General features: G+C 36.1%; 3 protein-coding genes and 1 long non-coding RNA gene across 7 annotated transcripts in view; 1 reads left to right on the top strand and 3 right to left on the bottom strand.

Moving 5' to 3' along the window:
- Positions 1–3716: 3716 nt before the first annotated feature.
- fadd (Fas (tnfrsf6)-associated via death domain) lies at positions 3717–9840 on the bottom strand. The gene is made up of 2 exons (XM_073835687.1): positions 9294–9840; positions 3717–4460 (listed from the first exon to the last, which is right to left on the bottom strand). The coding sequence occupies exons 1-2, from the start codon at positions 9592–9594 to the stop codon at positions 4180–4182; spliced, it is 582 nt and encodes a 193-aa protein (XP_073691788.1). The 5' UTR covers positions 9595–9840; the 3' UTR covers positions 3717–4179.
- A 1632-nt stretch (positions 9841–11472) lies between these two features.
- Positions 11473–92432, bottom strand: LOC141330894 (anoctamin-1-like). Of its 4 annotated transcripts, none has more exons than XM_073835683.1 (26): positions 92216–92432; positions 87536–87576; positions 85655–85821; positions 82428–82733; positions 72388–72486; positions 72143–72294; positions 71733–71787; positions 71348–71399; positions 65978–66033; positions 65826–65867; positions 59453–59517; positions 56986–57120; positions 54009–54169; positions 44410–44492; positions 43523–43591; positions 41644–41718; positions 40407–40608; positions 40204–40315; positions 30196–30253; positions 29787–29887; positions 25993–26129; positions 25025–25177; positions 18880–18932; positions 18236–18420; positions 18035–18140; positions 11473–13144 (listed from the first exon to the last, which is right to left on the bottom strand). In XM_073835683.1, exons 2-26 carry the CDS (start codon positions 87543–87545, stop codon positions 12947–12949), a joined length of 2832 nt encoding a protein of 943 aa, XP_073691784.1. In that variant the 5' UTR covers positions 87546–87576; positions 92216–92432; the 3' UTR covers positions 11473–12946. The 4 variants fall into 4 exon arrangements, with proteins under 4 accessions (XP_073691784.1, XP_073691786.1, XP_073691787.1 ...); XM_073835685.1 differs by lacking the exon at positions 92216–92432 and adding an exon at positions 89896–90111; XM_073835686.1 differs by lacking the exon at positions 87536–87576.
- Positions 33857–37214, bottom strand: LOC141330829 (uncharacterized). Its single transcript, XR_012355202.1, has 3 exons — positions 36536–37214; positions 36079–36181; positions 33857–34280 (listed from the first exon to the last, which is right to left on the bottom strand). It is a non-coding gene; the product is annotated as an uncharacterized lncRNA (long non-coding RNA).
- Positions 92433–121762: 29330 nt separating the features above from the next.
- The window catches only part of LOC141331814 (apoptosis regulator BAX), a 9818-nt gene continuing 6565 nt past the window's right edge, over positions 121763–125015 (top strand). Inside the window, exons 1-3 of the mRNA XM_073836848.1 lie at positions 121763–122085; positions 124306–124354; positions 124474–124635. Of these exons, the coding sequence (XP_073692949.1) occupies positions 122019–122085; positions 124306–124354; positions 124474–124635 (278 nt within the window). The 5' untranslated portion in view covers positions 121763–122018. The remainder of the gene's footprint in view (positions 122086–124305; positions 124355–124473; positions 124636–125015) is intronic.

The following is a 125015-nucleotide window of genomic DNA, read 5'->3' as shown; positions in this document are numbered from 1 at the left end:
TTTTTATTCATCAAAAATCCTGAAAAAAAAATTGTTGCCAATTGTTGTCAACATAGATACTAATAATAAATCTGCATATTAGAATGATTTCTGAATGATCATGTGACACTTAATTGATAAATTCAGCTTTGCATCACAGGAACAAATTATATTTTAAAGTATATTAAAATGGAAACCATTATTTTACATTGTAATAACATTTCACAACATTATATGTATATTGAGTCTACTTCAAGTACTTGTACTGCGAAAAAAGAAAAGGCTGAAAGGTGACTTATCATGGTGAAATACTTGGTGATACAAAAAATATAAAATAAAAAATATACATTTAATTTTTAACACAAGAAAATATTTTAGCTTTTTTAACACTGCCGCAAAAAAATTTGGCTTTTTTAGAATGTATATGAGTATGTGAGTATTTGTTATTAAATGCAATTCTGGGAATGTATTATTGTTGCTGTACATATGCGTAGATGTACACACTGACAAAAACAAAAAAGCAAACAGGTCACTGGTCAACAGCAACATAAAATATTGCCCCCATTTGCAGTCTGGAGGAGTCAAAGCTAGTCTGCAGATTTTGGACAGTCTGAGTTGACAGATCTCACTGAAAATCTTGTAGTCATGGTGTATGATGTGCACATATTATCTTTTTTTTTTTCTATCTTTCTTTTTATGTGTAGACTGTAAATCTGTCCAGATGGTAAATATCTAGGGCTGCCACAACTATTTTTATATCGATTAATCTATCGACTAATTTATCGATTAATCGGTTAATCTAAACAACTAATTTCCCACCAAAAAAAATCAACAATTTTACTTTTAATAAATTATTTGCAAATGTTTTCGATTAATTTTATTGGAACCATTAAAGGGGTCATTGGATGCAAAACTTACTTTTACATGTTGTTTGAATATTAATGTGTGTGAGGGGTGCAGGGGAAGACTCTAATTGAGCGATTGAGGTGTTCTGTTGTTGGATGTAATAATGAACACAGCAGTCGTCATTTACTACCGACATCTGAGCCGCTTAAGAGGCAGAGGACAAAGTTACTTTCGTTTTTAAAAAGAAAGCGCCGATCCCGATCTACATATGCGTCTATGTTCGTGTGAATCATTTGTGATGCAGCTTCACCCACAGCAGAAGTGAGTAGAAGGGTTTTTTATGCATCTTTGCAAATGGCCTTTCTTAATAATGTGCTTGTTGGCAAGTTTTGCCGCTAAATGTGTCTAAAGTAAACATTACAGCTGGTAATCCCTCAGCAGAGAGGGGTGGGGTGAACAGAGCTCATTTGCATTTAAAGGGCCCATGCGATAATGCGATTTGAGCTGATTTTGACAAAGTAAAGGTTTTTTTTTTTTTTTTTTTTTTTTTACACTACTATTGAGAATTTTTAACCAAAGTATATTAGAGACTTTTCATTAAGACCCTAAAGAATCATATGAACTCGTCCGGTGACCCCTTTAAAATGGAATCAAAAGAGTAATGGAAAAGAATTTGGTAAAAATAAAACTGTAAAACTCAATTAATTAGACACACTTTTTGATTTAAAAAAATAATAATTTAACCATTAAAACAGCATAGAAAAATTCAAATGGATTTTATAGTTCCCTATCATTATAATGTAAATGTAAGTGAACAGTAGCCTTTAAAATGTCTTTAAATACATATATAATAGCACTGAAGCAGCATTAATTAGTTTAAATAAATAAACAAAAGCAAGAAATCATAAGGGTTTATTGCACAAAACTGTTAAAATACATAATGTATATTAAACAATAGAGCTAATGTACATTACGCATTACAACAAAGGCCTGCAGAGGGCGTCAATGCCCTGACGATTGTTAATGGCGATCTAATCCTTGTTTAATAATGACTAAACAACATTTAATTCAAATGTCCACTTAATATTTAATATTTGGCCATATCCTTTCAACAGAAATGCTATAGCCACAGTAATTTAATGAATATGTGGATATAAAAACGAGACTTGGTGTTTAAACTTGTATTTTGAAATCGCGATTAACACAGTGTTGCCAGATTGGGTGGGTTTCCGCCCAATTGGGCTTCTTTTGATCGGCTTGGACCGGAGAATAACGCATTGGGCGGGTAGACAAAATTTGGGCTGCTTTAAAAAAATAAAAGCCGCCCAATCAGCTGCTTTTTTCTTCGCTCTTATCATTAGTCATTGTTATTTTAATACCTTGAAGGTCAAAGTATCACAGTAATATAATGTGTAGTACAGTCATCAACTCATTTTTGCTTAACGCAACCCTTACTGGTTTAGTTTAACAGAGACCTGTCAATCAATTTACGTCTTTTACGTGAGTGAGTTGTGAATATGCAGCTTATTCATTTATTCATTTTAAGTAATTGCGATGGCAAAGTGGCCTAAATATAAGTTACACGATAAAAGTCTAAGTGGATCACATGTGGTGAGAGATGAATAGAAGACTTCTAAATATCTAATTGTAACTGAAATAAGAAAACGTGGGTGTGTGCATGAACGTAAATGCCAGCTACATTACATTTGTTTCTCATCACTTTATTGTGCACTTTTTGCACAGAAATTAGCATATTTTTACTGTGGACATTGAAAATGATGCATGTGTTTTTCCAAGGGTTAAAGTCATCGGTTAATTTCCACTTTGAAAAGAAGACATTTTATGTATATTTTCGGACTGTTTTGATCCATATTCCTGTGAAATTGATTTATCTTTATTTTATTTTGTCATTATAAAAATGGTCCTTATCAACCTTGACATGGCAATAAAATTCTCATTATTTTGGCAGTTAAAATTTGGGCTGGTTTTTGTTGAAGTGGGCGGGTTTTGGTGAGCTTTTGGGCTGGAAATCGTCAACCCGATCTGGCAACACTGTTTGCATAGCTTTATAAATGATTTACCTATCAGATGAAATGGCGCACGTTTCGTAGACGAACATTATACTGTACGTAACGCATGTACATAATTGACGCACATATATTAAACCTGCATTGCATATATTTATTTAACTCAATTGTATCGTTTGTGAATTCACAACCCTGCTGAAAAAAACAGCATATGCTGGTTAGGTAGGTTTTGGTGCTGGGATGCTGGTTTTAGCTGGTTAATGCTGGGCCTTTGCTGGTTTATGCTGGTCCTTGACCAGCAACATGACCAGCATAAACCAGCAAAGGACCAGCATAAACAGGCTAAAACCAGCATCCCTGAACAAAAACCTACCTAACCAGCATATGCTGTTTTTTTCAGCGGGGAATTATGTTTATTCTGATTTTTAAATGGGTTTAATATATAATGCAGCCGTGGAAAACAGTCTAATAATGCCTTTCATGGACTCTAGTCCGTGAAAGGCTTTTTAAAAATTGAATAGTCGATTAGAATCAACAAATCGTGGCAGCTCTAAAGTTTTAGAGCCTAGAGTTTTAATGTTTGTTCAGATTTAGATGTAATCCAGCCTTTAAGTAGACTGTAGACACCTAGTGGTCTCCATTCAAGCCATTTAGACTGGCTGATGGCTTTTGGGAAACTCACTTTATACAACCAGACAGATGAGATGACTCGATAAACTTTTCCCAAATAATGCAATCTCCAGAAATCTTTCTGGTGGAGCTGATAAGACATGTCAGGTGACTTCTTGCTGGAACATGTTGAACACATGCCTCTGTGTGTGAGGCAGTTTGAGAGTAAGTACTGAAGTCTTCTGAGAAATGAACTTTGCTTTGACAGTGTATTTGTATATTTAAATCATAGGATTAGATAGAATGAACTGGGAATTTCAAATAGATTGCGCATTTCTGTACTGTGACATATAGAGTAAGAAAATATATAGCTCAAAATGTGTTTTATCAAACAGTGTTAAGAGGTACAGTGTTCGATCATAAATCATAATCCCTTTATTCCTTTGGAAGTGTCCATACATCCTTTAACAAAATCAGCAAATACAAGAACAGTGTTGTTTTGAGTGTGTTCTGTAAAAACTGAAAACCCTTTGCAAGGGTGAATGAGAAAAAGGTCTAGTAAGGCACTTTCATCCTCTGCGATATCATTACAAATGTAAAATCTATTCTCTAAATCATATGTAATTCATTATGTAATCATTCAGTTCATTTGCACTTCAAAAAGAAATTCACATTATTAACCCTAAAGTTCTGGCGATTTACAATGGAGCAGTGATTTTTAATGTGCTCCAAGCTCTCTGAGGTTTTTCTCCACCAGATCAGCGGTGAGGTTCTGTTTGCAGTCCCGCAGAGCTGTGATGAGATCCTGCACTCTGGCGTTTTCTCTCTTCTTCTTCATCCACTGTCTGATGAGCTCCCTCACCTGCTCCTCCAGGTCACGGCTGTGCTTCTCCTGAATGCCTTCCAGCTGAGTTTGCTGAAGTCCCAGTTTTCTTCCAACTTGAAGCCACTTTTTACCCAAATGTTCAACAATTACTTCAGTTGCTACGTTTATTTTTTCTAAAAAAAGAAAAACAGAACACGTGAATTAGAATCTGATTAAAAGTCAAACCCAGCCGCATTCAAACAAATGATACAAGACTTTTGCACACAACTAGCCTCACTGTAGTTTATCACATTAATGCATCCTTCTTTAAAATAAATACCACTTTTGTTTTATATTTTCTTACTGGATGTAATAACTTTTGTACAGTTGTAAGTGTGGCATAAGGGTGCGTTTACATGACGTTATATTAAACTTTAGAGTTTTTGAAGTGTCAATGATCCCCATTAACATAGATCCACAAAAACACAGGTAATCCGGCCAGTTGCTGGCAAATGTCACTAGTAAAGAAGCTCTACGCACCTATATGCATTTGTGACCCTGGACCACAAAACAAAACCAGTCATAAGGGTCAATTTTTGGAAATTAAGATTTCTACATCATCTGAATAAAGATAGACAATATTTGGTCAAATCCGGAATCTGAGGGTGGAAAAAAAATCCAGCATAATGAGAAAATCACCTTTAAAGTTTTCTTAGCAATGCATATTACTAATCAGAAATTAGGTTTTGATATATTTGCAATTGGAAATTTACAATATATCTCCATGGAGCATGATCTTTACTCAATATCCTAATGATATGTAAGGGATAATCAACGGTTTGCCGTGCGTTAAAGGATTTTAAATGCACGACGTGGAGGCTAATAACCACCCGACGCGAAGCGGAGGGTGGTTGCCTCCGCGAAGTGCATTTTAAATCCTTTAACGCACAGCAAGCCGTTGATTATCCCGCTTATTCCATGGTTATAGACAAATTAAAACTAGGATTGATATTTGCAGCGCAAAATTTGACTGAATGGATAAAAAAAGACGGTTATTTTCGTCAGTTGTGACACGCAGCTCTACCATTCTGCCCGCTTCAAATCAGACTCGGAGATTAAATAGTCCGGTAAGATCACATTTATTTGAATGAAATATAGCATTTGTTTCAGTAGATTATCGATCGACCAAGAGAGAGTGTGAAGGCAAGAGAGATGACAGTTGTGTGTGTGCGTAACGTTAACGTTACCTGCCTGCATGCTGTGCGTCTCTCTCTACAAACAACAATTCATTACAAAACAGCATCTTTACCGCCCCGTTGCTGAGGAATATAATGTAGCTATCTAGTATCTAGGCTATTTTAATAAGGATCGCAGGCAAACGCTGACAAGAAGTTTATGTATGTGCGCAGCACAATGCGATCTCCGACCTCTCTCTCTCTCTCTCTCTCTGTGCTTTTGCGTGCATCAATTAAAGCAGCGCATTAATATAGAACAGTGATTAAACTGACTTGGAACTACCTGTGCATTAAACGGTTTTACTGCACACCTGCCAGCCAATCAGAATCCAGTATCCAGACATTCCATGGAATAATTGTCATTAAAAAATCAATAATTTTGATACATACAATTTATTGTTGATACTTACAACCTGGTTTTGTGATCCAGGGTCACATATTACTGAACTCATAACACATATTTCTGTAGTTTTGTAGTGTATTTTGTAGTTTTACATGGAGACGATGATAGTATCATTTTCAAAAACTTGCCTTTTAAAAACAGTTTTCAAAAGTTTGCGTTTTCCGGCCACCCCAAATGCTTATGTTGTACACTGTGTGCATAATTATTAGGCACATTGATATTGTGGTCATTTTTTTTTTTCCAAGCACATTTGACCAATTCCAAACCACATCTATCTTAACAACTACTATTCATTTTGTATTTAATTATTTATAAGTGATATATAATTGTCCATGAATGCTGGAAGTGAAAAACTCCTTATATTCAGGTGTGCAGAATTATTAGGCACATTTTCTTTTACAGATAAAATGAGCCAAAAAAAGAGATTTACCTCAGACTGAAAAGTCAAAAACTATTAAATGCCCATTAGAAGGATGCAATACTAATGCAATACTGGAATTTGCAAAGTTAAGGCATGACCACCGGACAGAAAAACGCTCGTTGCGTCTGCATTGTTAGAAAAAACAGGTGGAGGAGAAAAGATGCATGTTAATTGCAAAAAAAGTAAGAATTAATGTTAAGAGTTAGCACCACATCTTCTTGTAGCACTCTTTCAAAAATATATTTTCCAGAATCTGGCAGTAAGTTTTAAGAGTTCATTTTGGTCCATCTCTGCAAGACAGACATTTCAGGATAGGAGATGGACTAAAACTGAAGTCCCAAAACTTACTGCCAGATTCTGGAGGATAAACTCGAAAGAGTGCTACAAGAGGATGTGGTGCTGGTCCTTCAAGAGCCACTCTCAACTCATCTGTCTATAAAGCCTATAAAAAAAACAGTCTTTATGTATTTCACAACACTTCAGAATGTTATTCTTATTAATTGAGGGTCATTTTTTTAGGATTTTTTGCCCAAGCAAAGTCTCTGAGAACCTGACACATTGCACTTCTAAAGACTCAAGGCAGGTTGCAGTTCTGGAAAATGGTGGCACTGGAGACTATATGGTTCCTGATGGTTTCATATCTAATTCTTAACATTAATTCTTACTTTTTTTTTGCAATTAACATGCATCTTTTCTCCTCCACCTGTTTTTTCTGACAATGCAGACGCAACGTCTTACATATGACATAAGAGAATATATATATATATATATATATATATTAGGGGTGGGCATAGATTAATTTTTTTAATCTAGATTAATCTAGATTAAATCTTGGAATTAATCTAGATTAATCTAGATTAAAATGGCTAATTTGAATTCTGCTGAAGGCATTCAGAATATGTGTGCTACCCAAATAATGACTAAACATGTTACGCCGTACTTTTATTTTGACAGGTTGCCGTGAAGTTTCTGTGTGTACAGTATGACATGATGCGAGTTTTCTCAAATGAAACGGCATAAGTGACACTCACAGCAGTTTTGGAGATTGAGTTTATCTGTTCATGTGAGATGCAAATGCCAAAAATTACCGGGAGCGTCACGTGTGTTTCAGTATGCGTGTAGTAAAAGCGCGTCTCCACCATTCATAGTATGAATTTCATACATACAGCTAGGCAAACGGAACATACCGGATTCATATTAAAACGGTCTTTTTGCATTTCAGTTTTCACAGACACTAGTCCATATCGCGATTTGAATTAAGTGACAGATCATATTTGATTTATGAATCCAAAAAACGACGAATTTACGTGCCATTTCGCGCTATAGTAGATTCGGTTTTTATGAATGGAGGACGACGCGATCCCGTCTGTGTTTTGGCGGAGGAGACATAAACGCCCGACCATATTCTATAGTCTTTGGTAAGACATCCGCGTTAAAATATCAAGGTGAAAGTCATCATAGCTTGCCTAGTTTAGACCCAGCTCCCAACCCAATTTTGAGAATAGATTAACGGCGATATTTTTTTTATCGCCCGATAAAAGTCTCACGTTAACGCAGCACGTTAACGCCGATAACGGCCCACCACTAATATATATATATATATATATATACACATACATACATATATATATACATATACATATATATACACACACAAACACACACACACACACACACACACTATCATATATCAGACTTTTACGCCCCATATAGTTTGATATAACTAGAACATCTGAAGCTAAAGAAAGAGTCCCATACTGAACAAAAATATGCTATTTGGTGTAATGTTTTTGTTATTTGGCCAAAAAGTATGATGAAATTCTCATAGATTGTAGTGTATAAATCTAGAAGACGTGAATAAATCTATTTCTATAAAAGTATAGCAGACTACTTGCATAAAATGCATATAAATATCAATAACATGTGACCCTGGACCACAAAACCAGTCATAAAGGTAAATTTTTTTAATTGATACAAGAAATAGATACAAATGTTTAAAAATCTGGAATCTGAGGGTGCAAAAAATCTAAATACTGAAAAAATTGCCTTTAAAGTTGTCCAAATGAAGTTCATATAAATGCATATTACTAATCAAAAATTAAGTTTTGGTACATTTACGGTAGAACATTTACAAAATATCTTCATGGAACATGACCTTTACTTAATATCTTAATGATTTTCGGCATTAAAGAATCAATCATTTTGACCCATACAATACAGGTACAAAAATCCTCAAAAGCCTCTTGTATCATATTTGAGACTTACATTTGAACATGATTTTTCTAAAAAAATAATGTTTGGTTAAGCAAACCAGCTTCAGTGTTTGTCTTATTAATAACTATATAATTCCTATTACACTTCACAATCGGTAAAGAGTTCACAGCAAAAACCATGTGTACCACGACCATAAATTAGATACTTTTATAATTATAGTCTACTAAAAGGCATTTTTACTTACTAAACAAGTATGTATTATCACTCAGACATTAGGTATGTAGCAGACTATGTACAACAGGTTTTTCAACAAAGTTCTGATCAGATTGATAGTTTCATTACTGGGACAGTATCGAAAGAGTATCTAATAAATAAAAAAATTACTATTGGACTACACAATAGTCGTTAAAGAAGTACTACTCAAATTTAATAGATATTAGTTCGTTTAAAGGAACACATGTTAAACCGGCTTGCCATATCGAGCTAGCGTTTCACATACTAGTGATAAGACGGAAGCAACTGAGTAAACAGTGCAACAGCGGTACAAATCGATAGAATACGTTTAAAAAAATCATAGAAACTACACCTCAACCTTCCCTTAAACCATCATTCCACTTGAAAAACAGAGGCATTTAGAATGCAAGTCAAAAATATGAATCTACAGCTGTCTACCTGCCTTGTGATGCACTCTCGGCTGTCAGTGAACAGCCTCAATGTAACATGAAACGCAAGTGTTCAGTAAAAGTATGCAAACCTCGCTCTTTTGCATCCAGTGGATCAGCAGGGCTTCTTGTCGCTCCTCTCTCGTATTCATCTATTATTTCCAGAAGAACTTGCTGATCGATCTTGTTTAAAAGGAATCGCAAATGTTCCGTGTTATCAGGCCCAATGGCCGTTTTTTCGATCAAGCACTCGAAAAGATCGACCCCCTTATTCATTTTCTCAAGCTTCTTCTTCCCGATGTCTGGGCACAAAAACTTTAAATTTTTCAAATTCTCTTCAGAAAGTTTATCAGAGATCGCTAGTAGCATCGCTCTAAATCCCTGGTTATCCATGGTGTGTTTGAATGCTAACACAAGTCCAGCACTGCCGCACGACGCCGCCTGGGCGGTTCACCCACTTTCACTTTCAGCTCTCAAGTTTAGCAAACCATCGTGAAAATCCCCTCCCTTGTGTCCACAACTCCACTGCTTTGGTGGGTCAGCTAGAAACCAAAAATGACACCCGCGAAACTTTAGTTCGTCTAAATCAGTCTTTTTGTAGTAGTGAATCGTTTGGACATATAGCGGTGTTCGATTCGTGGACGAATTGTTCTTTTGAGTCGACTGTTCTGAGGTTCGATTCATCCTCGAACTATGGCAAGCCGTTTTAACTTTAATTCATTCGCAGGATATGAATTCTTGATATAAACAATTACATTTTTACTAGTTAAAATGTTACTTATTAATATCAGGAATTAGACTTAACAATTGCTACTATTGATATCAGCAATTGCATTTCCACTACTACTAAAAATATTCTTGATATCAACAAATTAATTTTCACAAGTTAATATTCTATACTTGATGTTAGGAATTACATTTCAACTAGAAAAATATATAATTCTTGATATCTGTAATTGTATTTTCACTAGTTAAATGTCACCATAGACTGCTTTTCAAATTCAATTGATGTCAAGAATTCCCTTCGTAGTTAAAATTCTAAATACACATATCAGCTTTGTGTTTCTTACTAATAAAAATATAATTTTGATATCAATAATTATATTGTTACTGGTAAAGCTGAATTCTTGATATCAAGAATTCAATTGTTACTAGTTAAAATGTTAATACTTGATGTCTGTAAATACATTTCAACGTTGCATTTATTATTTCTGATATCTAAAAATGTATTTTTTGATATCAATAATTAGGAGAGTAATTTCTAATATCTAAAATGACTTTTATACTAGTAACAATCACATTCATTATATCAGAAATGAACAGAGTCATGAGTGACAGTAGAATTGTTGATGTCAAAAATCTGCATTTTACTAGTAGCAATTCAGTTTATAGCAAAATAGCAGAACCATTTGAATACTGATATCAAAAATAAAGTAATTGTACTAGTAATTGTACACTATATTGCCAAAAGTATTGGGACACCCCGTTCTAATGAACAGTTCGACTTTTTAAAAAGAAATGATTGATTCAGTCAGTGTGGAAGAACCGCTAATAACAAAAATAGCCATTGTTACTAGTAAAAATCTAATTCTTGATACCAAGAATTTGTATTTTTAAGTAGTAAAAATTGAATGGTTGATATCAAGAATTCATGTCCTGCGAATGAATTAAAGCCAAATGGCTTGCCATACACAAAACCAGACTAAATAGGTATGAACGGTTATTAAGTGAAAATAACTGCCTGACTCCGAGTTTCAAACGTCTAAAAGCAGTACCAAAATAATTGTAAAAAATTAGAAATAAACCATCTTTTATTCGTAATTTTCCGAGAACAAATAATTTGAGCTGTTAAACAAGTTAATTTGGACTGAACCGGAAAAAATAACGTAATAGCCGAAATACAGAACACTTGAACTGTGCGATGATTGTATGACCAACACACACACGAAACTGAGTTGTTTTGTTTTTAATCACATAAGAAGCTTTACAATTGACGTGCTCATTTTTTTCCAGAGACGTCAATGATTCAGGTGACTCGTTTTGAACCAGAAGAATCGATTCGCCAACTGAATCGAATTTCGCAACACTGAAATTGGGGATTGAATTAACCTACTTCCTATTATTGATCCTCCTCATTTGTTAAACTCAAAGGAGAGCACTCTGTCGATAAAACAGACTACAAGAAGCAGCAAATATCAATTCGGTGAGTTTCTTTTCCAAACAACGTGATTCTAGTCAGTAAAAGAGTCAATAAACGGCACACACACCAAATGTATAGGACATATTTATTTTAGAAACATAATTCAAAGGCAAAAGTAGTTATAACCTCCCATTAGCAGTTTGAGACACAGAAACTCCACAATGACATAACAGACATTTAAAGGTTTCTTTCTTTCACAGAGGTAAACAGTATGTGGATGATGTAACAGTCTAAAAATGGGGTTACATTGTAAATTTAGGCTATGATAAAAGTAGAACCAAGGCCTTTCAGGGGGTACATGAATATTTAATTAAAAAACAATGTGTGAAAGTATAGTTTTGTGCAATTGTTTTCAAAAAAGTGTCCAAACAGAGTATGTCTTCATATTTTATATTAATATTTTATTAATTTTATTAAGTTTCTGTAAATGGAAGACACATGCAACATACCAATATATATTGTTTTTATCATAACTGCCATTCATCAAGGTTGGAACGTCACGAATCAAGACGAGATAAAACATTCAGATAAGCAGACACAAAACTCTGTCCATATGACTCATTATTAATAAACGCAGCGCATTTTCATGAATATTAAGGCCTCTTGAACGTCATGGGTTTATATACAGCGTACCTTTTCTCAGCACAAAGGCATTTTCAGATGCACTACCCAAAAACCAAGCACTTGCATGCTGCCAAAAATCCCTAAGATCAATCGACATCCTTTTAGAATCTCTTCACCGCATAGAATAGAAATTCTAGAATACTAAAAAAGACTAAGAGTGAGGATTTCAGTTACTTTGATTAATTTGTAGTGTCTTGCGTCTATATTTTATATATAGACAGCTAAAAGCTAAACAGACACATTTGTTACAATGACAGAACAGAACAACTTAGTGGCTAAAAAGGAAACAAAATGATGTTGATAGTTGCTAATTCATTTGACTGAAACTATTCTGAATGAAATGTCTAATATTAAATAATTTAAAAACTACTTTAAACGAGTTGGTTCAGAATTCAATCCTATTCTATCAATATCGAAAACGTAAACGGTACATTTCCATGTTAAAATTCATATAAAAGCGTTGTATTTTCAGATAAAATGCTCTTTAAATGCTAAAGCAGCAATGCTTCACAAAACTACATACAATATTCATCAGTCAACAGATAAAACGAAACAACCCCTACAGCCCTCTTTCTAAACAAGCCTACCAGCAGAAGTTGCATATAGCTGATAGAAAAAGATCCAGGAGAGTGTTTAATTCGGTAACAGACATAAGAAATAATAATAATAATAGTAATTAAAAAAAAAGAAGAATCTTTTTCTTGTAACTTTTTTCTGGTATACCAATGAGGCGGCAGTCATGTAACATTCTTTGTGGCAACATTGATCCTTACAGCAGTGATCCTCCAGGCCAGGCCAGTCCTCTACAGCCTTTCCGTTCTGTTTGAGCAGGTCACAGAGCTGGACTGAGTGATAAACAGGTCCTGGAATGGACCGTATTACTGCTTCCATCACAGCACTGGGATCAGAGCGAGCGCTGGACTAAGCTTGTGAGCTGGGACGCGAGCGGAGCGGCTGGGGGCTTGGGTCTCCGATGGTATTCCTGTACTTCTTGCCCCGTTCCGCTTTCATGAACAATTCCACAACGAGGTTCCTCTCCTTGTGTATCTGAACACTTATGTCCTTGGGAATGTCTGGGATTAGCCAATCCACAAAGTCACTCATCAGCATTACCACATTCTGTAAAGAGAGACCAGAGAGAAGTACACATTTGAATTAGAGTGACTCCAAATTTGAAGGAATATTAGCTGTTAGGTATACAACTGTTCTATTAACCAAGGCATTTCAACAAAAACCTTAATTCTTAATTTTGTGGAAAACACAGTAATCAAAATTAGAGAACTGTAACCGCTGTAGCACGAAACTAAATTTTGGAGGGTTACAGCTGTCAGAAATTAGTAGGAAGTGTACAGGCTCTTGCTTTGAATGACTTCAGCACATCTGTGGCTGCAGGACATCACTAGTTTCTCACAAGGCTCTGGTGTGATCTTGGTCCATTCTTCTTCCACTCTCTTCCATAGTTTGTTAACTGTAGTGTTTTTTCTTAGCCATGACTTTGTAGATCAGGCCTTCTTGCATGAAAATGGCAGGCTGACTGGAAGATGCTTGCAGGGAAGGAACTGCATGTTGCTGAAGGAGGTTCTGACAAATATTTGCATTCACCCTGCCATGTATCTGTATTTACCCTGTTTAGCACTGAACTGGCAAGCAATTCCAGCTGCAGTGTTGAACTGATTCCCTGTTCTTCTTGTGCATTTGTCTTACGTGGATGACCAACCTTTTTGGGGACTTGCATGAATTAGTGTCATTGTAAACCTGCAATATTCGAGGAAATCACAGATTTGGAATGACCAACTTCTCTTGCAATGACTGATAGGGTCTAGAGCAGTGTTTCTCAACTCCAGTCCTCGGGACCCACTGCTCTGCACATTTTGTATGTCTTCCTCATTTAAGGCACCTGATTTTGATCATCAGCTCATTAGTAGAAAGATTCATGAACTGAACTGAGTGTGTCAGACTCAGAAACATACAAAATGTGCAGAGCAGTGGGTCCCGAGGACTGGAGTTGAGAAACACTGGTCTAGAGGATGGATACCCGACCCGAGCACGACGGTACCCGACAGGCCGGGCCAGGTTTGGACAGATATTTAGAAAGGATGCTCGGGTTCGGGTCAGGCTCGGTCACATCAGCGCGATAACGCCGGTTTCACACTGCACGCGTAAGCAGGACGTAAGCAGGGCGTATTTTTTTCGGCGCCCATGTTATGATGCGTTCACACCGGACGTGACTTGCGCGGAAAAAACACGCTATTCGCGCGTAGTTGAACGCTTGAACATTTGAGTTTACTCGCGCCATTCGCGCGGTAAATTCGCGTCATTTGCGCGTGACATTTTCTTCACAACAGATGCGAATTCGCATCATGGGAGGGGCGTCTGCCACTCGTCAGCGGGAAAGTAGTTGTAAAATAGGTGAATGAGCTCAATTTGCCAGCTTTAGCTTGCTTGTAGTCTCAATATGTATATATGTGTAGGTCAAATTGAGTAAAGAGCGTTTTTTTAAATTTACCAGATGGTCCGACCTCTTCACTCACTTTCTTCCTAGCAAGATCCTTTTTATTCCTGTTTCTACAAAAGTCCAAAGATGTATCGTACAGCTCCGAGTAACCACAGACAGCAACGGTGAATTTGTCCTCCATTGTTGTTTCGGATTTCTGCCACCGTCACTACTAGAGCAAGCTCCTGATTGGTTAACGCGGCGCGGATTTTCGCCAGAGTTCAGATTTTTGAACTCGCGCGAATGGCGCGGCAATCGCTTGAAACGCTCAATGCGCGCCGCTTCATTCGCGCGTTTCGCGCCGCAGGATGGCTATTCGCATCTTTGCATTGACTTAACATGTAAATCACTCGCGCTTGCCGCTTCATTCGCGTCCGGTGTGAACGCACCATTACCAGATCATTTACACCGCAAGCAGAGGCGGCGCAGCAGCGCGTAGCAAAGCAGAAGCGTCAGTGCCGCGATCGTTTCGGCGGCGACTCTATTTTTGCTGCACCGCTTACGCTGGATTAAAGTCACAGTGCATTGTTCTTCATCAAAATTGACCTGATTAACTTAAAAAATAACAATTTCGTGTATCATATGCACCACAATCACGGCTTAAAGGGGCTATATGCAGTTTTCTGAAATTTAAACTCGCGACTGACACCTGTGGCAAAAAAACAGAACTGCTCTTCCTTTCTGCTCGCTCTGGCAACGCGCGCTTGTACGTGCAAACTTCACAAGTCATCCGCTGCAAAGAAGTCAACATTATGTTTACAGAGGTAAGAACAGTCAAATACATATATTGTTTGAGAAACTATGTTTGTTTGCAATAATAGGCTAATTGCTGACTAGCGGTGGTGGCAGAGTGATCTGAAACGTTTAACATGAACCCGCTTGACGTCACATCTGCAGACAGTGCGAAAAATCCGACCCGACAGAAAATAGGAAAAAATAGGATACAGGCTTATAGGTGCACCCACTGTGAGCTGACAAGGTGTCAGTATGCTCATCAGGAGATGTTTGAGTCATAAATGGTCAAATAAAAAGGCTATTGTTACGTTTACTTTGGGGAAAAAGTTGCATGTAGCCCCTTTAAAAGACTCACCAGCACTAAATAATGTTTTTGTGGGGTTTTATAAATAATGTCGTAGTTACACTTGTTCAAAACAATCACGTTAGCAATGTTTTTAAAAGTGAAATTTCTGAAAGTACTGAAGGAGATCCTATAATAATTTAATATAGATTTACAGTAGTAACAACAAATTATAAATGTATATGATGTGTCTTATCATGTTTTTACATATAATGGTTTCATTATAAACCTGATGATTATCTTTGGTGGACAACCACCATAATAAATTATGATATTTACCATCTGAATCGAACCATGTCATGTCAACATATTGAAAAGTCAGTCATCTATTAATTATCTTGTAAATTATTGTGTCTTTAGCCCCAACAGCAGGGGCGACTTTTACCCCAAATACCATAGTTTTACATATTCTTTTCGTTATTGAAAAACAGTTGCTTTAATTATCTTAAACCAAACTGGGAATCATTAGGACGACCTTTGTCTGAAAATTTATTAAATAATTTAGCGTTTCTCATTTGTTACTTAAATCTACAACATAAAAAAAGAGAAAGATATTTTTTTATCTTGTAAACTATACAGCATGTTAGCCTGTGTATGTGGGACAGAGGGGAACACGTCCGCATCACAGCATGCTGCCCATATCATAAATAAAAGCACATGACCAATAGCCTAATTGTCGGACAACACCTGAAATCCGCAACTGAATGAACGATACTCGTATGTAACTGAAGTTCACAATCCGCGGTTCAGCTGCCAGTGTGAAAGCACAATGGGCACGCGCTGCTCCCGCTCTGCATACGCGCTGCTTCTGCGCTGCCTCTGCTCTGCTTGCGCTTCCAGTGTGAAACCAGCGTAAGGCATTGACCATTTAAAATTTAAAACTGCTTAGTAGGTAGCCAACGGGCCTGTTTCACTTGATGCAAATGTTCGTTTTTGTGATTAAAATAAATGTAAAAACATTACCCCAAATCCGTCTTCCTGTGTGCAGAAATGTGTGAAACTAGCCAGGACAACTTGCTTAATAAAAGCGGGCTTTCCACACAAAAAAAGTGCATGTGTCATTAGTATGAGAAAAAAAAAAGATTTTAACTGTGTCGGGCTGGGATCGGGTTCGGACATAAATATCTTAATGCCTGTCGGGCTCTGACAGAAAAATCTGCCCTTCTACTCTTGTTAGGATAACTTCGAATAGGACTAAGCAGTGACCTTGAAATGTAAGAAAATTGTTTGCTCTTTAATTTTGATTTCTAATGTATATATTACACATATATACATAATGTGTACATACAGTTGAAGTAAAATTTTATATAACATTTTGCAGATTCTGCAACCATACAAAATGCATGTTATTTTTTATTTAGTACTGAATAAGATATTTCACATAAAAGACATTTACATATAGTCCACAAAAGAAAACAATAGTTGAAATTATAAAAACTACCCCGTTCAAAAGTTTACATACACTTGATTCTTAATACTGTGTTGTTACCTGAATGATACACAGCTGGGTTTTTTTTTTTTTTTTTGTTTAGTGATAGTTGTGAGTCACTTGTTTGTCCTAAACAGTTAAACTGTCTGCTGTTCTTTTAGAAAAGTCCTTCATGTCCCACAGATTCTTTGTTTTTTCAGCATTTTTGTGTATTTGAACCCTTTTTAACAATGACTGTATGATTTTGAGACCCATCTTTTCCCACTTGGGACAACTGAGGGACTCATATGCAACTATACAGAATGTTGAAACACTCACTGATGCTTCAGTGGATTTGAATTTCAGGGTAATTGAAAATCAGGGTAAATTTGACTTATTTTGTCTTCTGGGAAAATGTAAGTATCTTCTGAAGTGTAGCACTAAATGAAAAAAATATGATAGTTAGGCAAAATAAGAAAAATTTACACATCTTCATTATGTTCAAAAGTTTACACCCCTGGCGCTTAATGCATAATTTTTCCTTCTGGAGCATCAATGAGCATTTGACTCTTCTGTAATAGTTGCATATGAGTCTCTCAGTTGTCCTCAATGTGAAAAGATGGATCTCAAAATCATACAGTCATTGTTGGAAAAGGGTTCAAATACACAAAAGTGCTGAAAAACCAAAGAATTTGTGGGACCTGAAGAATGTTTTTCAAGAACAGCAGGCAAACATAGGAATCATGAACAACTCTTACTAAACAAAAAAAAAAAACAGCTCAGGTAACAACACAGTATTAAGAATCACGTGTATGTAAACTTTTGAACAGGGTCATTTTTATCAATTCAACTATTATTTTCTCTTGTGGACTATGTGTAACTGTCTTTTATGAGAAAATTATGAGTTAGGAGCATTTTAATAACTTTTTTTTGTTCTAATTAAGCATATGATCATTATTAATCATAGTATTATTACAGAGGTGAAATTATGACCTGTGCATTTCTTTTAAAATGAATCTTTTAACTGACCTGAAAGACAATGACGAAAGCTAATCGGGCCGCCAGAATGGCCCAGAATTCTTTTGAGAACTGGTATGGTGTGTCAGACCACGGAGGATCCCTGTAATCTTTATATCTGTGGACAGTGTAAACATAATGAATATTATGCACAGTCATACACCACATCTAAATAGAAAAAACATTCAGACACCCAAAAAACAAACTCAGTACCTGCAAACCTCCACTTTGTATCCCAGGTGCATTGGCTGCAAAGGCTCTGTGCCAGGCTGGAAGTGACTAACATTGAAGTATGAAAGGGTGTGATTGACAAAGCCATGAAGAGTCCCGTCTGGACTGTACATGTACTGATAGACCAGGCGTGGGATGAAGTCAGAGGTGAATGCGATCACAAACGCCTGAAGAGTGACACAGGAGGATTAGCCTTCGCCAAACCTTGGTAATAAGTTTCTATGCATTCATCAGGGTGTTCTGGGTGTTTGCAAACTGGCCCTGTGTTCTAATCTCTAATACTGGCTTGTGTCTTGCATTAAGTAACTATGAGATTTCTTTCACCAGTTTTTTAATCCACCATGTGAACATCATTAGTCAGATTGCTCGGAAAAGTAACAGCACACCTCTGCTCAGGTGTGGGATGACTAAAGGTTTCACTCATGTTCTCCGCACAAATTTTAAGGAGTGAGTTGTTCACCAAGGATTATTGCTTAATGTTAAAAACGTACAGTTAATCTGAGCAGTGACAAAATTAGTAGTAATGCTTGCCACTAATAATTACTTTCAGTGCACGGTAGTTTACATAACAGGTACATTACGATACTTAATAGTTTCAGAACAAACACATGGAACGAAAAACCTACATTAACAATGACGGCCACTTTACTGAGTCCTCTGAGAAGAGTGTACCAGATTCCTAAAGATGAAAAAAAAAAAAAACAGAAATAGAGAGATATTGGAATACACATATTTGTATTTTAAATGTCATTATAATTAAAGCCACTAAATAGTGCTGGGTAAGACTGAATGCCATCCCTAAATGTGACCCTGGACCACAAAACCAGTCTTAAGTCGCTGGGGTATATTTGTAGCAATAGCCAAAAATACATTGTATGGGTCAAAATTATTGATTTTTCTTTTATGTCAAAAATCATTAGGAAATTAAGTAAAGATCATGTTCCATAACGATTTTTTGTAAAATTCCTACTGTAAATATATCAAAATGTAATTTTTGATTAGTAATATGCATTGCTAAGAACTTAATTTGGACAACTTTAAAGGTGATTTTCTCAGTATTTTGATTTTTTGCACCCTTAGATTTCAGATTTTCAAATAGATGTATCTCGGCCAAATATTGGCCTATCCTAACAAACCTTACCATTATTTATTGAGCTTTCATATGATGTATATATCTCAGTTTTGTAAAAATTTAACCTTATGACTGGTTTTGTGGTCCAGGGTCACAAATTGTCATGAAAGTGAGTAAAATATTCTTCATTTTCTTACTGTGACCATGGACCACAAAACCAGCTTTAAGTAGCACGAGTATGTTTGTAGCAATAGCCATAAAATACATTGTATGGGTCAAAATTATGATTTTTTAAATGCCAATAAGATTATGTTCCATGAAGCTATTTTGTACATTTCCCACCATAAATATATCAAAACTTAATTGTTGATTGGTAATATGCATTGCTAAGAACTTCATTTGGACAACTTTAAAGGCAATTTTCTTAGTATTTAGATTTTCAAATAGTTGTATCTCGACCAAATATTGTCTTATCCTAACAAACCATACATCAATGGAAAGCAGCTTTCAATTTATGAATAAATCTCAAATATATAAATTATACTCTTAAATTAAAGTGTAAGAAATAATTTTTGACCAAAATCTTTCTTTCTTTTGATATATCCGCATTCTTGACAGGGTTTGTGAGTCACAAAATTAAAACACGTTGTTGCCGCATAATACCACTAGGTGGTGATAAAGTCTTAAAAATATAACTTCAGTAGTTTACATCTAGAACTTAAAAGCGGTGTATAATCATGTGCAGCTCAATCCTGTTTAAAGTTGTAGATTTTAAATTCAGTTTAGTGATATGAAAACATGCGTCTGCCCTTTTCTCAAAATTAAGACATGAGATAAGTCTATAGATAGACAAACCTTTTGGCTTGGCCAGAAAAAAGCAAGTGAACATTTCCATTATTGTCCAGAAAAAAAGATACAGTTCATTTACCATACTTTAAACTACGCTGAGCAGGGTATATTGATAACCGAAGTTAGGTTTGCAAAAATAAATACATATATAGACATCAATAATTTGCTAACAGTGAAAACAGTTACTTAACATGAAAATCTTAATCATGCAGTTGATTTTTGTTTATGGTGTTGTTTTATCTAACAGCTATTATAGAAATTTGAACATTATAACATAATTAAAAAAGACTGTTGTTGAATTTCAGTTTGGAGAAAACAGTTCATACACACAATAAAGTTTTAAACCAACATAATCACTGCTAGAAAGAAAAAAAGAAAGAAAGAAAAAGAAAGGAAAATGCAAACTTCACATTTACAAGGCAGGATCACTAATAGAAATTAACTTTTTCATTAATGGGTGACATTTTACCCCTAATTTGATTCCCAAAGGCATTTTTACCTTTATAAGGACAACTTGTTCTCTAACCTTATTAAACATGTCAGCTTTTTGAATGTAATCAATAAATTAAGTTAGAGTAAGACACTATGGGCTGTTACCAATTAAATGAGTCAGTATTAACAAAATCCATCTGTGCAGTGCAGAAGAGGCACAGAACCTGCCTGAAGTGACAATCGCACTGCATAAATGATGATGTTTTAAAACCACCATTGAATAATTCAAACAATCCATTTAAAATGACTAATTTGGGTATAAAGCAAGTGATTTTTGATGAATGAGTCAGTGAATCAGTCACTCAACTAAATTCAAAAAAGTTGATTCATTTAGTAAGGACATTCAATCCCTTCCAAAATTAAGTTGCCTGTGGAGATGCGCAATGTTTCTGCTGTGGCTTTGATTGGAACACTTTTCGTTGATAAAAATGTCACTTAAAGGGTTAGTTTACCCACCCTCAAGGCATCCTGGGTGTACAAGACATTCTACTTTCAGTCGAATCCTGTCAGAGTTATATTACAAATTGTCCCATTGTCCAGTGGGTGGATGTTTCTGTTCAACAGTCCAAAACAAGTCCAATGAAGTGAATTTAATCGAAAACAAAAAGTGCCTTACACGGCTCTGGGGGGTGAATAAAGGCCTCCTGTAGTGAATCGAAGTGTTTTTATAAGAAAAATATCCATATTTAAGATATAATAATCACTTTAATCTAGCTTGCGCTTACTGTTGTACCCGCGAGCCTTGCGAAAACCATGTTTGTTTGCAAGGTAGCAAAGTTTTCTTACTTCAGCAAAAGAAACCCAGTTTCCTCTCGACTTTTATCGAAATCCTCTTTTTGTACTTCTTATTCGTTACTGGTGTTTTGTTTTGCTCTCTCCTCTCCGCTTCCACATTCGTTACTTCTCAGCAGCGCATGTAGATGGATGCACTTTAACGGACTTCTTTTGGACTGTTGAACAGAAACACCCACCTACTGCCATTATAAAGCTTGGAAGAGCCAGGACAATATATAATATAACTCCGATTGGATTTGACTGAAAGAAGAAAGTCATATACACCTAGGATGCCTTGTGGGTGAGTAAATCATGGGCTACTTTTTCATGTTTGGGTGAACTAACCCTTTAATAATAATGAAAGAGACAAGTCATGTTTATTCAGCTGCTGTATAAAATCAATATCACTTTTGTAATTATCCAAATTTTTGGAGAACACAATATTTTCATTTACCGGTATATGCTTTTTTACTCTGAATTTCAGAGTACTGGTATATATAACTTGTAATGTCTTATTATGTAAATTTACATTTATGCATTTAGTAGATGCCTTTATCCAAAGTGACTTACTTTCACCCATGATGAATCAAACCCATGACCTTGACATTGCTGGTGCCATGCTTTATTGTTTAAGCTACAGGAATTCTATAATTATGTGTGTAAACATTACATTACCATTACATCTCAATAAAGCCAAAAATCTAAAATTACGAGATTAAAAGTCATAATATTTCAAGAATAATGTAGAAATGACAAGAATAAAGTCGAAATGTTATGAGAATAAAGCCGAAATGATTAGAATAAGGTCGAAATGATGGGAATAAAGTCTAAATGTTCGGAATAAATTCTAAATGTTCAGAATAATGTCTAAATGTTTCGAGAATAAAGTCGAAATGATGAAAATACAGTAGAAATTACAAGAATAAAGTCAAAATGTTATGAGAATTAAGCTGAAATGACATTAATAAAGTCGAAATGTTATGAAAATAAAGCCGAAATGATGAGAATAAAGTTGAAATGACGGGAATAAAATCTAAATGTTAGGGATAAAGTCAAAATTACAAGAATAAAGTCGAAATGTTATGAGAATAAAGCCGAAATGATGAGAATAAAGTCGAAATGTTCGGAATAACGTCTAAATGTTTCGAGAATAAAGTCGAAATTACGAAAATGAAGAGGAAATGATGAGAATAAAGTCAAAATGTTCAGAATAAAGTCTAAATGTTTCGAGAATAAAGTCGAAATGATGAAAATAAAGTAGAAATGATGAGAATAAAAGGCAAAATGTTTCGAGAATAAAGTCAAAATTACAAGAATAAAGTTGAAATGAGGAAAATAAAGTAGAAATAATGAGAATAAAGTTAAAATTACGAGAATAAAGTCAAAATGAAAGGAATAAAGTCAAAATGACGGGAATAAAATCTAAATATTTGGAATAAAGTTGAAATGACGGGAATAAAATCTAAATATTAGGAATAAAGTTGAAATGACGGGAATAAAATCTAAATATTAGGAATAAAGTCAAAATGACGGGAATAAAATCTAAATATTAGGAATAAAGTCGAAATGAAAGGAATAAAGTCAAAATGATGGGAATAAAATCTAAATATTAGGAATAAAGTCAAAATGACCGGAATAAAATCTAAATATTAGGAATAAAGTCGAAATGACGGGAATAAAATCTAAATATTAGGAATAAAATCGAAATGACGGGAATAAAATCTAAATATTAGGAATAAAATCGAAATGACGGGAATAAAATCTAAATATTAGGAATAAAGTCGAAATGACGGGAATAAAATCTAAATATTAGGAATAAAGTCGAAATGACGGGATTAAAATCTAAATATTAGGAATAAAGTCGAAATGACGGGAATAAAATCTAAATATTAGGAATAAAGTCAAAATGACGGGAATAAAATCTAAATATTAGGAATAAAGTCGAAATGACCGGAATAAAATCTAAATATTAGGAATAAAGTTGAAATGACGGGAATAAAATCTAAATATTAGGAATAAAGTTGAAATGACGGGAATAAAATCTAAATATTAGGAATAAAGTCAAAATGACGGGAATAAAATCTAAATATTAGGAATAAAGTCGAAATGAAAGGAATAAAGTCAAAATGATGGGAATAAAATCTAAATATTAGGAATAAAGTTGAAATGACGGGAATAAAATCTAAATATTAGGAATAAAGTCAAAATGACGGGAATAAAATCGAAATATTAGGAATAAAGTTGAAATGACGGGAATAAAATCTAAATATTAGGAATAAAGTTGAAATGACGGGAATAAAATCTAAATATTAGGAATAAAGTCAAAATGACGGGAATAAAATCTAAATATTAGGAATAAAGTTGAAATGACGGGAATAAAATCTAAATATTAGGAATAAAGTTGAAATGACGGGAATAAAATCTAAATATTAGGAATAAAGTCAAAATGACGGGAATAAAATCTAAATATTAGGAATAAAGTCAAAATGACGGGAATAAAATCTAAATATTAGGAATAAAGTTGAAATGACGGGAATAAAATCTAAATATTAGGAATAAAGTCGAAATGAAAGGAATAAAGTCAAAATGATGGGAATAAAATCTAAATATTAGGAATAAAGTCAAAATGATGGGAATAAAATCTAAATATTAGGAATAAAGTCAAAATGACCGGAATAAAATCTAAATATTAGGAATAAAGTCGAAATGACGGGAATAAAATCTAAATATTAGGAATAAAATCGAAATGACGGGAATAAAATCTAAATATTAGGAATAAAATCGAAATGACGGGAATAAAATCTAAATATTAGGAATAAAGTCGAAATGACGGGAATAAAATCTAAATATTAGGAATAAAGTCGAAATGACGGGAATAAAATCTAAATATTAGGAATAAAGTCGAAATGACGGGAATAAAATCTAAATATTAGGAATAAAGTCGAAATGACGGGAATAAAATCTAAATATTAGGAATAAAGTTGAAATGTTTCGAGAATAAAGTTAAAATTACGAGAATAAAGTCGAAATGAAAGGAATAAAGTCAAAATGACGGGAATAAAATCTAAATATTAGGAATAAAGTCGAAATGACCGGAATAAAATCTAAATATTAGGAATAAAGTTGAAATGTTTCGAGAATAAAGTAAAAATTATTAGAATAAAGTCGAAATGCTATGAGAATAAAGCCAAAATGAATAACGTTGAATAACAGAATAACGTCTAAATGTTTCGAGAATAAAGTCGAAATTACGAAAATGAAGAGGAAATGATGAGAATAAAGTCAAAATGTTTCGAGAATAAAGTTAAAATTATGAGAATAAAGCAGAAGTGATGAGAATAAAGTTGAAATGGTGGAAATAAAGTCTAAATGTTAGGAATGAAGTTGAAATGTTTCGAGAATAAAGTTGAAATGACGAAAATAAAGTCAAAATGACGAGAATAAAGTCGAAATGTGTCGAGAAAAAGAGTTAAAATTGAATGCTATAGTTGTGTATACACATCACATTACTATTAGATCTCAATAAAGCCAAACAAAAAATAATAATAATTCACATAAAATCAGTGTGTATGGTAGATACTGACCAATGTCCTTTGCTCTTACAGCGATCGGCCTTCTCAGCTCCGTGACAAACTTTTTGGCATCAAGACGGATCTCGATGACGTTGTTCAGTAGGGCAAAGAGGGGAGCCAGCGGAAAGGAGGCCACAAATAAGGTCACCATCCCAAACTGAATGACTAGATAAGAAAAAGAAACACAAACACCAATAAACTTCCACTGAAGCACAACTCACAGAATTACTGAGAACATCTTATCAAACTTAAAAAATAAATCAGACATTGGTATGCTGGGAAGCTTGGTCTTAAATGAAAAAGGATAATTCAAAAGAATTATCCTTCAAGGGTTTACTTTATTTAAAATCTGATTTTAGCTGATGCTCTTGCATGTTACTAGTTTAGGGTCTCAGGAGGAGATTGGGTAGAAGGAATGGGACAGGAGAGGTAGAAGGATAGATGATAGAAGTATAGATGGAGGATGGTAGATGAGGGGGTGGGATGTTATTAATGAATTCAAGCCAGAACTAAAGCTCATAATCTCACGCTGCTCTGCCAGCCCCCCCTTTGGACCCATAATGCCTCTCTCTTAGCAGAAGTCCAGCCCACGCTGTAGCAGAGATGAGGCGAGATGAGAGGAGGGGCCGGTAACACACCAACTCCACAAATAACACTGCAGATCCTTCACAGAATGGACGTGCGTGTACCCAGTTTAGCATACATGCCGTCTAGGTGCTTGAATTAATCTCTTATAACAGTGCTTTGAACAGATGAGGTGCATAAATCTGTTTAGTTCTGGTTAGACGTTTCAATTAGTGGTTGTGGACAACGTGAATTTAATATTTCATCATAATCGGAATATGTAATTACAATACATTTTTAATGATGCCGTGTTCCTACACGAGTGCAGAGAGCCGAGCCAGCAGGACCAGGAGAGAATACAATGTTTATACGTCTGTATGTGTGTGTGTGTGGGCGCGTAGTGTGTAGTGACTCACTCATTTCCATGTACTCTGGGTTGAGTCCGACAAAGGGCCCAAGGAAGTGGTCCTTCTCGTGACGGTGAAGCGTTTTGTTCAGCTCTTCCTGATGGTTTTTGTCTATCTTGCGTTGTCGGAGCATTTTCTTCAGTTTCCTGTGGCACAGATACATTATTGATCACTGTGGCTTTTGCATATATCTGACTTGGTGAACTCAGGCATATCTATTACATGTGCTCTTTTACATCAGAACAGCCATGATTTAAAATGTTGTTGTGAGCTGCCCGTGCGTATTTGTTTATTTTATATTTTAGCAAATTGGATTAACCTAAATTAAATATCTGTGTTTGCTCTGAAATGGCTTAAACGATTAGTTCACTCCCAGAACAAAAATTTACAGACAGTGTACTCACCCCCTTTGTCATACTAGATGTTCATGTCTTTCTTTCTTCAGTCGTAAAGAAATCATGTTTTTTGAGGAAAACATTTCAGGATTTCTCTCCATGTAATGGATATGTATGGTGCCCCAGAGTTTGAACTTCCAAAATGCAGTTTAAATGCAGCTTCAAAAGGCTCTAAACCAGCTGAGGAAGAAAGGTGTTAACTAGTGAAAAGATATTTTCAAAACAAATTTACAATTTATATACTTTTTAACCTCAAATGCTTGTATTGTATCGTCTCTGCGATGCACATGTGTAGTCTGTGTAATCTGGTTCAATACAGTTAGGGTATGTGGAAAAACTCCCATCTCGTTTTCTTCCCCAACTTCTACATCGTCCTACATTGCTGCAGATGTACTGACCCAGTGTTTACAAAGTGAACATGCAAAGAAGATCAAACGCCCTTTTAAAAAAAAAGGTAAAACACCTTTGTAGGAGGATTTTGAAGTAAAAGACGAAAACGAATTGGGAGTTTTTCAACATACCCTAACTGTATTGACCCGGATTTTCAAAGACTATGCATGCGCATAGCAGAGACAAGACGAGCATTTGAGGTTAAAAAGTATATGAATTGTAAATTTGTTTTGAAAATAACCGATTGTTTCGCGATAAGAACTCGGGGGAACCATACATATCCATTATATGGAGAGAAATCCTGAAATGTTTTCCTCAAAAAACAATTTCTTTTTTGACTGAAGAAAGAAAGACATGAACATCTTGGATGAAAAGGAACAATCATTTCAACCGAGCAGTAAGTAGATTAAAAATAATGCAAAATGAAGTTAAATTAATGACTTTTTCTTCTGTGGAACATTGAAGAAAATTGTTGTGACCAAACAGTTTTGGTCATTCTTCAAAATATCCTCTTTTTTTGGACTATTCTTTCAAGGAATGTTCCTACTTTTTGTCATAAAAATGACACAAATGAGAATGATATTGAAATGTTTACATTTATATGCACTGACATAATGGTAGTTAGTAACAAACAGCAGTAATTTCTTAAATATTTGTACTTTGGCTAAATACGGTGAATGAGAAGGGAATTGTTGTTACACACAAACTCATGGGAATGAAACAACGCTTTCACAATTCCTCAATGTAACAGCTGCTTATTACTTGTTTATAATTATACTTAATAATATAAACTATTAATGAATAACTTAAATAAAATATTAAATAAATATTGAAATAGATAATATCTAGTAATTTCAACTTTAATCTCAAAACAATTTGACTTTATTTGTGAACCATTTGAAACAAAAAAAGTTCACGCGAAACAAAAGTTCTCGTTCTTGTAAATTACAAAAATAAAGTTGAAATGACAAGGATACAGTCAAAATATTTTGCGAAGAAAATCGAAAAGTTGAAATTTCAAAAATAAAGTCGAAATGATGAGAACACTGTCAAAACTTTTTGAGAATAAAGTTTACATTACAAGAATAAAGTTGAAATGACGAATAAAGTCAAAATGTTTTGAAAATAAAGTAAGAATTATTAGAATAAAGTCAAAATGTTTGAGAATTTTCAAAATGTTTCTAGAATAAATTAGAAACATTTTGAAATTAAAGTTAAAATATTTTGAGAAAAAAGTTTAAATGTTTCGAGAATAAAGTCAAAATGTTTAGAGAATAAAGTCAAAATGTTTTGAAAATAAAGTTAAAATGATGAGAATAAAGTCTAAATGTTTTGAGAATAGTCTAAATGATTCTAGAATAAAATAGAAATATTTCGAGAATAAAGTTTAAATGTTTTGAGAATAAAGTTGAAATGTTTCGAGAATGAAGTCAAAAGTTTTGAGAATTTTCAAAATGTTTCTAGAATAAATTGACATTTTGAAATTAAAGTTTAAATATTTTGAGAATAAAGTTTAAATGTTTTGAGAATAAAGTTTAAATGTTTCGAGAATAAAGTCAAAATGTTTTGAAAATAAAGTTAAAATGATGAGAATAAAGTCTAAATGATTCTAGAATAAAATAGAAATATTTCGAGAATAAAGTTTAAATGTTTCGAGAATGAAGTCAAAATTTCGAGAATAAAGTCAAAATGATGAGAATTCTGTCGAAATGTTTAGAGAATAAAGTTTAAACTACAAGAATAAAGTCGAAATGATAAGAAAAAAGTCAAAATGTTTTGAGAATAAAGCTGAAATGTTTCTTGAATAAAGTAGAAATGTTTTAAGAATAAAGTAGAATTGTTTTGAGAATGAAGTAGAATTGTTTTGAAAATAAAGTTGAAATGTTTCGAGAATGAAGTCGAAATTTCAAGAATAAAGTCAAAATTACGAGAACTAAATCAAAGCGATTCAAGTTGCAAATGGCCCAGATTGGGAGCACTGGGAGAAGTTGCCAGGCCACCGGAATTTATTTGAATATATGAGGAATTATTAGCAGAAATCACACAATGTGTTATACTTGAAGGGACAGTTTGGAAATTATATTCTTTTATAGCGTTCATTAGGCCACTCCATTAGTGTGCCAGCCACTAATAATAGCAATAAGCTTTGCGCTTTTGGCACTTTAAATATAAAACAAAGTCTCAGCTTTTAAAATCTGTCATTTTTATAGCGAAATACAATTCTTGCTATAAAGTCTTGCAATAATGCATTTTTCATGCTCTTTAATATGGTAAAACAGACTGCTGTATTCATGTGAATCAATCACCTTTTCGATTACAATGAGTACAATAAATTACTTTTTCGAATACATTGTAAACAGAAAGACAGTAGATTCACATGCAGCCTAAACTGTGAATAATACATTATTGTAAAAGACGATAAATAAATGAAATTGTTAAATAAATTATTTGAACGTCAGAGGCACAATCGATATTTTAATAAAAAGTAAAATTATTGTTTGGCCAGCTAAGATTTACAAATAAAGGCTAGGATCATGATTTTCAAGTAGGACAGCACACCATGAGCTGTTTTTGGGATCTGAAGCAGCATTTGGACCCGGAAACAGTGACATGTGACTAGATAACTAGATTCTGCACATCCCTGAAAATCAGGTCAGAAAATGTGTAAGAATTTTGTAGATTCTGTTTGGACCTGCTCATGTATTTCTTTTAACCTGTATTACTTTCAGAGGCATTTGCCTGAGCTGTGCTTACAATCCCGTATATTTGCATTAGTCCAAGAGAAACATAATATGTATTTGCAAGCAAGACACAAAAAAGGTCAGCAAGGTCAGTTCATGAAAAAAAGAAAAAAAAGAAAAATCAGATCATGGCAGGTATTTACAATGCTCTCGTCAAAGTACAATTATTCCCTAAAGCAATCACGTCAAGAAACGAGCACCACACCTATAATGTGCAGTGGGAATTTATCAGATGTCTTCCATCTACTCATGTCTTTGCTATGCTGCATGTACTCACGGAATGCCTATCTCAAACAGGTTATTCTGGATGAGCTGTTTGCCAAGCATGGTGATGCAGAGCTGTATGCACAATTCCATCAGACAGCCGGCATGGGCGCACTGCAGAGAGAAACAGAGAGAGATTTGACTCAGTTACTATGGAGTTGACTGGCTACACACCTCCAAAAGTGTTAGTCATCAGGACTGAGGTAACTTGGACAATCTGTCAAGTTATTTTTCATGTGATGATGTGGTTACAAGACTCCAAGAATAGACTATGGTTAAGAATGGATATTGCTTATACACATGTACACCAGTGGGTCAATGAGCTCTGTCATTTATTTTTGTTTTACGGTTCATGCCTTCCGGCACTTGAAGCCACCAATAACACATATATAAAAGGAGGAAGCTGAATACTAAATATGTACCTCTTCCATCCGGTAGGACCCCATAACGTAGATATATTTGCCTGGACGTCCTATGATTCTGGAGGCAATGGATAGAAGAAAGTCAGTTTACCAGTCACTGCACAAATTCAGACATTACAGTAAAAGTACCCTAAAGGGGAGATGAGTGGGATGAGGGGTTGCTCTGTTTCACAACCCAGTGAGCGATATTATATTTTATCAGAAGCACGCTGCCCCATAATAGTCGATGAGAAAAGGCTTGGTTAACCAAAATTTTATTAGTCACTTTGCTGCAGAAAAAAAATCCACAGGTAGTGGCGAAGTCACGCAGTCTGTGATGGACAGATCATTAACGACTGGCCTGGTAATAAAGTAAATCAGGCAGGACATCCAAATGCTCACCTACCATTCATCGACTTCAAATATGGCTTTTCATCTGAAATATGTAAGTAGTAGCAACTTCATATGGCCACTTAATTTAATGTTAACCTAGAAAAATGTGTGCTGTTTAAGAGATTGGAAGCTGAACAGAAGTGCTCTCACTGCATTAGAGATGGAGGCCCAGGTGCGGTCACTTGCTCTTAAAATACTCAGTTATTTGTGGTGATACAGATAAAAGTATCTTTCGAATCTTTAAAGACTCACATTTATTTGTGTACACTCAGGATAAAAACGAAAGTGCTTCTGTAAAATAATGAAAGCGCCTTCTGCCATTTCAGTCTCTGTGAACTTGAGCACAAAACTTTGTAACTTGCCTTACAGGCATGAAAAATATATCCATAGAGAGTGAAATATGTCTACTTCTAAAAGGAATATTCTCTGATTATGTGATCCATATGCAACATGTATAAGGCACATAACTACTGCTTATATGACGAGTCAGTGTCGCCGACTTCATCTCTTTTTTCAGATGAAAACAAAGAATACACTAGTTTATCAATACATTATTAACCGTTAATACAGTTTTCTTTGCTGTTTTCCCCTGAAACATTCAGAATTATTATATCAAGCTTTTTTATGTGCGTTTGAGCGATTATTAGGCTATGTAGGCAATTAAAGGCTTATTATGATTTACATGGTTTATTAATAAATGTGCGACTAATAGTCGACTAATTCTTAAAATGAACGACTACTAGTCAACCAGAAAAATCTGTGTGTTGCACTTTTTAATGCTAATGTTTTAGCATCTCCACTCAGGTTCTTCAGTCTACTCAGGAAAAATTCCTTGGTCAATCAGGTAGACCAGCATTTTTGAACAGATGTGGATCCAAGCCAGTGCTATTTTGCATGAACTAGCATTGAGGGGGGCACTGGTGGTCTAAGCTGGTGTTTATGGAAGCTTGTTTCCGCCACAGGTTAAAAAATAAAAAAATAATAAAAGGTAATTGTGACTTTGGTCCCACTTTATATTAGGTGGATTTAACTACTATGTCTTTACATCAAAAATAACTGCAGTGTTCATATTGTATTGCAAAACACTTCTGCTGTTACTGAAGTGGGATGTGGGTAAGGTTAGGGGCAGGTTTGGTGGTATGAGTAGGATTAAGAGTAGGTTAAGCGGTAGGGGATAAGTCAACAGTAGTTCTAAATGTAATTACAGAAATTAATTACAGATGTAATTACATGCAGGTATTTTTTTAAACATAAGTACAAATGTAAAAACATGTATGTACACAATAAGTGCACAATTAATGTAAGTACATAGTAGTTAACGCCACCTAAAAAAAGAGGGACGACTTTTCAGAAAATTCAAACTTTTTCTTTGTGATTCTGAGCTTAAATCTTGCAGTTTTTACTCTTTTCTTAGAATTGTGTGATATAAATTCAGAATTGTGAGATATAAACTTGAAATTTTGAAAAAAAAAAGTCAGAATTGTGAGATAAAATGTTGCAATTACCTTATTTTTTAATTACATGGTGGAAACAGAATTGCAGTTGCAAGAAAAAAAGTCAGAATTGTAAAATAACAATAAAAAAAATCTGGTTTGAACAAGAAACTACTTGTTCAGAGAGCTGAAAATATTTCATGGTGTTATAGTTTTGAGAAGAAAAAAGTTCACATCCTGAGATTTTTTTAAATGTCAGCAATGTTCTGAATTTGTCCTTCATTATTTTAGTTAAATTTGTTTTTCTTTTTAATAAAAACAAAAACCAATACGAATGCTGTTAAAATAACAGATGGATCAGCAGCATCAGTCAGAGCAGCAATACCTTTGAAACCTTAACAACAATGTTTTTATTCTGTGGCGTAAAACAAGTTTTCATATGTATTTCTGGACAATACCTAATTTATACTAGGATGATACCTAATTTTGGCATGTTTATTTTTTTCCTTGTAATTCTCAGTTTATATCTCAGTTTTTTCTTATAATTGCAAAATATAAATGTACAAATACAAGAAAGTCAGAATTGTGAGATAAAATTATTATTATTACTATTATTATTTTTTTAATTTTATGGTGGAAACAATAACCAAAAAAACAGAATGTAAATTCAGATGGGGAAAAAAGTAAAAATTGCAAGATGTAAACTCGCAATTGCAAGAAAAAAGAATTGTAAAAATTAAAACATTAAAACAAAATTATTATTATTATTATTATTTATTCTGTGGCGTAAAACAAGTTGCCATATGTATTCCACCAAGGACGATACCTAATTTATATAATGACGATACATTATTTTGGCCAGTTTATTTTTTCCTAGCAATTCTGAGTTTATATCTAGTTTTATCTGTTTATATCTGGGTTATATCAGTTTTGACTTTTTTTCTTAGAATTACAAGATATAAATTCAGAATTGTGAGATAAAAAGTTGCAATTACCTTTATTTTTTATTTTTTTTTTTCACGGTGGTAACAGCAACAAAAACAGAATTGCTTAATGTAAATTCAGAATTCAGAAAAAAAAAAAAAGAAGTAAACTCGCAGCTGCAAGTAAGAAGTAAAAATTGTGAAATGATCTTTTTTCATTTTTTATTCCGTGGAGAAAACAAGTTTCCATATGTAATCCATCCGGGATGATACCTCATTTATAATATGACGATATCAAATTTGGGCCAAATTCTAAAAGCGTGTTCACACTGGCAGCCATAGGTAATGACAAAGCCACAAGACATGATTCACATGGAATCACCGCTGAAGAGTAGGAATGCCAACTAGAAACCAATAATGCAGTGACTCACTATGAAAGCACCATAAAAGAGCATCAATTTGATCCGTCAGTGGACGTCTGCAGTAGTAAGTGTATGCTCAATACATTGTTTCTATTGTTTACACTCTAAAAAGTGCTGGGTTAAAAAATAACCCAACCATAACCCAGCTGCTGGGTAACTATGGGACAGAACACGCGTTGGGTTGTTTTGACCCAAGTGCTGGGTTAAATCATTTGACCCAAAATGCTGGGTTGTTTATTTGACCCAACCAGTGGGTCAGATTAACTGTGTTGCTGGGTTAAAAACTACCTAAATATTGGGTTATTTGTTGTCTAATTGCCTTGCTACCTTTATATTTACCGATAATAATATATAAATCACAAAAGAATGTAAAATTATTATTGTTTTCCTATAATACAGTTACACAACACAAAAAAAATGCATCTATAAATGAGTTTTCAAATGCATCTGTAAATGAGTTTTCATATTTCTTTTTAATACAGTTTTCAAATAGGTGCAGCTGTCACACATTTTGTCCAACCCTTACAGACACAAATAACGGTTTTAGAAGATCAGTTTCCTTTAATCACAAAACTGTAAACAAGGCACAATATATTCCTATTCTTTATGTCAACATTGCAGCAGCAGAACACTCAAAAATGAATTATTACCACATTAGAATCATTCCAAACATTGTGCCATTAAAACTAAGCCAAACAAAGAGTCCACCAGACAATTCTTACAATTTAAAACATGTTACAAGTGGCCAAAAAAAAAACCTTTTGCCCTCAAAAACTTCACACATGAAGACTTATGTCCATCAATATGATATACTGCAAGCTGGAGAAATTCCCAGGCAACAAGTCCGCTTCAATGGCATGGCCTGGAACAATGGCGAAGGTCTTGAAATGTTGTTGTCTCATCCCAAGGCTCAAATCCACCATGTTGGTCCCCACCTGTTAATTATACGGCATTTAGTCTTGCAACATAACTAACATTTTAAGTAAAGTGTATTTTATGAACATAAACACAGAGGCATGAAATAAATGCTCATTTTACATCTCAACTTTTCATACAGTTGTGGTCAAAATTATTAGAACACTAGTATTTTCACCAGCTAAATAAGGTTTTAAGTCAGTGATTTCTATCTTTTGCTGTAGTGTTTCAGTAGGAAATATCGGTTTACATTTCCATTCATTTTGCCATTAATTGTGATAATCCAGTGACATTTTTGTTTGCACAACAGCCAGTGCTCCACACAGACATCTGATCTCATCATCATCCAGAAGAACTGTGACAGCGTCTCCAAAATGCTCCAAGAGACCTAACTGCAAAGCTACAGTACTGTTAAAAGTTTTAAGCACTTAAAACTGATGTCATTAAAAATGTCATTAAAAATGATGCTGTCAAAAATAAATGTTCTTTATCAATTAACCTTGATTAACTAAATTAAATCAACATTTGGTTTGACCATCCTTTTGCGTTTAAAGCAGCTTTTGCCCTACACTAGGTGCACTTGCACATAGTTTTTCAGGTAGCTTTGCAGATAGGTCTCTTGAAGCATCTTGGAGACGTTGTCACAGTTCTTCTGGATTTAGTCCGTCTCAGTTTGTTCTGTTTCTTCATGTCATTCCAGGATGATGATGAGATCAGATCTCTGTCTGAAGGATTGGCTGTTGTGCAAACAAAAACCTCACTGGATAATCACAATTAAAGGCAAAATGAATGTTTGGAAATGTAAACTGATATTTCTTACTGACACACTACAGCAAAAGATAACAAACACTGACTTAAAATAATTTTTTAGCTGGTGAAAATACTACTGTTATAATAATTTTGGCCACCACTGTGTTTATATATATATATATATATATATATATATATATATATTAGAGGTGGGCCGTTATCGGCGTTAACGTGCTGCGTTAACGTGAGACTCATATCGCGCGATAAAAAAAATATCGCCGTTAATCTATTCTCAAAGTTGGGTTGGGAGCTGGGTCTAAACTACGCAAGATATGATGACTTTCACTTTGATATTTTAGCGCGGATGACGTATATCTAGTTGAATTGCACTGTAGGGGGCGAGAACAAGTCTTCAACTTCTGTGAAATGACCACAAATGAGACGCGCAGACATGGATGCAGTTATGAAGCCGCTTCAGGGCAGGTGCGTGCGTTTCTATACCCTTTTTACTGGGGCACGTGCCCCAGTGAAAATCTGCTGTGCCCCAGTAAAATCTCAAGTTTGAGTTATAATTTACTTTGATAATCCCGAAATAAAGACATTAAACTATATGCAACAACTGAATTGACGCTTCTAAAAGCAACGCAGTTTATTGGAAGATGAACGCAGATACGCTATCCATACCCGCGCGCCTGTATATTTTACTGGAACGCGCACGTCGTACAGCCTTTTGCGCAGAAGTACTTGGTTACACAAGTTTGTATAGTTAATTGTGTTGTTGTAAATGCAATTGTCAAGCAGTTTGTAATGCATTTTGGAAACAGGAGATGAGCGCCTGGTCTAATGCGCCACCTGGCTTGAGAAACCCGTTCTCAAAGACTTACTTTTAGTCATTATTTGGGTAGCACACATATTCTGAATGCCTTCAGCAGAATTCAAATTAGCCATTTTAATCTAGATTAATCTAGATTAATTTCAAGATTTAATCTAGATTAAAAAAATTAATCTATGCCCACCACTAATATATATACACCCTTATTAGAGCAGAAAACGTAAAACAAAACTTACAGGTTGTACGTCAATGAATGGCCTCTGGGATTCCGTGGTTGTGGGTCTGAAGACCTTTTATCCAGAGTGGGCAGGACTTTGAAAGCACTTTCCTCTTTAGCATCTAAACCATAGGAATAATATGCAAACTGTGAAACATATTTTATAATCAAAACAACAAACTGAAACACTTTCATATGAAGATTTCTTCATTCCTTTAAATAATGCAAATTAATTCCCACCCTCATTCAACTACTGCAGGTTAAGTTTAGGTATGGGGTCAGATTCAGGGATGTAGAATATGCTCATGCAGAATAAGGCATCAGTTTGTGCTTCATAAGTACTAATTAACAGCCAATATACAAGCTAATAAGCAACTAGTAAAGTATTACTGTACCATTGTATTTACTAGTTGATGTGTGTCAAATACAGTTGCATATTGTTTTTATAGATCGACATATTATAAGAAAAAGCTTACCTTAAATCATGTCAACCAGGAATGTCCCTTGCTGAGCACTCGCAAGAATTGGGTCTGCAACTGTAGCCCAGTCTTCAAAAAGTCTGCCTCTGGATATAGCTTCCTAAAGTCTTGTGAAATCTGATAAGATCTGAAAAACAAATGTGGTTCAATAAGTGTAAGGTTTATACTGGTCTCCTAGTTTGCAATGCAACACAGGCATTCACTAAAATAGAGGAAGAGTAAGGGGCCGTCCACATGCCGCGCCTAAAAACGCGTGAAAACGCAAGACGCGTCGCTTTCTCTCATTCTTTCCAAAACGCAGCTTGCTCTCCCATGGCGTCTGCCGTTGCTAAGCAACCATGTCCCGCGCCTGGAAAACGAGCTTCCATTATGAGCGTATATTGGCATCTACATTTTAAATAACGAACTAAAGTGCGCAAAAAACGCGACATGTGAACGGCCACATACACCACGAGAGATTAAGTCTAACTTTACATACTGTAGCTAAGACAACATTACATTTAAGTAATAAACAATAGTACATACCAGTCATATTGTGGTTTAACATTATTAAAGTAAGGGACATAGCGTTTTAGCTAATGCAGATAAGTTACCTCAAGGAAAAAAGCGCGAAAATGCTCAACATAAAACATATGGATCTATCGTTGGATTCGGCACGTCGCAGACATTTACTTGAAAAAATATGTCCTTAAAAGATAAATTTTTGTATGAAATTATCTAATTTTGACAAAACATTACAAAGCCATACAGTATGCAGACAGTAAAGGAACTTACCCCCGTATTTCTAACATACTCTTTCCATAAGGCGTTAAAATAAAGGCCATATGTATACTGTAAGTTATACAAATAACACTACACACACACACACACACACACACACACACACACACACACACTTTATACAACAATAAAGCGATTGTTGAGGCAAAAAAGTACATTGCTAGGCTGCTTAAGTTACAACGTTCGTCATTCACGGAATAAAATGCCAACCCCGCACAGCGACATATCAAATATTGAATTAAACAGTGAAATAAATCAGTGTGCTCTAAAACACAACTTATTAAAAATAAAGGTAAATAATTATATAATCATATTATTAATTTACCTTATAATCCTGCTTGCTGCGAGGTGTGTGACCGCCTGGCGACGAGACGAGTGAAGAATCCAGAATGTTCGATGAAGTGAAAAAACATAAACAAACCGGTTGGGTCAAAATAACCCAACCCAGGTGTTCATAGTGAAAGAACCCCTTATAGTCCATTTGACCCAGCATGATCAACCCAACTGTGTGTTTACAGTGCCTCAAACAACCCAGAATTTTGACCCAGCACAATTAACCCAGCAATGTGTTTACAAAAATAACCCAGCACTTTTTAGAGTGTAGAGTATTACATGATACTAAACTACAGTAGCTGTTATTGATGATCTGTATTAATTGTGCTGGTACTGTAGGGCGGCAGCAGTCTTTTTGCCAGCCTTTGACGTTATATGCTTTGTATCGTTAATCCAAAAGGTGTTAGCTGTTTTAACTTAATTACAGGTAAGTCCTACTTGTTAAAAGACCTAACTTATGCAATGATCTGTACCTGTAGCTTATTTCTCTCATGTGTTGCTCATGATTCACCACACGTACAACCCCTTGTTAGATGCAAAATACACTGCAGTACAACAAATCTATAAGCTCTTTGGCACTTACTTATCAATTCTAGAACTGCAAGTCAGGAGTAAACAAATCAGAGAGAGCTCTTAATAATCCCTGTAAATTCCAATGACAAAATTCCATTGTTTGTAATGTATCTGTCTCTAAGTAAGCTTGAACATTTTTTAAAAGTGCTGGATTTGCTACGGATTAACCTCCTGTAAAAAATGGCAGAACAATTGTGCTACTTGGTTATTTAAACATTCACCTGGATAACCCTTAAGGTTACAACGTGTTGCGATTTCCACCTTGCCTGCTGCACACTCTTCGCTGGTTTTCTTCCAACATAACCTCCACTCCCGCATACTTGTTTCAATGCTCGCCCACCTATGTTCACCCAGCTAAAAGCTCCTCCTCTCTTATGTAAATGATGCATTTAAATCCACTTGAACATCTTGTCTAGACAGCATCTGTCCTCTCTCCTCCAGGCCTGTTTTGTGCAAAACGCCCACTAACCCCTGAACATCCGATGTTCTTCGTGAAACCAAACTTGAGAGAGAAAATGGCACCAATCGAAGGTTCCTTGGCGAAATGAGTAGCATACGTCAGTTCAAAAGCAGACACTCAAAAGAAGAAATTAACCAGGAGGCTTATTCTGTCACTAAAGCCCTGCAGTTGGACCTCAATCTGCAAGTGTAAATCACCAGATCCTACTATTTATAGGTATCTGAGAAGTGAGCAGCATTTAAATCACATCAACTATCCATGGGGATACCCCAGGGCTCGGTGCTTAGACCCTTTCTCTTTTCAGTGCTTGTTTCAAGCAAAAACACACTTAATTTAGTCTTGTTTTTTCTTAAAATGAATTTTTACTCAAATCTAAAATCCTTCTTGGTTTAAGAATTTTTGGCTGGAAACAAAACAAAAAATCTAAGTAAGAAAAGCATTTTTTTCCAGTGTACAACTTATCCAGATACATGGATTTAAACATAAAAATCTCTCATGTTCTTTATGTGAGAAACACTATCTGTACACTCTTAAAAAACGCTGGGTTGTTTTTTTAACCCAATTTCTGGGTTATGCCTGCTTCTAATTAATTTGAATGTTAAAAAAAGCTCAAGTTTGTTTATTGATAGGTTATCAAGTCACGGCATCTTTTAGCTATAAGTGAAACGCAAGGCAGTGGTCTGAAGTTTGAAGTTTCCCTGGGGAATAGCAGTCCATCGCCAGCTTAGGTTTCAGACACCGGCATGAGAATCTGCATTTTTTCGGTTAAAAAGGATAACAGAGAACTGTTTAATACACTTGAATTAAAATATTACTTTTAAATGTTACATTTTTTATTTCTCACATCCTTGTTAAACGAGTTTAAATGTATGCAAAGTTGAAAACTATGCTGCAAAATTCAATTTGTCTTATATTTTTGTCCCTTCTTAATAAATGTTCACGTTTTGATTATTGTTGCCTCTAGTAATTCTGTGTCTGTTTTTTTTTTTTATTTCCAACTCATTTTTGGTTTATTTTAAGCCAGAAATTGTAGTTTTTATTCAATATTTGAATTAATTAAAACAACCCAGCATGTTGGGTCAAAGATTTAACCCAACTGGCTGGGTTTAAATAACCCAATGCTGGGTTTGTCCATATTTGACCCAGAGATGGGTTACCAAAAAGCCCAAATTGGATTCATTTTAAGCCAGAAATAGGAGTTTTTATTCAATATTTGAAATAATTAAAACAACCCAGCATGTTGGGTTAAAGATTTAACCCAACGCTAGGTTTGTCCATATTTGACCCAGAGTTGGGTTACCAAAAGAACCCAAATTGGGTTGTTTTAACCCAGCGTATGGATCTGATGTCTGTAATTTATTTTTCAGTAAGGAAAGCAATGTAAATGGTAGAAAACAGGGTAGCTCACTAGGTTTGGAAACAGAGCTTGTTGCTCTAATACAGGGAAATCCTATTGAAGATCTGTTACTGAGTATTTGCATTCAATTTCAGATTGAATGCTTGCTAAAAATACTCTCACCTGCCTCTGAAGAATGCCAGGTACACAATAGGAGTAAATGCATTTGCAAACTTCAATACGAATGTCTTGAAGATCAGCCTCTCCTCAAAACTCTTGTCAGTTTTTGGCACCTCTGATGGGTTGAAAACAACAGCAAGTTCTTGAAACAATGTTTTGCAACACAGCTGGCAACTAAATGTCTTGAGAACAATAACCAGACGTACCCATAACAGTGAGCCAACGTGCAATCGCTCCATAGACCTCATCCATGATGATGATGATAATGAGGTTGATGATAGCGGCAGTGGTTTTAACGGTGGCTCGTATATTAGTGCGGACTGTGGGAATGGAACTCATGTGCAGGGCAGTCATGATGGAGACTCTGTATAGTACCACACCAAACACGATGGCCAAGGTCACACAAATCTGCATAGGGAATACAAACACATACAATAAAAAAAATGAGTAATCTAATCATTTACTGACACAAATTGGATGCAGCATCACGCAAGTGTTAACATTTTCGGTTGTCAATGCCAATTCCCTCAAATGTAAGTCACCATGATTACTTTATTATGCAACTGAAAATGTCTGATAATAGGGGGCCTAATGAGATAAAGTGAGCGGTACGTGTCTGCTAATGTGATCTGGCCATCCATATAAAAATATAAATTGACTGGTTGTTGACTACTACTAAGTAAGCTCTAAAGAACTAAATTAACTATGGAACTAATTAAAAACCTATGGACTTTTTTCACAGAATTGCGTTATACAAACTCGCAATTCTGACATTTTTTTCAGAATTGTAAAATATAAATTCTCAACTCTCAAAAATAAATATGCAATTCTGAGAAATAAAGTCAGAATTGTGAAATATAGTCACAATTGTGACTTTTTTTTATCAGAATTGTGTGATATACACTCACAATTTCAAGAAATAGAGTCAGAATTGCAAGACAAAACCATTGTCTCACATTTATGAATTTGTATCTCACAATTCTGAGTTTTTTTTCTCAGATTTGTAACATATAAACTAGCAATTGTCCAGTTTTGAGGGGAAAAAAGACTCATATGTTCTCAGAATTTCGAGTGTATATCTCACAATTCTGACTTAAATTGTAATTGCGTGATATAAAGTAAAAATTGCAAGATAAAAACTTGCAATTCCTAGAAAAAAGCTGCGAGATACAAACAATTCTGAGAAAAAAAAAACAGAATTGTGAATTTGTCTCGTAATTGTGACTTTATAACACGTAATTGTGAGTTTATATCTCACAATTCTGACTTTCTCAGAATTGTGAGATGTAAACTCACACTTGCAAGAAAAAACATCAGAATTGTGAGATAAAAAGTCACAAATACCTTTTTTCTATTATTATTATTTATGACGGAAACAGGCTTTCATAGAAACCTATTATATAAAAAAAAAGAAAAAACAATAGTCAAATGAATAAATCTTACCAAAAAAACCATCATAATAATGATAGTCATGTAAGCTGGCATTCTGTCTGTACATGTCAGCTTTACATTTCCTGCCTAGAGAAAGATATAAATAGTCAAATGTGAGATTAGAACATAATTTACAATCCAGACACACCCAAATACATACATCTTGCAAGGGGAACTTCAAATCAGATGTGTAGTTTCAGGCCTCCAGCATGCTTTGGCCTCATAAGGGACAGAGAGGGTCATGCAAAGCAGTGCAAAAACAAGCCCCTAGACATGCCTCACAGCTGTGCTGTCACATAACATTCAGTATACTGCAACTGGGTCAACATCTACTGAGCGCAATATGTAATACCCAATAATCCAGATATCCTTATGACAGCAAGGATGGCATGCATAAGTCAACAGACAAAAATACTACTAGAATCAGCACTGCCTGTGCTGTGCCAGACACTACAAATAAAGCCAAAATTATTTATGAGCTTATGGTCTGGTCCACATTGTGGATTAATCTAGCCAAGAACAACCCACTTGAATATTAAGGGGCCTATTAATCAACATGTAAAATCACAAACAACAGTTCACTATTTCATGTGGCAGTACTGGCAGTCAAAAGTTTGGAATAATTAAGGTTTTTTATGTCTTTGAAAAAAATGCACCAAAAGACGGTACAAACAGTAATATTGTGAAACATTATTATAATATACATTTTTTCAATTTCAGTATATTTTAAAATATAATTTATATCTGTGATGTCACAACAGTGCACAACATTTTCAGCAGTTATGTAGTACTTTAAAGGAGCAGTTCACTTCCAGAACAAAAATTTATACTGTAGATAATGTACTCATCTTGTCATCCAAGATGGTTATGTCTTTCTTTCTTCAGTCGTAAAGAATTGATGTTTTTTGAGGAAAACATTTCAGGATTTTTCTCCATATAGTGGACTTCTATGGTGCCCTGAGTTTGAACTTCCAAAATGCTATTTAAATGCTTCAAACAATCCCAAATGTGCTTGTAAATGATCCCAGCCAAGAAAGAAGGGTCTTATCTAGCAAAACAATGTTTTTTCAATTACAATTATTATACTCTTTAATAAAAATGCTTGTCTTGTCTTGCTCTGCCTGTTTTTTTTTCCCCGGATCAAGACAGTTAGGGTATGTTGAAAAACTCCCATATTATTTTCTCCCTCAACTTAAAAAGATCATTTTAAAATCATTCTACATTGCTGCAGAAGTGCCAACCCAAAATAAACATGAAAAGAAGATCAAACACACTTAACAAAAATGAACATGCCCTAACGACATACCCTAACTGTCTTGAACTGGAGAAAACAGAGTTTAGGCAGAACAAGACAAGATGAGCATTTGAGGTTAACAAATTAATTAATTAATTAATCGTAATAAAAAAAAAAAAACTATAGTTTCGCTTTCTCGGCTCGGATCGTTTACAACCAGATTTGGAATCATTTGAAGCCGCATTTAAACTACATTTTGGAAGTTCAAACTCAGGGCACCACAGAAGTCCACTACATGAAGAAAAATCCTCAAAAAACAATTTCTTTATGACTGAAGAAATCTTGGATGACAAGGATGAGTACATTATCTGTAAATTTTTGTTTTGGAAGTTCACTTCTTTAAACCTTAAGATAACTGTCATAACACTGTAGTTTAAAATGTCTTCACATCTTAATTATAATTTTTTTTTAAATACATAACTGTGCTAGCTGTGTTGTAGACGTGTATTTATTTATTTATTATTCATTTTTGGAGATATTAACCACCCTGACTTCCAGAAATTGCGCAAATCCAATTGGCAGTTTGTTTGCAATATGTGGCAGATGGTGAGCAAATGGCGAGTTTTTCATCTGAAGCTTAAATTCATAAAGACCTACCTTTGGAGATTGCTCTTTCTTCAAGGACTTCTTCATGACATGGAACTCGTACTCTGCTCTCGGCTGACTCTGGGAAAAACAGAGAACACAATTCCCAACATATACAGGACTTAAACCAGTTTAAAAGTGAAGAGCAGAGGAAAGAGATAACTGGTTATGGAGCCAAAAGCAGCCATGTGCATGATCAGTGAACAGAACAGAAATTCTGGTAATAGCAACACAGTGACATTCAGTGAAAGTATAATCCTTAAAACCAAAAGCTCTCAGCACCACAAATACTATTCCTTTCCACATTCAGCAGCTTTAGATTTTATTAGTTCCTCCTGCTGATTTTATCCACATAAACAGTGGCAAGCCTGGAAAAACTGTGACTGCCGAAAGGAAAGTGAGCAGCTTTTGACCTGTAAGGCCGGAGGAAGAGAGAACAGGAATCTCCCAGACCTCCACAGCAACAGACCGATAGATAGATAAGTGCTGGTGAAATACTTTACACAAGCAAGAATGTGACGACGATGCTTGAAGACGACTTTTAAGATAATATGAAGAATATGTTAGTACTAAAATGCAACTGTAAGGTTAGGAAGGAAATAAATTTAGTTAATACTGTGAAGGAACCGATTTCCAAACCTTTTGTTTCCCCTATACAAAACAGGACAAAAAACAAACAGTGAAAAAACAGTTTGATTTCATGACACTGAATCAATCAAAAACAGACAATTCTTCAATTCTTTACACCCAAGCCTCAGGATAATACACGTCTATACAAGAAAAATAATGGAGCACGCCTACAAAACATACATGAGCCCAGAATAATTATTGTATCAACATGTACATCAAATGTCTTATATTGACACTTTCCTTGGTCAACATGGATGTGCGTGACTAACCTCTGCGTCTTCAAAGCTGGTCAGGTCCCAGACGTAATTGAGCCTCATTTGCCTTCTCTTCCAGTGCTCCATGAACATGGTGGCTGTATGACACAGAGCAGTAACCTTCACTAACAAACCCACATTTACAGTTGAATTCAAAAGAATCTGCAAAATGTTATTTATTTGATCAAAATAAGAGGGATCATATAAAATGCATGTTATTTTTTATTTAGCACTGACCTGAATAGGATATTTCACATAAAATACATTTACATATAGTCCACAAGAAAAAAATAATAGTTGAATTGATAAAAATGACAATGTTTACATACACTTGATTCTTAATACGATGTTGTTACCTGAATGATCCACAGCTGTGTTCATGAGTCCCTTTCATTTGTCCTGAACAGTTAAACTGCCTGCTGTTCTTCAAAAAATCTATCAGGTCCCACAAATTCTTTGGTTTTTCAGCATTTTTGTGTATTTTAACCCTTTCCAACAATGACTGTATGATTTTGACATCCATCTTTTCACACTGAGGACAACTGAGGCACTCATACGCAACTATTACAGAAGGTTCAAACACTCACTGATGCTTCAGAAGGAAAACAATGCATTAAGATCCAGGGGTGTAAACCTTTGAACGGAATGTGTGTACATTTTTCTTATTTTGCCTAAATATCTTTTTTTTTTCATTTAGTACTGCCTTTCAGAAGCTACAGAAGATACTTGCATGTTTCCCAGAAGACAAAATAAGTTAAATTTACCCTGATCTTCAAATTCAAAAAGTTTTCACCTCCCAGCTTTTTTTTTTTGTTATCAAATATTTATTAAGGAAAACAACAAAATATCACAAAGCATTTCAAACAGCCAACAGGAATGATCCATATACATGTATATCAAATACATATAGACAACCCTGTATTAATAGAAAACAAGTAAATTAAAAGGGAAAAAAAAAATAAAATAAATAATAATAATAATAAAATAAAGGGGGGGGGGGGGGGGTACCCACATACATACACTTAAGGGGATTTGCTCATATTCAGGAACTCCAACTAAACCAATTTAAAATACAGGTAAAGAGAAGAGATCATCTCAACCAGGTTTTCAGTGACTCCGCAACAGTGTGCCAACTACAAAGGGTCTTTTCATTTGCACCATTTACTCGAGCAGTAGACAGTTCTAAAAAAATTACATCCAAAAATGTAAGAATCCAGCATTTAACAGAAAGAGAATGAGGGGGTTTCCATCTTAATGCAATCATCTTTTTGGCAGCTGTGAGGCCAGCTAGTAATATGCGCTTGTTCTGATTGTTAATATTCAATATTGTTAATTTATTCAATAATAAAACCGGGACAGTTACAGGTACAGTTGTGGAAACCAGATCAGACATTCTTGATGCAACCCTAGACCAAAATTGAGCAACAGGTGGACACTCCCACATCATGTGTAGAAAAGTACCTGGAACCTTCAAAGTGCACAAGGTGCAGTTTGGGTCAGTTAACCTCTTCATTAGATGAAGTTTACGGGGAGTTAAATACGTTCGATGTACAAAATTAAAATGTATCTGTTGGTGGTCAGGATTACGAGAAGCCTCCTTTATATTTACCCAAACATCCTCCCAATTGAAATCTAAATCTAAGTTGGGGCAATCATGTCTCCACAGTCTTTCTAGTGGCAGTTTAGCATAAGAAGCTTCCAAAATAAAAGTATATAATGTAGACACTAAACCGCTATTATTTCTTTGAGCAATGAATAGTTTATACAAAGGATGTACAATTAAAGGTTGTTGCCAAGGTACGCCATATGCTTTGAGGGCCGATCTAAGCTGAAGATAAAAGAAAAAAGAAGAAGCTGGCAAATTGAATCGTTTTGAAATGTCTTGAAAGGAGCAAAGTCCAGATTCGGTATAAATGTCTTTTAGATAATGAATTCCACTCCTACTCCATTGCGAGGAAGGAATGGGTCTACCACCAATAGTCAGACTTTTATTATTGAATATGGGAGACTGTGTATGCCACCTACAGGAGATCTTGCATACAGATTCCACCATCCTCCAAGTCTGAATAAGATGAGAAACTATGGGACCAAAACGTAGACGACATTGCTTATCTGACACATTGGAAAAAAGGACGTTTTCCAAATTCCATGGGTGGACTAAATTTTCTTCTATCTTACGCCAAGAAACAGATGTGTGAGGGTTAAACCATACAAGCAAAGGCCGAAGCACAAACGACCAAAAATAAAACTTACAATTAGGTACAGTTAAGCCCCCGTGTGCCTTCCTCCTCTGTAATGTAGACAACTTTAAACGAGGCCTTTTTTTATTCCAAATGAATTGGGAAATTTTACTGTGGATTTTGTTCCAGAAATTGACAGGAGGAGAGAGAGGTATCATAGAACTAAAAAAATTAAGCCGAGGTAAAATATTCATTTTAACTATAGAAATTCGGGCCTGCAAAGAATTGGGCAGGTTAATCCACCTGTCCAAATCTCTCATTATGTCCTTGCTCACGTCAGAAAAATTGTGTGTCACAATTTGGTTCAAGGAGGGAAAAATTTGTATCCCAAGATACTTAAAGTGCTGAACAACAGAAATATCAGGAGGATAATCCAACAGTTTAGCAGACTCATTTAAAGGTAAAAGGGCAGATTTGGACCAGTTAACCTTAAAACCAGATAAATGACCATACTCTTCACAAATAGACAGCAGGCTTGAAATAGACTCTATTGGTTTTTCCATAAAAACCAAAACATCATCAGCATACAATGCTACATGATGCAAAGTATTGTGAACAGAAATAGGCTTTATCTCAGTTGACTGTCGAATCATCTGGGCAAGAGGTTCAAGGGAGAGAGCAAATAGAGCCGGGCTTAAGGGGCACCCCTGTCGCGAAGACCTAGTAATAGAAAATGGTGAGGAGAGCAACTGTCCTGTAAGTACTAATGCAGTTGGATTAGAATAAAGAATTTTAATCATATTTATAAACCCTTTACCAAAGCCCATATGTTCCAGAACACACCACAAAAAAGACCATTCCATCCTATCAAAGGCCTTCATTGCATCAAGGGACAACACCACTGAAGGATCTTTGGTACCTACTACTGCATCAACTATGTGAAGAATTCGCCTAACATTATCCGTTGCCAGTCTAGATTTAATAAAACCTGTCTGGTCACAATTAATTAACATAGGCATGTGGTCCTGAATGCGCCGAGCAAGTACTTTTGAGTAAATTTTTAGGTCTGAATTTAGCAGACTTAGGGGTCTATAGTTTGCACATTCGGTTGGATCCTTATCCTTTTTCAAAAGTAGAGATATCAAAGCAGTATTAACATCTCTAGAGAAACTGCCTTTTTCAATTGAAGCTGATATCATATCAAGGAGCAAGGGGCCTAATTTATTCCAAAATACAACATAAAACTCAGGAGGTATCCCATCTAAACCAGGTGATTTATTCCTTTGCATGGCAAGTGCTGCCTCTTTCAATTCTTCTAAAGAGATAGGATTGTCAAGAAAAGTGGAAACATTTGTTGCCAATTGTGGTAAATGTAACTTTTTAAGTAAATCATTACATTTATCTTGTTCAGGCTGAATCTCAGACTTGTATAAATTGGAATAAAAATTACGAAATATCTCATTAATTTGTTTAGGTTCAGTAGCGGTAATACCTGTTAAGGATTTGATGGAAGAAATATCAGCAAATTGCTCATTTGACCTGATTTTCATAGCCAGTAAATGACTAGGTCTGGATCCATGGAAATAATATCTCTGTCTAGTTCTGTGAATTAAAAATTCAGAACGTCGCTTCAGAATATCATTTATTTCTTTCTTAATAAGATCGCGTTCCACTGCTATTTGTGAAGAGTAATTGTTTTGTAAAGTGGAATCCAGTTTAACAAAATCCGCTTCAAGCGCTTGCAATTTAGCAGATCTAGCCTTACGCAAATTAGAACAAAACAGTATAGCATTGCCTCGTATAAACCCTTTTATCGCCTGCCATAATATTCTGGGGTCCTCTACTGAGCCAATATTAAACTCCAAAAAATCATCCAATTGAGATAGGAACTGTGCCTTATACTCATCATTCTGCAATAAGGTGGTATTGAACCGCCATCTTGTGGCTCGTTTGGATAAACTACCCAAAGTAGCGTAACACCATACTCCTTTGTGATCCGAAAGGGCTATAGGCAATAACGTAGCATAATCAATTTTCTGGAAAAGTTTAGGAGATGAAAATATAAAATCTATTCTTGAAAAAGTTTTATGTCTGGATGAGAAAAAGGTATAGTCTTTTGTTGTGGTATTAAGAGATCTCCATATATCTACAAGCCCCAGACTTTTAGCCCATGAATGTAAAGCAGCGGTAGCCAGTTCCTGCTCTCTAGAAGCAGACGAACTTGACCTATCGAGATTAACGTCCCAAACTGCATTCATATCTGCGCCTACTATGAACGAATAATCAGTCAGATCTAACATTCTTTTTGTCAGTATATCATAAAAACGTCTATCGAATGTATTAGGTGCATAAATAGATATAAGAGCCACCTTTTTGCCATATAATTCAACTTTTGCAATGACAATTCTGCCTACATCATCCGCCCAAAAATCCAACAACTTCATTTTCAGATTACGTCTACAAACGATGGCTACACCTTTAGTTTTTGTACTGGACGTTGAGGAAGCGATAGTATGATAAAATTTATTAGCGATACGACTAGCATCTTTACATAAAAAATGAGTTTCTTGTAAAAACGCAAGATCAATTTTTTCCGCCAAAGTAAAGATAATACGCTGCTCCGTTTGTGCGGTGCATTCAACCCATCGCAATTCCACACTAAAATTGACAGATCACCCATTATGATCGTATGCAGTTCTCACAGCAACTCCCGGAAATTTAAGTACGACAATTTTATACCTGTATTTACATTCATTGTAGTGGCAAATCCAGATATAGTATGGTGAAATAATTCCCACCAAGCCAGGCACTACAAAGCACCGTGAGTTTTCCCCCAAATATGTTAAAACAGAAATCGATATATATTTCCCCCAGTAACACAAATACATCAAAAATGCCAAAATGAAAAGAAAATAACATAATAATAATAATAATACAAAATCAAATAAAATTACATTCAAATCGCGTTGATCCGTGACCATATATGGGTACGGGGCGGCAAAGATATTTCAACCCAGAGTCGTTAATGATTAAAATAAATTAAATCCAAGACTAAATCCAAGTAAATTTCAAACACTTGAAATAATGCAATACTACAAATAAAGGGTTAAATTACCATTATTATCTTGTAAGCCTGATAACACAATTATGAACAAGTAACACTTGAGGTATGCAGACCTGTTTGACTGCAATGTAAAGAGAACATAGTAATAATACTACACCAAACGTCTGCAACTCGCAGCCGAAAGAATAATTAAAATGAAGAAAGATTTTTTGTTCCAGAAATCGCGTATATGAGTCATCTTAAACCAATAACGAAATAACTCATACATACAGAGTTAGACTCGAACAGTGTGAATATTTCAAACCAACAACAACAACAAAAAACGCATTGTAAATAATGCAATACACAAGATATCGTGGCTACGGCAGTGCAACAACAATCTGCCGACAACTTGCTTCAGTATAAATGATCGAACAAGCAGTCACTTTGTAGTTGTGTTCCCGACGAACAGACAACATCGCGACTCCTGACCAGAATTCAAACTGAAGTTCTGCTCCACCGATTCAGCATCTGTACCTTAAGTTCCCGCCGAACTCCACCGTCCGCAGTCTCGCACTGAAGGAAAGAGGAAGCCCCGCCGGTGCAACAATTTACCGACAACTTGCTTCAGTACAAGTGCTCGAACGAGCAGACAATTTGTAGTTGTGTGCCAATAGACCGACAAACGGATAATGTCATGACTCCTGACCAGAATTCAACCTGAAGATCCATTACTCCACCGATTCAGAATCTGTACCTTCAGCTTCAGTTCCCGTTCGGACTCCACCGTCCGCAGACTCTGCACTCGAGGAAAGGGGAAGCACCGCCGGTAGTGCATGGACAAAATCCTCAGCATCCTTAGGAGACTGGAACGACTCCACGCGACCACCAACCTTAATCTTCAAAACAGCAGGATAAAGCAGGAAAAACTCCACACCCTTGGCTCGTGCGTTATCCATTGCCTTGGAGAAGGACATGCGGCGTCCAAGAGTGTAGCTGCTATAATCAGGTAAAAATCTTACCCTCCGACCATCAACAGTGACTGGGGTTTTCCTAGCAGCTCGAAGAATTGCTTGGCAGGTGGTGAAACGAAGTACATTAAATATCATCGTTCGGGTGTTTACTCGATTCTTGACATTATACACACGATGAGCGCGCATTATTTCACCTTGAAGGTTACCAAGTGAGGGAAACCACTTAGGGAGTGACTGCGTCAAGTATTGGACGGCATTAGACCCTTCCAGGCTTTCTGGCAAACCCACGATTCGAATATTACACCGACGATTTCTGTCCTCCATGTCCGCTAGCTTAAGCTGCATCTGTTGTAGCACCGCATCTTGAGAGGCTAGCCGCTTTGAGTTGCTTTTGACATCCGATCGGATTTTCCCCATTTCCGCATTTATAGTGCCAATGCTCTCAGACAAAGACATTAATTGGGTCTGGATGCTACACAGCTTCCCTTCGGTATCTTTTCCCATCTGTTGAAGCTGGTCAAAACGGGAGTCAAGATAGTCTCGTTGTCTCTCTAACACCGATTCAGCAATGGCCTCCATGTCAGACCGATTTACTTTGCTCTTTGAAGCATTAGACGCAGACTTTTTATTTGATTCAGCCATCCCGCTTCAATGGGAGTTATTACAAACAGACTGAATAAAAAATAAAGTGTTACAACAGCGAATTACCGACCAAATTAACAACTCTGGGTGACGAGAATCGATCTACGCCGCCATCTTATCCAGCTGATCACGTCCACCTCCCAGCTTTTAATGCATCGTGTTTCCATCTGAAAGATCAGTGAACATTCATCATACAGTCATTGTTGGAAAAGGTTCAAATACACATAAACGCTGAAACCCCAAAGAATTTGTGGGACCTGAAAGATTTTGAAGAACAGCAGGCAGTTTAACTGTTCAGGACAAACAAGGGACTCATGAACAACTATCACTAAACAAAAACACTCAGCTGTGGATAATTCCGGTAACAACACAGCATTAAAGGGATAGTTCACCCAAAAATTAAACTAAACAATCAGGATAAGCACAAGTAATTACCATTTTGAATAGCCGCTATACCCACAATCTCTGTACTCTATGTAAAAAATGAGTGTTGTATACATGCGACAGATCGCTTCGGGCGTTTGCGTATTCTACGACAGAGCGCGTTCACATGTAACGATCCGGATGATAAGCTCGTGCTCATGACAGTTGGACGTGGCTGTGTATCAAAGGTAAAAAATTATATAAATACTGTTCAGTTTCTCACTAAAACCGATCGTTTCGTGTCTTAGGACATTAATGTATCGTCACGAGCCTCAGGGTGTAATTTGGATTTGTCTGTGCATGTTTTTGTTTACTTTTAAAGGTTTGGTGCCCATCCACTCATATTATTTGGCTGACAGACTGCACCGGTTTTCTTTAAAAACCTTCGTTTGTGTCGGCGCAGATAGGCGTGTGGTTAGCGCGCCGACATATAGCGCTGGTGCGCTCCGGGCGTCCCGGGTTCGAGTCCCGACTCGAGGACCTTTCCCGATCCCTCCCCTAATCTCTCTCCCACTTCGCTTCCTGTCCTGTCTGATCTTTCCTGTCATAATAAAGGCAAAAAGGCCAAAAAATAAAAATCTAAAAAAAAAAAAAAAAAAAAAAAACCTTCGTTTGTGTTCTGCTGAGGAGGTCACCTACATCTTGGATGCCCTGGGGGTAAGCAGATACACATCACATTTTCATTTTTGGGTGAACTATCCCTTTCAGAATGAAGTGTATGTAAACTTTTGAACCATGTCATTTTTTATTCACTATTATTCTTATTCACTCTTACACTCTTATTCAGGTCAGTACTAAATAAAAAATAACATACATTTTGTATGTTCCCTCTTATTTTGGTAAAATAATAAACATTTTGCAGATTCTGCAAGGTGTATGTAAAATTTTGACTTATATATACACTGGTCGGCTCAGCGCTGATCAGGGTGGTTTCTTAGTTAGCTACAAATAAAGCCTGTACTTTTAAAAAAAATTAAACCCAAGGACAGCCTATTCTTATCAAGAATATTTTACATTATTTTTTCATTCATTACCAGGGTTGGTAACTTTGGAAATCAATCAATGACTAATTTCAAAATTTTAGCTTATGTGTGAACCCCTTTAAAGTGAACTAAGAATGAGAACCGATCATAACCAAAGTGAACCAAAGAGAGATCCGTGTCCAGTTTCATAGTCAGCAGTATGATTGCAAAAAAATTGCTTTTTCTTTTTTCAATATTCTTTCATTCATTTCCGTAGTTGGTAACTTTGGAAATCACTAATAAATAATTGTCTTTCTAAAGAACTATGGAAGTGTGTTTTGAGTCTAGGTCTCAATTTCAGCATATGTGACAGCTTTAGATTCCTTTAAAAGAGAACTGAAATCATCTAAGGAAGTTTTCTGAACACAGTTCACTTCAGGTCAGTGTGAACGGAAAGCCGATCCCAACTAAAGTGAACCAGAAAGAGATCTGAGTCCAGTTTCAAGGATTTCAATATTCTTTCATTCATTACCATAGTTAGTCAATTTGGAAATCACTAATACATAAATTCTTTTCTAAAATACCATGGAAGGCTCTCCTATAGCATCAGGCTGTAAAATCTTTTTAGGAACCTATATTGTAATGCATTTTGTTTTAAGCATTTGAGTCCAATTCACAATTTTTATTGTGTAGATCCCTTTAAAAAGAATAAAACTAGAAATCACTAACACACAGACGTTTTTCTAAAGAGCCACGGAAGGTTCTTCTATAGCATTGGGGTGTGAAACCTCTTAAAAAAATTATTTTTATGGTGTTTTTACACTTGGTAAATTTATACGATTTGAGTCTGGTTCAAAATTTTCGCTTTTGTGTGAATGCTCACAAATACCCTTTTAAAGAAAACTGAACTAAAACCAACTGAGGAATTATTCTGAATACAGTTCACTTCAGGTCAGTGTGAATGGAAAGTGGATTAAGAACTGATCTGAAACTGAACCAAAAACAAATTTAAAATCTGAGGCCACTTTCAAGCTCAGCAGAACTTTTTGGTTCACTTAAAAAGGGCTCACTTTAATTCTTTTATAGAGAACTTGTGTTAGCAAGAAGCTTTGTCATATGGTGTCATTTTTCATTTCAAAGCCTGTAACTGTAGGGGATCAAAACAGGAAAGGCAAATTCAAGGCTTTGGCTAAAATAATCAGCTTTTTAAGAAGCTCAGCATTTGATCGGGATGAGTACAGGGGAATTAAAGAGGAGTGTAAAACCAGGGCACAAATCTCTTCAACATTTGCCAGAGCAAGTCTGCCCTCAATATGTACAGACACAACAGTTGGTGTACAGCAGCAACAAAGCGTGCGGGTGAACATGAAAGGAGAACGGAGTTGCTGACCCCATAGTGCCATAAAGATGGCGAAGAAGACGGTGGCCGCATTGTCGAACAGGTGGCTGGCCCTAGCCGTGCCGCAAGCGGTGACCAGTTTCCAGTAGCTGCAGGCTCGGTCACACATTGGGCACATGGTGATATTGTTTCTCTCATCGCAGACCTCCATACTGTGTATACAAAGAACAAAACCTGATTTCAGAAATACATCACATCTCCATGTTTCCCTAGACACTGTAAAACTATTGATTAAAGCTGCGGTGTATTTTTTCCTCATTTTTTTTTTAGCACTGAAAGATAATGCTTTTATTCAATATTCAGCTCTTGTTCCAAAACATAGTGAGTTGCTTTGATGTCTAACTAGATGTGATGGCAAATATGAAGTGTTCAAGTTGTGCACTTGTGTGCACACAACAAATAGTGATCTTCACATGAAATTCATAAGAAACTGTGCACTCATGCTTTAGAATGTTGTTATGCTAACTACTTGGGCTGGGTAAAATTTCTCGATTTAATTCGATTCTCATCTTTCTGAAATATTCGTTCTTAAACCTTAAAAGAATCGATTAGTCTAGCCTGTTTTCAGTTAAAGAACTGAATACTGTAGCACGCCTCCCATCCAATAAATCGCAATAAGCTTCGTGCTTTGTTACTTTTAATATAAAACACAACCTCAGATTTCAAATTCGATCCATTTTATTACAGTATTCAAACAATAAATACCGTTTTGGTGATCTTTAATGTGGAGTGACAGATCACTGTATCCCCTCAGTTCAACTGATCATCTACTCCACTTTAGTACTACCCTGGAAATCCAGAGGTCTCGCGAGAGCACAATTTGAATTGTCTCTGCAAGACACTCTGGCATCGAGCAATGATGCACGTTACTGCATTACGTAAGTAGTTCTGGGAACCAATCAAATCGGTGTATCTGATGTAGGCGGGCCAGAGGCGAGCTAAGCTGATGACGACTGCGGAATCATTTAGTAAACACTGAAAGATGAGATGAACACCAGTTGTTTGAAACGGCTTTGGCCGCTACAATGAACGAGTTAGACTTGGCTTTTCATATAAAAAAGGAACAGAAAACCGCGCTCGAATCGTTCCTTTGCAAGAAGGACGTTTTTGCCGTTTTGCCAACTGGATACGGCAAGAGTTTAATCTATCAGTTAGCTCCGCTGGTAGCTAAGCGTATGGGGCTTAGTGAAAACTTAGTGATTGGTCATGGCATTATCCAATTGCGTGCAGTAAGAGTTTCAAATGCATGTTTGGTGCCGCCCCTTGAGTTAGGCCCTTTTCATTGCTCGATGCCAGACCCTTAATCTTAATAGATTAGGGTCTGGATTTTTTCCAGGCTACTTTAATACCAGTTTAAGCACAAAATAAACATGTATAAACATTCAAAGGTATGTACAACTTCGAAATCTGTATTCTGTCTCATGTAATTGCTCAATCAGTGTTTCAACTGCGAAAAGACGTCAATATAACAGCTCGTAAACAATGTCACGAAACGTTACATTTACCTCAGAAAAAAATAAGCAACATATACAATTTTCATTGTAATTTTGTAATTTTAGTGGTCTTCAAATTGTATTTGAATAAATCCATGAAGGTTTTCACCATACACCATTAAAATGTTTATACTTCAAATAAAGAAAACAATGCAAACTTGTTAATCAGAATCAAATTGAATCGTAAAATGTGTGCCAAAACCCAGCCCTACTAGCTACTACCGATGTTAAATGGAATAAGAAAATGTCCAAATAAATTACAAATGAAACACTAAAAACTAAAATCAATCTTTTGAAAATGTAATTTTTGGCAGCACAACATTGTATTTGATTACAATTTCACAGCATTATCAGTGTTGCCAAGTCCACAGTTTTCCCGCAGAATTGGGCTACTTCAACAACAACAAAAAAAAGATCCCCCCCCCCCTAGAATGTGATTTTTACTGGGGGACCCCCCTCGAAACGCAATTGGGCTAGTTCTGTAGTATCAATTGGGCGGCTTTTTGTTGTGAAAACCTGGCAACCCTGAGCGTTATGTAATCATAACCCCTAGAGATTTGTGAGGGAATTGCAGGGAGTTCAATGAAAAGCTAATAATTAAATCTAACGTAAGATTAAAACAAATAAATGAGTGTTATTATCAAATTAAAGGCTGTGATTTAATTAAACAGGTAAATAGTCTGTTGCACTGCCTGTTTTAGAGTGAAAAGCGGCATTGTGTTACAGATTACCTCGGTTAACAGTAAATGCTGCTTCTCACAAACTCCACCTCTGTATGTGCAGTGAGTTTATCGTGCGTTTTTTGCACAATTTCCATTTCTGTGGACAGAAGTTTACAGCCATTTGCTGCTATTCTGCAAAAATTAAAGCTTGCAAACATCCTTACATCAGTAGTGTCCCTATTATGCTTCAGTTTGTTTTCTAGGTAGGCAACGCACTAGGTTTTGGAACATCTTGTTTTCAGCAGTGGCATCTGTGGAATTAATGAACGTCATTGTGAGACGGCCAGCGAACACTGAGTCACTCTCATTATACACTACATTACAGTCCATTACAGTCGCAGCATTTCAAACCCACTCTGAACTCCCTAATTACCACACACTTGAGCGTCCATCCGTTTTTCTTGCAAAGTGCAAAAAGCAGTGATTACTTTCGTAAATGGCTAGGCACATTCTTCGCTAAAAATCTTCCCACAAAGTTCAAAGCCATTGCGTAAGAGTTTGTATTACTGACGGGAGACGCTGCTGAAACTCATTTCTTAGGGATGTGAGACAGCATGTGTTTGAATTCGATGGCACAGATAGGAATGTGTCAATCAATTTTATGTGACAAACTAATTAAACATAATTAAACTTAATAGACTAATCATTTATGTCCGTAACTGTCAACTGTTCAGGGAGGGGTCAGATGCTATTTAGCACACTTTGAACAAAAACAATGCACATAAACATGTCACATAAATTTTATAAGGTGACCTGGGGATGTTGTCGTCCACAGTGGCACAGCCGAACAGGAACACAATAACTCCCACAATTGCGGCTGGGATTAGCATCTGAGTATACACACCCAGCCAGGCAAAATACAGGCCCACTTTCTCGCCAAAATACTTCCTGAGAGAGATAAATCAGTTTCAAGTAGAGCAATAAAAGGCAATTAAGTCAAGCAAAAGAAGTGAACACAACTATCTAGTAAACATCATGAAGAATGCATCCTCTTCTGTAACCTGAATGTTAATGGACTGTCAATCTTTTTTATGTGCAGTGAAAGATTATGTAAACAAAAATTCTAATATTTGTCATGTTATGTAATGAAATAAGTAAAAAGAACACATTTTAATTGCCCTCCTGCAGGGTCCTCTCCATGACATTGTTTCCTGTTTTTGCTTTGCTTTGTTTTGCTTTTCCTGCATGCTGATTGCAACACATTCATTTAAATATCATTAGTCATCAGTGTAGCAGTTTTGTCTAAATAACCTTTTTTCCCTAAAAATAAATAAATTACAAAATAAGAATTTTGCCATACTGTTGTATTATCCTGACAATTTAAATGACTTTTGCTCATCATAGAAGATTTCTACATGTATGATTTGCATTTTCGATGTATTTTTAGACTTAATTTTAACTTAATAGATCCAGAAAAAAAATCTTGGAGGTCAATCATTTTAATGGCAGTAACATAATTGCAGTAAACCAGCGATAGTTTATTTTTTTTAAACATACTATTATAGTTTTTGCTTTTATTTTGAATTGAACTGTATTTTTATATTTTTGCACTTACATTTTTTTTAATGTTGTATATGTATCATCTTTATACATTTTTAATGTCTATATATTTGTATTTTTAGGTTATTTTAATATATTTACTTAATATATTTAAAATACATTTATTTCATACGAAGTATACACTACCAGTCAAATTTTTTTGAACAGTAAGATGTTTTCTCTTCTGCTCACCAAGCCTGCACTTATTTGATCCAAAGTACAGCAAAAGCAGTAACATTTTGAAATATTATTTACTATTTAAAATAACAGTTTTCTATTAGATAAATTTTAATATGCTGATTTGCTGTTCAAGAAACATTTTTTATTATTAGTATGAAAACCTTGAGTCAGTATAATTTATTATTATTTCTAGACATTTATAATGTTTCAAAATATCTACTTCAGATAAATGCTGTTCTTCTGAACTTTTTTCTTTTCATCAAGTAAATCTAAAAAACTTCTACTCAGCTGTTTTCAACAAAAGTTTTTTGAGCAGCAAATCTGAATATTCTAATGATTTCTGAATGATCATGTGACTGGAGTACTGCTAAAAATTCAGCTTTGAAATCACAGGAATAAATTACATTTTAGAATATATTCAAATAGAAAAAAAATGTTATATAGTAAATATATATATATTTTTTAAATTGCAGCTTTTGCTGTTCTTTGGATCAAATAAATGCAGGCTTGGTGAGCAGAAGAGTCTTTTTGGGGAAAAAAAAACATTAAATATCTTACTGTTCAAAAACTTTTGACTGGTAGTGTAGTTCAAATATTTACTGATATATCGCTCTAAACTTACCAATATTAAAATTATAATTAAACTTTATTTGGATGCTACTTGTGCACAATGCACATTTCTTAATATTAAGCCTAAAATGTGTTAATTTCAATATTGATGAAGATTGCACGATCTTTAAATGATATCTGTCTTTAAATGAAAGATATTTACAGTGCACCCGAAGTAAACTTGCAATAATTTCACTTTAGCATAATCAAATTTACTTCAGTATTATCTTTAGTTGGACTAAAATGAAGCACAAAATTAGTTGTTCCAATTTAGCAGACTTTAGTATACTATATACCAATTTAGTATACTAAAAATACTTTGCAGAGTATCTTTATTAAGTACATAAATATGTAAATATATTTGTAGTATACTTAGCATGAAAAAAAAAAAATACATATTAGTACATGTATTCACTTACATGTATTTCACTTGGGGTACTTTAAGAAACTAAAGAAAAATGAGAAATGTCACCTAAGAAACCTAGCAGATTATTATTATTATTATTATTAATTTTTTTTTTTAGATATTTAATTTACAATGCATTTTATTTTACGTAACAAAATGTTTTTTTTTTTGTTTTTTTTTTTTTTTTTCACTTTTAGTTAACTATAACCAAACAGTAAACACAAATATTTGTTAGACATCAGATGTTCACTTATTTGTCAGACTTTTGACATCTCTCATCAGATATGAACTGATAAACACTACAAACATCCACAGCTACACTGTGTCCTTTAAACAAATCATGTCTGAGCAGGGCTTTTGACAATCTGACTCCTGAATAATGCATATCAGCCAGGCATTTCTAAAATATCTCCTCTTGCTAGCTCATAATTCCAGAGCAAACATTTGTCTCGGTCTCTGGCAGCACATTTATTGTCAGTATAATACCTGATCAGTCCGATGGGCTGGTACTTGTAGAATATGCTGTAACTCGCCCACTGTTCATACAAGATCTGCAAAGACAGAACTAAAATTACATACATCCTGGAACAATGATTCAACATTCATACAGTATGACTGAAATACACAGTGGGTGCACTCAGGAGTTTAATTGAAATGGTAAAATAACTGATTATTGCAGTGAACACTGATGAAAAGGACAAATGAAACCTCTCTACCATGATGTTAGTAATTTTGAATGTAATGACTTTGGTTCATTGCGCCTGGGGATATAATGTACAACAGTTATATGAGTAAGTAAAGGTAGGTTTACGACATGCTGCATGGAGATCTCCAGTCTCCAGAACATAGTGCACAGAAGCTAATGTAGCTGTAGTGTTTTGTCCATAAAAGCAAAGAAGGGAGGGCCAAATCATTATGAAATATGACATCTAATATTACACAACCCTCTAACAACATTTAACAACAGTGAAACCAGTAGATAAAGTCTGAGAAGCAGACAGGGTCTGTTTTGTTTTCCTTGAGCTTTTTATGTTCACATTAAGATTATAAAGACCATGAACGTTCAGTTGAGGTCAAAAGTTTGCATTCCCCTTTCAGAATCCAGAAAAATGTTAATTATTTTACCAAAATAAAAGGGATCATATAAAAAGCATGTTATTGTTTGTTTAGTACTGACCTGAATAAGATATTTCACATAAAAGATGTTTACATATAGTCCACAGGAGAAAATAGTAGTTAAATTGATAAGAATGCCCCGGTTCAAAAGTTTACATCCCCTTGATTCTTAATACTGTGTCCTTACCTGAATGATCCACAGCTGTTTTTTTTTTTTTGTTTAGTGATAGTTGTTCATGAGTCCCTTGTTTGTCTTGAACAGTTCCTCAGAAAATCCTTCAGGTCCCACAAATTCTTTGGTTTTCCAGCATTTTTGTGTATTTGAACCCTTTTCAAAAATGACTGTATGATTTTGAGATTCATCTTTTCATACTGAGGAACTCATATGCAACTATTACAGAAGGTTCAAACGCTCACTGATGCTTCAGAAAGAAAAAAAAACATGCATTAAGAACTGGGGGTGAAAACTTTTGAACAGAATGGAGACATGTACATATTTCTTATTTTTCCTAAATAATATATATATATATATTAGGGCTGTCAATCGATTAAAATTTTTTAATCGCGATTAATCGCATGGTTGTCTTGAGTTAACTCGCGATTAATCGCACATTTTTATCTGTTCTAAATGTACCTTAAATTAACACTTTTTAAAGTTTTTAATACTCTAATCAACATTGGCATGGATGCTTTAAGCAAATATGTGTTTATTACATGTATCAGTGAAACCATACTTGACTAGACTAACTTGTTTCAAATGTCATAGATGTTTTTCAAATAACTTGTTCATGTCTATTAGACACATGAAAAAAAGAACATAGAAACACCAGGTTCCCATTACTTCTCTTTCTTTGCACTGAGCAATTTACTTACACAAGCCTGTTTACATTATTTGCAGGACAGGGCAGCTCACTTCTTCTGAACATGCAAAATCTACATTTATTATTACATTTGTTTGCCTCTCGGTGCCCACATACTGTCATTTGATGCAGCCAAGTTCTCAACAAAACTGTTTCCATTGTTTTGATTTAATATTTCTGTTATCAGACAACCAAAGTAATATGAAATAATAACTGAAAAAAATCCTGAATTATGATCATTATTCATATAACTTCCTGTTTGAATGCCTTCAGGATCCTTTGACTTTTTAGGAGTTTAGCCATTTAAAGTTATGTGATCCCAAAAACCTGCTTCTTTTATGTTTTAATGTATTGTTTTGGTTATAATGTACTGATTGGAGAGCCTGGTCTCATGCAAATGCGCACTAGCACGACTTTCTGTTTCTATTTGGCGTGCTATTAACAAGCTGAAATTAACTTTGGCGTACATATGATATGCAATTATGCATGTGTTTGACGTGCATTTAATACGCCGTTTTTGCGTGCATACTCGTATGTCGCTTTACGCATCAACCCCACAGCAACAATCCTAACGTAGCCCGACTCCGCTTGCATTCATTAAATATGGCAGAAGTGCCGGTGTACGCAAAAGGATAAAATACAGAAGTACCTGCGTACCGGCCCACTTCAAGCACTGGAATGAACATAACATCTGTTTTAATCGAAAGCGCTGCTCCACTGCCGCTCGCTGAACAGAGCAGACGCAGATATGAAGAGAGGGAGGTGCGCGCGCATTCATTGGGAGACCTCACGCACGTTCAGCAAAACCGAAGAGCCTCAGAAACTATATTGGGTTTGTCCAATTATGTGTTTATGTATTGTTGCTAGACACTTTTCGCTAGGTTGGCAGCACTGCATCCATTTCTTTAACTATGGGCTAGGTAGTGGGTCAAACAGAAATGCACGCTGCGTTAATCGCGCGTTAATAAAATTAGTGCCGTTAAAATTAATTTGCGTTAACGCGCGATTAACGCGTTAATTTTGACAGCCCTAATATATATATATATATATATATATATATATATATATATATATATATATTTTTTTTTTTTTTTTTTTTTTAGTACTGTCCTTGAGACGCTACAGAAGATAGTTACATGTTTACCAGGAGACAAAGTAAGTTAAATTTAGCTCTGATCTTTATATCTCCCCAGCTCTTAATGCATGTTTTTTCCTTCTAGAGCATCAGTGAGTGGTAAACCTTCTGTAAAGTCTGTAAAGTCCCTCAATTTTCCTCAGTATGAAAAGATGGATCTCAAAATCATACAGTCATTGTTGGAAAGGGTTCAAATACACAAAAATCCTGGAAAACCAACTACAAACAAGGGACTCATGAACAACTATCACTAAACAACAACAACAACAACAAAAAACAGCTCTGTGGATCACTCAGGTAAGAACACAGTATTAAGAATTAAGGGGATATAAACGTTTGAACGGTATCATTTTTATAAACTCAGCTATTATTTTCTCTTGTGGACTATATGTAAACATCTTTTATGTGAAATATCTTATTCAGGTCAGTACTAAATTAACAATAACATGCATTTTGTATGATCTCTCTTATTTTGGTAAAAATAATTAACATTTTGCAGATTCTAAGAGAGGGATGTAAACTTTTGACCTCAACCGTATGTTTTCAACATATCCACAAATCGCCTTGAATAGGTCAAACTAGTGAAAATGGATGAATTAATTACCAAGTAAACAAGCGGTGATCAATAATCTCAGTTAAATAAATGTTACACTGGTAATTTTTAAGTACTAAAATGTACCTTTAATGTACCAAGACCCTTAAGGTGCAAAGGTACTTTTGAAAAGGTACTGCCTTGGCTTTTATACGGTGTATAATGGTATACATTTATTGATGGATGGATTAATAAACCTGAGCTACCTGCCATTTTCACAGGCCCCCAGACAGCTATTTTTATGGCAGCTCAATCTTACTTGCTTGATGCATGAGAAAACAACCTGACTAGTTATTGAGAAAGCTTAAATGTGCTTCTCTGTCAAGTGAGAGCAAACATCATTGGTTTCTGCATCGAGCAAGCACATTTATACTGATCAGTGTTTATATCTGAATAAAAGCCTGAAAAAAATCATATAAAGCAATGACTGGGTCTCTTCAGAATATGTGTGATGTTTGAGCATAAGCTCAGCAAAACCACACAATAATTTGAATGAGTATGATTTGGAAAGGCACACAGCTAAAAATGCATATCAGAGCAAAAACCAAGCCCTGAGGTCAAAAGAACTGCCTGTAGGGCTCAGAAACAGGATTGTATCAAGCCACAGATCTGGGGAAGAGTTCAGAATAAATTCTGCTGCAATGAAGGTTCACAGAAGAATGTAGTCTCCGTTATCCTTAATGGAAAAGTTTAGAACAATGTGGAATTTTCATCTGCCATTACTCCAGTCTTTAGTGTCACGTGATCCTTCGGAAATCATTCTAATATGCTAATTATTACATATAAAAAATGTTTGGAACCTGAGATACTTTTTTCAAGATTCTTTGATGAATAAAAAGTTAAAAAGAACAGCATAAAAACAGTGCAACAAAACCACTTGACATTTATACACCTACTAAGCTATGATTTAGTAAACACACTAAAACTCTCTCCAAGGTCCCTTGAGGTTTATTTTGAAAAAAGCTGAAACCTTTACTAGTTTTCAGTTCTTGAAAATAACCCTGATAAATTATTTTGAGAAGGGCTCCACTACGACTCAACAGTAAGCCTGCAGGAGTGCTGCTCACAGATGGCTGAAGTGGGAAATGATCCTGTTGCCTTGGTGACCTGACAATTATTCTGAGCTTGCTGCAGGCAAGTCCAGAGTCTCAGCAGGTCTCCTCTACACAAGCTAGGTCTTGAGATTCTGCAGCCCATTTATAGGGTTTAATTAAGTGGTCAATATGAGATTCAATTACCAGATTCTTACATAATGCCATTAAAGCGTCTAAACAGGAGAAACAGGGTTTAAGAAATATTTAGAGGAAAATAAATGTGTTGTAAAAAATGCTAAACTGATTTAGAGAACAGATGTAGAGAGGATTCAGTGACAACAACTCTTTTCTCTACAGATGGTAAAGTGAAGAACACAAACCCGAATGGAAGAATTTATCACTTTTTGTAGCCTATTGGTTGTTCTCAGATGAATGCTGGAAAACTTACTGCAGGCACCATTTGGGGCATGCAAATCTCTGAATTATGCCTTCATTATCTCCTATTGCCCAAGGTACAAAGGCAGGTGTTTTTGTATACCATTAGATACAAAATAATGTGTAGTATCATGTATAATGACACATGTATTTATAATAAATATTGGCAATTAAATAATTATTGCTTTATAATGCCTTTCAAAAGTATTCATTCCCCCTAATGTCACAGCCTTATGTTAAACTGCTTTAAATATTTTTTTTCTGCACATCAATCTACACTTCATACACCATAATGACAAAGCAAAAAACAGGTTTGTAGCAACTTTGCAAATTTATAAGAAATAAACTGAAATTTTTCCATTGCATAAGTATTCATACCCTTTCAGGGACACTAGAAATGTAGCTCATGAGCATTAATATTGCTTGTAGATGTTACCACACTTTAAGTGAATTTAACCTGTGGCAAATAATTTGAATGAGTATGATTTGGAAAGGCACACAGCTAAAAATGCATATCAGAGCAAAAACCAAGCCCTGAGGTCAAAAGAACTGCCTGTAGGGCTCAGAAACAGGATTGTATCAAGCCACAGATCTGGGGAAGAGTTCAGAATAAATTCTGCTGCAATGAAGTTTCACAGAAGAATGTAGTCTCCGTTATCCTTAATGGAAAAGTTTAGAACAACCAGGAGGGCAACCTCCTGGGCAAACTGAGCAATCGATAGAGAAAGGCCTTGGTTAGACCAAGAACCTGATGGTCACTCTAGTTGAGATCCATGATCATTTATGCAGATGGAATAAATACTCCAACAATCCGGTCTTTATGGACATGAAAATCCACAGAATTTGCAACAAAGCATCTAAAGAACTCTGTGAGAAACAAGATTCTCTGGTCTGATGAACCTCAATTTAAAGCATCATGTTTGAAGAAAAGCAGACACTGCTCATCACCTGCACAGTGGCACCCCAAGAGTACAGTGTGGTGTAGCAGCCTCATGATATGTGGCTGTTTTTCTGTGCCAGGGACTGAGGGACTCATTAGAGTAAAAGGAAAGCTCAAAAGAGCAAAATATAGAGATAGCCGTAATAAAAACCTAGAGCATTCAGCACCTCAGACTGGGCAGAAGGTTCGCCTTCCAACAGGACAATGACCCTACGCACACAGCAAGAGTGGCTTATAGACAACTCTGTTAATGTCCTTGAATGACCCAGCCACAGCCTGGGCTTGAACCCAATTAAACATTTCAAACACCTGAAAATGCCTGCCAGCCCCTATCCAAGCTGAAAGCGCTTAAGAGGTGAAGAGGTCAGGAGAAGACTGGCAGATAACTGCCAAATGCAGATGTGCAAACCCAAAAAAGACTTGAGGCCATAAAGGTGATTCAACTAAGTACTGAGTTAAGAGTATGAATAATTATGCAATGTATTTACTTCAGTTTTTTTTTTTAATACATTTGCGTTTAATAAAGTTGTCAAAAATATCTATTTTGCTTTGTCATTATGGTGTATGGAGTGTAGATTGATGTTGTGAATTAAGTTATTTAAAGCAGTTTTAACATAAGGCTGCAACATAATGTAAAAAAAAAAAAGGGGGTATGAATACTTTTGCAAGGCACTCGCAAAAATAAGTGTGAGATTAAAATATCTGAAGATATCCAAGATATGAGTATGTATTGTATTGTGTATTTACCTTTCTGTCATTAGTTTCAGCGTTTACACCATCAATATCACCCTGTAATTAAAATAATCAAATTAACTGACACAAGAAATAGAACAGTCAATCTGAGAAATTCAAAAGGATGTTTCTGCACATAAAAGAGAGCAAAATATGACGCCACTCACATCATGCACGGGGTAGGCCTCTGTGTAGATACCACTGCCGAGTAGACTGCTGATTCCTGTGAACATGAAATGTTCAATGTGAATCGAGCTGAGCGCTTAATGCTGTGCAGTTAAACACAAAAGGGCTTTTCACACTTGAATTAATTAACCCTTGGTCATTCTAAACCACAGGTAAATGGAATTCTGGGTTTTCTTGCTTTACGTTTCACAATGCTCATAATTTACCCGGTGGTTAACTGTAACAAATCGGACTCGACGACAGCGTGGATAGATCCAAATGCAAGCTTTATTTTACAGATGGTGGTCAACAGGCAGGGTCCAATACCAGCAAACAGGAATGTCCAGGGCAAGACAAAAGAGTAATCCAGAAACACAGGTGGGGGTCAAATTCCAAGAGGGCAGTCCAAAGTAACAAATGAAATAAAGCAATGAAATGAGGCAAGGCTAAGACTATGACTAAGGCTATGACTGTGACTATGACTATGACAATGACTAAGAAACAAGACAAGGCAAAAGAAAACAGAGAAATGCTTGGTAGAGTCCACAGGAGCAAAACAATACTTCGCAGAGGTCTGTTTGGCATGGCCCTGCTTAAATGGCTGCCAGACAGGAAATAACCAGAGAAATGGCAGAGGGAGCAGCAACTGTCTGACTGGGTGAGGGCTCCCTCTGCTGGGCTGGCGTTACATCCAACAAAACACAAAGGTGATAAGTTCAAGATTGTGGGGGGAACAAGGTGCAGAGTCAGGGCGGACAGGGATTACAGGAACAGCCTCCATAGCAGTGACAGGGACTTCAGGAATGGCCTCCATAGCCGTGACAGGGCAGACAGGGACTTCAGAAACGGCCTCCATAGCCGTGACAGGGCAGACAGGGACTTCAGGAATGGCCTCCATAGCCGTGACAGGGCAGACAGGGACTTCAGAAACGGCCTCCATAGCCGTGACAGGGCAGACAGGGACTTCAGAAACAGCCTCCATAGCCGTGACAGGGCAGACAGGGACTTCAGGAATGGTCTCCATAGCCGTGACAGGGCAGACAGGGACTTCAGCATTACTATGGTGCAGTGGTGGGCCTGGACCGTGGAGCAATGGCAGACAGCGAAACTGTGGAGGACCTGGGCCATGGAGCAGTGGCAGACCTGGGTCATGGAACAGAGGTGGACCTGGACAGTGGAGCGATGGCAGATGGCGAAGCTCTGGAGGACCTGGGCAATGGAGCAGTGACAGACAGTGAAACTCTGGAGGACCTGGACCGTGGAGCAGTGGCTGACTGAGGAGTAGTGGTGACCAGGGCGGTGCAGGCAGAGCAGAGAGCCATGGTGGAGCAGGCAGAGCAGGGGGCCTTGGCGTTGTAGGCAGAGCAGGAAGCCATGGCGTTGCAGGCAGAGCAGAAAGCCATGGCAGAGCAGGCAGAGCAGGAAGCCATGGCGGAGCAAGCAGAGCAGGGAGCCTTGGCGTTGCAGGCAGAGCAGAAAGCCATGGCAGAGCAGGCAGAGCAGGGAGCCATGGCAGAGCAGGCAGAGCAGGGGGCCTTGGCGTTGTAGGCAGAGCAGGAAGCCATGGCGGAGCAAGCAGAGCAGGGAGCCTTGGCGTTGCAGGCAGAGCAGAAAGCCATGGCGGAGCAAGCAGAGCAGGGAGCCTTGGCGTTGCAGGCAGAGCAGAAAGCCATGGCAGAGCAGGCAGAGCAGGAAGCCATGGCAGAGCAGGCAGAGCAGGGGGCCTTGGCGTTGTAGGCAGAGCAGGAAGCCATGGCGTTGCAGGCAGAGCAGAAAGCCATGGCAGAGCAGGGAGCCTTGGCGTTGCAGGCAGAGCAGAAAGCCATGGCGGAGCAGGCAGAGCAGGAAGCCTTGGTGTTGTAAGCAGAGCAGGAGGCCATGGCGGAGCAGGTAGAGCAGGAACATGGACAGTGGTTGTACAGACAGAGAGTTAATTTGCGAGTGGTACCCCCTCTAGAGGATCTGCAGCGGAAGCTGCCTCCTCAGGGGGTTCCGCCGTAGACGCCACCTCCAAAAGAGGTATAGGCGCAGCGGACATGTGGGCAGATGAGGCCTCTGGAAAAGACTTGTGAACAGACTCAGGGACAGACGAGGCCTCTGGAACGCAGTGTGCAGCCCACACACTCAAAATGTTGATTGCCATCACAGGTAATGCAGCAGTGGCGATTTCTTTAAGACTGCAAGGGAAGCTCAGCTTCCCCTATAATGTCACAAAATTAATGGTCAAATTACGTACTATTTTATTAACATTTTATTGACTAAAAATGCGTTAGAAAACGTTCATCTCAAAGACGAGCTCGTTCAGAATCAGTTAGATAGCCTATAGCAGGTCGGCTGACTTGATTTTCTTCTCATACATTCCCGTAGCGTCACAGTGCATTTCCCCATTGAAGCCCAGCGTCCATTGACTTCAATGGGGCTGCTTTGAACGTTTTTTTTCAGTGCTTTGAAACTAGACGGTCATTGGATAAACGCTGCGATTATGTCCCGCCCACGGACGCTCAGCGTCTCTGGGGGTGAATGAGGAGTGGCCTGGCCTGGACGCCGAGCTTCTGCGTGATGATTGGAAGGTCTGTCGAAAGATTGCATCTCCTTTTGACTGACAGCGATTTTGTACTATAAGGAATCGCTGAAGCTATTCGCGCTCAGTCCCATCGTGGATTTCTCAAGTTCAGTCGAAATAAAAACTGCTGCAACCTATTTCTATATATTTGCTTGGCGAAATTGCTTGATTTTCATCATACATTTCACACAATTATACACCACATTCCTTGTTTCACTTTTACAGAGTTTAATATTTTTTTTAGATCGTTCATTCATTCATTCATATAGTAGGCTAGGCTAGCGTAGTGGGTGAAACTGCACACGAAAAGTCACTGGAAAAGACGCCTAGTTGGTACGACAGGGTCACAGACCATTTTCTTGAAAAGGAACGTAGAGCAGAATTTACTTTTAAATAAATAGACAATTTTATGATGTAGGCCGAAAATGAGCTTCCCCTATTTGACAGACCAGTAGCCGCCACTGTAATGCAGTAGGCATGGCGTGGCTCTGGCAGATCAAACAAGACATGGCGTGGCTCGGGCGAGACGTGAATGACCGTGTCTTGACTTGGCGTGACAGGAACAGCTGTGACTTGACTCTGCGTGACCGGAACAGCTGTGACTTGACTTGGCGTGGCTGGGACAGCTGTGACTTGACTTGGCGTGGCTGGGACAGCTGTGACTTGACTTGGCGTGGCTGGGACAGCTGTGACTTGACTCTGCGTGACCGGAACAGCTGTGACTTGAATTGGCGTGACAGGAACAGCTGTGACTTGACTTGGCGTGGCTGGGACAGCTGTGACTTGATATGATTCAGGAGGCGCTGTAGGTGACTGCATGGATCTCCAGGTGGTGATCCATGATCTAAGCTGGGTACGGACTGGATCCGGGGGACTGCAGAGCCATCTTGCGAACAGGCTCAGGAAGGGCGGCCATCTTGTGGACAGGCTCAGGAAGGGCGGCCATTTTGCAAGCAGGCTCTGGAGGGGCGGCCATCTTGTGGACAGGCTCAGGAAGGGCGGCCATTTTGCAAGCAGGCTCTGGAGGGGCGGCCATCTTGTGGACAGGCTCAGGAAGGGTGGCCATTTTGCAAGCAGGCTCTGGAAGGGCAGCCATCTTGTGCTGTGGCTCTGGGCTAGCAGACATATTGTGCTGTGGCTCTGAGCTAGCAGACATCTTGTGCTGAGGCTCTTCAACAACACCCACAGTAAATGGATAGCCGCTTAGCAACAATGCATATTCCATTAAAATTTCCCTCCAGGCAACATGGGTCTAATGGGCCCATTTACTCCAAAACGAAATAAGTCCTTTAAGAAAACTTCGTCAAAAAACAGTACTTCATTTGACAACTCACAGAATCGGTGAACATACTCCTCAATCGTTGAATTTCCTTGCAGATGTAGTAGCTGGTCAACTGGGTCCATGGCTGGGGATGAAGCTGCTGGATCTGGGTATGGCGAAGTATTCTGTAACAAATCTGACTCGACGACAGCGTGGATAGATCCAAATGCAAGCTTTATTTTACAGATGGTGGTCAACAGGCAGGGTCCAATACCAGCAAACAGGAATGTCCAGGGCAAGACAAAAAAGTAATCCAGAAACACAGGCGGGGGTCAAAATCCAAGAGGGCAATCCAAAGTAACAAATGAAATAAAGCAATGAAACGAGGCAAGGCTAAGGCTATGACTGTGACTATGACTATGACAATGACTAAGAAACAAGACAAGGCAAAAGAAAACAGAGAAACGCTTGGTAGAGTCCACAGGAGCAAAACAATACTTCACAGAGGTCTGTTTGGCATGGCCCTGCTTAAATGGCTGCTAGACAGGAAATAACCAGAGAAGCAGCAGAGGGAGCAGCAACTGTCTGACTGGGTGAGGGCTCCCTCTGCTGGGCTGGCATTACATTAACAATTAATGCTGGGTATTCTTAAGTTGACATTTCACACTATGCATTCCTAAACATAACGTTTTTATTTGAGATGTCAGCATCATTGATTAGACAATCAATACCAGCACGAAACCAGTTTACATAATGGCTCTATAGCATCCTTGCATTATATATTGTAAACTGTACTATCAAGTTTTTCCTGAATGGACTTTTTGATATTTTCATCACTCCAATTTATTTTTCATCACCAATGACTGTTTACGCAATGTGCAGTGTTAAATGACTGTCCTAAACATGTGCATATGTACACAATTGGCTGTCAGTTGCTAAGTAAGAATGCATAACATTCTATCAATGCATTATTTCACACTGCAAAAATCGTGCCTTGGGTAAAAGCAGTGGTAACCCTGCTGCTAAATTTCAAGTGTGAAATGTACTTTCACCCAGGGTTAAATAGGGATTAGAACAATGAAGCATATTCATGATTTACCAATCTATTCAACCAATCACTGTTTTGTATATTAGGGATAAAGTTATGTGTGAGTTGTTTGCTCATTATTTGAGGACATTTAAGGTTGTTTGTGTGGCGTTATGGTTCACACAACGTTACATAACTAACTGTAGACTAGGTGCTTTAACTCCCAGACAGCTTATTTATGGGATGATTTGGTTTCACTTTATTTTAAGATGTCGTTGTTACAATGTAATTAAGCAATTAAGTAATGAATAATATTACATGAGTAACATGTACTTGCTATAAGGTTAGAATTAGGGCTTGGTTTACGGTTAGTTTCTTATAATTATGCATAATTTACTGTTAGTACATGAAATGTGAAATAAAGTGTTACCACTGGTGTTTCAATTTAACAACATTGTTGGATGGGATTCATGTAGATTTGCAAAAGTTTGTCAACCAAAAAATAAGAAAATGAGACTTACCCATGATGTACTTAGACCGTGTGCATTTTGTTCGTTTTAAAATCTCATACACCTGTTGATGATTATAAATAAAGATGATTATAAATATTATTCCTGATTGGTGATAGAAGACTCAAAATGTAACTGAAATGACATTAAACTAAAGTTCTAAATACCACATGATACCCTTAAGAGACCTAATCTGAGGTTGGACAGCATTGTACGAGACAGCTGACAGATCAAGTGACTGAAATTATTGTCCGCAAAAAGAACAACTTTGACGTCACTGACATTTTGGTGTGGAGCCACACAGGCCCTTTGGTAATCAAATCAGGGGATAAATGACACTGGGTCTTAAATCATCCCTGACTAGGTAGGCAAAACACTTGGAGGGACTGGTACTTACTATTGAGCTCCTGGTCTTGCTGTCGAAGAAGGAATTTCTGTCTGATAAATCAAAGCTGCGAAAAGAAACTAAGGGTCATTTCATTGACTGTTTTGTGCCTCCCTATTCAATTTTCATAGGCAATAACATACCACGGGGTTGTAAAAACCAAAAGCGCATTTACAGTACACTGCCTTTCAAAGGATTATTATTGACCATCCTTCATATTTCATTTCTTTAACTTGACCATAAATGTGAACATTTAAAACAATCATGTACTATACTGATTTTTCCAGAAAAACAGCATTTTGCAAAATCATCTGTGATCATTTTCATTCATTCAAGTCTATAACAACTAGGAAAACTGCTAATCAGGTCAGCAATCATCTTAAACATAAGCTTAGTGCGGCCATGAACGACCATAGACTTACAGATGCTGCTTTTCTCGTGAGAACGGGTAGGAGAGGTGTTTCCCATTTTCCATCTGGTTTTCCCCAACATTAGGTTGCAAGGGTGCAGTGACTTTCTGCATAAACATGTTGACCTTCTCCACAATGCTGCTTCCTTGACTAACTTCATATTTCTGAAAAAGACATGATGGCACAGCAGAGTACGTCATGCTCATGTAGAGCACACCAATTCTATTGATCATTTGATAAGATACAAGAACAAATACCTTTATTGTTGGCATTTTTAACTTCATAAACTCTGCCTCTCGACAAAGTACTTCCCAAGGCGCATGGATCTTTAAGAATCCCACACCAGGTATTTTAGTCTGAAAAACAAAGATAGAGAAACACGGCCTTAGTATATAAATATAATGTTCTCAGCATTAAAGTCACTGTGAGGGAAGGAGAGTGATATTGCAGATAATGTTAGAGCACATATCACTGGCTTTTTTGGGATTTTCTGAAGAAAACGTGAGTGGTGTTTGCACTGGCAAAACTTGCGTGGTTGCTTACTGGCCCAAGTTAAAAAGCCCACCCTCAAGTCTCTATGGTATTCTGGCACCTACATATGGGTCCGGTCCATACCTAGTCCATCTAAATCAATGGAATGTTTTTACTGTTTCATTGCATGGTAGGCAATATTCGCAAGACTGTAGTAGCACATCTCTTTTTGCCAAAAATTACAATTTAACAGAAGATATCATTTAAAGTTCACTAACTCTAAGTGTGAGTAACAATAAAGGGATAGTTCACACTCATGTCGTTCCAAACTCGTAAGACCTTTGTTTATCTTCGGAACACAAATGAAGATATTTTTGATGAAATCTGAGAGCTTTCTGACCCTGCATAGACAGCAATGCAATTGACACGTTCAAGGCCTAGAAAGGTAGTAAAGACATTGTTAAAATAGTCCATGTGACATCAGTGGTTCAACCATAATGTTATGATGCTACAAGCTTTTTGTGTACATAGAAAACAAAAATAATGACTTTATAATTTCTTCTCTTCCATGTCTTCAACATGTTCAGGAGACATTGAATGTGGGTCTTGAACATGGTAGTACTGTTGTACTGTTGGGTCAGAAAGCTCTCGGATTGAAACTTAAATATCTTAAAAGATCTTACGGGTTGGAACAACGAGTGAGGATGCATAATTACTGACAGAGTTTTCATTTTTAGGTGGACTAAGCTTTTAAAGGGGTCATATGGTGCGATTTCATGTTTTCCTTCATCTTCCGAGTGTTACAAGCTGTTTGTGCATATAAAAGGTCTGTAAAGTCACCAAGATTAAATTCTCAAACCTGAAAGACATATTCTTTATAAAAATTAAGACTCATCCATGCTTGTCTAAAATGCCCCAATCAAACAAGCCCCACAAATCTACATCACTGTGTGGGAAGATTTGCATAACACTGCCCAACTGTATATTATGCAAAGAAAGAAGGTGTACATTAACTTTTATTCTCGCTGTAGTATTGTTGCAGCTGCCGCCGCCACTTCATAAAATCACTGTGTGTTTCATTGAGAAATCAAAAGTACTTTGTTTGGGCTTCCAAAAGAGGAAGAATGTTCCAGAATAGTTCCACCCCTGTTTCCCTCCCTGTAGCACACATACAACATGGAGACGTCTTTTTCACATCTGCATTTACATCTGCAAGACGTATTTTCTTAGATTGTTTGCTCATCTGCAATGCGTCTATAGGATGTTTCCTATCAGATGTCAAACAGATGTCTATTAGATGTCTTTAAGATGTTTATGATGAATGTATGAATGTATGTAAAACTGACATCTTACAGACGTCTGCCAGAAGTTTGTACACAGCAGATGCTTTCCAGATCAAATGAGCTTTACACAGACATCTTGCAGACGTACGTGTGCTATCTGGGCTGTTTCCTGAACATGGGAGAGTTTGTTGTCCTTCCACTTTAGCAAGGACAGTCTGGCGCTTCTGCCTCTACATATGTTTTCATATTTCAAAGAATTTGCTACTGACTATTCAAAGGTCAGTTTTGACCAGTGTAGAGTGGCGTTTGTCATTTCTACGATCACAAATGCCGACATGGTTTTATGTTTACATATCGTCCCCGCTGCATGACACAATGCCTTAAAAGACAGTAAGTCATTATAATCAGTTATAATGTCCCCACTGGATGCAACAAATGCCTCATTTATAATGGGTTTTATGGTCTTTGTCTTGTCCCGCTGCGACACAGCGTTAAAGGGGTCATATGATGTTGCTAAAAAAGAGCATTATTTTGTGTATTTGGTATAATGCAATGTGTTTATGTGGTTCGAGGTTCAAAAAACATTATTTTCCACATACTGTACATTATTGTTTCTCCTCTCTGTCATGCCTTTCTGAAACGTTTTAATTTTTACAAAACTCATCGTTGATGAAAAGCAAGGTGTTCTCTGATTGGCCAGCTATCCGGTGCGTTGTGATTGGCCGAATACCCCAATTGTGTGAAGGAAATGTTACAGAAAATTCTTTAAATATGAAAGCGTAACAAAACATTTTAGGAAGGTGTAGCTGAGTGTAACCCATATTAGGATTGAGCTGGTTAGAGGAAATTAAATATAAATTAGTATAAATTTATTTTTATAAAAGAATATTAAATTCTTTTAAAAATAGTCTAAAAAGGCTATTCTGAATAGTGAAAACTGAAAAAAAATTTAACTAAAAGGAAAGCACAATGTTTTGTCATATGATCGGCGCTCTGTGTGATGTCACTGTGATGAGACGCATAGCGAGAGAAGAGAGACGCGCTAGCAAATCGCGGGTGTCACAAGAGAGATTAAAAGGCAAGGCTGCTGGACCAGACGGTATTCCTGGACGCGTACTGAGGGCATGTGCAGAGCAGCTCGCTGGGGTATTCACAGACATTTTTAACATGTCCCTTGCCCAAGCAACTGTACCAGCATGTCTTAAATCCACCTCCATTGTGCCAGTGCCAAAACACTCCAACCCAACATGCCTGAACGACTACCGCCCTGTAGCACTCACACCCATCATTATGAAGTGCTTCGAGCGGCTGGTCCTCTCACACCTCAAGAACTCTCTTCAATCCACACTGGACCCACTCCAGTTTGCCTACCGTGGCAATAGGAGCACAGATGATGCAGTCTCCATAGCACTGTACTCACACACCTGGACAATACAAACACCTATGCACAAATGCTGTTTGTTGATTTCAGCTCAGCATTCAACACTGTCAGACCATCTAAGTTAATCACCAAACTTAGAGACCTGGACATTAACACCTCACTGTGTAACTGGATTATGGACTTTCTGACCAACAGACCTCAGCATGTTAGATCAGGTCACATCTGCTCCACTACTGTCATGCTCAACACTGGTGTGCCACAGGGCTGTGTGCTGAGTCCCTTCCTCTACTCCCTCTTCACCCACGACTGCAGTCCTGTTTATGGATCTAATTCCATCATCAAGTTCGCAGACGACACTACAGTGATCGGTCTCATCAGCAACAATGATGAGACTGCCTACAGTGAGGAGATTCAGCACCTGGCCACGTGGTGCACAGACAATAATCTGCTCCTTAACACTACCAAGACCAAGGAGCTCATTGTGGACTTCAGGAAGGGAAGAAGAGGTTCACACGAACCCATCCACATCTACGGGATGGCTGTTGAGCCTGTTTCTTCCTTCAAGTTCCTGGGGACCCACATTTCAGAGGATCTATCCTGGACCACCAACACCTCCAGCCTGGTCAAGAAGGCTCACCAGCGCCTGTTCTTCTTGAGAACACTCAAGAAGAACCAGCTGTCCTCAGCCATCCTGGTGAACTTCTATCGCTGCACGATAGAATGCATCCTTACAAACTGTGTCACAGTCTGGTACGGAAGCTGCTCTGTTGTGGAGCGTAAGGCACTGCAGCGGGTGGTGAAAACTGCACAACGCATCATAGGGAGTCCACTACCAACCGTTCAGGACATTCATAAGAAACACTGTCTGCGTCGAGCATGCAGTATTCTTAAGGATTCCTCTCACCCCGCCCACAAACTGTTTTCTCTCCTGCCTTCCTGCAGGCGCTTCAGATGCCACAGGACTAGAACCAGCAGACTGAGGAACAGCTTCTTTCCCAGAGCTGTCTCCTTATTGAACTCTGCCCCCACTGACACCTCTGCCCCTCCCCCCCACACTACACTCTCCCCATTACCATTGCACTATTTAATATTCTTTGCACTACACTGTACATACCCATTTGTAAATGCACATTTCCATTGCACATATACATATTGTAAATCTGTGATAAATCTATATCTATACATGTCTATTTGTAAATTCCTGCTTCAGTAAACAGCAACCTGTATATTATGTTCATATCTACCTGCAATTTACATTATAGTTAATAGCAACCTGTATATTATGTTCACCTATTTGCTAATTTGTTAATTATCATCTGTAAATTATGCTCACAGTACTTCATCTGTAAATATTATCCATAGCCTCTCCCTGTACATATCTCATATAAGTGCACTTATAACTTATAAATTATACCTATATCCTGCACTTGCTGCTTATTGCACTCCTGGTTAGACCTAACTGCATTTCATTGCCTTGTACTTGTACATGTACATGTACATGTGTAATGACAATAAAGTTGAATCTAATCTAATCTAATCTAATCTGTGCCTTATTTGCTGTCACCAACGGGATTCATCTACTGTGTGGTATTTCTCATCCGTTACTCCACCACTAAGTTCTATAAAGAGCTGTTCGTGCCTGGTTGGACATTACATCACAAGAAATTGCACTATCATTACTGCACCAAGAGACTTTACATTCGTTGGATTCATTCGATTTCAAGGAACTTTCGTTACACTTGTACACACATTTCATGGACTGAAATTGTTTACATTGAATTACTGTAAGTTTTTCCAGTCAAATGTTTTATTTTATTTATTTTTTTGTTATACAAACCTGATTGTTACAGCTGTTTCGTATTGTGGGTTTTTGTTTTGATTCAGGTTTATTCAAACAAAGAAACCCCAATTTAAACCCCAAAGTGAACCACCTAGCAGAGGTTAAAATATACCAGCATTAAAGTAAAATAAATTGAAATATAAGCAATATTATACATATATCAAATTAAATAGTCCAGTGAACAAATACATCATAAATTGATACAATTAGGAAAATAACCACAAACAGCATACTTTCTTGGAGGGAAAAGAAAAACTCATTGTTGTATTATTTTATTTTATTCATTCATTTTGCTTATTTCAATTTCAAGTAAAAAGTTCTATTGGTAAAGTCATTCTCTTGCCCTCTATAGCGAACCTGGTGATCTGGCCTGTTACTGTGTATCCTATCATTCATATTGATACACAAGGGAAGTAGAGTATCTATTGTACACTAGGTGTTACTGGCTACATGAGTCTTAACTTTTATAATAAATATCTCTTTGGGTTTGAGACTTTAAGCTTTGCAACTTTACAAATTGTATCTATGCACAAACAGCTTGTAACACTCCAAAGACAAAGGGAAACAAGAAACTGCATCATATGAACCCTTTTAAAAAATGGTAAGGGGCGTAACATTTCCGTCACATGCTTGAGGTATTCGGCTAATTACAACACTGTACTTCAGAACGATGAGCTTTGTAAAAATTGACACGTTTCAGAAAGGCAGGGCAGTGAGGAGCAACAATAATATACGGTATGTGAAAAAGAATGTGTTATTTGAACCTGAAACCGCGTTAGCAACGTCATTTGCCTGCTTTAACAGTGATGCTTATTATTGATGAGCATTACTATCAATATCATTCATTCAGAGTATTTTGAAAGACAAACATGTAAACCATTCATAAACTACTCAAAAAATGGACAAGATCTCTTTTCAAGGGTTTAACACACAAGGCTTCCTTCTTCACGAAGGACCTTTTGAGAAAAAATAAATTCACAGAAATGAAGAAAAAAAAATCTCAGCCGTGAAGAGAAGGCCTTCTCTCTTGGTTTTCTGAAGCTGAAAAAAGGGTTATGTAAGATTTGCTTCAAATGACCCACTCTTGTTATAACTCACATCCCACACACAAGGTCTGACCCAGTCTGTTCAATCCCAGCCACTGCTTTCAGCAAACAACAACACAAACAGGTATTTCTGTTTTTAGACAACATTATATACAAGTATTTACAAGCCCAATTAAATTAACAATGACATCTTGGTACCATTTTAGTTGTGAATGTGTTCCCACATCTTAGTCTATAAAACAAAATAACTTTTGGAATATTTCAGAATATTTCTATTTTATTTTTTCCCTTTCTCAACCCAATGGTTTCGTATTTTTTGATGTCAGGTTTAAGAGAGTGACATCGTTGTTTTTGACAATATGGTTTTCTTTCAGTCTTATCAGCATTTTGTTTTGTTTACATTCATATTAGCCTTATCACGCTCAAGATTTATGGGAAAAAAAACATACTGATCCATTTTATACAGAGAAAAATATTGTTTTTGGAACAAAGCTGGGTCTGAGATGGCCTAATATAATTCTTGAAGGTTCAGCAATCATATCGCAGTGATTTAATTCAACTCAGAAGTAGAGGAAGATTAAAATGTCATAATATAAGACCTTGTGTAACTTGAAACAATAATCAAAATATTTAAGTGAACCCAAATTATTTGTATTCAGGAAGCAATTCTCAGTACTTTATCTTAGTCCTTTAGACTAATACTTCAGTTTATTATCCTCTGCATGACAAACACTTCACTTTATTGATGATTAGTCCACTAAGACCTCTTCACCTAATTTAGGCTGAGCTGTCTATGAGAACATCCAACGTAGTGGAAAAAGTTAAATCCCTGTAATCTGCGAACATTAAAGCAAATGACATGGGTTTACAGAAGTTAAGCTTGAAAGACAAGCCGCTTATCATAATAAAACTGCAAATTAGCAGCATTACACCGTAAAGTAAGTGTGAACTTGTTTTATGATTGCCAACAATCAAACGAATTCAATCTTACAATCAGCAATTATAGCGTTGGCAGAACTGGGGAACAATTTAGAGAAATTTCATGTATCCTAAGGGTGACAACTCTTTAACATCAATAATATATGCTAGTTTTTCAATCACCATCTCCTAAAATAAACTTTTAGGAAAAATATCTCTTCATGATATCACTGGGCAACATCACTGAGAAGATACTGGACAAATACAAGTATTAGTGTAGTCCTCCACAGAATTGAAGTGTTTTAAAACTGGGTCAACAACAGGGAATGATTATCCTGCTGTATAAGTCAATCACTTAAACGTTGAATTAATTAAAAAAGCTAGACAGGTTAAGAAAAATAACTAGTCATAACACACAATATTTAAGATCAAAGGGACATATCAGCTTTAACCATACTGCTATTTCAACTGACTGGTCTTTGAATTTCATTTTCGTGAGGACACTAGTTTCAAGTACCCAGACTGTTGAAAATCTACATGTCTGGTCTACATTACAGCTAATGTTGGCATAGAGCTGCTCAGGAGCCAATTTATCAGTTTTATTGCTAGAGTTGATGTGCATGGTTGTGTCTCTCAGTGGGTGGACGTTATCATTCACAGTGGCTCAATTCCAGCTGAGATTATAGTCTTGGTGACTGAAATTTACAAAAAGGCACATCACAGCAGGCACTTTTCACACATAGTATTTTCTGGAAAAATTACTGCTAAATTACTGTTACGAGTTCATGCATGAGAACAGGGCCTATTGAGAAATACCAGAATTAGAAGTTGTAAAATTACTATTATGTTTATGAATTTAGCTGGCGCTTTTATACAAAGTGACTTACAATAGCAGAACATAAACAGTTCATCACAGAGCCAGCTATACACATTGTATACAATGGAAGTTTGAAAGCTAGATTGGAAAACAAGCTAAAACAGAAGTAAGTCGTTTTGGAAAACCAGCATATGCTAAAGGCACGAATGTAAATTAAGTGTTGTGTTATTCACCAGTAAAGTAAATGCAGACAATTTAACTTTAATTTACCAGGTTTAATATGTGAAATCAGATAATGTCACCTATTTTTTTTTTATATATATTACATGATTTAAAAAAGTCCTTCTGTTTTCAGTTTTCTAATTCAGTCAAAGGCTTCAAGCCTGTTCACACCAAGGACAATAATGATAAAGATTTTAGTTACAAAAAAAATTAAAAAGAATAGCAGAGCAAAAGAATATCAACACCCATCTATAAGGACATAAAGAAATGAATTTTGTTGGAATCACACTCTTAAAAGTAAAGGTGCTTCAAAAGGTTCTTCAAGCGATGCCATTGAAGAACCATTTTTGGTTCCACAGAGCCATTCAGTCAAAGGTTCTTTAAAGAACCATTTCTTACTTACCTTTCTATAATCTGGAGAACTTTATTTGCCACAAAGAACCTTTTGTGAAACAGAAAGGTTCTTCAGATGTTAAAGGTTCTTTATGGAACCATTTAGACAATAAGGGTCTTCTATGGCATCGTGAAGCACTTTCAGGACAATTTTTGAACGATAAAAACATTTAGCCAATTAGAATATTTCTGGCTTTAAAGAGCTCAAGCATTTAAAGCAGCATATGACAGAACTGCAGGGGATGGTGTGTACACTAATACAGTTACCATTATAGTTATCACTACAGTTACAGATATCTTTATATTTTAGATATACAAAGATGGTGTACTCATAGTATTTATGAATTGGAAAAAGTGAAACATGCAATATGGCGGAATAATACCAATCTAGTACCCATAATACTCATTATAAAAATCATAATAACCATAGGACGTGCGTTTAAGATGTTCACATGGTTAAAGCTGATATGTCCCTTTGATCTTAAATATTGCATGTTATGACTAGTTAAAAATAAAGGTGCTTTACCTTTCACAGCGATGCCATAGAAGAACCATTTTTGGTTCCACAAAGAACCATTCAGTCAAAGGTTCTTTAAAGAACCATCTCTTTCTTACCTTTTTATAATCTGAAGAACCTTGTTTCGCAACAAAGAACCTTTTTGTTTCTTCAGATGTTAGAGGTTCTTTATGGAACGATGTAGACAAAAAGGTTATTCTATGGCATCGTGCAGCACCTTTATTTTTAGGAGTGCAGCTTTTAAACAATAATTAAGCAGTAGAAACAACATTAATGTCAGATTTTATGTCACATGAGTGTAGCAAACAGTTGAGTTGAGAATAGGATTTCCACATCCAAGTCAGTAGAACTTGGTCTTGGATGCCCCAAATAACTGCCTAAATTACATTAAACTAAAGTATTATAAAATTAAATATTATTTTCAATTTTCATGAAAATGCATTTCAGCATGACCATTTCCTTTAATGACAGCAGCACTTCACAAGATTGTGTCAAACCTAATGAATATATTGTATGTTTTTCTAGTATGATTTGAGAATAAGCCAAAGAGCATTTTAAGCTTTAGTGGAAGCAAGAACATCTGATTTTGAAGAAATTTGAGTTTTTTGAGGAAAACATTTCAGGAATGTTCTCCATATAGGGGACTTCAATGGGGCCTTGAGTTTGAACTTCCAAAATGCAGTTTAAATGCAGCTTCAAAGGGCTCTAAATGATCCCAGCCGAGGAATAAGGGTCTCATCTAGTGAAACAATCTGTCATTTTCCTAAATAAATAATATTCATACACTTTTTAACCATGCTCATCTTGTCTAGCTCTGTGATGTGCATGCATATTCTGTGCGCTCTGGTTCAGCACAGTCAGGGTGTGTCAAAAAACTCCCATTTAATTTTCTCCTCAGACATCAAAATCATCCTACATCGCTACAGAAGTACCGAAGTGTTTACAAAGTGAACGTGCAAGAGGAGAAGATCAAATGCCCTTTACAAAAAAAAAAGGTTAATCAGCGATGTAGGATGATTTTCTAGTTGCAGAAGAAAACGAGATGGAAGATTTTTACCAACATCTCGATCGTTTAGAGCCCTTTAAAGCTGCATATTGGAAGTTCAAATTCACGGGTACCGTTGAAGTCCACTATATGCAGATAAGTTTTCCTCAAAAAACAATTTCTTTATGACTGAAGAAAGAAAGACATGAACATCTTGGATGACAATGGTTGAGTAAATTATTTGTAAATATTTGTTCTGGAAGTGAACTAATTCTTTAACCATCTGAAGGAGCTCATATGGTTACATCACAAATTTGCTTATGCTAGTCACCTATAAGTGCAGAATCTGAAAAAATGTCTTATTAATTTTATGTCAGATTAGATTATGTATCCCCACTGTACATGAAAACACAGTTGGACTCACCCCTTCCTCTCTTTCCATCTCAAGGCCCATTTCGCGCAGGTTCTCCTCAAACTCCTCCCTGCGCATGCGCTGGTCATCCTCATGGTAATCCAGCCTCTGCTCCTGGGCTGCGAGTTCAGGGTCTTCATGAGCAGGTGGGCTCTTATGTCTGCAGCACAAGCAGGACTTGGACGACTGATTGCGAGTACCCTGGAGCTTTTGGACATGGTAGGTGAGGACATAATCTATCCGCCTTAGGCCATCCTGGAAGTACGGCCACTGTTTTGGGTCCTTTGGTCTCTCACTTCCCTGCTGAGCTTTCCGGAGCTGAGAAAAACAAACAGTTTATAAAAGAGTATTATATGCATCTGTATAGTTTGAATTTATAAGACTCTAAAACTAATTTGCATTAGTAGATTATTATATGATTTTAATAGGATAGTTCACCCAAAAATGAAAATTCTGTCATTAATTAATCACCCTCATGTCATTTCAAACCCGTAAGACCTTTGTCCATCTTTGCAACACAAATTAAAATATTTTTTTATGAATTCCGAGAGCTTTCTGACCCTGCATTTTCGTTTTCTTTGCACACAAAAAATATTTTGTAGCTTCATAAAATTAAGGTTGAAACACAGATGTCACATGAACTATTTTAATGATGTCCTTACTACCTTTCTAGGCCTTGAATGTGTTAGTTTCATTTCTGTTTATGCAGGGTCATCAAGTTCTCGAATTTCATCAAAAATATTTTATGGGTTTGCAACAACATGAGGGTGAATAATTAATGAGAGAATTTTTATTTTTGTGTAAACTAACCCTTTAATATCACTAATAATTAGAGTTAGAGTTAACTATCCTTAAGTAAAGATCCAAAATTATATGGGCAGAAGCAATAATGGGATCCGAAAATGACAAAATCATGATGCTAACTGTGACCTTCAACTTAAAAACTTATAAGCCAAAAATAAATGCAATTAGTAATATGAAGTCATTTTTACAACTGTTACAGACAGATATAAACCTGCCTGTGTACTTCCAGCAAACTTCACAAGCAAATTCTTACTTTTTTATAAAGGGTGTGTCAGATTTCTGGCCCTTTAAAGGTGTATTTATGTTAAACACAATTCTATTCCAGCTTACTTTGCTGAGATAACTACAAGTAAACCATTCATTGGCTGATTTTCCAGCATATGGTAAACACTGTGGCTCTGTGGTGCTTTGAATGTTGCTCTGTTGGCTTGAGTGCTGTGAGTTTGGGGTGTTTTTAGTTTGAACAAGGACACATAGAAACAGAAAATCCTAGTTAACAAATTACAACTAATTTCTAGGAGGAAAAATAAGTTAAATTTGCTGTTTTTAAGAGCATTATTGCCCATGTTGAAACCTATTGGTGCATCTACACTCCTGTTTAATTTCAGGGTCAGCATTGTTTTTTTTTATTTTTTTTTAAGAAATTTATTATTTTATTCAGCAAGGCTACAATAAATTGATCAAAGGTGACACAGAAGACTGGAGAAATAGCTGTTGAAAATGCAGCTTTGCATTTGCAAGAATAAATTGCATCATAAAATACATTAATCGTTAACTTTAAATTGTTACAATATTTTACAATATTATTGGTTTACTGTTACTATTTTTGATCAGATAAATGCAGCCTTGCTGAGCATGAGAGATTTCTTTTTAAATAAATATTTCACGATTTTACTAACCTTAAACTTTTATAATAGTAGTGCATATTTGCATTCCAGTATTTTACAGATTACAGAAACTATAAAACAATTTACTAAAGTGGGTTGGTCTTACAAAGAAACAGAGAAAACTTTTTTGAATTAATAAAAGACAAGGTGACACTAACTTAAAGTCTACTTCTTTTTTCCAACAAATGAGCAGTGCAATAACCCATTTATCAGGACAAAGAGGCAATCACCCGAAGGTATTCGATTTCTTTCAGATTAAGCTTGTTCCTTCTGCTTAAAAAGTCTTTTTTTTTTTGTTATTTAGCAGATGCTCCCAACCAAAAAAACTGATAGACCTAGTATAGTTTACTGCAGGCACAGTTTTCAGAACATTCAGTGCACTTTGCTTAAGAACAGGCTGGTACTCAGTAACTTAACAATTCATGCGTCATGTCTTGGGAGGTTTGATTCCAGGACCTTAGGGTTTCCAGCCCATATATTAAACCACTTAAACCAGTTCTGCGTAATGAGGAAGTCAGAACAATGCTGGGATTTACGTGAACACCAAACATCTATAGGGACGGTACAAACAAACAAATCATGTTAGCCCAGAGCAAGAAGTCAAAAAGGCTAAACTTTCTCAGTTCCCATGCCATTTTAAATTACATTATTATGTTATATTAAACATCATATTACGCATAAAAAGGTCAAATTAAACATTTGCAGTTAGCCTTCAGACCAGGACTTCACACTTTTCACTCCCGTAAATATTTCTCATGGTAGATTTCTGAACAAGATACTAATAGGAAAAACACACACTCAATTGCATTTTTCACTCAAAGAGTTATAAATAAAGAGACAGCTGTCAAGAAGAAGAGGAAGCTGTCAAAAACTTATTAAGATGCACAATTAAGTTTACTACCTGACAAGTGCTTTTATTTAACAGTGGACAATTTGTCATCTTAATCCTGAATATGTGGTTACATCCTTCAAAGGATGAGTAACTCACCACTCAAAAAGTACCAAATGCACCCAACACATGGTCAAATAAATTTGTATGAAGTCATTTAGGATTAATAGATGGTATTTCAAAGCGACCAGGCTGTCCTGCAGATTTGCAAAGACGTTCAAAAACGCCCTCAGCATGCAAAGTAGTTTTGCACACCCAAAGGGTACGCAAAATCAGCAGAGCTTAAAGTTTATTGCACCATCTGTAGTATGTGTTCTAGCCGAGATGTGTTTGGCAAGCTTTAGCTGTCAATGAAATTATATTTGGTTGTTTTATGAATTATCAGCCATGATAAGAGCTAGCAAGATTACTTATCTTGCATAAACAACAGAACTACAATCCAAATGTAATTTAACATCCCTAGCTTTAATATCACCTGTTCCCGACTAAGGTGTCAACTGAAGCATTCAAATGGCCAAATATTTGTCCGTAGTTTGCCTTGCAAATTACGCTGTACTAGAAAGACAGGAAAACCAGGTCCTGGAAAAACATCTTTATCCCTAAAATAAAATGGACAAATTGAGGTCAGAGGAATAGGTTTTTCTGTTGTTGTGACTTACAGCAGTCTGGGGATATAGAGAATCTGTAGTGCCTTTGGAATTGTCTTCATCAATCCCCTTCACATCCAACGGGACAGTTTCATACTTCTCATTTCGCCACATGCTGTCTTGCTCTTTCTGGCCTGATGGCTGCTCCTCTGTGCTGTTGAAATCCAAGAGCTTGTCACCTGTTGAAGAGCAAACACAAATTTGTCAATGCAAATGCTATTGTTTTTCAATAAGAACCCAAAGTGCAATGCTAAATTAATCTCAGAAACTATTCCTGTCACAGAATTGCACACTGTAAACAAAAACTGTAGAAATTACAGTATTACTGGCAGCTGGTTGCCAGTAACTTACTGTAGATTTAAATTTATGCTATTTACTGGCAACAGTTTGTTCAAAGTTAATTGAACATTAAACATTAACAAGTCTTTATCTTTACAGAATAAAACTAAAATAACAGCCTCATGCAAAGCATTCTGGGAACCAAAATCTGAAGGAAAAAAACTGAAAAAGGTTGATGAAGGTTTCTGGTTCCCAGAATGCTTTGCATTAGGTTGTTATTTTATAGTTTTATTCTGTAAAGACAAAGACTTGTTAATGTTTAATGTTCATTTAACTTTGAACAAACTGTTGCCAGTAAATAACATAAATTAAAAATCTACAGTAAGTTACTGGCAACCAGCTGCAGAACTACAGCAAATTTTTTACAGTGCAAATAACCAGCTGGTATGAAATTTAATTTGACTTACTGTATGTTTAAAGGGAACCACAGGTATTAAGACTTGTATGGCTTAATATAACGTAAATGATGTCTCTTACTGAAATAGGTAGTAGTAAACTCACAAAAGATTTACTTTATTTTAAAAAACCTATATCGTTTATAAATATTTTGGACTATAGGGGGTGCACTAGGTGAGCTTCCGGTGCAACCTGTTGCTATTTTTACTGCAACAAAACTCAGAAAATACTCGTAAAATACTTATACGATGACCAAAGCTACTGAAAGATTACATAGATTTTTTCCCCACAAGGAGTCTAAATGCCCCCGGATATCGAGTGAAATCCGTGCTGAGAAACTTCTTTAGTGGCTGCAGCGTCATGATAAGTGTTGGCATGTTTACATCCTGCCAGGATGGCATCTAGGTTTTTTTTTTTTTGTTTGTTTCTGCTGATTGTAAGCTCTTTCAGTAGCTGTGGTCAACTAAAAGCCTCAAAGGCATCAGGGCTAAAGTGGAGAGAACAAAGACGTGGGTCTTTAGAAAAATTTATTCGTCCACAGGCATCTTACCATTTTTTTCTCCTCTTCTTATCGCTAGAAAAGCAGTAAAGACTTACAGAATTGCAAATAACCAGCTGGTATGAAGTTTAGTTTGACTTATTTTTAAAAGGAACCCCAGGTATTAAGACTTGTATAGCTTAATAATGCAAATAACCAACCAAAGCCACACAATGTGGGATCTTATCTGTATTTTTTTCTAAGTTACTGTATAAATAGTAACAGGTAGCGTCAGTAGCTCACTGAGTGCAACCATTTCATGACATCGAAATAATGGCACCCCCCATAGTCCAAAATATGTTTAAAACGATGTGGATTTTTTTTTTTTTTTTTTTTTTTTTTATATTTTATTTAAAGCTTTTCACATTTTACAAAACAATCCCCCAAACCCCATGCCAGCAAATAAAGGGGAAAAATAATAATACATACATCTCTACGTATACACATAAAGAGTCTTCACAAAAAAAAAAAAAAAAAAAAAAAAAAGAGTAACAAAAACACAACATCTTGACAATACCAATACCGATAAATACCCAATTATGGAAAAATACAATTGTTACTCACTGCTAGATTGTCAACTTAACCACACTACTTAAAGAAAAAACGCTAAATTCAGTTACCCTTGATCATCTTCCAAATATTCAAAGAAGGGCTTCCAGATCTGTAAAAAACAATGTGGATTTTTTAATTAACATAAATCTTTCATGGGTTTTCTACTACATATTTCAATGAGAGACCTCATTTTGTTATAATAAGCCATACAAGTCTTAATACCCAGAAAAATCAATTTTGAATGCAAATTAAAAAAAGATAATCAAGAGCAACAGACAGCTCCTAATTGTACAATTAATAATAATAATAATAATAAAAGTGTAATTAAAGTATAAATATTAAAAATATATTTTTAAAAAGAAGCGGTCACATGATTCTAAATGTTGTGTTTTTTGTTTTATTGTGTGTTGTTGTTGTTTTATTAGTGACCAAGAATTTGTGCAGAATATTTAACACTACTTCTTATTTTTATGATCCTTTGATTTACAATTTTCAAAATGTGAAAATCTTCAAATTGATTTGAGGCAATAAGGTCTCCGAATTTTTGAACATACTATATTTAATACCATAACAACTGCTGTTGCTTTTTATAGACCACAGCTCTGGAGAAAAACCAGAGAGGGCAGCAAGGGGTCAATATATTCTTCAAAATGAATGTAAGCACCACAAAGGCCTGATGACAATAATGCCTTCCAACCTAATTTCAGAGCAGCTGAGAACAAACGCAATTTAAGACACTCATCGAAAACACATTATCTTTAGACCTTGACTAATAAATGAAATAATGTTTTATAAAATGGAGTGATAATACGATAATGTTGTTGTATTGTGAAACATAAAATCTCAAATAAAAAAGCAAAACCAATATGTTCTACATGACTAAATTTTACTTCCCTAGAATGCATATGTAGGTCATTGTAGGATACAAGTGTGTGTGTGTGTGTGTGTGTGTGTGTGTGTGTGCGCTTAACCCTCGGATTGCTCCAGGGGGATTGTCACTGCAATAATGTCAGCTTGCCTTTTTTCTTTTGTACATTTGAACATGATAAACAAAAAATAATCAACAAATAAAAAACCCTAGAATAGTTATTTTTTGACAGACATGGACACTAGGGATATTAATACAAACATCTTTTAATATTAAAACAGCATATTAAATATTAAAATAATTTGTTTGCATGATCCCAGACACATTCATGTTATACTACTATATAATATTTACTGTAATATGCAAACAATCTTTAAAGCAATTTTCTTATATTAAAGAAGTGAGTTTGAAAAAGATTTTGTTGAATTACATCTCTGTTAATGCCTGTCGTATGACCATTACCAAGACTATGATTTTTGGATCATGAAAGCTGGTTTGTCACTGCTCCAAGGCAGTTTACCATCTTAGTCAAAGTCTGCCAGATCAATCTCAGCCCTATTAACTGCTAGTCTATCTGATCCATCACCTAGATCAATGGAGACAGACAAACTAATAAACAAAGCTGAACAGCATGTTCCACCAAGAAACCATATACAATCAGCTGCGGTCAAGAGGAACAACAAGGCTACAACTGCTGAAAAGCCAGTTGAAGTACGACATGCTTTCTGGTAGTTCCCTGCAAGGACATTGCCTGTTTTGTTTTTGTTTTGTTTTGTTTTGTTTAATATAGAAGCTTATGTTTAGGATACTCATTTGCCAGAGAATTTTCCATTTGCTTGTTGAGATTAGCTATTGAAGCTTGATTAATGATGTTAGACAAATTACAGCATTTTTCCGGATGACAAACGCTGTCGCTGAATAATTTTCAAACGAATATAAAAAAATATTACAGGTTTTATATACCATTCCCACATTCCACTATAAAAATCCCTGTAGATATTGTACTCTCTTAAACCATTTCTTTTTGAAAAGCCATGCCTCCATATTCCCCAAATGGGAAAATCCCCTCTGACAGCTCAGGTTGACATGCACCGCCCCCTCAGACCAGCATCTCTCCCCTCAGGTGAAGATGATGCTGCGATGGATTTTCCTCGTGTGCTCATTGCGTGCGTGTGTGTGTGTGTGTGTGTGTGTGTGTGTGTGTGTGCCTAAAGGCAATACGTGACTGCACTAAACCCCCAGAACAATGTTGCTCATCTAATAACACAAGCCTCTTAATATCCATTCAGCATATTTTACTTCAATATTAGTATTATTTTATTCAGATATCACCAGTCAACAGGTTATTGCTCAAATGCATTATTTACAACATACCTGGATGTTTTAAACACTGTTTTGCAAAGCAATATGTGCATAATAAACACGCGTTTTAGAAATAAATATGTCTGAGTGCATTCTGTTTGGCAACGAAGCGATTCATTATCTCTCGATCTTTAATATTCATTGTTACAAAAATAAACGCGCAATCAGGATTCTGAATACAAAACACCAGAAACTCACCCGAGCCATCAGCCTCCTCATCTTTCCTCGCAGTATTTACACCATCTTCACCCTTCATTGGAGCAAATGTGCTGTGCGTTGTATCTAGTTTCCAGGTTGATTTAGTGGAAGTTGTGTGTCGTGTACGCGGTGTGTGTGAAAGTGAAGTCCCTCCGCGATCGTTTGTGGAGTATTTACATGAAGTCTCGAGCAGAGAGGACTGGATCCGTGCGAATGCGTTTTTATCTCATCCATCCACCAACCACACACATCTACATCACTACCAAACACACGAGCTTTCCTTACATCAGACGCGCTTTATTAGGGAAGTTCATAAAGCAACACCAGTTGAATGCGGGGTTATCTCATTCTTTTAAATGGTGTTTTGAACTCACGGGACCTACAGCCTGTTTATATAATATACAGATGTGATTTAAACAGGGACGCATATCGGTTATATGGGCTATAAACGAGAGACGAGGCTAGCTGTCACACTATTTTAGTTTACTTTATAGCGAAATTTCCGTGTGTAGGTTTAACCATTTTTAATGACAAAACATTCATGAAACAGAAAAATATGTAAAACTGCAAAAACAGACTATTCCCAAACCAATAGCCTACTGTATGTCCATTTAGCTATATCGTTTTACATAACACCGTTTAATAAATGGCACTTTTTGCTACCAAGCATTGACACCGTTTGTGACCGTAGATCACAAAACCTGTTATAAATGACAATTTTTGAAACTGAGATTTATACATCATCTGAAAGCTGAATGAATTTATGTATGATTTGTTAGGACAATATTTTACCGAGATACAGCTATTTGAAAATCTGGAATCTGATGGTGCAAACTAATCTAAATATTGAGAAAATTAGCTTTAAATTAGTTTAAATTAAGTTCTTAGCAATGCATATTATTAATCAAAAACTAAGTTTTGATATATTTACGGTACAAAAACTTAAAATATCTTTATGGAACATGATATTTAATATCCTAATGATTTTTGGCATAAGAAAAAAAAAACTGATTATTTTGACCCAAACAATGTATTTTTGGCTATTGCTACAAATATACCCGTGCTACTTACTGCTGGTTTTGTGGTCCAGGGTCACATTTAGACTAATATTACAGACCATCACCTATGATTACCTAAAATTTAATAGTTTTAATAAAGACCATAATTTTAAAATGTCTGTCGTCCAGTAAATCTGGAATATATTTCCAATCTGAGACAGAGGAGGTTGAAAAGAGCCACCAGCACCATTTTCGTCACTTCTTTTTCACATCATTACACCTATAGGTGGCGACAAGTGACTGTGTTTATGAATGAGTCATTGAACCGATTATTGAGCCATTATTTGAACCGATTATACTGATTCACTGAAGAACAACAAATTACCATTATTACGAGTGAGTCATTGAATCATTCACTTAACTGAGTTGTTCAAAATACTGATTCATTTGGGTAGGAAACTGGCTGAAACTATTTAATCTTTGAAAGCCAGATTTCAGTCTCAGTCAAGCCGACTCAACTGACACTTCACTCCATACTGATCAATGTACTGTCCAGCGCTCAGCGCGAATGACCTGAAAGCTCCTCAACCACTGTAAGTACCAATAAGTTGTTGTATATTTTTTCCTGTCGATTATATTTTTCCAGAAGAAAATGTAATCAAACACAGTTTTTCTCTCTCTGTCTCTCACAGACATTTCTCTTTCTTACTATGAAGCAGCTCAAGCTCAGCTCAGTTCTAGTGACTTTTTTATGTCAGCATATCACACTGGCATGGGATTTATGACTCTTTGGCGCAGGACTGCTAGGGACTTCTAGCCTACTGCAGTACACCCACTCAAAATGCATCATTTATTAAGTATAAAAATGTATATTTTGTTTAATTTATGAGGTTTAATTAATGCATCGCTTTTGTATTATGATTTTGAAGTAGGAACTGATTTTTTTTTTCAAACGCTATGTTAGCCATGAAACATTTCCACAATGGTCTGTACGTTTTAAATCGTTTTTAAGTACTGTGTTAATAATATTTTTAAAGCTGCATAACCACCATGTATGGTAACATGTTGTGATTTGTTTTCAAGACAATTTCCCAGCTGAAACTGGCGTATGGTTAACTGATTAGACTTTATAGAGATCAGCTGAGAGCGCACACTTCAACAGCACACACCGGCAACACACAATCGAATCCTAAGCAGGCTAGTCAGTACTTCCTTGAACGTGAGTAATGTCCTAACGTTTTCAAGTCACACTTAATTCAATGCTGGAACTGGTCAGTGACACTTCGGAACTTCAGAAAACGAATGAAAATGTTCAATCTTACTTGTGCTCAGAGAGGAAATCACTCCAACGCTTCAGCTCCAGACTCCTGCTCACCTGCTCAGGCACTTTGTTTATCTTTCAACCACTCAGGAACATGTAAATATCTTTCCGCCTTACAGCTTGGAAAGAGCGAAGTCTTACCAATTAAAGCACCATAGCCTTACATAGTAGTTTTCGTACAAGATCGCCGTAACGCAACGTAAATGCGCGATGTGCAAGACAGCGTGTGCACAGCAATGATATGACGTATTCATAGGTGTTCCCCTCGCTATCAAACCAGGTCACGGGAATGTGGGCAGACAGGGGACTGACTAAAATTTATATTTACTGTTTAAAGTGCTGGGTAAATGTTTTCTCTGAGGTTAACACACCATTGTAAATGGTAAACAGACGGAACATGCACCTCAGGTTCATCACAATATCTACAGATCTTCCACTGTGATCTGTGACTCGATTTCCAAGACAATAGATACAATCGTTGACATGGTGAATATGATTTTTTTTTCTAGCGACAATGACTCTTTGTGGGTGTTTACAAGCCCTATAAAGCCTCTAAACAGTAATTTTGAATGAAAATGAAAGTTATAAAAGTTAATTAAGGGTGTGGGATGCCCTGCAACAATGCCTGTGGTTTATTGTGCCTGGCAGCAAGAAATTACCCAGATACTTTTTGTCTTCATTTTGTACAGTAAATCTCTTGGAATGTCACTCTTTACCCAACTTGCACTCTCAGTCAATAAATAAATAATTTTAAGCATTTTTTTTTTTACTTCTGATTTATTAATGATCATCATGATAATGATTGACTGACACTACTAAAGTGCTTGTGATCATTTCCAGCGGTAAGTATGTGGTTTGTTTTGACCCATCAGCATTTGACACGGTTGATCATCAGATTTTGATAAACCGATTGGAAAAATGTATAGGTTTCTCTGGTAATGTTTTAAATTGGTTCAAAACATATTACAGAAAGGACATATTACAGAAAGCACACAAAAATCACAGAGCACCAATTTCGAGTATGGGTCACCATACTTGACAATACGTCACAACCTTCACTTTTTCACTTTTTTAATGATGCTCAGAAAGGAATTCATACATTTATATTCTCTTGACTTGATTTTAGTGAATTTAAGTACATCAAAGAATCATGACATTTCATGTGGTGTCCACACAAAGTTCAGTCCTTGGACCAGGTTCGTTTTTGTTATATTCTTCCTTTGGGTAGTATAATTCAGAAATGAAATATGAATTACCATCTTTATGCTGATGATATGCAATTATATATTTCAGCTGAGCCCAGAGACAATGTTGTAATAAAAAAAGATTGTCCAACTGTCTGTCCAGCATTGTAAAGTGGATAAATGCAATTTTTTTAAAATAAAGATAAAACTGAAATTCTTATTGTGGGTAAAAAATCTGAGCAGGAGAGGATTGAAGTTAAATTGGATTCCTTAGCTTTACAATCTAAGAAAGAGGTAAAGAACCTGGGTGTCATTTTGGACTGTGATCTGTGAGTTTTAATCTCATAATTATCATATTACAAAAACATGCTTCTATCATTTGAGAAACATTGCCAAGATTCACCCTTTTTTATCTTTTAATGATGCTAAGAAACAAATTCATGCATTTATATTCTTTCGACTTGATTATTGTAATGCTGTGTATACTGGTTTACCTAAGGGTTCTAGTTAAGCTGCAACTGATACGAAATGAAGCAGCTAAAGTATTGAAGAAACTGAAGAAACAAGAACATATTACACCAGTTTTAATGGAATTACATTAGTTACCAGTGCACCAAAGGATTGATTTTAAGATTTTTATATTAGTTTATAAAGCATTGCATAACCTAACACCATCTGACATTTCTGACTGTTTGTCAAGATATATTCCTAACCGAATGTTATGTTCCTCTAGTGCTGGACTTTTAACATGTTACACAATAAATCACAAGCTATCTGGCGGTGCTTTTAGTCACTATACTCCAAAAATTTGGAACTGTCTTCCAAATGAAGTGGAAGAGTCCACTGAAATTCATATCTTTTAAAAGCGTGTTAAGACATTTTTAAAGTTGCTTATGAGTATAATAGTTTTTGAAGTGTGTGCAATTTTGCATATTTTTATTTGGCTTCTTTTTAATGTACTTGCCTATATATATATTTTTTTTTTCTGTGTACCTGTTTTATTTCCACATTTTTCTTTTGATTTGCTAATACTTGTTGAATCATTTAAAGCTTTGATTATCTTATCTAGAATGCATTATCTAGAATGCAGCAGCACGACTGGTCTTCAATGAGCCCAAAAAGGCCCATGTCACACCTCTCTTCATATCACTGCACTGGCTACCGGTTACAGCACGCATCAAATTCAAGACACTGATGCTGGCATATAGGACAGCCACCGGATCATCACCTGCCTACCTCCATTCACTACTACACATCTACACTCCCTCCAGAAGTCTGAGATCCTCTAGTCTAGTGAAAGACGCCTCATTGTACCACCACAGAGAGGTATTAAATCACTGTCCAGAACATTCTCGTTCAATGTCCCTGCCTGGTGGAATGATCTTCCCACCCCTATCCGGAATGCAGACTCCTTAACAGGCTTTCAAGCGACTGCTGAAAACCCATCTTTTTCGACACTATGTGACTCAAAAAAAAAAAAAAAAAAATTCTCCTCTCTTCTTGATCCTCCCTTTCTAGCCTGTTTTTCCTCTCTTTCTTGATCTTCTCCTTCTAGTCTGCACTCTTCTAACAACGCCTGATATATGGTATTTTTGAGCACTTCCTATGTTGATCTGCCTCCTTAGGATGAATCACTTGTTATATTCCCAATTGTAAGTCGCTTTTGATAAAAGCGTCGGCTAAATGTAAATGTAATTATCTTATATTTATGTTTTTTAAGCCTGTGAAGGACTTTGAGTTGCATTTATGTATGAAAAGTGCTATACAATAAATGATCTCTTTTCCATTTATTAGTACACTATGTTCTGTTTGGCATAGCATAGCTGATCCACCCTTTTGTTTAACAGCTGGCAAGGTGCTGATCTTTAATTGCTTGTTCTTTGTTTATTGGCAGATTGTGGCCAATCAGACCGGTAGTAGTTTCAGAATGCCCCAGGCTTATGGTAGGTTTGTGTCCCATGACATTGATGAGACTGGAGGTAGGGTTTCTCTCCGATGACTCTTCCATTCCACACTACATTAACATAAATAAACCTTCCTATGGATAATATACAGTGATATGTTGGCTTCCTAAAGAGGCTATGAGCAGAAATAGCAGATCTATTTCTGATCCATGTAAATTTATTTTTTAGTTCTTTAAACATTTGAATACAATTTTAACCTATACACATTGCACTATTTAAATACACCTATAGTAATTCAAAAGAAATGGTTACCTAACTTCCCTGGTGCAAAAGTTTTTTTTTCTTCCCCTCCTCCTATGTATGGACTTTGCTAGCCATTATTCTCTTTATTATGTTTTGGCTTGGTTTCAGACGACTTCAGTGTGGGAAAGGACTTGCTTCTTCTTTTGTCACAAGTTTTTATAGACAACAATGCTAATTGTTGGCCTTGGTGTGAAGCTGACTTGATTACATGAGTAGTTAAGTTAATATGAAAGAATGCAATTATATGCCTAACTGAGGAGATTTTAACACAAAAATATATATTGTTTACTGTATCCTCTTAAATATGGGACAGTACCAGTAGTCTCCTCCTCCTCTCTTATCTCACTCATACACTCTCTCTCTTTCAGTCTGTCTTTCTGTTCCATATCGTTGAAATGTGCTAAGAGAGGCCCCAAAACGTACTTGGACACAGAAGCCACGCTTGAATCTTTGAATGACATTGCCATAGATAACAAAATATCAAGCAAAGTGGCATCTGCAACAAATTGTGGCAGGCTTTTTCTCAGAACTAATACTGAGGAAAGTCGGAAACAAAATACAGAAAGTTGCTAAAACCTGTTTCTCCAACAGTAGATAGGTGAACTGAATAAATGTGCAACTTACATGATTTATGGTACCTACCAAAAATATTAATTTGCATATAGGAAACTGCAAAGGGTTGTCGTCACGTTAACATTAACTGACTTTAAGATCTGTAGTACAACACACCTTTAGCCATGTAAAACCTGACATAGGAAATATGTGTTTTGTTGAGTATCAGGCTGTGTACATAATAATTCATCATGCTTTTATGGCTCACATAGTATGATACAGGAGAATATGCAGCTCACACTTAAATAAATTAAATATTAAAATGGTATTGACCAATATTAAACCGATAGCTTGTAATGTAAATGAATAAGATGTTATAGCATATTATTAGGTTAAAATGCCTATAATTGTCAGTTGGCACAATGATTGCATTGCACTAAATGCTCTGGAGATTTGCTGATCAGGTTAAGACTGTATTGAGTCTTATTGAGTGCCAACTGACAATTATAGGCATTTTAACCTAATAATATGCTATAACATTTTATTCATTTACATTACAAGCTATCGGTTTAATATTGGCCAATACCATTTCATCATACCAATGATGATTGACAGACAGAAAAACGTTCCCCGAATCCTGATTTTCATATTCAATACTTGATGCATTTTAACTTGATTTTTCCAAAAAACCATAACCATATAGGGGTGTGACGAGATCTCGTGGCACGACCAGATCTGACTGGTCTCGCGAGAACGTGGCGATATCATGGCAAAACATTTTGCAGTGTTTACATTAGGGCTGCATGACTAATAGTTATATAAATATCACGATCTCTATTCAAACACCCATGCGATCTTATTCATGAATGACAACGATTCAGCATTGTCTATTACAACTGTTTCACGCTCCACTGACGCCGATGTGAAAGTTATTGAAGACATTCAAATCTGCATTCTTACTGCTATGGTTTCAGAAAGCAACACAATCAGTCTTTTTAACCACATAATCATCATCATGTCTTTGTTACAGACATTTAAATAACATAAGTACTGGGATAAAAGCTTATAGTTTGGATATAAACACTTATTGTCTACAGTAGCGATCAAAAACGAAAGTATAACACGTATGTAGAGCAACGTTTATTCTCTTCATCAGGAGAGGGCGACAACTGCACGTTTAAAAAAAGTATTTTTCATTGAATTAAACATTCAAGAGATTCCAATAGTGAAAGTCTTTATTAATTGAGACACGGGCTCCTTCATTTTTTTTTTCAGACTTAAGCAATGAACATTATTTCAGAACCACTAGTAAATTATGTAATTTTGTTTAATTTTCTAATCCTTTTTTTCTTCAGAATCGTGATCTCCAGTTTATAAAAGACAATTGTTTTTCAGTTTACCCAGAATCATGCAGCATTTTTATTACTGCATATAATTCATTAAAATATAAGTTTAATTTCATAAAGTACAAGTTCATATCAAAATGCACCTACATTTATTTTATTTTTTTTGCATTTTGTGTTTTTTGTTGAATAAAATACTATTGTCCCCTATATATTTCATCGAGGATTTATTTAAAAAAGTAAAAAAATCTCGTCTCGTCTCGTTCTCGTGAGCCCAAAATCTCGTCTCGTCTCGTCTCGTGAGATAAGTGTCTCGTCACACCCCTACCATAAACCCAAGTTGCTTCAGTTCAGTAAGTGTTTATCTTGAAATATAAAAAAGTTATTCTAAGGTTTAGCACATAAAAATCACAGATTTCACAGCAAAAATATAATGTGTATCATAACCTGAGTGGGAATGTTCTTAGAATTATACCAAAATGAATTTATACAAAAAGAAGTATACATTTATAAGATATTTGTAAAGTGTAAACTGTAGCATGTGTACAACCGGTTCTTAGTTCTGATCAAGTTAAAAAATATTCTAACATTGATCAGACCTTAGTGTAGTTTTGCATATCAAATATGATAATACACTGCAAAAAAATGCTTTTCTTACTTAGATTTTTTTGTCTTGTTTTTAGCCAAAATATCTACAAATTCTTAAACCAAGAAGGATTTTCTAGATGAGTAAAAATTGTCTTGTTTTCAGAAAAAAAACAAGTCAAAATTAAAGCTGCAAGCAGCGATGAAAGGGCCCTCGCACCCGCGCTCACCGCCGACCGGTGGCTTTAGGAAAACAGCTAACGGTGGGCAGTATGCTTTTAATACAGTAAAAATAGGAGAAATATGTCAAAGTCATTTATATGTGCCAAACTTCCTTCTGCCAGCTGGTGGCGCTATGCCTTTAACTGATTATTGGCATGTAGATGTATTCAGGCCAGCACTCTTATCAAACACATGAAGTTTGGTGGAGAGATTGACCTTGGTATGTTCGAGTTAGTGAAAGATATGATATATCCTGCTGCCAACAGGTGGCGCTATGATAATATCTGAATATTGGCCTTTAGGTGTCTTCAGGCCAGGACTCTTACCAAATCTGTGGAGTTTGAGGCAGATCGGACATTTTATGGCTGAGTTATAACAAATTCTATGTCCATGGCGAAACATCAAACTTTGTCAGGCCGCCATGGACACGCCCTATAACGAAAACTCAAGACCTTTGAATTTAACATCACAAAGGCCTTTAGATTAGACTGACCAAATTTCATGTTGATATCATTAAATCTGTAGAAGGAGTTTGTTACAAGTCATTTCCTGTTGCCAACAGGTGGCGCTGTGATTATAATAGAATATTCGCCTTTAGATGTGTTCAGGCCAGGACTTTTATCGAACGTGAAGTTTGAGGCAAATCGGACATTTTATGGCTGAGTTATAACAAGTTTTATATCCATGGCGAGACCTCGAAATTGGTCAGGCCGCCACGGACACGCCCTTGAACGAAAACTCAAGATCTTCACAATTTAACATCGCTAAAGCTTTTATATTAGACTGACCGATTTTAGTGTTGATCTGTATAAATCTCTAGGAGGAGTTTGTTGCAGAGTGCAGCATGACACTTCCTGTTGCCAGCAGGTGGCGCTATGACTATAACTGAATATGGCCATGTAGATGTCTTCAGGTCAAGAGTGTTATCACACATGTGAAGTTTGGGGCAGATCAGACATTGTATGCTCCCTTTCACCCCTCCCCTCTTCAGTCACTCTTCAGTCACTCTGTAGTGACTCAACACACACACATAATAGAGACAGTCAGCCAGAGTGAGAGCAGGTTTCAGATTTCTTTTTTTAATTTTCTTTAATTCATAGAAGCTTTTAGAATTATGATATTAACAGCACTTGCACAGAATGATTAGATCTCTGTGTGAAAATAGTTTTTTTTTTTTTTCGAGTTTGGATGCTGCACTTTAAAGATATAAAAAAATTAAGGTTATCTTTTTTACTATATCTTTAAAAAAATCACCACGTCAACACCGTTCAAGATATCCCAAATCCGCTCGCAATTTAGCATCTTCAGAATCTTCTCTTCATGTTAAAAAAGTTTGGTGTGAACAGCTTATTGTTCTTAGTAGGAGTATGAATTTGTTTACAGCCTGATTTTTCCAAAAATCCACATTCAAATCAAAATAGCCGGCTTCCTGTTGGTCTTATAGCTAATGAGTTTAATTTAGAAAGTTGTCCAGATTGATGAGAACAATATATGTACAGAGCTTGGTGACTGTAGGAAAAACTAACCCCCCGACTTTTGTCAAAAGATGGCGCTATAGAGTGCCTGCTCCACACCCATTTATGACCTTTCGCCAGTGTCTAACTATCATTACAGTTTTTTACAGAGGCTAGGACACATTTCTCAATACTTAGGTCACTTTTGCAAAACTCTTCACACAGTGAGCACAACAGAAGTCTTTGTGGGCTAAACTGAGGATCAATTAGCATTGTTTTGGCACAAAATGCATTCAATGACTACATATCTCAAATTTCATGAATTCTTTTCTCACTCAGACACAACAACTGCCAAAAATCTTGTACGTACAGGACATTTTGCACGTGCTAACATACTGTTCTCAAAACTGTTAAACTTATGTTTAAAACAATAACATAATGCAAGACTGAATAAGACAGCAAAATTCAACAGCAATATTTTATTGAAACATATTTCAAATGTAAAAATGCAATAGATTAGCATTACTATTGTATCTGTATCAGTGGATGGTGTGTATACAAATTCTTGTATTTTGGAATTACTTAGTGCAAAAAAATAAAAATAAATAAACGACATAAAATGTTGACGAATTCTGCATCATGTCTGATTCATTCCAGTAACATATATTGCAGTTATAAACAATATATATTGCAATTATAAACAGAGATGTGTCCTTGTTTTACACAAGAAAACACTGTGCTACATGTTGTTAGTGTTTTTTAGGTCATTGTTTTGTGGGTGATAAAGTGTGTTTGTCGGCTGTCAACCTTTGCTAGTGTTCTGGAAGAATGAGTTTATTTGACACCTGAATAAAGTGTTTTGGTAGTTGTAGTGCTTTTTGAATGTGAAATGAACTGCTTTGCCAAACTGAAAGTTGGTTAGGAGAATTGTGTGAAGAGTTTTGCAAAAGTGACCCAAGTATTGAGAAATGTGTCCTAGCGTCTGTAAAAAACTGTAATATTGATGTGTGTGTTGAGTTTCATGAAATTCTAAGCATGTTATCTGCCTCGAAAAGACAGGAACCTAATTTTAAAGTTTGACAAGTTGCCATGGCAACAGCATTTGATTTATCATCGACCCCTTTACATATTCTTATCGGCCGTGTTTTGACATTATTTTGATGAAGTTTAAAGAAAATCGAGTAAAATTAAGAGGCTGATTTCAAAGCATTTTGAAAATGACACACTTCCTGCAGCCAGTTGGTGGTGCTATAACTTTGACTCATAAAAGTCACGTTTATGTAATCGGCATCATACAACGAACAAACAGGTGAAGTTTCATCAGAATCAGGCAATATGTGCAACAGTTATTAGACACTTCCTGTTTCTCATTTCTCGCCATAAGTTTGTCACCTTGCCACAGCCAAACCGTTCGAGATATCAAAAATCCCCTCGCAATTTTGCATCCCCAATGTCTTGAGATCATGCTGACCGAGTTTGGTGGCCATCGGTGGAAAGGCCTAGGAGGAGTATTTCAAATTCCACAGCCTGATTTTTCCAAAAATCAACATTTAAATAAAAATAGCCGACTTCCTGTTGGTCGTTGCTAATTGGTGTAAATTAGAAAGTTGTCCGGCTTGATGAGTCCAATATACAGTATGTACTGAGTTTGGTGACTGTAGGAGAAAGTAACCCCCCAACTTTTGTCAAAAGGTGGCGCTATGGAGCGCCCGCTCAATGCCCTTTTATGGGCTTTTATCAGTGTTTAACTGTCATTAATACAGATGTGTGTGTTGAGTTTCATGAAATTCTAAGCATTTTAAGTGGCTCAAAAACACAAAAAACTAAAGTTAAAGTTTGCCACGTTGCCATGGCAACATGATAAAAGTTATCGATAACGCCCTTCACAGATTCTCATCGGTCGTGTTTTGACATTATTGTGATGAAGTTTGAAACAAATTGAGTAAAATTAAGAGGCTGAGTTTAAAGCATTTTTGAAAACGTCACGCTTTCTGCTGCCAGTTGGTGGCGCTATAACTTTGACTCATAATAGTCACATCTCTGTAATCGGCAACAGACGACGAACAAACTGCTGAAGTTTGGTCAAAATCAGACAAAGTATGTCAAAGTTATTAGGTACTTCCTGTTTCTCATTTCTCGCCATAACTTTGTCGCCCCGCCACGGCCAAACTATTCGTGATATCAAAAATCGCAATTTTGCCTCCTCACTGTCTTGAGATCAGGCTGACCGAGTTTGGTGGCCATCGGTGGAAAGGCCTAGGAGGAGTATTTCAAATTCCATTGCATGCGGTTTTTAGACATCCCTGAATATCTCACTTCCTGTTGAGTGGAGCCTATGACATAGAGTACAAAAGTTGTTTGGCTCAGTGAGATCTATATGTGCACTGAGTTTCATATGAATACGTGTAAGTATGTGTGCGCAGTACATCAAGTTTTCTGACTGTGTTCCAGGGGGCGCTGTAGAGGCCCTGAGTTTTTGAGTATGTTAAGGCCCCCAAAATAGCCCGGAAGGTTGAGGAAAAAAAAACAAAAAAAACAAAAAACAAAAGGACCCTTAGAAGAACAATAGGGCCTTCGCCCTTTTGGGCTTGGGCCCTAATAATAAATGGAGCAGATCCACGAGGGTCCTCGCCCCCTCGGTGCTCGGGCCCTAATAATAATAAACGGAGCAGATACAAGAGGGACCTCGCACCATCGGTGCTCGGGCCCTAATAAACGGAGCAGAAACAAGAGGGTCCTTGCACTGTCGGTGCTCAGGCCCTAATTAAGTGAGTTTTTACTTAGAACAAGCAAAATAATCTGCCAGTGGGGTAAGAAAAGTAATCTTATTTCAAACAGAAAACAAGATTACTTTTTTTTACCCCATTGGCAGATTATTTTGCTTGTTTCAAGCAAAAACACGCTTAATTTTGACTTGTTTTTTCTGATGACAAAAGACAATTTTAGTAGTCTAGAAAATCCTTATTAATTTAATTTTTTTTAGATATTTTGGCTGGAAACATGACAAAAAAAATCTAAGTAAGAAAAGCATTTTTTGAAGTGTAGGCTTACTAACTTTGCCCTGATCAAGTTTCCTGTCCACCATATCTCATGTTGGCTTACCACTTCTATAACCATGTGTCACTGGTAAGATTGTGTGGTGTTAAAAATTCAGTTTTTGCAAATTCAGACAGCACATAATGAAAATGATGATATTACTACTGAATATCTTCAGCAGTTCTCTGAGTCATATTTGCAATTTCTTGTCATCCAGACTAATGCCAAGGACTTTTTTAGTCAATAAAGCCGGGTTCCCTCATGTTCCTAGAAGACTAACCACAGGGGTAGTTCATCACATTAACTATAGACCAGTTTAACAAGTTTAACACGTTTTCAAGTACTTTTTTCTTAGTTTTAACAAGGATATAAATTCTTTAGTAGTTTAAACCTGACAAAAAAAAAAAAAAAAATTGTGACCCTGGAGCACAAAACCACTCTTAAGTAGCACAGATATATTTGTAGCAATAGCCAAAATTATAATTTTTTTTTATTTTATGCCAAAATATATTAGGATATTCAGAGTTCATTCAGGAAGTTCATATTCAGTGAAGATATTTTGTAAATTTCCTTCCATAAATATATTAAAACTCTATATCAATTTTCTCAATATTTTAATTATTATTGTTTTGCACCCTCAGATTCCAGATTTTCAAATAGTTGTAACAAACCGCACATCACTGGAAAGCTTATTTATTTAGCTTTCAGATGATGTACTAAACTTTTATGACCCTGGTTTTGTGCTCCAGGGTCACATTTGTAAAAAATATGTTTGAAAAGTATGCTTGTGCTATTCTTCTTTATAATAAACGCCACTTGTAAAACAGTGGCATTCATGTATTTGCTGCAGCTTATGTATTTAATTATTTTTTATGAAAAACACACAAAAAAAGAGTAAATGTAATAGACATATTTTTACCTGCTGGTTGCATTATTCCAGAGCTGGCTCTCTCTGTCAGTGTGTCTCTTCCTTCCTCCCTGTCTGTTTGAAACTTCTTCAACTCAGCATACAAAAATATGTACTGTAACTGTAAATGAGTGCCCCAAGTGCTGGTTGATTGCAAAAGCCCCTCAGCCTGAGTGGGCCGTCTCAGGCCATGGTGGGAGAGAGACTCATTTGCATTGATTTGGAACTACCCTCCACCACAAAAAAAAAAAAAACCTACATCCAACACAAGCTGCTTCCAAAGTGATTTAAATACTTTGCATATTGATATATACAGTGGTGTGAAAAAGTGTTGGGCCACCTTAATGATTTTTTTTTATTTTTGTTGCATGTTTGTCACACTTTAATGTGTTAGATCATCAAACAAATTGAAATATTAATCAAAGATTACACAACATGTAAAGTAAAAACAACATGCAGTTTTTTAAATGAAGGGGAAAAAATCCAAACCCACATGGCCCTGTGTGAAAAAAATGACATCCCCAAGACTTTTGGGAAAATACTCTGTGGACTGAGGACAAAAGTTGAACTTTTTGGAAGGTGTGTGTCCCATTACATCTGGCGTAAAAGTAACACAGCATTTCAGAAAAAGAACATAATACCAACAGTAAAATATGGTGGTGGTAGTGTGATGGTCTGGGGCTGTTTTGCTGCTTCTGGACCTGGAAGACTTGCTGTGATAAATGGATCCATGAATTCTGCTGTCTACCAAAAAATCCTGAAGGACAATGTCCAGCTATCTGTTCGTGACCTCAAGCTGAAGCGAACTTGGGTTCAGCAGCAGGACAATGATCCAAAACACACCAGCATGCTCTGGCATGACTTTAAAAAGGTTCATGCTCAAAAACTTGCCAATGTGGCTGAATTACAACAATTCTGCCAAGATGAGTGGGCCAAAATTCCTGCACAGCGCTGTAACAGACTCATTGCAAGTTATCGCAAACGCCTGATTGCAGTTGTTGCTGCTAAGGGTGGCCCAACCAGTTATTAAGTTTAGGGGGCAAACACTTTTTTGTACAGGGCCATGTGGATTTGCATTTTGTTTTCCCTTCATAATAAAAAACTTTATTCAAATACTGCATGTTGTGTTTACTTGTGTTATCTTTGATTAATATTTAAATTTGTTTGATGATCTGAAACATTAAAGTGTGGCAAACATGGAAAAAAAAATCAGGAAGGGGGTCAACACTTTTTTCAAACCAATGTTTACTCTGTGATGCACGAAAATTATATTCAATATTAGAATGTTTGTGGGAGCGGGATTATCAAGACTTTAATACAAAAATGCACACAATAAATGGTGACTGTAGAAAGTAAAAGCCGAATCCCAGACATTTTGGGCAATTTAGGAATCCAAGCCGGATGCATTTTTTTTAAGTCCGAAAAGAGGACGTGTCTGGGGAAAAGAGGGCGTATGGACGTATTATAACGAAAATGCAACCTGGTCTCATGGCAAAAGTGCACCTGTGGGAACTTTTTTTGCAAGATGCAAATTATGTATACATGTCACTGCATTTTCCAACAGAAATGTCCACTAAGTGGCACAAAAAGAGTGTGACTTAGAGTTCTGGCTTAAAATGACCATTGAGTTGTTTTTCCACAGGATTTGTACTCAAGGATTCTTAAAATTCAAAGCCTCTTACAATTTGTGCTGTCGTGTACACCTACCCCAACCTTAAACCTACCCTTATAGTAATAAAAACACAGTGTTTGTAGCACAATCTAAAAGGCAGCATTATTTATCAGAACACCGGAAAGCAAAACATGGAGCTAATTTTACCATGTCTAGTGTTCACTTCTGTTGAAAACTGCAGTGATACTTACTGCAACACAACTCAGGAAAATAAAATACTGATGTGATGCCACGTTGTGCAGCTTTTTGTTGTAGTTTTCAGTCGAAGGGCAACAAGAGAAGCAATGTAAGTCTTCACTGCTTTTCTAGCGATAAGAAAAAGAGAAAAGAATGGGAAGTCACCTGTGGATAAATTTCCTAATGACCTGCATCTTTGTTCTCTACACTTTAGTCCTGATGTTAAGGCTTTTAATCAACCACAGCTATTGAAAGTGTTTACAAATGGCAGAGACAAGAAACGCTAGATGCCATCTTTGAAGGATGTAAACATACCAATGCATATGACGCTGCAGCAACTGAAGGAGTTTCTCAGTGGGGATTTCACTTGATATCTGAGGGCATAAAAAAATGATGGTACTAGATTTGCTTTAAGCCTACACTTATATTCATCGCCACCTGTAAGCGCTTTCAGTAGCTGTGGTCATCGTATCAGTATTTTACTTTCTGTGTTGTTTTGCAGTAAAATTCTCAACGAGTGAAACCATTTCACATAATCAAAATTATGGTGATATCAAAATAGTCCAAAATATGTCAAACGAACATATTTAAATCACATATACATATTACAGTAAGAGACATCATTTACATTATATTAAGCCATACAAGTCTTAATACCCGGGGTTCCCTTTAAATGTGCTGAAGCTGGTTGGATTTTAAAAGAGATAATTTATCTAAAATATAAATTTTGTTATATCTTCACATTTTTTAGCAGAGACCTTTATCCACAGGGGCTTATTAAAGAGGAACAGTGTATTTGTAATATACAATGCCAACTAAATTAGGAAGCAATCTAGGCATCTTTTTTTAGAGTGTCTGTGTGCTAAGTGCATTGGTGTATAAGGGTGTGGGGTGGTTAGGTGCTTGTGACAAAGGTGCGTCTTGAGCAGCTGCTTAAAAGATCTGATGGTTTCAACAGTTCAGGTGGTGTTTAGTAGCTCACTCTACCTGAGAAAGGGTGAAGGTTTTGAAGAGTGACTTTCTGCCTTGTTGTGCAATAAGGTATTGCTCATTCAGTGACCTGAGCTGCATTACTAAGCATTACTCAACTTTATTTCAAACCTGTATGACTATGCTTCTACTGTGGAACATGAAAGTGGATCATGACCTGTCATCATTTTCTCTTACTACATAGCTCTTAAATGTTCAAGCTGTCACCCTTCCCGCCAGTCTAGGCTTGACATCAGTGAAGTCATCAGTTCACACACAGTATGTCTTCTAACAAAACACAACGTGCCAAACTGAGATTTGGAATCTAAGTGTTTCTTTCCATTCCTAGATTTTCCGTTCCTTGGAAATGTTATGTTAGAATTTATAAATGGTGAGAAACAATAAGGAGCTTAAATGATAAATGTTTATGTCATTCTATTTATCAACAAACATCCATTTTAGTCCACCCAGCCTCTGTAAACAGTGACCTAGGGCCACTGAGTTTTAAAATGCAAAAGGTTTAAATGTCACTCTCATTGACAACTTGATGCTACTAGATCTGCACTATGACCAAGCCAAGGAAAACATGATTTTGTTTTTGTGTCCACAAGTGAAACTATATTTAAACTTCTAATCCTGTTCTCACAGTAAATGACAAACATTTGTGGTCAGAATCTCTGCTGCATGATGCACTATTAGATAAAGCCTGGAAGCTGATGGCTAAAGTATGTTTAAGGAAAAAAAATCTTTCCACTGGGAGTTCAGCAGCAAAAGGGTCGCTAAGCTCCACCACCATTTCCCGTTTGTCAGAAACTTTGTCCTGACCTTTAAACCCAGGCCCTCCGTGGTTGTGCTGACATACCCCTCGACAATCTAACCCCATGTTTATTTCCGCCCTTTTACAACACAGAGACTTGAACATTTGGCTCAGCTTCTGTGAGCCCAGAATAGCTAGACAACTAAATATATCTTTTGTAATCATTTTAACCAAAATTTCAATTTATAACTGTAATTAATTGCATGATGCTAAACACAGCTATAAACAGGGTCTAAAACATTTTGAGCTTGTCCAATTTCAGTTACATCAAGAGGTTCTCAGAATTGCTTTCAAAGTGTAGACTCATATTCATTCAAAGAGCCACAAAACTCCACCAAATTACAGCCCACTGACCTAAGACATGAGCGTTAATGGGACATGTTTTGAGAAAACACACTAAAATAACCCATTTCATCCTACTTTTTGGAGTGCTCCTAATCTCAGCTTGTTACCTGTATAAAAGACACCTGTCCACAGAAGGAATCAATCAATCAATCAATCAATCAGATTCCGAACTCTCCATCATGGCCAAGACCAAAGAGCTGTCCAAGGGTGTCAGGGACAAGATTGTAGACCTACACAAGGCTAGAATGGGCTAAAAGACCATCGCCAAGCAGCTTGGTGAAAAGGTGACAGCAGTTGGTGAGATTATTCGCAAATGGACGAAACACAAAATAACTGTCAATCTCCCTCAGTCTGGGGCTCCATGCAAGATCTCACCTTGTGGAGTTTCGGAATCAGCCCAGAACTACACGAGAGGATCTTGTCCTGACCTTTGTTCTTGTCAATGATCTCAAGGCAGCTGGGACCATAGTCACCAAGAAAACAATTGGTAACACACTACACCTGAAGTCCTGCAGCACCTGCAAAGTCCCCCTGCTTAAGAAAGCACATGTACAGTCCAGTCTAAAGTTTGCCAGTGAACATCTGAATGATTCAGAGGAGAACTGGATGAAAGTGTTGTGGTCAGATGAGACCAAATTCGAGCTCTTTGGCATCAGCTCAACTCGCCGTGTTTGGAGGAGAAGGAATGCTGCCTTTGACCCCAAGAACACCATCCCCACCGTTAAACCTTTGAGGTGGAAACATTATGCTTTGGTGGTGTTTTTCAGCTAAGGGGACAGGACAACTGCACCGCATCAAAGGAAGGATGGACAGGGCCATGTACTGTCAAATCTTGGGTGAGAACCTCCTTCCCTCAACCGGGGCATTGAAAATGGGTCATGGATGGGTATTCCGGCATGACAGTGACCCAAAACACATGGCCAAGGCAGCAAAGGAGTGGCTCAAGAAGCAGCACATTAAGGTCCTGGAGTGGCCTAGTCAGTCTCCAGACTTTAATCACATAGAAAATCTGTGGAGGGAGATGAAGGTTCGAGTTGCCAAACGTCAGGCTCGAAATCTTAATGACTTGGAGAGGATCTGCAAAGAGGAGTGGGACAAAATCCCTCCTGAGATGTGTGCAAACCTGGTGGCCAACTACAAGAAACGTCTGACCTCTGTGATTGCCAACAAGGGTTTTGGCACCATGTTTTGCGAAAGGATCAAATACCTATTTCACTCAGTAAAATGCAAATTACTGTTCAAATAAACCTACTATTAAAATTATAGACTGATCATTTCTTTGTCAGTCGTACAAAATCAGCAGGGGATCAAATATTTTTTCCCCTCACTGTATGCATTTAATTCTTTCACATAAAAACATAACCAAAAAATAAGACTTGGATAACTGCTGGTTGGTTAGGCTAGTTCTTAGTACACTCTCTTAACACAGAGACTAAGTTTTTCCAACTGACCCTTGGTGTAATCGGTAATGTGTCTCGGCTGACTACTTGTGATTGAATCATTTTGCATAAATGAATATATACAACAAATAATGGGTGTCAAATCAATTACCCTTATGGGATTTATTCTCGCTTGATTTATTGTCCAGCTGGCGTAAATCATTAGTCTTGTTCACCAGAAAAGTTATCTAAAAACATGATAGAATGAGTTACACTAAAAGCGATGCATGCCTTAGCAAGCATTGAACATGTTTCTTTATGGTATCAAGTGAGATTTCAGTGGAAAGTCTGCTAGTGAAGATAAAATTACTTTACATTGAATGGCTTGGATATGCAAACAATGGCCATGAGTGTGGACGAAAGGACAACAACATTTTGTTTCTAATTTTCCCATGACTAATAAAAGGAATAATATTGCCTAGTAAAGGCCCCACTTTGTGAGTTACAAGTGAGTTAGATCATGCAGTTGAGTTTGGTCAATGGACTCATTGTTTAATCATGAATTTACTGCAAAATGATTCCACTTTTTAAGCTTACTATGGTGCCACTTATGCCACTTTCATCTGGGTTAAAACATTGTGCTTGAACACACCGCAATGACTACAGCCAATTAATAACTTGTGCATATGTTCTGCATCTGTGTGAGAGGAAATAACTCTCCACACCTGCAAGTGGCAGTAGTCTGTATTTTTCATTCAAAAAGGGAAACCTAGGACCTTGTGGAAAACAAAATAGTGTGCCCACTTGACTTCCTCATTTGCTTGCTTTATTCTGTTTCATTTTTATTTGCCAACAGTGTGGAAAATGCTGCAAAAACTGGGCTGACAGATGCTTAAGGCAGCCCAACATTGGCTGACGGATGACTGCTAAAGAAGCTGGGGCTACTGTCATGTCTTGTATCACACTGCTGAAACGACAATCACATCTTGTGTCTCAGGTATTGACTGAAAATGAATGTGACTTATTACTGTAGGCCTACCATTGCGGCAGTGTTTGTCTTGTTTTCATGTTGATTGCTTTGTACATTGTAATGGATTATTTTTTCTTAGCAGAATGTACTGAAGTTATAAAATGGTTTAAACTCAAATTGAATGTTGTCATTGACCAGTCAGAATGAAGTATTCCAGAAGTATTCCACAATTTTATTGACTTTCTCTAACCTGGATAATCTTGCAGCTATACTTTATGTTCTGTACACACTGAAAAAAAAATGGTGTAGGATTTACTTTCACATTAACTGACAATTTTCACTATGAAATTGCTTGTTAATTTTACATACAGTGCTGCTTGAAAGTTTGTGAACCCTTTAGAGTTTTCTATATTTCTGCGAAAATATGGCCCAAAACATTATCAGATTTTCACACAAGTCCTGAAAGTAGACAAAGACAACCCAATCAAACAAATGAGACAAATATTTTCTTTCAAACATTTATTTGAGGAAAAATTATCCAGTGTTACATATCTGTGCATTGCAAAAGTATGTTAATTTCTGGGATTAGCAGTTAATTTGAATCTGAAATTGGAGTCAGAGGTGTTTCAGTCAGTACTAATGACTGAAACTGTTGTATTTAAATTACAGGCATCTATCAAAGTCTGATCAAGTTTGTGGAAGTAAATCATAGCACAAAGAAAGGAGATCTTTGAGGACCTCAGAAGAGCTGTTGTTGCTCATCAGGCTACAAAAGGTTACAAAACCATCTCTAAAGAGTTTGGACTCCACAAATCCACAATTAGCTAATGGAGGAGACAACTGTTACTCTCCCCCAGGAGTGTTCGATCAACAAAGATTGCTCTAAAAGCAACACTTGTAATAGTCCACGAGGTTGCAAAGGACCCTAGTGTAACTAAGCAACTAAAGACCTTTCTCACTTTGGCTAATGTTAAAGAGTTAGTTCACCCAAAAATAAAAATTCTGTCATTAGTTACTCACCTTCATGTTGTTCCAAACCCGTAAGACTTAGCCTGGGTTTCCCCATACTGCCTTGCACAGCACGATTTTATTTTATTTTATTTTATTCACGCTGCTAGTCTGGAAACCATGGTAAAGACTAGAAGGGATACATGATTCGCTACTGGGCATGCGCACATCAATCTAACGTTATTTTTATCACACTGTACAACAATAATACTGTTTTTTTATTATAGTAAGGGCTAAGTTTAGGGTTGGGGTAGGTGTAGACGTTAAAAAAAACACAATCTAATAGGTAGAAAAATTAATTTCATTGTTAGTTTCCTGTCGTAGACGTATCCCTTCTAGCCACAACCGGAAACCATGGACCTAATTTTCACCTAAGATAGGGAACCAATCACAGAACGGGGAGGGAGCAGCAAGACAATGACGCCTTCTATGCGACTCACCGAAGCAGTTTGTTAATAACTATGGATCCAGCAATGGCAGCAGACGCGAAGTTATCTTTCGATGCAGCCTCACACCGTGTCTACACCGGACGCGAGCGGCGCGATGCGACGCGACAAATGACATTAGAACCTATTATGCTGTCTACACTGGATGCGGCGTGGGGCGGCAAATCCCCGACAGTAATCTGCTGCCGTGTTCTATTTATGACGTGCTCACACAACGTTTAAATGATTTGCAACGGTCACCTTGTCGCGTCCAGTGTAGACAGACTTTAGCTGTTGCGGCGCGGCAACTGTTGCGTCCGGTGTAGACACGGTGTATAGTGTTTAGAACGCAAGTTTAATTTGAAAAAAGAGCAACTTTTGGCGTTCGCTCTACATACGTCATCCGGTACAGGCGCATTTGATAGACATTCGTATCGCCCAATAAAAGGCTCTGGGCATTCGTAAACCACGCCTCAAATACGAGAAAATGAACATGTGGTTCCCAGACCACGAATCATGACGAAGTCATAACGTGGTCTGGCGTTAGCCAAGCTACGTAAGACTGGCATTCATCTTCAGAACATTAAAATGCAAATCACTGTTTAAATACCCTACCATTAAAATTATAGACTGATAATTTCTTTGTCAGTGGGAAAATGTACAAAATCAGCAGGGGATCCAATAATTTTTCCCTCACTCTATGCAATTAATTCTTTCACATAAAAATAAGACTTGGATAACTGCTGGTTGGTCAGACTAGTTCTTAGTACACTCTCTTAACACAGAGGCGGAGTTTGTCCAACTGGCTCTAGGTGTAATCGGTAATGTGTCTCGGCTGACTACTTTTGATTGGATCACTTTGCATAAATGAATATATACAACAAATAATGAGCATCAAATCAATTACCCTTATGGATTTTTTCTCCCTCTTTGTTTATTGTCTAGCAGGCATAAATCATGAGTCTTGTTCTCTGGAAAAGTTATGTAAAAACACAATAGAATGAGTTACAGTAATAGCGATGCCTGCCTTAGCAAGCATTGAAAATGTTTCTTTATGGTATCAAATGAGATTTCAGTGGAAAGTCTGCTGGTGAAGATAAAATTATTTTGTTGAACTTTACATTGTGTGGCTTAGATATGCAAACAATGGCCATGAGTGTGGACGAAAGCACATCAACATCTTGTTTCTAGTTCTCCAGTGACTAATAAAAGGAATAATATTGCCTACTAATGGCCCCACTTAGGGAAGTGAGTAGATGGGTTTGGTCAACAGACTCATTGTTTAATCATGAATTCCCTGCAAAATGATTCCACTTTATAAGCTTATTATGGTGTCACTTATGTCACAAATTAAGATGTTTCTGATGAAATCCAAAGAGCTCTCTGATCCTCCATAGACAGCAAGGGTCCTACCATTAGAATACCTTTTGTTGCGCAAAAAAAACCTTTATTCAACAGTTCTCCCAATGTACCAAAAGTATTCTTGTAGCTTCATAAAATTACGGTTGAACTACTCATGTCACATGGACTATTTTGTCAATGTTCTTGGTACCTTTCTTGACCTTGAACGTGGTAGGACCCTTGCTGTCTATGGAGGATCAGAGATCTTAATTTGTGTTCCAAAGATGAGCAATAGTCTTAAAGCCTGTTCACACCAATAAAGATAACTATATAAGCGTCCATTAGCGTTTATTCTAGGAGCACACTCATCTGCCACTTTAAATTCTTGAGCTTGTGATAGCAGAATTGATTCTGATTGGTTATCAATGTTTTTATTGTTCATAGGCTGTGAAGTGATTACAATGATATCGTTTCGCGGTGCCTTTATCATTACAGCTGTGATGTGGACTCTTCTTTAAAATTGAGAATGATTTTTAGAACTATATCTTTATAGTTACTGCTATTGGCGTAAACTGGCCTTTTTGACTTTGGAATGACATGAGGATAAGTAATTAATAACATAATTTTAATTTTTAGGTGAAATATCCCTTTAATATTCATGAGTCCAGCATCAGGAGAACACTGAACAACCATGGTGTGCATTGCAGAGTTGCAATTCTGCAGTTTGCTAAGATCATGTGGACAAGACAGAGGACTATTGGAGAAATGTTTTGTGGACAAATGAGACCAAAAAAAAAAACTTTTTGGTTTAAATGAGACAGATTATGTTTAGAGAAAAGAACACAGTGCATTTCAGCATAAAAACTTTATCCCATCTATAAAACATTTTGGTGGTAATATCATGGTTTGGGCCAGTTTTGCTGCATCTGCTCCAGGACAGAATGCCATCATTGCTGGAACAATGAATTATGAATTATACCAGCAAATACTATAGGGAAATGTCAGGACATCTGTCCGAGAACTGGATATCAAGAGGAAGTGGGCCATGCAGCAAAACAATGATCCCAAGTACACAAGTCATTCTACCAAAGAATGGTTAAAGAAGAACAAAGTTAACAAAGTTCGAATGGCCGTAGTTAAAGTTCAGACTTTAAAGGAGAAGTTCACTTCCAAAATAAAAATTTACAGATAATTGACTCACCCCCTTGTCATCCAAGATGGTTTTTTTTTCAGTCATAAGGAAATAGTTTTTTGAGAAAAACTTTCAGGATATATCTCCATAGTGGACTCCTATGGTGCCTGTGAGTTTTACCTTCCAAAATGCAGTTTAAATGCAGCCTCAAAGGGCTCTAAATTATCCCAGCTAAGGAAGAAGGGTCTTATCTAGTGAAACGATTGGTTATTTTCTAAAATAAAATATTACAAGTTATATATATTTTAACCTCAAATGCTCATCATGTCTAGCTCTGCATAAGCTATGTGTATTCCGGTTCAAGACAGTTAGGGTATGTCCAAAAATCTCATCTTATTTTCTCCTCTAACTTCAAAATCGCCCTACATCGCCGGTTTTTGTAAAGGCTGTTTGATCTACTTTGCACATTCACTTTGTAAACACTGGATCGGTACTTCTGCAGCGATATAGGATGATTAAAGGAGAAAATGAGATGGGAGTTTTTTTACCTACCTGTCTTGAAGCGGAATACACAGAGAGCTAGACAAGCAGGCATTTGAGGTTAAAATGTATGTAAATTGTCTGACTGGGATCATTTAGAGCTCTTTGAAGCTGATTTTAAAGTGCATTTTGGAAGTTCAAACTCGCGAGGACCATAGAAGTCCACTACATGGAAAGAAATCCTGAAATGTTTTCCTCAAAAACATTTTTTTTTTACGACTGAAGAAAGAAAGACATGAACATCTTGGATGACAAGGGAGTGAGTAAATGATCTGTACATGTTTGTTCTGGAAGTAAACAACTTCTTTAATCCAGTTAAAATTTTGTGGAAGAAGCTGAAGCAAGCATTTAATAGGAGAAAACCCACTAATATCACAGTTGAAGTGGTTCTGTACTAAGGAATGGGCTAAAATTCCTGTAAGTTATTGTGCAGGACTGACCAGCAGTTACAAGAAACGTTACCTGCAGTTATTGCTGAAAAAGGGGTCCACATCTGATACTGAAAGCAAAGATTCACATACGTTTGCAACGCACAGATATGTAACACTGGATTTTCTCAATAAATAAATCATTTGTTTGATAGGGTTCTTTTTGTTTACTTTTAGGACTTGTGCGAAAATCTGATGTTTTGGGTCATATTTATGCAGAAATATAGAACGTACACTCTTAAAAATAAAACACTCTTTTTGTCCAAATGGTTGCATAAAGAATCTTAAACATCTGAAGAAACTTTGTTTCACAAAAGGTTTTTTTTTTTTTTTTTTTTTTTGTGTGGAAAAAGAAGGCTTTTCAGATTATAAAAGGTATGGTTCTTTGTGGAACCAACAATGGTTCTTCTATGGCATCGTTGTGAAGGACCTTTTAAAGCGCCTTTATTTTTATTATTATTTTTATAGTGAAATTTTGACACAAAAAAAGCATGCTCCAATATTCTTTAGTTTACTTATTAAAGTATTTTGCATTATATTTTTGTATTTTGAGTGTACATTTTGTATAGTAAAATGTATCCAGGTCTACTGCCTCATGCATTGAATCCCACAAACTTCCTTTAAGAAAGAAGAAAAACAATCACGTTGGTATTTATGTAAAAGGTATCAAATCTTCTGGTCATGATACATTTTAAGATCTGATATTGTGTACTGCCAATGAGATCTCAGAAACCGACGACAACCAATTAATTATGGACTATAAACATTGTGATAGTTGTAATGCACTCTCCATGGGAAATATGTCCATTACTGTCCTCACTCCAATCTGAAACAGTTCCATTAACAAGTTCCCATACACTGACCACTTCCTCTTATCCCCCATATTTCCTGTCACAATTTTCGGCTTAAATTGAAACAGGCTGGTGGATCAGCTTGCAATCCATCCTAAACAGTCAAAGTGTAGGCTTGTCACGCAGCCCATCTGAATATTTTCTCACAGGCTCAGTCAAGTTAAGTAAACTGAGGGTCATTTGGAGACTGCAGATCATTTGAAGAAGAAGGGTCTACACCAGAACAAAGAGAAACATCCTTCCCAATAACTGTCCACTGCTTCCCCTCCCTTCTGACCAGAAGTATTATTTCTAACTTGGTTTGGCTCAAGGCAGTGTGTAAATGTGTGTGTTTGTGTGTAATGGTTACTGTTATGGTTATATCAATGATGAAGACTAGCCGCCGTGGGACTCCTAAGTTTGGAATTTTTGGAGGGAGAGCCTGTACATCCTGTGTGCTGGGGAGGATGTTATTCTCTTAGTGGGGTCACAGAAAAAATTACAATAATGGGCATCAGTGATCTTACTGCACTCATTTTCAATTCATCTTTTCTTTTTGTCTTTTCAAGTTTTTATCCTGTATAATTCAAAAAGAAATTTAAAGGGATAGTTCACCCAAAAATGAAAATTCTGTCATTAATTACTCACCCTTATGTCATTCCAAACCTGTAAGACCTTTGTTCATCTTCGAAACACAAATTAAGATATTTTCGATCAAATCGGAGAGCTTTCCTACCATAGTTGCACGCAAATTGATGAATAAAGTCGTTATTTCCGTTTACTTTATGCATGGAAAATATTCTTGTAGCTTCATAAATTTACAGTTGAACCACTGATGTCACATGGACTATTTTATCAATGTCCTAACAACCTTTCTGGTGCTTGAACGTGGAAATTATATTGCTGTTTATGTTAGAAAGCTCTCAGATTTCATCAAAAATGTCATCAAAAATATCTTACTTTGTGTTCTGAAGATGAAGGTCTTTCGGGTTTGGAAGGACATGAGGGAGAGTAATTAATGGCAGAATTTAAATTTTTGGGTGAACTATCCCTTTAATATTCTTTTTTAAGTTTATTTTTTGAAATTCAAGCAGACTAAGATGATTTTAGAATTAGAAACCAAGTATATAGGTAACAAGTCTAAAAAAATAATTAACTGACTAGGAAAAGGTGGTTAAAAATAGGAAGGTCATAACTGAATAACTTTTATTTTAGAAATATTTGAGCAATTTTAGATACATTTCTGAAACTGAAACTATCACTGAAATCTAACTTTTTATTATCTATGAATTACAACAAAAATCATTCATTTTTCATTGTATTACTAGTTTATTTACACCACCAGTCAAAAGGTTTTTTTTTAATGTTTTTTAAAAAAGGTCTCTTGCTCACCAAAGTACAGCAAAAACATTAAGATTTTAAAATGTTTTTACTATTTCAAATAATTGTTTTCTATTTGAATATATTTTAAAATGTAATTTATTCCTGTGATTTCAAAGCTGAATTTTTAGCATCATTACTCCAGTCACATGATCCTTCAGAAATCATTGTAATATTCTCATTTGCTCCTTAAAAATTATTTATTATTATTATTATTATGTTGAAAAGGGTTATTTGATGAAATATTGTGTAACATTATAAATGTCTTTATCATCATATCAGAATCCTTTCTAAATAAAAGTATTAATTTCTATAATTTCTTTCAAAAATGAATTACAGTTATACTGACTCCAAGCTTTTGAATGTTACAAAGGCTTTTTATTTTTATTTTTTCTTTGGATCTCTCTATTCATCAAAAAAAATCTTGTAAAAAAATTAGTCAACTGTTTTACATATTGCTAAAAAATAATAAAATAACAAAAAATTAGCTTTGATCACAGGAATAAATTACATTTTAAAATATATTCAAATAGAAAGCAGTTATTTTAAATAGTAAAAGTCTTTTACAATATAACAGCTTTTGCTCTATTTTGAATCAAATAAATGCAGGCTTGGTGAGCAGAAGAGAATTCTTTAAAAAAAAAACATTCAAAATCTTACTGTTCAAAAACTTTTTGTAATATAATTAATATAATATAATATAATAATAATAATATACAGAGAGCTAATAATATAGTATATATAATATAATTATTATAACTGATATTTATTATGATGTCTGATTTGATTACTGGTTTTAAAACAAGTCATCTAAGATCACACTGTTAAAATTAGTATAAAGTAACCTTTGCAAATACCAATACACTGTAACAAATATTACTAACACTTTCTAATTGTGTTTTAAATATTTTTATTTTCTCTCTTTTTTTTTTTTACTAAATTGTTACTGAATGTGCTTCTGGAAATGTTTTTTTACTCTCTAGGTTTATTATTTTAAGCATGTAAAAATAGAAAAAATTAAAATAAAAGTGTAATTTTTGCAAGTCTAAATATTATTAATTAATATTTTATTATTATTATTATTATTCATACTGTGAACTACATATTAAGGTGTACTTTTCACCCACATGCTAGTAAAATTTTAGAATGCATTTTATTTATCATCTAGTTTCTTTCTAGTTAAATCCAGAGCTCTCTGTAGTTTACCAGACAGAGCTCATCTTCCATGACTTGTTCAAGGAGTTCAGTAAGGTCGCTTTCATGTCTGGGAGTCAAAAAAGTTTTTTTTTTTTTTTTGTAATATCACTCCATGATATCACCACTTTCAATATCGTTCATCTCAGAAACAGCAAATGTAGATAGCTGACATTTAAAAATCACTACAGTGTCTGCAGAGCTACTAAACTTATATTTTACATGATTGCCATATAACTAAAAGGACTAGAATAAGGACACATATTATATGTTACAAATAAAAACAAATGCTGGCTATGAGATATATAATTGCATGTGATTTGACTAAATTAAAGATGATGTATTTGTATATATACACTGAGAAACAACATGTACAAGTTGAGGGTTCACTAGATTCTTTTCCTACACCAGTATCATCTTTCTTTTGTGGTGGTAATCTAGCAGTCAGCCACACCTATCTAGGCCTCTACTCTAAGCTGAGTTCATTGGAGGCTAAGCCATACCTGCTAATGAATTTCTGTATAGTCTAGTTAGGCTAGGTTGGTTTTGTTCAAAAAGAACCTGGCAGGTTATTAAGAAAGTACTGGTGCTATTGAGGTGAGTTATCAACTGTCGTTAAATTAAACAGTGGAACAAATTAAAAGTGGAATAGATTATTTTATTTTATAGTAGTTTTAGGGTAGTTTTGCTTAACAAAGCCAGTTTTTTCCACTGAATAAAAAATAAAAAATGTAACTGCGACATTTTATCTCACAATTCTGACCTTTCTCTTGCGATTGTGAGTATACATCTCGCAATTCTGACTTTTTTTCTCAGAATTGCATCATATAAACTTACAATTCTCACTTTTTTTCTCAGAATTGCATCATATAAACTTACAATTCTCACTTTTTTTCTCAGAACTGTGAAATAGAAATGCACAATTGTGAGTTATGAAGTCAGAATTGCTCAAAATAAAGTCAGAATTGTGGGATAATTAGACTCACAATTGCAAGAAAAATTGTAATTGCAATTGTGAGTTTTTTTTTTCTTCGCATTTGCGACTTTGTATCTCGCAATTCTGATTTTTTTCTCGCTTTTGCGAATTTCTTTTTTCTTGCGGCTTTTTTTCGCATTTGCAATTTTCAATCTCGCAATTCTGACTTTTTTCCCGCATTTTCGACTATCTTGCAATTCTAACTCTCTTTTTTAGCATTTGCGACTTTGTATCTCACAATTCTGACTTTTTCTATTGCATTTGCGAGTTTGTACCTCAATTAAGATTTTTTTTCTCGCAATTCTTACTTTTTTCTCTCGCAATTCTGACTTTGTATCTGGCTATTCTTAATTTTTTTTTGCAATTGCGACTTTCTATCTTGCAATTCTGACTTTTTCATGAAATTGTGACTTTGTATCTCGCAATTCTGACTTTTTTCTCAGAACTGTGAGATATGAACACACTTCACAATTGCGAGTTATGAAGTCAGAATTGCTAAAAAATAAAGTCAGAATTGTGGGATATAAACTCATAATTGCAAGAAAAATTGTAATTGCAATTGTGAGATTCTTCTTGCATTTGCGACTTTCAATCTTGTAATTCTGACTTTTTATTGCAATTGCAATTGTCTTTTTCTTACGACTTTTTTTTGCATTCAAAATTTTAAATTTTGCAGTTCTGACTTTTTTCTCGCATTTGCGACTATCTTGCAATCCTGACTCTTTTTTTTAGCATTTGCGACTTTGTATCTCACTATTCTGACTTTTTTCTCGCAATAGCGACTTTGTACCTTGCAATTCTGACTTTTTTCTCGCATTTGCGACTTTGTATCTTGCAATTTTGACTCTTGTTGCATTTGTGGGTGTGTATCTAGCAATTCTGACTTTTTTTTCGCATTTGCGACTTTGTATCTTACAATTCTGACTTTGTATCTGGCTATTTTTAATTTATTTTTGGCAATTGCGACTTTGTATCTGGCAATTATGATTTTTTTTCTCGCATTTGCGACTTTGTATCTAGCAATTATGACTCTTCTTGCATTTGCGACTTTGTATCTTGCAATTCTGACTTTTTCCGCCTCAGAACTGTGAGATATAAACTCGCAAATGCTAGTTATAAAGCCTAGTTCTGAGGAGAAAAAAAGACTATTTCACACGATTGCGAATTATGACTTTATATCACGCAATTGCGACTTTATTTCTCAGAATTGTGAGTTTATATATCACAATTCACTTTATATCTTACAATTCTAAGGAAAAAAGTCAGAATTGTGAGAAGTCGCAATAACCTTCTTTTATTCAGTGGTGGAAACGAATTTAGGCCTAGCCTATATAATTAACAACTGTCTCACTTTTTGTAATGTTCAAATAAAGTGTGACTGGCCCTCACAAGTGCTTGAATTTGGCAAAAATACATGTATTAATTTGAATAAAACCATTTTTCTGTCCTCCCCTGCTTAGTTGAATGCTATATTTTAGGAAACTGATGTTGATGTTCGCAAGAATTAGTAGGTCTACCCATATCGTTGTGTTCCTCAGTCTGATGGCGACATCTTGTGGTGAATAAAGTACGTTACCATCTACACATTTTCATAGTAGTTCGCTTATCAAAAACAATCAGTGCGTTTCAGAAGAGAAACCCTGTTGGGTGTCAAGGATATTCTGTTTGAGGAAAAATATAGTATGTCTAATAAAGTGATTTAGGAATGTCTAGTTTAATAATATAGTATGTATTTCCTACAGCCTCTACATATAAACAAATACAATATTTAGTTTTCCAACAAATATTTCCCACAAGCTCTAAATTAAACATCAACATAAAACAATGAATAAATACATTTCAGGTGTGTGAACCAATGCATTAAAGCAGACCAACTATATATTTTTAAACACACTGCCCCTTTCTTATTCACATTCCCTTGTATAATTGTATCTGTATATAGATTTTTGTGCCTACATATTTTGTCTGTTTTATCTACTGTGGGCAATACATCTCATTTTGATTCTAATAAAAGTAGGGGAGAGCGGGGTAAGTTGTCACACTGTTCATATCTCCAAATACTAGAGGCTTTATCTCAAAAATGAAATAGCCACTTTGTGTGACTTCTTCTTCTATAGTCAACCTCCTGTTCACGTGTGGTCAAGACTGCTCTAATCTGAGGTGATCACCATTTTTTTTTGACCTAAAAAAAAAAAGTTAGTGTGAAAAGTGTGACAACTTATCCCGCTCTCCCCTACATTTTATTTTCTGTGGGTTTTAGCAATATAGTAATGTTCTGTATTTTCTAAACCCGAGAAAAACAACTTCTCAAAAAAAAAAAAGAAGAAGAAAATAAAAACAATATTTGATTGGTTTGTATAATAAGTCATATAGCGGGTGCATGCTTGTGGTTCATTCTTGGCACAGCGAATCTGCACTTACATATCAATGCATTTGGCGGCTGTTGCCTCTCCATTTCCGCGTTATTTCCAGGTTTAAAGCGTTCCTATGGATTGGTGGAGCTCTTTTTAAAGCTCATCGACAACTTTTTTACTTGCATATCATGCTTTTATCATTCTAATGGTGCTCCTGGGGAAGACATATAACCACGCGCGTCGACAACTTGACTAGATTATGTTGTATTTGTTTGAAAACTGTGAATTTAGCGGATTCAGAAATTGTTAGGCTGGTCCGGCTAAGTTAGTTAGCAAAGCTATCACTTGGGCCGCCGGTGTTTGTGCTAACTAAAACCATGGCGGATGCGAACGATGGACAGAGGACAGACGATAAAGAGTTGAAGGGGGCTACAGGTGGCGAAGGTAAGATTAGGTACAACTTTTAAACGAATTAGAGTGACTTCTGTGAGCTAGGCATCCATTTCAAGCTCTTTGCACTCGGCGTGACGTCACACCGTTCTTCGACTGTGACTTGACTAACTAGTATTGAAGACTCTTTCTTCTAAACGTCTTCGTAGAGATAACCATTAACTGTTACAGTTGCTATTACGATGATTGTATATGGTGATATTTTAGTTTAAGTAGTTCACTATGTCTGGTTTTTAATATTATAATCATTTCCGTTTCAGTTGTTATGTCATACTAAGCATGTCTGACGTATGTTGGGGCGTGCGAGGCCTGTCAACAATAGTGCGGGTTTTTTTGAGATGTTTTTTGGTCTCTAAACTAATAATTTGTTTAGTGACCTCACCATTGCGCCAGAAGAAAAGCGAGTATCTTTTACTGTCTCATCTTTTAAATTATTAAAATATAATGAGAGTCAAAACATAGAGAGAATATAAATATAACAGTAAAAGAACCAGAATTTCATCATTTTTAAATTTTTCGAAAATGTATATTTATATACACTCCCAGTCAGAAGTTTTCAAACAGTAGGATTTTTAATGTTTTTTAAGTCTCGTCTGCTCACCAAACCTGCATTTATTTGATCCAAAGTACAGCAAAAACAGTACAATTTCAAAATATTTTTTACTATTTAAAACAACAGCTTTCTATTTGAATATATTTTAAAATGTAATTTATTACTTTGATTTCAAAGCTGAATTTTTAGCATTATTACTCCAGTCACATGACCCTTCAGAAATCATTCTAGCATTCTGAACTGCTGCTCAAAAATATTTATTATTATTATTATGTTGAAAAGATTTTTGTCAGGTTTCTTTTAATGAATAGAAAGTTCAGAAGAACAGCATTTATCTAAAATTAGAAATATTTTGTAACATTATAAATGTCTTTATCATCACTTTTGAGCAATATAAAGCATTCTTGCTAAATAAAAGTATTAATTTCTACAATTTCTTTCCCCAAAAAACGACTTATTTTATTTCAGATAAATGTTTATCCTTGAATCTTTTTGTTCATCAAAGAATCCTGAAAAAACAAACTCAAGTCTTAAATATTAATAATAATAATAATAATAAATGTTTCTTGAACAGCAAATCAGCATATTAGAATTTCAGCAATTCAGCATTTCTGATGGATCAGGTGACACTGAAGGCTGAAAATTTAGCTTTGGAATAAATTACATTTTAAAATATAATAAAGATATTGTAAAGAGTAAAATTATTTCACAATATTACTGGTTTTGCTATATTTTGGATCAAATAAATGCAGGCTTGTTGAGCAGACGAGGAAGTCTTCCTGATTAAATCTTTTGACTGGAAGTGTATTTTTTCCAACGTGTGAAAGTTTATTTTCATTAAAAAAGTTGAGTATTTTGCATCTCTGAATATTACAGTCAGTCGTTTAGCATTTCTGTTTTAAAACGGTTGTCATATATTAAATGGTTACTTACATTTTGCCTCACATTAAAACTGAACCATGAGGTTGGATTTTATTGGTAGACCACCCTAAAAATGTAAATTTTTACATAATGTTTTGAACATAATGACATAAGTGTTAAAGACATAAGAATTTTACCCAAATCTGTCAAAAACGTAAAGTCAGCCCAACCAATCAAATTCTCCTTTACATTCCATACTTGAATGCTATCGTCTCGTTTTATAGTCGGACAGTGAAGAACAAGCTAGTTTAATCAAAAGAATCATTCAAAACGAATTCCTTCACAAACAAAACACCCACTAGAAGAAATTCACATTCAGACACTTTAACAGCATTCAGAAACTATTGGCAAATAAGCCTTAAAACAAGGTTGTTGTTTAAAATAAAAACACACTTTAAATATATTTTTCCAGATTAAGATTAAACAAACAACCTTCTTAACCAAGATGTTGACAAGAAGACAGAAAAACAGAAGTGAGAATAAAAAAATTCATCAACAATAGGATACTTAACTACACCGCAAGCTTTCTCATAAACCTGTGTCATGACCTTACTTGTAAACCAGCCAGTATCAAAACAGGAAGTTTTTCACCACATGTAAAATACCCACTGACCCCATTGTCACGCCCAGGAATACAAAGATTGCTTCCTGTACTTTAACCTTGTACACTTTTATAGTCCTTTAATCAGTAATACGTATTAATCACACGAACTCACAATGCTTTTTCTACTTATTTTCAGATGTCATGGATGATCCGATCATTGAACAGGGTGCCGTTTTACTAAGAGGGTAAATTCATGAAATCCTCAATTTTATGTAGGCTATCCATGTGTTATATTTCATAAGCTTGAATTTGTGTGAACTGTGAATGAATGCATTTCTTCACTGTGCTTTGGTTTCACATGAAGGTATGTTATTGAACGAGTTACTGTAGAGGATCCTTCCATGCGTGTGAGCCATGAGGATCTAGGAGGAAGACCTCAGGATGCAGAAGATCCTCAAATCAAAGAGGTGGTAGATCAACTTTTGAAGATAGCCGATGACCTTAACAAGAATGCTGAACTTCAACAGTAAGTTTTTTTTATTTATTTTATTTCAGCTTACTTGTCTTTTTATGATTATGAGGTCTTGTGATAAGAGAGAAAACCCAACTTAAGTATCTAATTTAGTGGTTCTCAACCTTTTTGATTTTAAGGCCTCCCATTTATACAAAATATTCAAAAGCCCCTCATATAAGCTATTTAGTTTTTTGCAGTATGTTCTTCTGGAGTTATGACAAAGTTGTTTGTTTTCAAAGTATCTTTTTTTTAATTGACAGAGGCTGATTTTGTCGACAATATATGACAATATATTGTTTGTCCTGAACAATTAAACTGCCTGCTGTTCTTCAGAAAAATAATTAAGGTCTTACAAATTCTTTGGTTTTTCAGCATTTATGTGTATTTCAATT

This window comes from Garra rufa, chromosome 3 (assembly GCF_049309525.1).
Source record: "Garra rufa chromosome 3, GarRuf1.0, whole genome shotgun sequence".
In the NCBI taxonomy this organism is placed as follows: Eukaryota; Metazoa; Chordata; class Actinopteri; order Cypriniformes; family Cyprinidae; genus Garra; species Garra rufa.
This window is presented reverse-complemented; position numbering and strand designations above follow the sequence as displayed.

Excerpts from the sequence above, each read along its gene's own strand:
- LOC141330894 (XM_073835682.1), bottom strand. The coding sequence starts at position 89,953 with ATGAAGGGTGAAGATGGTGTAAATACTGCGAGGAAAGATGAGGAGGCT. Across the intron at positions 72,487-82,427 it reads AGATGGAAAGAGAGGAAGGG|ACTAAAATACCTGGTGTGGG; the intron begins GTGAGTCCAACT and ends TTTGTTTTTCAG. Across the intron at positions 40,609-41,643 it reads TTATTATGATGGTTTTTTTG|ATTTGTGTGACCTTGGCCAT; the intron begins GTAAGATTTATT and ends TTCCCTATGCAG.
- fadd (XM_073835687.1), bottom strand. The coding sequence starts at position 9,594 with ATGGATAACCAGGGATTTAGAGCGATGCTACTAGCGATCTCTGATAAA. Across the intron at positions 4,461-9,293 it reads ACTGGATGCAAAAGAGCGAG|AAAAAATAAACGTAGCAACT; the intron begins GTTTGCATACTT and ends TTCTTTTTTTAG.